This window comes from Eleutherodactylus coqui, chromosome 6, assembly GCF_035609145.1.
Source record: "Eleutherodactylus coqui strain aEleCoq1 chromosome 6, aEleCoq1.hap1, whole genome shotgun sequence".
NCBI lineage: Eukaryota > Metazoa > Chordata > Amphibia > Anura > Eleutherodactylidae > Eleutherodactylus > Eleutherodactylus coqui.
In genome coordinates this window covers 13,792,344-13,935,706 of record NC_089842.1, presented here as the reverse complement: position 1 = coordinate 13,935,706, position 143,363 = coordinate 13,792,344, and the positions used below count along the sequence as shown (strand labels likewise).

The 143,363-nt window shown below is 43.9% G+C and overlaps 1 protein-coding gene across 6 annotated transcripts; it reads right to left on the bottom strand.

Moving 5' to 3' along the window:
• Positions 1–54,822: 54,822 nt before the first annotated feature.
• SPEN (spen family transcriptional repressor) lies at positions 54,823–134,233 on the bottom strand. 6 transcript variants are annotated; one of them, XM_066606306.1, is made up of 15 exons: positions 133,997–134,233; positions 122,059–122,379; positions 119,202–119,675; positions 77,141–77,304; positions 75,766–75,966; positions 75,447–75,598; positions 73,081–73,206; positions 72,503–72,616; positions 71,747–71,860; positions 70,672–70,772; positions 62,031–69,789; positions 60,448–60,816; positions 58,540–58,734; positions 58,012–58,170; positions 54,823–56,251 (listed from the first exon to the last, which is right to left on the bottom strand). In XM_066606306.1, the coding sequence occupies exons 1-15, from the start codon at positions 134,077–134,079 to the stop codon at positions 56,120–56,122; spliced, it is 10,464 nt and encodes a 3,487-aa protein (XP_066462403.1). In that variant the 5' UTR covers positions 134,080–134,233; the 3' UTR covers positions 54,823–56,119. The 6 variants fall into 6 exon arrangements, with proteins under 6 accessions (XP_066462403.1, XP_066462406.1, XP_066462404.1 ...); XM_066606309.1 differs by having other exon boundaries at positions 62,031–69,786; XM_066606307.1 differs by having other exon boundaries at positions 77,141–77,301.
• Positions 134,234–143,363: the final 9,130 nt, after the last annotated feature.

The following is a 143,363-nucleotide window of genomic DNA, read 5'->3' as shown; positions in this document are numbered from 1 at the left end:
GGCGACTGTATGGGTCGTGCAAAGATCCCTGTGACCTCCTACTCTTATTGAAGTCAGTAGGACTGTAGTGCGTCTCCATTGATTTAGATAAGAGTGTGAGGTTGTAGGCCGACACAAGTATCTCGTGTCCCTGCCAAAGTCGTAGCCATAGGGCACTTTCACATGTAGCACCCGCAGCAGAAAACCAGCTATTCATCCACAACATTTAGGTGCGGACTTCGGTTTGGTTTTAATTGCAGATCTGCTGCAGACTTTTAACCCTGGTGTTTCAAAGGTTGAACTCCGCTCCATAAGCGGACATGCGATAGATGTAGAATCTGCAGCGGTTTTAAAAACCGTTGTGGAAACTTTCTGCTGCGTGCGAAGCCCGCCTGACCGTATGCTCACATGTAACCGAAATGCAGTACCAGCAGTGTGCATGAGCGGTCAGTCCGTCCCGTCCGTGTTGTGGATCAGCAGCGTGTATCGACAGGCGCCGCAGAATTAATGCCACAGCTGAGGTTTACAGCATGAATTTCACTTTTTCAAATGAGAGGGTGAAATCTGTGTTTAAGCTGTGTTCGGGCCGCTGCAGGCAGAGGATAGTACCCACTGATCTCAATGGGTTCCCTCGCATTCACTGGTTTTGCACACATGAAAATATACGTGCCATGCTCTATAGTTGTGCCCATTTACGCACCTAAGACACCATAGGAATCTATGGGAAGGGTGCAAATGCACATCTCATTTGCATGAACTCGCGCCATGATCTGCGTGATTTTTGCGGTGTTGATTAACATCGCAGACTAATTAGGTTGCCCAACTGACTCAATCATGGCACTAGTGTGTCCCACACCGATGTGGAGGGCTCGGCGGTGTAGAAAAGTTCAGTAGAATGTGCGGAGATGCACGCGATGGTCGGTAGAGCACTCCTGTCGTAGCGCAATTATGTTACGCTACCACGAGCGTATGTACGTCTGCGCTTGACTGCATGAGTCCTTATATGCAGAGTTTGATGTGGAGCTGCAGCTCTACTCTAGAAAATGCACTAGGGGGAGACGAAGCCTCAGGGCTCCTTCACGCTGGCAATCGCAATATTTCCGAGGCAAAATTGCATATTTGCCCTTGTGAAATGTGAGCGTCGGCGATGGGTTTTTGTTCTGGGCAAAAAAAAAAAAAGCTGGCATCGCTGCAGTTTGCGATTTTCTTGTGCGGTAATCTATAGGCGTTGCTAATTTTAAAAACGCATCGCATGAATATTGCAAGTTCATGCATTGGATTGCAATAAGTCGCAGGCTCCATGGGGAAGCATGGGCGATTTAAAAAAAAGCAAAACGCACAAAGGTAGGGCATGCAGCGACTTTCAAATCTCGCAGCATCGCAGATGTAAATGAAACCATTGAAAAGCAAGGGTTTCATAATTCTTCGTTTTGTCGCACAATCGCATCGCCCAAGAATCGCACGATTTTCTCACAAGTGTGAAGGCAGCCTTAGGCTGCTTTTCCAGGGCCGAGAAAATTGCGCGAGAATTGTCAGGCGCACACGATGCAATACAAGTTTTCCCACACTTGCCAAACCGCCGCCGCAGCAGCTGACCGCTGCATCGGAGGATCGCTGCTTCACGCACAAAAATGCCTCGCATCGGTGGGGAAATCGCATGTTGACGAGCGCGATATCGGGCCGAGGTAATCACACGACTGCTGCTGAAAATCTGCTGTGGAATTTCTGTTGCTGCAGATTTCGTTTATCTGCAGACTGTTTTTGTAGAAGAAAAAATAGTCCGGCCCCAGAAGAGGTTGTCGTTTTGCTACAGCTCGGGCTCCGTGCACACCAGCGCGAATGTTGGGAGACGCACAAAACGCGTGCGAATATGAATTCTATTCTTTTGAACATAATTCACTGGGGCAGAGGGGGACATAATATGTTAACAGTATTTTCTGCGAAGGTCCACTGTTTTGAATGGAGTCATACACCGGAGTGGTGCTGCGAGGGAAAGAAAAAAAATGGCTGCATTTCCTATTAAAATCCATGGGAAACACTTGCGATCCTCTATTGCGTGTGGTTCGGAAATTCACAGAAGCGATGCATGGTCGGTTTTGCAGGTAAAGCGCATGACGACAAGCATGATATTGGGCCGAATTTCTCTTCCCGCTATCACGCTCGCTCGTGTGAATGTAGCCTAAGGCCTCCTTCACACAGGCAACAAAGTCGCGTTGCTACAAATCGCATGTATGTGAAGCCCATGCTTTCCTGTAGGTTCCTTCACACATGCGATACTTTGTAGCATGCAACAACCTGACCCAGAAACCCCGAGGATCCCGCAATATGCCCGCGACTCGTGAGGTTTTGTAGCCCATGTTTCCCTATGGAGCCTTCCTCTCTGTTGCATCGCATCAAAACAAGATTTTCGTGGGGTGCGATGCAACTTTGACAGTAGGAAATCCTCCTGTCACAGCCATAACATAAGCCCTAGCTGCAGGAAAAAATAAAAACAGTATACATCACCTTAGAAGCGCTGTCAGCCCGGCCGCATCTTCTCCCCGGGTCTCCGGCACTATTCTCCTTCATGTCTTCTGGTCAGGGGTTAAAAAAATCCTTTAATTGCCGGCTGTCATAAGCTGACGCTCAGCCAATCACAGCCATTCATCAAGCGCTGGCTGTGATTGGCTAAGCATCAGCCAATCACAGCCAGTGCTTCCAGGAGGCTGGGATTTTTCAATCACCGGCTAGAAGAGATGAAGAAGATAAGGGCCGGGAAGAAGCTGCAGCGGAGCCCCGGACAGAGCTTCTAAGTAATGTATACTTTTTTTCCCTGTAGTTTGGGCTTATTTTCAGGGAAGGGCCTATATAGCAGCAATATCGCTGCCGCCCGTGTGGATGTAGCCTTAGGCAGATATGTAAATGAGAGTTGTGGTGATTTGATGAACGGTCTTGTCACCAGGGACCCTAAAAATGGTTCCCCCTTTGGCCTATAAAAGGCTCTCGGAGGCTCCTTGTGTGTAGTGACCTCTTCCGCTTGTAGAGCTTGTTGACCACTAGATGCCTCTATGACGGAGAGAACAGATTTCACCCTGTTATCAGAGTTTGAGAGGGGGCACGTTATTAGAATGCCCAACAGGGTACTTGAGCCTCCATGCCTGCCGTATCACATCTTGTATCCAAGCTAGAGATGGTGCAAGAGGGTACTAGAGCCTCCATGCCCACCCGTATCACATCTTGTATCCAAGCTAAAGCCAGAACAACAGAGTACTAGAGCCTGCATGCCTATCCATATCACATCTTGTATCCAAGCAAGAGACGGTACAACAGGGTACTAGAGCCTCCTTGCCCGCCGTATCACATCTTGTATCCAAGCTAGAGGAAGAGCAACAGGGTACTAGAGTCTCCATGCCCGTCATATTACATTTTGTATCAAAGCTAGAGACGGTACAAGAGGGTACTAGAGTCCCCATGCCCGTCGTATCACATCTTGTATCCAAGCTAGAGATGGTACAAGAGGGTACTAGAGCATCCATGCCCGCCCTTATCACATCTTGTATCCAAACTAGAAGCGGTACAACAGGGTACTAGAGCCTCCATGCCCCCTGTATCACATCTTGTATCCAAGCTAGAGCCAGAACAACAGGATACTAGAGCTTCCATGCCCACCTATCACATCTTGTATCAAGCTAAAGACGGTACAACAGGGTACTAGAGCCTCCTTGCCCACCGTATCACATCTTGTATCCAAGCTAAAGCCAGAACAACAGGGTACTAGAGCCTCCATGCCCACCGTATCACATCTTGTATCCAAGCTACAGATGGTACAACAGGGTACTAGAGCCTCCCTGCCCACCATATCATGTCTTGTATGTAAGCTAGAGATGGTACAATAGGGTACTAGAGCCTCCTTGCCCGCTGTATCACATCTTGTATCCAAGCTAGAGCCAGAACAACAGGGTACTAGAGCCTCCATGCCCACCGTATCACATTTGTATCTAAGCTAGAGCCAGAACAACAGGGTACTAGAGCCTCCTTGCCCACCGTATCACATCTTGTATCCAAGCTGGAGCCAGAACAACAGGGTACTAGAGCCTCCATGCCTGCCGTATCACATCTTGTATCCAAGCTAGAGATGGTACAACAGGGCACTAGAGCCTCCATGCCCACCGTATCACATCTTGTATCCCAGCTAGAGATGATACATCAAGGTACTAGAGCCTCCTTGCCCACTGTATCACACCTTGTATCCAAGCCAGAGCCAGAACAACAGGGTACTGGATCCTCCATGCCCGCCCGTATCACATCTTGTATCCAAGCTAGAGGCGGTACAACGGGGTACTAGAGCCTCCATGCCCCCTGTATCACATCTTATACCCAAGCTAGAGGCGGTACAACAGGGTACTAGAGCCTCTATGCCCCTTGTATCACATCTTGTATCCAAGCTAGAGGCGGTACAACAGGGTACTAGAGCCTCCATGCTTCCTGTATCACATCTTGTACCCAAGCTAGAGGCGGTACAACAGGGTAATAGAGCCTCCATGCCTGCCCGTATCACATCTTGTATCCAAGCTAGAGGCGGTACAACAAGGTACTAGAGCCTCCATGCCTGCCCGTATCACATCTTGTATCCAAGCTAGAGGCGGTACATCAGGGTACTAGAGCCTCCATGCCCCCCCCCCCCCCGTATCACATCTTATATCCAAGCTAGAGGTGGTACAACAGCGTACTAGAGCCTCCATGCCGCCTGTATCACATCTTGTATCCAAGCTAGAGGCGGTACAACAGGGTACTAGAGCCTCCATGCCTGCCCGTATCACATCTTGTATCCAAGCTAGAGGCGGTACAACAAGGTACTAGAGCCTCCATGCCTGCCCGTATCACATCTTGTATCCAAGCTAGAGGCGGTACATCAGGGTACTAGAGCCTCCATGCCCCCCCGTATCACATCTTATATCCAAGCTAGAGGTGGTACAACAGCGTACTAGAGCCTCCATGCCTGCCCGTATCACATCTTGTATCCAAGCTAGAGGCGGTACAACAGGGTACTAGAGCCTTCCTAGAAGGAGTCAGTTTTCTGCTTTTCCTCTGATATTGTAACCACTAACTGATAGTTTTCTTCCACTCCGACAACTTCTGGGATTGTTAGTTTTTGTTTTTTTGAACCGTGAGTGTAGTTGTATTTTCAGGTGCAGGTTTTCTGCTGCGGAATGTGTTGCCGTTCTGGGATCCGGTATTTCCTGCACGAACGTCACACGCGGACCCCGCAGTGCAAATACACGTGTGTGCAGGAGGCCTAAGTGTTTCCATAACAGAAACACTTCAAAATCTGTAACAAAACTCTTTGGGGATTTTATGTTTCCCATTAATCATGATGGAGAAAATCAATAGCAAATATGTGCAGTTTTATGCAATATATATATACGCTACAGATTTCAATACTGCAGCGGTTAAGGGCTCATGCCCACGGGGAAATTATATGTAGTAAATCCGCATTCCATAGGAAGGCACTGACCATCCGCGGTTAATTAAATAGCAGCAAAGGGTATTTTAAGTGATTTGTGGATTTCACACGCAGGAAAAAAAAGCAGCATGCTGCATTGTAATACAGATCACCCGTGCGGCAGATCATACAGCTCACAGCTCAATTGATCTCCTGCATGAAAAAAAAAGACAATTATAGTGCATCCGCAGCAAAAATCCACGCGGGCCTGATATTTTTCCTGTGGACATGAGGCCTAAGGAGATTTGTCAGATCTCATTTTCTTGTGTTGTACTGTAAACATAGTATGTTAGGCTGAAAGAAGACAACGTCCATCCAGTTCAGCCTGTTTCCACCCCTCCTTGTTGATCCAGAGAAAGCCCCCAAAAAACTATGAAGCAGAAGCCAATTTAGCCCATTTAGGGGGAGAAAATCCTTCCTGACTCCATAATGGCAGTCAGAATAATCCCTGGATCTACGCTTGATAGTTCCTACCTGACTGTAATACCTGTATCAACAACCTAGAGGTTGGTCCAGAGGATGGCAAAAAAACCCTGCAAGAAGCCATTTAGCCGATTTGGAGGAAAAAAAATCCTTCCTGACTCCATAATGGCAGCCAGAGTAGTCCCTGGACCAACATTTCAGATCATCAATCCTACTGGTCACCTAATGTCTATATCCTGTAGTATCACAGCGCTATAGAAAGACATCTAGTCCCTCTTAAACTCCTCTATGGATTTTGCCATCACCACGTCCTCAGGCAGAGAGTTCCACAGTCTCACTGCTCTTACAGTAAAGAACCCCCTTCTATGTTAGTGATGAAACCCGCTTTCCTTTAGACGTAGCGGATGCCCCTTTGTTACCGTTGCAGTCCTGGGTATAAACAGATCATGGCAGAGATCCTTGTATCGTCCCCTCATGTATTTATACATAGTTATTTGGTTGCCCCTTAGCCGTCTTTTTTCCCAGGTGAATAATCCCAGTTTTGGTGCCTCTCTGGGTATTCCAGTCCCGTCATTCTATTAATTTAGTTGCTCTTCTTTGGACCTCCTCAAGGACTGTAACATCTTTCCTGAGCACCGATGACCAGAACTGTACGCAGTATTCCATGTGGGGCCTGACAAGTGCCTTATATAGTGGGAGGATAATGTTCTCGTCCCTCGCCCCTATACCTCTTTTAATGCACCCCAAGACTTTATTTGCTTTCACAGCAGCTGATTGGCATTGGTTACTCCAGTTTAGTCTACAGTGCACTAGTACCCCCAGGTTTTTCCCTAGCAGTACCCCATTTAGTGTATATTGGTGACATCCGTTTCTCCCGCCCATGTGCAGAACCTTACATTTATGAACATTAAACTTCATCTGCCATTTTTCTCCCCAAGCCCCCAGCTTATCTCGGTCCGTTTGTAGCCGCACATTGTCCTCCGTTGTATTAATCATCTTATATAATTTTGTATCATCTGCAAATACTGATATTTTGCTGTGCAGCCCCTCTATCAGGTGGCCCAATACTGAGCCCTGTGGCCCCCTACTAGTGACGGTGGCCCAATCTGAGTGCGAACCATTTATTACCACCCTCTGCTTTCTATCTCTGAGCCAGTTCTTTACCCAAATACACACGTTTTCCCCCAGACCAAGCTGTGTCATGTGACTTAAAGATGTGACAGGAAGGAAGTGAGCTGTGACCATCACTTATAGACTTGTTGTGTGGACATGCTTTGTGATCTGTGCCGGGAGGAGGTGAGCTCTGACATCATTTATAGACTTCTATGGGAGAGCGTTGTACATATGCTCTGTGAGCTGTGATCATCCCCTATAGACGTCTATGGGGGAGATCTCTGGGCATGCTCTGTGACTGTGCAGGGAGGTGGTAGAAGGTGAGCTGTGACATCACCTATTGTAAATGGTGGATATTGTTTATGTATATATGGATGGCTTCACACTGGAACCTAGGGAATCCTGGCTCGGCCTAGATGGTAACAGGCAGGAACACCAGACAAGGGCAGAACACACAACAAACACAATTAAGAATATTCCATTCAATTTTAAGAGATCCATAAAAATTAAACAACGTTTATAGGCTGTGGGCTAGAGATGAGGAGAGACGTACCGGTCAGCGAGGGGTGTGTTTGATGAGGAGTGGATTTTGAGTCACAGAACGTATTTTGCATCATTTTATACCGCAAGTTTATCACTTAACGAAAAAGTACAAAAACCCTTGTGTGGAGAGAAGCCATGTTTAATCAGTTTATGGCCAGTAAAAGCATATATTTGTTAAGGATGTGCCTCTGCCTCCGTCTGTCACCGCCGCACCATCTCGCATCCAGCGACGCCGAACATTACCACCGGCAGCCATCTTGGAAAACAGTGAGGTGGGGAAACATCATAATTGGGGGACAGGATAAGAAAGTAACGGCTGTGTGATTTATACCCATAAAGATGGCGCAAACACCTTTTATATCGGGAAATTATGAAAATTTCATTCACAAGTGGAAAAACCTTTTAAAGCAGGGGTGTCAAACCCAGGCTTATGGTGACCTTCATAGTCTGTGTTCCTATACGCTTTGAGGGCGCACGCCAGAGTAATAGTGTGAGGTCAGGTAGTTTTAAAATCCGCGTATTCACGGGTATGATCGAGCGTGTTATGTTCTCATGTGAAAAAGGATACGCAGGAATTATAGCTGTGGTGTGACGGCTGAAGTCTCCGGATATTGTTGAGGTCTTGGTTACTGAATATAATCGTCAGTCTCTGTGTATAGCTAAATGTCCTGTCCAAACTGTGTGCAGGGAGTGCTGTTGGGGATTACTAGTAGAGGGTGGGCTGTTGCAAAGGTAGGTGAGCCATATACCTTGAGCCGTTGTGGGTATTCTCCAGTAATCCCATCTGTCCCGTCTGTTCGGTGTTATAGTGTTACTGTGCATTGTGATTTGCGAGGGATATAAGAGGAGATAGGTAGAATTTGGTAAAGGAGTTTTACTGTGTCCAGAAATTTCAAATAGGATAGAATAGGAGGCAGAATAGAATACGGGATCAGTGCAGGATGTTTTGGAATATGCAAAACATGTAGAAACGTTTTACAAAGAAAAGGATCAGGAAAGTTACTGAGAGGAATGAATGTCGGGCTTTAGATAGACCAAAGAATGTGTTAGAAAGATAAGCAGGAGGCCCAGCAGACAGGAAAGGTGTTTTAGATTGCTAGGAGTGGGGGATGTGTATTTCCTGTATTATGAACAATGTAATGCCTTTGTGTTGACTATAGCCCATCCCTATAATGGCGTCCGCACTTGCAATGTTTAAAACCCCACATAGTGTGACTCTGCAGCAAGTGTAGTGAGCCCTGCCCCCACCCTGAAATTACTTCCCCCCCATGTGCTCACTTTCAGGGTGTGTGATATTACTTCCGGCCATTTCAATCCGGGATAGGACTAAGCCCCGCCCCTTCCTCCTCCAGCAGCCATCTTGCCTCACCTGGGAGATTTGTAGCCCCACCTCTTTCTGCCTCTGGCGGCCATCTTGCTGCACTCGGGAGGCCTACATTCCCCAATGCCACTGTATGCAGTGCTAAGATCATGATTGTCTGATGTAAGGTCTTGTTTGACCAGACTTTGTTACACTCCAAAATGTGGCCACCTTGGATGTGTGATAAGTTCAAGGAAACAAACCTTTGTGAAGATGCAGCTTGGGACATAGTAGATGACTAAGCTGGTTTATAGTGTATGGAAGATTGGAGTTGATGCATGGGGGACAGAGGCCAGGGACCCATGAAAAGGGGACGCCCTCTCATGGTGTGTTCCCAGGGGCTCTGTTTTCCACTGCCTGCTTCTCCAATGGATGCTCAGACAGATGATGTTAAGGAAGGCTCCTACAGATGGAATAATTTCCCTATAGTCACCCAGCAAACTTTTTCACGCAATTTGATGAAGAAATTTTGGTTTTTATGGGAGAAAGAGGGACTGAATTGCCCAGAGTAGGATGTCAATTCATCCGTATTCTTTAGTTTTTTCCTTAAGTCTTTTGTATATTCTAGTGTCAGTCTACACTGAAGCTATAATTATATTCCGACAGGAGAGTGAAAGTTAACCATTGACGTTCCCTGAAATACTATTACACTGGGTGATTGTAAATTTTGCTTGTGTTGCGCCCCCTTGTGTTAAAAAATGCTAATTGCGACCTGGGAAAAAAAAAAAATCTAAAGGAGATTTTCGCTCAGACTTCGCTGCATACAATGTCACCTTGACCTACAAAGTGCTTGTTTTTGTGCCTCTTGGTTTCCTTTTTCAACGTTGTACTAGTTTGAACGCGATTACTCTTTTTCCATTGAGTATTCCGGTTCAAAAGGGGGGAGGCATAGGTGATCTAGGTCATAGCTGATCTAGGTGTTGTAGATCAGCTATTGGGTTGTTTTTTTTAAAAAAAAAGGAAATAAATTATTTTGTGCTACAAGATTCTGATCCATGTGAAATAGAAGATCAACATGATTATTTAGTACTAATACAGTAAGAAACTGCAGGTATGCAAACAGTTACTGGAACCTCTGTTGACAATGTATATGTTGAGCTTTTTGCAGATGGTACCAGGGTGAGGATTGATGACTCCAGATCGGATATGCAGTGGTCACACAACAAGATGTCCTAGAAGCAGAAGCTCTGCCTCCGCATGTCTCAGCACAAGAAGCGGAACTGAAGGCCCTCACTGAGGCGAGTAGAGTGGCGAAAGGTAAGACGGCAACCCTTTACACTGACTCCTGGTATGCATTTGGCATAGCTCATGATTACGGCCCAATATGGAAGGCCAGACAGTTTTTTACCTTAGCAGGACAACCAATTGAGAATGGTGCAGCGGTGCAGAGTCTCATGGAGGCCCTACTTCTACCTGACAAAGTTGAGAGTTCGCACCGATTCCTACACTGGAGAAGCGAGAGACGACACCCTCGCCGACAGCACAGCAAAGGCAGCAGCCCTCAAGCCGTGGAAGAAAGAAGAAAGATACTGACAGCATGAGTCAGTGGCAAAAACTTTGGACATTGACAAAATTTGGACTTTGATATGCTAAAGACTTTACAGTTACAAGCCAGCAAGGAAGGAAAGAATAAATGGACTAATATGGGAGCAGCAGAAACAGGACAGCGTATGGTGAACAGTCAACAGCACTTGCCTACCACAGTTCCTGTATCCCATGATGGCCTAGCTGACGCACGGAAAGACCCACCTAGTAAAGCAGCAATGACGTCGATGCTTGAAAGAGGATGGGCGACTCCTGGGTTCCCTGCAGCTGCTGCATCATTTGTCCAGTTTAGCATGATCTATGCCATAGGTGAGTCAGGGCAGAAGTAAATTTGCCACATCACACTTGCCGGGACCACTCTACCCATTTCAGGGATTGCAAATTGACCACGTTCAGCTCCCACTTGTTGGGAAGTATGAATACGTGCTTGTTGTTGTTGATGTCTTTGCAGGTTGGAGGCCGACCCTGTTACCAAGGCAAACAAGTAGGTAACCGCAAAGAAGCTCATGAACGAGGTAGACTGTGAATATGGGGTGCTAGAGGTGATTCAGAGTCAGACAGAGGTACAAACTTCGCAGGTGAATGTAACATGTCATGTCTGCTCTGGGTGTATCCCAGGCCTTTTACACACTCTACCACCTTTAGAGTAGTGGAAAGGTGGAGAGACGTAGTGGCACGCTAAAAAAGTAAGATACTTAAAAATGACGCCACTTTGAAAAGACTGTCATCCAATAGCCCTATTCAGTGTTAGATATGAACCCAGGGGGGATCATGCATTATCTCCCTACGAGATTGTTTGGGCTAGCCCCAAGGCTAGGTTGCTACTATCCTCAGTAGTTACAATTACAATCTGATGTGTTGACTAAGTATGTGATTTCCATTGTTAAAGAACTAACCAAAGCCTATGCACAGGTGTTCTCTTCCAGACTCAGAGGCAGACACTGGGACACATATCTTGTAGCCTGGGGATTGGGTGTGCGTCAAGAGGTTCCTCAGGAAGCACCCTCTTGAGCTCCGATTTGATGGTCCCTACCAGGTGCTTCTGACTACTGCCACAGCTGTGAAACTAGCTGAAAGACTTACATGGATCCACGCTTCATACTGTAAGAAAGCCTCAGATCCGGGAGACCAGTCTGAGTTGTGCCTGGTTAGGGCTAGTGAGAGAGGAGGGTGGCAACTGGAATCCTTGGTCGGAAGAATATGTGGGTATGGTTACCTTCTGGTATAACTCGTCCAATACTCAAGTAGCTGCATATTCCTTCGACTATTGTACTGTGGTCCCGTGTCTAGGCGCAAGATCTCACCGCAGGCCAGATTTAGCCCAGCCCAGCTGGTTATATGACTTCTATACACGGGGATAACAATATGTTTGCGCCACTGATAATGTCTGGGGAGAAGACTGCCATTATTGGGGATTAGTGGGATGGAACGCAGGAACGGACTGGTCCTATAAACCGCGAAGTGCCTTAAAGGGGTTGTCCCGCGCCGAAACAGGTTTTTTTTTTTTCAACCCCCCCCCCCGTTCGGCGCGAGACAACCCCGATGCAGGGACTTAAAAAAAAAACAGCACAGCGCTTACCTGAATCCCCGCGCTCCGGTGACTTCTATACTTACCGGTTGAAGATGGCCGCCGGGGTCTTCTCCCTCCGTGGACCGCAGCTCTTCTGTGCGGTCCATTGCCGATTCCAGCCTCCTGATTGGCTGGAATCGGCACGTGACGGGGCGGAGCTACACGGAGCCCCATAGAGAACAGCAGAAGACCCGGACTGCGCAAGCGCGTCTAATTTGGCCATTAGACGGCGAAAATTAGACGGCAACCATGGAGACGGGGACGCCAGCAACGGAACAGGTAAGTGAAAAACTTTTTATAACTTCTGTATGGCTCATAATTAATGCACAATGTACATTACAAAGTGCATTATTATGGCCATACAGAAGTGTATAGACCCACTTGCTGCTGCGGGACAACCCCTTTAAATAAGAAAGATAAGAGCAGGAAATCCCTAATTAGTCATATAACCCTCCTTGAGAATAATAAGGACAGCAGGTATTGGAAGGCTGAACTTAGTATGTTGCTTGGTTTTAATGTGGTTTTTACACTAACCATGGGAAATCCAAGCCCGGGGGACGGGGGGGCTTACAGTTTGGGGACATACCGGTACGGGAGGACAGATCCCTTAGGGAAGTTTAAAATAAGGGATATGGTAGATGCACCCGAATGGAAGCCTTCACTTAGTCCCGTGCCCATAATTAACCCCCTCCGCCGTAAGATAAAGACCTTGACGAACATGATGATCATAGCCGACCCTACCTTTGAGGACACCTTGACAGTAGCGACTGGCTACTCTGACCAGAATCTCTGGTTGGAGTTCATGAGGTACAATGCTAACAGGAGCAACAAGTCTAACTGTTATGTGTGCGGTAGTGCCCGACCACACTCGGGGATGGTCCCCCTAAATCTCCCGGTAGATGCTGAAGAGTGGTTTCTTAGTCTCTTCACGAACATTTCCGCTAATTACACTGTTTGTGAGAAGTGGAAGAAGGAATACTCTATAACTACTTAAGTGTTTTGTACCGGAGAGAGTGTTACTGACTACCCTGAAAGTTACACCTGCCAGGCAAATGGGCAGGGTGGAGGGAGATTTTTGAGGAACCCACTAACGGGTATTGCACCTCCTACAGTACGATAGGAGGGGAATGGAAGTAGAATCAGGTCCAGTCCTTAGGAGACATTTACTGGCTTTGTGGAGACATGAGGTAGAGGACCTGCCTGGAAGGTAATTGGGCAGGGGAGTGTGCCTTAGTAAAGCCCTTATGCTCCTCCACATCCTGTCAGACAGCATTGAGGATAATGAGGTTACCCCCAATAGTTACTTTATCTCGATCCAACTCTGTCTATGTTCTGTGGTTATCCTGTCCTGTTGGTCTATCCTTGTTTTCTGCATAGGTACGGCGGTTCCTTCCAGTCTTGTCACTAGGTAGTGTAGGGTCAGTGTTGGCGGCCTGGACCTGTCCACCTTCAGGGCTATCTCCAGGAGGGACATTGGTGTGGGTGAAGATCAGGGAGTCCCAGGCCGTGCGTACCTGTGCACACTACTAGTATTGTAACATTATAGTAGAGCGAGAAGAGAGACTCCTGGTGGTAGTTTTGATCTACACGTGTACATTGACGTCATAGGACAGCCAAGGGGGGTACCTGATGAGTTTTAAAAATTAGAGACCAAGTTAAAGTTAGATTCGAGTCCAGTTTTCTGATCATTATGGTAAATAAAATGTTGACTGGATTAATTATGTTTATTATAATTAGCAGCGGTTTATAAATTACACTAGAGATGCCTTATAGGGACTAGTCGACCAATAGGACCTACCCCGACTATGACTTTTCAAAATAGAATGGCCTTAGAAATGATTTTAGCCAAAAAGGGGGGTGTCTGTAAGATGATAGGGGAGACTTGTTGTACCTACATCCTAGACGACACGTGACCCGCGGGTAAAGACGCAGTTGCCATTAAGAAGCTGACCGCACTAACTAAAAAGAGCTAACCTTTGGGACCAGTACTCGCCATGGATGAGCGGGTGGTAAAGGATCCTGGCACAAATGGGCATCGCTGTTGTATGTGCACTGATTATCTTTTCCGTTCTAGTCTGCTGTGTTATCCCTGTCACAGAGAGACCTGTGAAACTGATGCTGGAAAAGCCGCTCCCACAATGAGTTTGCTGGATGCATCCCCAGAAGGAGTGGACAAGTCCTACACCCCCTTGAAGACCCTAAATCGAACATTTAACGCGCTCCGATTATAGGCTCACACGCAGAGAACTGTGAAAATTAGATGAAGAGTTAGAGGATAGACATTTTATGGGGGGATTGTAGTAGACATGATGATTAGTTAGCGTAAAATGTCTATTGATTTGTAATGAACTGGAAGTATTACGCAGCTGTAGTGATTTGACTCTATAGAGGCTAATGACTGCATAATTTCATTATGGTAGTTGCTGGACAATGGCATGGTGAAAGATGTGTGTTTTGTGACTTCAGCCAAATGTGAAGTTCTGCTGCATAAGGAAAGAGTTAAATCACAGTGCTATATGTATTGCTTGTGTTGATCTTGGATGTTTCCCCAGCCCTGCCCCCACACAGAAACTTCTTAAACAACACAGAAACTACTTAAACAATGACTTGTCACGTACACAGAAATTCCTTCAGCTAGACCGCATGCTAAGAAGACAAAGTCCACGCTACACTGGACTTGAGAGCAGGAGGAGAAGGAGGCTGGGGATTCTAAATAATCCAGCGAATAACAATATCTATATGTTACTGATGTAATCTGTTGCACGCCCATAAAGGGCAGGTATCATGTGTTACAATAAAAACCTGAGGCTCTTGTAACTGAAGAGAGAGCTGGTTGGGATTCAAGGCTGATGACTTGTGTCTGACCGAATTCTTTCATTATGTGTGCACACTATACAATTTGGAAGCTACAGAATACCCTGAAACCTGCTGGAGGAAAATATTATCCAGATCAGTGTCTGGCTCACCTGCTGCTGTGAGATGGAGAAGTCGTCCGGGGTAAGTGTATATATGTGTATCTATCTATCTATCTATCTATCTATCTCATATCTATCATCTATCTCATATCTATCTCATATCTATCATCTATCTATCTATTACCTATCTATCTCATATCTAACTGTCATATCTAACTCTCATATCTATCTATCGATCTATCACCTATCTATCTATCTATTTATCTATCTCATATCTATCTATCTACAAACAATAAAAAAACGCATCTAAACCACATGCAGTTATTAATAGTGTCTGCAGCTCCTTAATAACGTACGCGATCTTTAAATACTGCATGCAGTTTTTTATGTGTTTTTCTTTATTGTGGTTCTAAAGTACAACAAAAACCTGACCCCCCCTGAGGCCGCTCTCACACGTGTTCAGAAAACGCTGCTTGTGATCGTGGCATTTTTACCGGAATTTTGAGCAGCGTTTTTGAACACAGGTTACAGCGTTTGACAGCACTTTTTAATGCACCCCATCATTGTGATGGGTGAGGAGGTGTGTTAAAAACCATAAAAACGCAAAAATAGAACAGACAGCTCTCGAAAATCACAGCGATAGGGACACCGCGTTCCAGCGCAGGTTTGAGTAAGCTCATTAAAATCTATGGGAGTGTTGTACCGCGGTTAGTACGGCACTCGGGGCGCTGTGCTAATAGCGGTAAAAAGCGGTGTGTGTGAGAGTGGCCTGTGGGGCTACAAACAAATTTTCATGTAGTGCAGGAAATGCGTCATGTGTGAAAAGATTACGCCAAGGGGCATATCATGTTTGCAGCACGATCTAGGTATGGGTACGGGGGAGTGTGGGGTGGAGGCTCAGGGGGGGCCCCCAAGCGGAACTTTTGCACCCGGGCCCCTGAGCCCTTAGGTACGCCTCTGGTAATAATGAAACTCATAGTGGCCCCAGTAAAAATATTGACCCCCACAGTAGGCCAATTAGTAATAGCGACTACCCCACAGTGGCCCCAGTAGTAATAGTGACCCCCACAGTAATATTAACCCCCCTCACTAGTAATAACCCCACAGCAATATTAACCTGCTCCCCAGCAGCAGCAATATTAACCCCCCTCCCCCCCAGCAGCAGCAATATTAACCCCTTCCCTACAGTAGCAATATTAACCCCCCTCCCGCACCAGCAGCAATATTAACCCCCCTCCCCCAGCAGCAGCAATATTAACCCCTTCCCCACAGCAGCAGCAATATTAACCCCCCTCCCGCACCAGCAGCAATATTAACCCCCCTCCCCCAGCAGTAGCAATATTAACCCCCTCCTGCCAGCAGCAGCAATATTAACTCCCTCCCCCCAGCAGCAGCAATATCAACCCCCTCCCCCCAGCAGCAGCAATATTAACCCCCCTCCCCCCAGCAGCAGCAATATTAACCCCCCTCCCCCTAGCTGCAGCAATATTAATCCCCCTCCCCCCAGCAGCAGCCACCATTACCGCCCCCAGCAGCAGCCACCATTACCCCCCCAGCAGCCACCATTAACTCCCACCCTAAGCAACCACCATTAACCCCCTGCAGCAACATTAAACCACCCCCCCCAGTAATAAAAGTCCCCAACCCCCAACCCATATACTTACCTCCTCCCTGCTGTCAGCGCTGCTCCCCTTCTGCTCGCATTGATCCCTGGGTGCACACTGACATCAGTGTGTGCGCCTGGCACAATTCCTTCCTGAGTCCTCTCCTGTGGAACTGAAGAGCAGGGGACTCAGGGGAGGATGATCCCGGCTGCACACTAATGTCAGTGTGCGCCGGGATCAGCGGTAACAGCGTGATTACCATCGGGGAGCTGCAGCTCCCCAGCTGGTAATCGCTAGAGTGGAGAGCGGCCATCGGCACACCGTGGGCCACAGAAAATGAGGCAGCGGGCCTTGTGTTTGACACCTGTGCTTTAAAGGGAACCCGTCATCTCCGAACAGCACCTTAAACTAAGCTACGGGGACAAGCACCCGCTCCCCGATCCCGTGGCGTCTGCCCGTGAGGTCCGTGCACGGTCTGAAAATCTACGTCTTTTCAGACTGCCATCCGATCATTTATGCCATGTTTGTAGAATCATTGTGCCGTGTACTGGGGATGGCGACATGAATTGTATTTAGGGTGGATGGTGACATATCTCAATATCTAGGAGTGGTGAGAAGGAGGTCCGGTGTCAGCGGGACGAAAAAAGCATAAAATACATTTGTATCTGTGGAAAACCTGGAAAAAACGTTGAATTGCCTTCTATAAGGACATGTTCACACGGGAAGATTTGCTGTGGAATGTCCATAGCAGATCCGCAGATGAGAGTTTGCATCAAAACCCGCACTGATGTCAATTTCCGCAGGAGTTTTGTGCCGATTTTTTGGCACGTCTCGTGTGCCGCCGTGTGCGACCTTTTTACACGGACGATTATTGCTCAGAATTCAATTAAACAAATGAAATTGAGCGATCATCGTCCCGAGTAAATGCAAACAAATTGTTCACTATTCTTTTACTTCTCGCTGACTCTCAGCATAAAAAACATTGCCGGATCGCGAGATTCTCACTAACTCAGCACTTCACATAGATACGTGTGCTGTAGATTAGATTGTAAGCTCTCAGGACCAGCACATGTACTGTATATTAGATTGTGAGCTATTAGGGCCAGGGAGTGTAATGTATATTAGGTTGAAAAACTCTCAAGAAAAAAAAACAGCAGTAGAACGTATGATGACATCACAAGTCACATGATGTCACAGGATAAATGACATCATAGATAGTACATGACATGACATGACATCACAATTGGCCAGAATGTGAAAGTTCTAAACCAGAACCATCTTGTGTCACTTCAGCAGGACAGCTTGACGAGGACGGGTCCAGGGTGGAAAGGCAGGTAGACTGAAGCCGGGGCCTGAGGGTGGAAAGGCAGGTAGCCTGAAGCCGGGGCCTGAGGGTGGAAAGGCAGGTAGCCTGAAGCCGGGGCCTGAGGGTGGAAAGGCAGGTAGCCTGAAGCCGGGGCCTGAGGGTGGAAAGGCAGGTAGCCTGAAGCCGGGGCCTGAGGGTGGAAAGGCAGGTAGCCTGAAGCCGGGGCCTGAGGGTGGAAAGGCAGGTAGCCTGAAGCCGGGGCCTGAGGGTGGAAAGGCAGGTAGCCTGAAGCCGGGGCCTGAGGGTGGAAAGGCAGGTAGCCTGAAGTCGGGGCCTGAGGGTGGAAAGGCAGGTAGCCTGAAGCTGGGTCCTGAGGGTGGAAAGGCAGGTAGCCTGAAGCCGGAGCCTGAGGGTGGAAAGGCAGGTAGACTGAAGTCGGGGCCTGAGGGTTGTAGGGCAGGTAGCCTGAAGCCGGGGCCTGAGGGTGGAAAGGCAGGTAGCCTGCGGCCAAGGCCTTAGGGTGGTGAGGCAGGTAGCCTGAAGTCGGGGCCTGAGGGTTGTAGGGCAGGTAGCCTGAAGCCGGGGCCTGAGGGTGGAAAGGCAGGTAGCCTGAAGCCGGGGCCTGAGGGTGGAAAGGCAGGTAGCCTGAAGCCGGGGCCTGAGGGTGGAAAGGCAGGTAGACTGAAGCCGGGGCCTGAGGGTGGAAAGGCAGGTAGCCTGAAGCCGGGGCCTGAGGGTGGAAAGGCAGGTAGACTGAAGCCGGGGCCTGAGGGTGGAAAGGCAGGTAGCCTGAAGCCGGGGCCTGAGGGTGGAAAGGCAGGTAGCCTGAAGCCGGGGCCTGAGGGTGGAAAGGCAGGTAGCCTGAAGCCGGGGCCTGAGGGTGGAAAGGCAGGTAGACTGAAGCCGGGGCCTGAGGGTGGAAAGGCAGGTAGCCTGAGGCCGAGGCCTTACGGTGGTAGGGCAGGTAGCCTGAAGTCGGGGCCTGGGGTTGGTAGGGCCGGTATAGGCAGGGTATACTTTCTACTATATATTAGATTACGGACTCTAAGGAGCAGGCTGTGTTTTTCTATTTCTGCACAGCATTAGCTCTCCCGAGTCTATAATTGCATACATCTATACAGCAATATGCAGCAGGACAAATTAGATCCAGGGTTATAGCCGATCGCCACATCTGGGGTCAGGAAGGAATTTTTTCCCCTCTGAGGTAGAACTCTCTGGGGGGTTTTTCGCCTTCCTCTGGATCTTTGGGTCCGGCGACTCTCATGTCAGGACAGTGATGGACTGGTCAGAAGGACCGCAGCAAGTTCTGTAGTCTCCACCGGTCCTAACCTGAGAGTCACTGTGACCATTGTGTCATTTTATTAAAGGGCCGGTAATATTTCATTACAATGTTGCTTATTGCTCTTCTAATAAAACAAAATTCTATCATCTACATCGTGGTGTTTGTCTTTTGTCTGCTTTACTCCTTACACGGCAACCATGATGGGGAGCGATCACTGCAGCCCGATATTCCAGAAGTAGTCTTATCCTACATTTAATATAGTTTATCATCCCCCAAGGACACAGCGGCAGCTGCTGCAGGGCAGGAACTATAGGGGCTCCATATAGAGATCTGAGAACCTATAACTCCACCTACAGCAATGTCATCATGTCAGCTCCCTATTCCGTCATTCTCATTCACGAATAAACCAAACGAACCGAACGACTGAACAATCCTACTTAAAAACCCCACAACATTTAGTTTGTGTTTAAACTGACCGCCTGAGTGAACAAGAAACTGTAAAAGCCCCCGAAGACGGGTATATTTTATGCTATTCTACAGCAAGAGGATAGTTGGAGCGATTTGCGTATTCTTGATAAATCTGACGCATTTGGTCGGCTGTTTCTGGGTTTTCGCAGGGTTACACCCATAATTGTAAAACCTCATAAGTAATTAGCGTTCATATTATGAGGCGAGGCGCACAATATCGGATTTTGTATATATCTGGCACATAATATGTTTGTCTCATCCAATACAATGTAGTGCAGGGTGCAGTCTGTCTCTCTTCAGCTGTAGTAAGAGGAGGCCGGAGCAGCGCTCATATCACCAGTCACACAGCTCTTTGGATGCTCCTCTCACCAGCTTGTCACGTTCCTGCAGACCGTATGAACAGGGACCTACACAAACGCAACCTATAGCCGGCTGAACGACGAACGGAAAGGGAATATATGAACGGACACCGTACAGACCAAAACATAAACCGAAAGTGCAAACGACAACAGCAGCCATCAAAATACTTACCAAATGTACTAACACACAAACAGATGGTAATAGGAACAAGTACGAGGTATTGGTTTGTGTTTTGGCCGAAACACATTGTCTTACCTGCTCAAGATTTTTAGCAATTTTTCGACCTCATTAACATACAAGCTAAGCATACTGTCTGAGACAGTTTTAAGGCAAGACAAATATAAAACACGAGTTTACTTACTCTTTAGTATATGTAAGTGAAATAGTTAATTAACATATAGGCATTCAGATCACATGGGTAACAAAGATAAGCATCAATACGTCACCGGATATTGTAGCATCACTCCGCAATCGGGGGATCTCCAGGTACGATTGGTAGGAGGAATCCGGGAGAATGCTGACACGTCTGTCAAGCCACACATCGAGTCCCGGACTCCTCCCTGAAAATCACTGTTATTTATACTATTCTTACATTACGTGGCATATCTGCTTCTGCGCAGTTATGAGTATATACATCATTCTAATATGACTAATCAGGCTCTACGCATGCTCGATAGATTCTTGGCAACATAGTATACTAAATATTTTCTCCATGAAGTGATCAACATCTGCATTCTATTACTTACAATATCTGATGACCATGAGTCATTCTAGCTGCTTTTTTCCAGAATATTCCGCTTCTGAGCAGATGTTAGTATCAGCTCAGATAAGTTCATACTAGTTCATTGAGGTTCATACTAGTTCACTGAACCAGTATTAAGCTTATGGGAAACCATACGGCGAGTAGTTATTGATTACTTTAATTTCCCTATGCCTTTGACACAACCATTCAATCAATCGTATCCCATACGTATCACACACATAAGCTCACAAGCCCACATTGTCTTGTGAGTGCTTACTCTAACAAGGCAACCAAACCACAACAAGGGAACCCTGCCTACAAGTGGGGCGATCGCTAGATTAACATAGTATGTTTGGCTGAAAGAAGACACCGTCCATCTACTTCAGCCTGTTTCCACCCTCCCACCCCCCTTCCTTGTTGATCCAGAGAAAGGCAAAAAAAAACCAATGAGGCAGAAGCCAATTTAGCCCATTTGGGGGGAAAAATTCCTTCCCGACTCCATAATGGCAGCCAGAATAATACCTGGATCAACGTTTGAGAGTCTCCACCTGACCCCAAGACCCAGATCAACAACCCGCTGGTCATCTAATGTTTATATCCTGTAATATCGTAGCGCTCTAGAAAGACATCTAGTCCCTCTTAAACTCCTCTATGGATTTTGCCATCACCACGTCTTCAGGCAGAGTTTCACTGCTCTTACAGTAAGGGCTCATGCCCACGAGCATTGCGGGATACGCCCACGGATTTACACTGCAAGAGTACCGCGTTTAAAAACACTAGTGCCCGTGAGTGATCGCGGAATTCCGCAGTCTCCATTAATACTATATTAATGGAGAGCTCCCGCTGCGGAAATCCGCTGTGAAATAGAACATGCCGCAATTTTTTTCCCATAGCGGAAATCTGCAGCAGAATTTCACATGTGAGCGCTGGCAGGCAGAAAGCTATTAGGTTCAATAAAACCTAATAGCTGCGGAATTCCGCCACAAGAAACGTAGCAGAAATCCGTCCGTGGGCATTAGCCCTATAGAACCCCCTTCTGTGTTGGTGATGAAACCTGCTTTCTTCTAGAAGTAGAGCATAGTCGAAGCATCAGGGGTTGCTGGGGTCGCCGTTGCGACCCGGCCCCTGCGCTCTGGGGGCCCCGAGGCCACCCTCTGCCATACCCATATGCACATTCAGTGTATTAATGGCTGGCCTTCTGTCTGCAGCAAGATTCCCATCATGCTGCAGGCAGAACGGCCAGCCTTAGTGGAGGAGGAGGGAGGAAGTCGCATGGGTCAGCAGGGCACTGTGATCATGTGCTGCCCCCCTGCTTCCTGCTAAACAGAAGCTGCAGTGTCTGCCTCTCCTGCTGCTGTGACATGGAGAAGTCGTCCGGGCCCCGTGGTAGGTCTATCGGTCTATCTATCTATCTATCTCCTAAGTCATATCTATCTATCTCCTATCTATTTATCTATCTATGTATGTCATATGTATCTATGTCATATCTATCTATCTATATCATATCTATCTATCTCATATCTACCTATCTCATATCTATCTATCTATCTATCTATCTCATATCTGTCTATCTATCTATCTATGTCATATCTATCCATCTATCTATCTCCTATCTATCTATCTATCTATGTCATATCTATGTCATATTTATCTATCTATCTATCTATCTCCTATCTATCTATGTCATATCTATCTATCTCCTATCTATGTCATATCTATCTATCTATCTATCTATGTCATATCTATCTCATATCTACCTATCTCATATCTATCTATGTCATATCTATCTATCTATCTCATATCTGTCTATCTATCTATCTATGTCATATCTATCCATCTATCTATCTCCTATCTATCTATCTATCTATCTATCTATCTATCTATCTATCTATGTCATATCTATGTCATATTTATCTATCTATCTCCTATCTATCTATCTATCTATCTATCTATCTATCTATCTATCTATCTATGTCATATCTATCTATCTCCTATCTATGTCATATCTATCTATCTATCTATCTATGTCATATCTATCTCATATCTACCTATCTCATATCTATCTATGTCATATCTATCTATCTATCTCATATCTGTCTATCTATCTATCTATGTCATATCTATCCATCTATCTATCTCCTATCTATCTATCTATCTATCTATCTATGTCATATCTATGTCATATTTATCTATCTATCTCCTATCTATCTATCTATCTATCTATGTCATATCTATCTATCTCCTATCTATGTCATATCTATCTATCTATTCATTTATGTCATATCTATCTATCTATGTCATATCTATCTATCTATCTATCTATCTATCTATGTCATATCGATTTATCTATCTCATATCTATCTATATATCTATCTATATCATATCTATCTATCTATGTCATATCTATCTATATATCTCATATCTATCTATCTCCTATCTATCTATGTATCTCCTATCTATCTATCTATCTCCTATCTATCTATCTATGTCATATCTATCTATATATCTCATATCTATCTATCTATCTATCTATCTATCTATCTCATATCTGTCTATCCATCTCATATCTGTCTATCTATCTATCTCCTATCTATCTATCTATGTCATATCTATCTATATATCTCATATCTATCTATCTATCTCATATCTGTCTATCTATCTATCTATCTATCAATGTATCTCCTATCTATCTATCTATCTATCTATCTCCTATCTCATATCTATTCATCTATCTATGTATGTCATATGTATCTATGTCATATCTATCTATCTATCTATCTATCTATGTCATATCTACCTATCTCATATCTATCTATGTCATATCTATCTATCTATCTATCTATCTATCTATCTATCTATCTATCTATCTATCTCCTATCTATCTATGTCATATCTATCTATATATCTCATATCTATCTATCTATCTATCTATCTATCTATCTCCTATGTCATATCTATCTATCTCCTATCTCATATCTATTTATCTATCTATGTGTGTCATATGTATCTATGTTATATCTATCTATCTATCTATGTCATATCTACCTCTCATATCTATCTATCTATGTCATATCTATCTATCTATCTATCTATCTATCTATCTATCTCATATCTGTCTATCTATCTAGCTCCTATCTATCTATCTATCTATCTATCTATCTATCTATCTATCTATCTATCTATCTATCATCTATCTATCTATCTCCTATCTATCTATCTATCTATCTATCTATCTATCTATCTCCTATGTCATATCTATCTATCTCGTATCTCATATCTATTTATCTATCTATGTATGTCATATGTATCTATGTCATATCTATCTATCTATCTATCTATCTATCTATCTATCTATCTATCTATCTATCTCCTATCTATCTATCTATGTCATATCTATCTATATATCTCATATCTATCTATCTATCTCCTATCTATCTATCTATCTATCTATCTATCTATCTATCTCCTATCTCATATCTATTTATCTATCTATGTATGTCATATGTATCTATGTCATATCTATCTATCTATCTATGTCATATCTATCTATCTATCTATCTATCTATGTCATATCTACCTCTCATATCTATCTATCTATGTCATATCTATCTATCTATCTATCAATCTCATATCTGTCTATCTATCCATCTCTCTATCTATGTCATATCTATCTATCTCCTATCTATCTCCTATGTCATATCTATCTATCTCCTATCTCCTATCTATTTATCTATCTATGTATGTCATATCTATCTATCTATGTCATATCTATCTATCTCATATCTGTCTATCTATCCATCTCTCTATCTATGTCATATCTATCTATCTCCTATGTCATATCTAACTATCTCCTATCTCATATCTATTTATCTGTCTATGTATGTCATATGTATCTATGTCATATCTATCTATCTATCTATCTAGGTCATATCTACCTATCTCATATCTATCCATCTATGTCATATCTATCTATCTATCTATCTCATATCTGTCTATCTATCCATCTCTCTATATATGTCATATCTATCTATCTCCTATCTTTCTATCTATCTATCTATCTATCTATCTATCTATCTATCTATCTATCTATCTATGTCATATCCATCTATCTCCTATCTATCTCATAATTATCTATCTATCTGTCATATCTATCTATCTACCTATGTCATATCTATCTATCTATCTCCTATCTATCATCTATCTATTTCATATCTATGTCATATCTATCATCTATCTATCTATTACCTATCTATCTCATATCTAACTGTCACATCTAACTCTCATATCTATCTATCGATCTATCATCTATCACCTATCTATCTATTTATCTATCTACAAACAATAAAAAAACGCATCTAAACCACATGCAGTTATTAATAGTGTCTGCAGCTCCTTAATAACGTACGCGATCTTTAAATACTGCATGCAGTTTTTCATGTGTTTTTCTTTATTGTGGTTCTAAAGTACAACAAAAACCTGACCCCCCCTGAGGCCGCTCTCACACGTGTTCAGAAAACGCTGCTTGTTATCGTGGCATTTTTACCGGAATTTTGAGCAGCGTTTTTGAACACAGGTTACAGTGTTTGACAGCACTTTTTAATGCACCCCATCATTGTGATGGGTGAGGAGGTGTGTTAAAAACCATGAAAACGCAAAAATAGAACAGACAGCTCTCGAAAATCACAGCGATAGGGACACCGCGTTCCAGCGCAGGTTTGAGTAAGCTCATTATAATCTATGGGAGTGTTGTACCGCGGTTAGTACGGCACTCGGGGCGCTGTGCTAATAGTGGTAAAAAGCGGTGTGTGTGAGAGTGGCCTGTAGGGCTACAAACAAATTTTCATGTAGTGCAGGAAATGCGTCATGTGTGAAAAGATTACGCCAAGGGGCAGATCATGTTTGCAGCACGATCTAGGTATGGGTACGGGGGAGTGTGGGGTGGAGGCTCGGGGGGGGCCTCCGAGCTGAACTTTTGCACCCGGGCCCCTGAGCCCTTAGGTACGCCTCTGGTAATAATGAAACTCATAGTGGCCCCAGTAAAAATATTGACCCCCACAGTAGGCCAATTAGTAATAGCGACTACCCCACAGTGGCCCCAGTAGTAATAGTGACCCCCAGAGTAATATTAACCCCCCTCACTAGTAATAACCCCACAGCAATATTAACCTGCTCCCCAGCAGCAGCAATATTAACCCCCCTCCCCCCAGCAGCAGCAATATTAACCCCTTCCCCACAGCAGCAATATTAACCACCCTCCCGCACCAGCAGCAATATTAACCCCCCTCCCCCAGCAGCAGCAATATTAACCCCTTCCCCACAGCAGCAGCAATATTAACCCCCCTCCTGCACCAGCAGCAATATTAACCCCCCTCCCCCAGCAGCAGCAATATTAACCCCCCTCCCCCCAGCAGCAGCAATATTAACCCCCCTCCCCCTAGCTGCAGCAATATTAATCCCCCTCCCCCCAGCAGCAGCCACCATTACCCCCCCCCCCAGCAGCAGCCACCATTAACTCCCTCCCTAAGCAGCCACCATTAACCCCCTGCAGCAACATTAAACCACCCCCCCCCCCCCAGTAATAAAAGTCCCCAACCCCCAACCCATATACTTACCTCCTCCCTGCTGTCAGCGCTGCTCCCCTTCTGCTCGCATTGATCCCTGGGTGCACACTGACATCAGTGTGTGTGCCTGGCACAATTCCTTCCTGAGTCCTCTCCTGTGGAACTGAAAAGCAGGGGACTCAGGGGAGGATGATCCCGGCTGCACACTAATGTCAGTGTGCGCCGGGATCAGCGGTAACAGCGTGATTACCATCGGGGAGCTGCAGCTCCCCAGCTGGTAATCGCTAGACTGGAGAGCGGTCATCGGCACACCGTGGGCCACAGAAAATGAGGCAGCGGGCCTTGTGTTTGACACCTGTGCTTTAAAGGGAACTCGTCATCTCCGAACAGCACCTTAAACTAAGCTACGGGGACAAGCACCCGATCCCCGATCCCGTGGCGTCTGCCCGTGAGGTCCGTGCACGGTCTGAAAATCTACGTCTTTTCAGACTGCCATCCGATCATTTATGCCATGTTTGTAGAATCATTGTGCCGTGTACTGGGGATGGCGACATGAATTGTATTTAGGGTGGATGGTGACATATCTCAATATCTAGGAGTGGTGAGAAGGAGATCTGGTGTCAGTGGGACGAAAAAAGCATAAAATACATTTGTATCTGTGGAAAACCTGGAAAAAACGTTGAATTGCCTTCTATAAGGACATGTTCACACGGGAAGATTTGCTGTGGAATGTCCATAGCAGATCCGCAGATGAGAGTTTGCATCAAAACCCGCACCGATGTCAATTTCCGCAGGAGTTTTGTGCCGATTTTTTGGCACGTCTCGTGTGCCGCCGTGTGCGACCTTTTTACACGGACGATTATTGCTCAGAATTCGATTAAACAAATGAAATTGAGCGATCATCGTCCCGAGTAAATGCAAACAAATTGTTCACTATTCTTTTACTTCTCGCTGACTCTCAGCATAAAAAACATTGCCGGATCGCGAGATTCTCACTAACTCAGCACTTCACATAGATACGTGTGCTGTAGATTAGATTGTAAGCTCTCAGGACCAGCACATGTACTGTATATTAGATTGTGAGCTATTAGGGCCAGGGAGAGTAATGTATATTAGGTTGAAAAACTCTCAAGAAAAAAAACAGCAGTAGAGCGTATGATGACATCACAAGTCACATGATGTCACAGGATAAATGACATCATAGATAGTACATGACATGACATGACATCACAATTGGCCAGAATGTGAAAGTTCTAAACCAGAACCATCTTGTGTCACTTCAGCAGGACAGCTTGACGAGGACGGGTCCAGGGTGGAAAGGCAGGTAGACTGAAGCCGGGGCCTGAGGGTGGAAAGGCAGGTAGCCTGAAGCCGGGGCCTGAGGGTGGAAAGGCAGGTAGCCTGAAGCCGGGGCCTGAGGGTGGAAAGGCAGGTAGCCTGAAGCCGGGGCCTGAGGGTGGAAAGGCAGGTAGCCTGAAGCCGGGGCCTGAGGGTGGAAAGGCAGGTAGCCTGAAGCCGGGGCCTGAGGGTGGAAAGGCAGGTAGCCTGAAGCCGGGGCCTGAGGGTGGAAAGGCAGGTAGCCTGAAGCTGGGGCCTGAGGGTGGAAAGGCAGGTAGCCTGAAGTCGGGGCCTGAGGGTGGAAAGGCAGGTAGCCTGAAGCTGGGTCCTGAGGGTGGAAAGGCAGGTAGCCTGAAGCCGGAGCCTGAGGGTGGAAAGGCAGGTAGACTGAAGTCGGGGCCTGAGGGTTGTAGGGCAGGTAGCCTGAAGCCGGGGCCTGAGGGTGGAAAGGCAGGTAGCCTGCGGCCAAGGCCTTAGGGTGGTGAGGCAGGTAGCCTGAAGTCGGGGCCTGAGGGTTGTAGGGCAGGTAGCCTGAAGCCGGGGCCTGAGGGTGGAAAGGCAGGTAGCCTGAAGCCAGGGCCTGAGGGTGGAAAGGCAGGTAGCCTGAAGCCGGGGCCTGAGGGTGGAAAGGCAGGTAGCCTGAAGCCGGGGCCTGAGGGTAGAAAGGCAGGTAGCCTGAAGCCGGGGCCTGAGGGTGGAAAGGCAGGTAGCCTGAGGCCGAGGCCTTACGGTGGTAGGGCAGGTAGCCTGAAGTCGGGGCCTGGGGTTGGTAGGGCAGGTATAGGCAGGGTATACTTTCTACTGTATATTAGATTACGGACTCTAAGGAGCAGGCTGTGTTTTTCTATTTCTGCACAGCATTAGCTCTCCCGAGTCTATAATTGCATACATCTATACAGCAATATGCAGCAGGACAGATTAGATCCAGGGTTATAGCCGATCGCCACATCTGGGGTCAGGAAGGAATTTTTTCCCCTCTGAGGTAGAACTCTCTGGGGGGTTTTTCGCCTTCCTCTGGATCTTTGGGTCCGGCGACTCTCATGTCAGGACAGTGATGGACTGGTCAGAAGGACCGCAGCAAGTTCTGTAGTCTCCACCGGTCCTAACCTGAGAGTCACTGTGACCATTGTGTCATTTTATTAAAGGGCCAGTAATATTTCATTACAATGTTGCTTATTGCTCTTCTAATAAAACAAAATTCTATAATCTACATCATGGTGTTTGTCTTTTGTCTGCATTACTCCTTACACGGCGACCATGATGGGAGCGATCGCTGCAGCCCGATATTCCAGAAGTAGTCTTATCCTACATATAATATAGTGTATCATCTCCCAAAGACACAGCGGCAGCTGCTGCAGGGCAGGAACTATAGGGGCTCCATATAGAGATCTGAGAACCTATAACTCCACCTACAGCAATGTCATCATGTCAGCTCCCTATTCCGTCATTCTCATTCACGAATAAACCAAACGAACCGAACGACTGAACAATCCTACTTAAAAACCCCACAACATTTAGTTTGTGTTTAAACTGACCGCCTGAGTGAACAAGAAACTCTAAGGGCTCATGTCCACGGGGAAAATAGGATTTAGGATCCGCAGCGGATTTCCTGCATGCGGATCCGCATCCCATAGGGATGCATTGACCACCCGCGGGTACATAAATACCCGCGGATCGTCAATAAAAGTGATTTTAAAAAAAATGGAGCATGAAAAAATCTGGACCATGCTCCATTTTCATGCGGGTCTCCCGCGGGGACGGCTCCCGCGGGCTTCTATTGAAGCCTATGGAAGCCGTCCGGATCCGCGGGAGACCTAAAATAGGAATTTAAAGCATTTACTCACCCGCAGCGGACCGCGAAGCTCTTCTCTTCCTCACGGCCGCATCTCCCTTGGTTCGGCTCGGCGGATGTGCCCGGCGCATGCGCGCGGCACGTCGACGACGTGCCGGCGACGTGCCGCCGGCGTCAGGAATTCATCCGCCGGCCGAAAATGAAGATCCGGCCGTGAGGAACAGCTGATCTTCGTCGCCCGCGCCGGAAAGGTAAATGCTTTAAATTGCTATTTTCGGCGCTCATGTCCGCGGGGCAGGAGGGACCCGCTGCAGATTCTCCATGGAGAATCTGCAGCGGATCTGATTTTCCCCGTGGACATGAGCCCTAAAAGCCCTCGAAAACGGGTATATTTTATGCTATTCTACAGCAAGAGGATAGTTGGAGCGATTTGCGTATTCTTGATAAATCTGACGCATTTGGTCGGCTGTTTCTGGGTTTTCGCAGGGTTACACCCATAATTGTAAAACCTCATAAGTAATTAGCGTTCATATTATGAGGCGAGGCGCACAATACCGGATTCTGTATATATCTGGCATATAATATGTTTGTCTCATCCAATACAATGTAGTGCAGGGTGCAGTCTGTCTCTCTTCAGCTGTAGTAAGAGGAGGCCGGAGCAGCGCTCATATCACCAGTCACACAGCTCTTTGGATGCTCCTCTCACCAGCTTGTCACGTTCCTGCAGACCGTATGAACAGGGACCTACACAAACGCAACCTATAGCCGGCTGAACGACGAACGGAAAGGGAATATATGAACGGACACCGTACAGACCAAAACATAAACCGAAAGTGCAAACGACAACAGCAGCCATCAAAATACTTACCAAATGTACTAACACACAAACAGATGGTAATAGGAACAAGTACGAGGTATTGGTTTGTGTTTTGGCCGAAACACATTGTCTTACCTGCTCAAGTTTTCTAGCAATTTTTCGACCTCATTAACATACAAGCTAAGCATACTGTCTGAGACAGTTTTAAGGCAAGACAAATATAAAACACGAGTTTATTTACTCTTTAGTATATGTAAGTGAAATAGTTAATTAACATATAGGCATTCAGATCTCATGGGTAACAAAGATAAGCATCAATACGTCACCGGATATTGTAGCATCACTCCGCAATCGGGGGATCTCCAGGTACGATTGGTAGGAGGAATCCGGGAGAATGCTGACACGTCTGTCAAGCCACACATCGAGTCCCGGACTCCTCCCTGAAAATCACTGTTATTTATACTATTCTTACATAACGTGGCATATCTGCTTCTGCGCAGTTATGAGTATATACGTCATTCTAATATGACTAATCAGGTTCTACGCATGCTCGATAGATTCTTGGCAACATAGTATACTAAATATTTTCTCCATGAAGTGATCAACATCTGCATTCTATTACTTACAATATCTGATGACCATGAGTCATTCTAGCTGCTTTTTTCCAGAATATTCCGCTTCTGAGCAGATGTTAGTATCAGCTCAGATAAGTTCATACTAGTTCATTGAGGTTCATACTAGTTCACTGAACCAGTATTAAGCTTATGGGAAACCATACGGCGAGTAGTTATTGATTACTTTAATTTCCCTATGCCTTTGACACAACCATTCAATCAATCGTATCCCATACGTATCACACACATAAGCTCACAAGCCCACATTGTCTTGTGAGTCCTTACTCTAACAAGGCAACCAAACCACAAGGGAACCCTGCCTACAAGTGGGGCGATCGCTAGATTAACATAGTATGTTTGGCTGAAAGAAGACACTGTCCATCTACTTCAGCCTGTTTCCATCCCCCCCCCCCCCCCCCTTCCTTGTTGATCCAGAGAAAGGCAAAAAAAACCCAATGAGGCAGAAGCCAATTTAGCCCATTTGGGGGAAAAAATTCCTTCCCGACTCCATAATGGCATCCAGAATAATACCTGGATCAACGTTTGAGAGTCTCCACCTGACCCCAAGACCCAGATCAACAACCCGCTGGTCATCTAATGTTTATATCCTGTAATATCGTAGCGCTCTAGAAAGACATCTAGTCCCTCTTAAACTCCTCTATGAATTTTGCCATCACCACGTCCTCAGGCAGAGTTTCACTGCTCTTACAGTAAGGGCTCATGCCCACGAGCATTGCGGGATACGCCCACGGATTTACACTGCAAGAGTACCGCGTTTAAAAACACTAGTGCCCGTGAGTGATCGCGGAATTCCGCAGTCTCCATTAATACTATATTAATGGAGAGCTCCCGCTGCGGAAATCCGCTGTGAAATAGAACATGCCGCAATTTTTTTTCCGTAGCGGAAATCTGCAGCAGAATTTCACATGTGAGCGCTGGCAGGCAGAAAGCTATTAGGTTCAATAAAACCTAATAGCTGCGGAATTCCGCCGCAGGAAACGTAGCAGAAATCCGTCCGTGGGCATTAGCCCTATAGAACCCCCTTCTGTGTTGGTGATTAAACCTGCTTTCTTCTAGAAGTAGAGCATAGGCGAAGCATCAGGGGTTGCTGGGGTCGCCGTTGCGACCCGGCCCCTGCACTCTGGGGGCCCCTCTGCCACCCTCTGCCATACCCATATGCACATTCAGTGTATTAATGGCTGGCCTTCTGTCTGCAGCAAGATTCCCATCATGCTGCAGGCAGAACGGCCAGCCTTAGTGGAGGAGGAGGGAGGAAGTCGCATGGGTCAGCAGGGCACTGTGATCATGTGCTGCCCCCCTGCTTCCTGCTAAACGGAAGCTGCAGTGTCTGCCTCTCCTGCTGCTGTGACATGGAGAAGTCGTCCGGGCCCCGGGGTAGGTCTATCGGTCTATCTATCTATCTATCTCCTATGTCATATCTATCTATCTCCTATCTATTTATCTATCTATGTATGTCATATGTATCTATGTCATATCTATCTATCTATCTATGTCATATCTATCTATCTATCTATCTCATATCTGTCTATCTATCTATCTATCTATCTATCTATCTATCTATGTCATATCTATCCATCTATCTATCTATCTCCTATCTATCTATCTATCTATGTCATATCTATGTCATATTTATCTATCTATCTATCTCCTATCTATCTATCTATCTATCTATCTATCTATCTATCTATGTCATATCTATCTATCTCCTATCTATGTCATATCTATCTATCTATCTATGTCATATCTATCTATCTCATATCTACCTATCTCATATCTATCTATGTCATATCTATCTATCTATCTCATATCTGTCTATCTATCTATGTCATATGTATCCATCTATCTATCTCCTATCTATCTATCTATCTATCTATCTATCTATGTCATATCTATGTCATATTTATCTATCTATCTCCTATCTATCTATCTATCTATGTCATATCTATCTATCTCCTATCTATGTCATATCTATCTATCTATTCATTTATGTCATATCTATCTATCTATGTCATATCTATCTATCTATCTATCTATCTATGTCATATCGATTTATCTATCTCATATCTATCTATATATCTATCTATATCATATCTATCTATCTATCTATCCATGTCATATCTATCTATATATCTCATATCTATGTATGTATCTCCTATCTATCTATCTATCTCCTATCTATCTATCTATCTATCTATCTATCTATCTATCTATCTATGTCATATCTATCTATAATCTCATATCTATCTATCTATCTATCTATCTATCTATCTATCTATCTATCTAATATCTGTCTATCTATCTCATATCTGTCTATCTATCTATCTATCTATCTCCTATCTATCTATCTATCTATCTATCTATCTATGTCATATCTATCTATATATCTCATATCTATCTATCTATCTCATATCTGTCTATCTATCTAGCTCCTATCTATCTATCTATCTATCTATCTATCTATCTATCTATCTATCTATCTCCTATCTATCTATCTATCTATCTATCTATCTATCTATCTCCTATCTCATATCTATTTATCTATCTATGTATGTCATATGTATCTATGTCATATCTATCTATCTATGTCATATCTATCTATCTATCTATCTATCTATCTATGTCATATCTACCTCTCATATCTATCTATCTATGTTATATCTATCTATCTATCTATCTATCTCATATCTATCTATCCATCTCTCTATCTATGTCATATCTATCTATCTATCTCCTATATCATATCTATCTATCTCCTATCTTATATCTATTTATCTATCTATGTATGTCATATCTATCTATGTCATATCTGTCTATCTATCCATCTCTCTATCTATGTCATATCTATCTATCTCCTATCTATCTATCTATCTATCTATCTATCTCCGATGTCATATCTATCTATCTCCTATCTCATATCTATTTATCTGTCTATGTATGTCATATGTATCTATCTCATATCTATCTATCTATGTCATATCTATCTATCTATCTCATATCTGTCTATCTATCTATGTCATATGTATCCATCTATCTATCTCCTATCCATCTATCTATCTATCTATCTATCTATCTATCTATCTATCTATCTATCTATGTCATATCTATGTCATATTTATCTATCTATCTCCTATCTATCTATCTATGTCATATCTATCTATCTCCTATCTATGTCATATCTATCTATCTATTCATTTATGTCATATCTATCTATCTATGTCATATCTATCTATCTATCTATCTATCTATGTCATATCGATTTATCTATCTCATATCTATCTATATATCTATCTATATCATATCTATCTATCTATCTATCTATCTATCTATCTATGTCATATCTATCTATATATCTCATATCTATCTATGTATCTCCTATCTATCTATCTATCTATCTCCTATCTATCTATCTATCTATCTATCTATCTATCTATGTCATATCTATCTATAATCTCATATCTATCTATCTATCTATCTATCTAATATCTGTCTATCTATCTCATATCTGTCTATCTATCTCCTATCTATCTATCTATCTATCTATGTCATATCTATCTATATATCTCATATCTATCTATCTATCTCATATCTGTCTATCTATCTAGCTCCTATCTATCTATCTATCTATCTATCTATCTATCTATCTATCTATCTATCTATCTATCTATCTATCTCCTATCTATCTATCTATCTATCTATCTATCTATCTCCTATCTCATATCTATTTATCTATCTATGTATGTCATATGTATCTATGTCATATCTATCTATCTATGTCATATCTATCTATCTATCTATCTATGTCATATCTACCTCTCATATCTATCTATCTATGTTATATCTATCTATCTATCTATCTATCTATCTATCTATCTATCTATCTATCTCATATCTATCTATCCATCTCTCTATCTATGTCATATCTATCTATCTCCTATATCATATCTATCTATCTATCTCCTATCTTATATCTATTTATCTATCTATGTATGTCATATCTATCTATGTCATATCTGTCTATCTATCCATCTCTCTATCTATGTCATATCTATCTATCTCCTATCTATCTATCTATCTATCTCCTATGTCATATCTATCTATCTCCTATCTCATATCTATTTATCTGTCTATGTATGTCATATGTATCTATCTCATATCTATCTATCTATGTCATATCTATCTATCTATCTATCTCATATCTGTCTATCTATCCATCTCTCTATATATGTCATATCTATCTATCTCCTATCTTTCTATCTATCTATCTATCTATCTATCTATGTCATATCTATCTATCTATCTCTCTATCTATGTCATATCCATCTATCTCCTATCTATCTCATAATTATCTATCTATCTGTCATATCTATCTATCTATCTATGTCATATTTATCTATCTATCTATGTCATATCTATCTATCTATTACATATCTATCTATCTATCTATCTCCTATCTATCTATGTCATATCTATCTATTCATTTATGTCATATCTATCTATCTATCCATCTATGTCATATCTATTTATCTATCTCATATCTATCTATCTATCTATCTCATATCTATCTATCTATGTCATATCTATCTATCTCCTATCTATCTATCTCCTATCTATCTATCTATCTATCTATCTATGTCACATCTATCTATATATCTCATATCTATCTATCTATCTCATATCTGTCTATCTATCTCCTATCTATCTACCTATCTATTTATCTATATATGTATGTCATATGTATCTATGTCATATCTATCTATCTATCTATCTATGTCATATCTATCTATCTCATATTTACCTATCTCATATCTATGTCATATCTATCTATCTATCTAATATCTGTCTATCTATCTATGTCATATCTATCCATCTATCTATCTATCTCCTATCTATCTATCTATCTATGTAATATCTATCTATCTCATATTTATCTATCTATCTCCTATCTATCTATCTATGTCATATCTATCTATCTCCTATGTCATATCTATCTATGTCATATCTATCTATCTATCTATCTGTCATATCTACCTCTCATATCTATCTATCTATGTCATATCTATCTATCTATCTCATATCTGTCTATCTATCTAGCTCCTATCTATCTAGCTGTCTATCTACCTGCTATGTCATATCTATCTATCTCCTATCTCATATCTATTTATCTATCTATGTATGTCATATGTATCTATGTCATATCTATCTATCTGTCATATCTACCTATCTCATATCTATCTATCTATGTCATATCTATCTATCTATCTATCTCATATCTGTCTATCCATCTCTCTATCTATCTATCTATCTCCCATCTATCTATCTATGTCATATCTATTTATCTATGTATGTCATATCTATCTATCTCTCTATGTCATATCCATCTATCTCCTATCTATCTATCTCATAATTATCTATCTATCTGTCATATCTATCTATCTATCTATCTATCTATCTATCTATCTATCTATCTATCTATCTATCTATCTATCTATCTATGTCATATCTATCTATCTAGCTCCTATCTATCTATGTCATATCTATCTATGTCATATCTATTTATCTATCTCATATCTATCTATATATCTATCTATCTCATATCTATGTCATATCTATCTATCTATCTATCTATCTATCTCCTATGTCATATCTATCTATCTCCTATCTCATATCTATTTATCTAGCTATGTATGTCATATGTATCTATGTCATATCTATCTATCTATCTATCTATGTTATATCTATCTATCTATGTCATATCTACCTCTCATATCTATCTATCTATGTCATATCTATCTATCTATCTCATATCTGTCTATCTATCCATCTCTCTATCTATGTCATATCTATCTATCTCCTATCTATCTATCTCCTATCTCATATCTATTTATCTATCTATATATGTCATATGTATCTATCTATCTATGTCATATCTATCTATCTATGTCATATCTACCTATCTCATATCTATCTATCTATGTCATATCTATCTATCTATCTATCTATCTCATATCTGTCTATCTATCCATCTCTCTATCTATGTCATATCTATCTATCTCCTATCTATCTATCTATCTATCTATCTATCTATCTATCTATCTATCTATCTATCTATGTCATATCTATCTATGTCATATCTATCTATCTATCTATCTATCTCTCTATCTATGTCATATCCATCTATCTCCTATCTATCTATCTCATAATTATCTATCTATCTGTCATATCTATCTATCTATCTCATATTTATCTATCTATCTATGTCATATCTATCTATCTATGTCATATCTATCTCCTATCTATGTCATATCTATCTATTCATTTATGTCATATCTATCTATCTATCTATGTCATATCTATTTATCTATCTCATATCTATCTATCTATGTCATATCTATTTATCTATCTCATATCTATCTATATATCTATCTATCTCATATCTATCTATGTCATATTTATCTATCTATCTCCTATCTATCTATCTATCTATCTATCTATCTATCTATCTATCTATCTATCTATCTATCTATGTCATATCTATCTATATATCTCATATCTATCTATCTATCTATCTCATATCTATCTATCTCCTATCTATCTATCTATCTATCTATCTATCTATCTATCTATCTATCTATCTATCTATCTATATATCTATCAATGTATCTCCTATCTATCTATTTATCTATCTATCTATCTCATATCTATCTATCTCTGGTATAAGTTATACATCTCCCTGGATTTACTGTATTTATTTGCACCCTTTACACACAATTTAAAAAACGCATCTAAACCGCATGCATTTTTTAATAGTGTCTGTAGCTCCTTAATAACGTACGCGATCTTTACATACTGCATGCTGTTTTATATGTGTTTTTCTTAATAAAGTACAACAAAAACATGAACCATAAGGCAGCTCTCACACAAGTGTTCAGAAAACGTAGCTTGTAATCGTGGCATTTTTACCAGAATTTCAAGCAACCTTTTCGAACACAGGTTACAGTGTTTGACAGCACTTTTTAATGCACCCCATCATTGTGATGGGTGAGGAGGTGTGTTAAAAACCACAAAAACGCAAAAATAGAACAGACAGCTCTCGAAAATCACAGGGATACCACGTTCCAGCGCAGGTTTGAGTAAGCTCATTAAAATCTATGGGAGTGTTGTACCGCGGTTAGTACGGCGCTCTGGACACCGCACTAATAGCGGTAAAAAGCGGTGTGTGTGAGAGTGGCCTGCGGGGCTACAAACAAATTTTCATGTGCAGGAAATGTGTCATGTTTGAAAAGATTACGCCAAGGGGCAGATCATGTATGCAGCACAATCTAGCTATGGGTACAGGGGAGTGTAGGGTGGAGGCCCGGGGGGGAGGGCCCGAGCTGAACTTTTGCACCCACGCCCCTGACGTAGAGGATGCCCTCTTGTTGTCAGGGAAATTCTGCGTACAGCACCAATCAGGCCCACCCCAATGCCCCGCTGCCGGCGGTAAAGAAGAGACACCACACACGGAGGTCTGGTATAGTTCCTCACACGGGGACATGACTGCGCACTTTATTACAGATTACATGGGATCTTATACCCTTTGGTCTCATAACTAGGAATGGGTGATGGGCTCATTGGCTCAAATTCACCGCATAACCATATATGTAAAGTCCGGATTTCCGGCTGAGACACTGATGATTATATACGTAGTTGAACAGTCGTTATTTAGATATGGCGCTTCTGGGAAAACAGCCAAGCACACGGCCTTCGTGTCCGATTCTTCTTTGCTGTGTTTAAGATACATTTTGTCTTCGCCTTGCAAGGCCTTTGGAATATCTGATGTAAGGCGACAGATTAAGTTTTTTTTCATTTGGAATTGAATAGAACTTGCATATAGGTATAAAAGTATAAAAAACATATGGTGATATATACATATACCCTCACAAACCCCCCTAAAAACTTAATATGGAGATCAAGTACCAGGCCTTGCACTCTTCCTCGGTCGCCTCTCCCTTGCGTCAGGGTTTCCCCACTGCCCGTAAGTCCCTACTCCTAGGAGGGGGAATCCCTATCTCACCTCAGAAGGAGACCATGGATTCCCTGGGCTCATTTCCGGGTATCCATACCCTCTATCTGTACAAGTTAACACCCCACAGGGTGCGCCCTCACCGGAACCTAAGGTCTTCTGCACTATCCCTAGGCAAATGGGAAGTCCACTGACAATCCATCTTAGGAGATCGGGCAGGCGAAGTACTAGTACATTTCTCCATTCTTCTGGTAACGTACATGGTTGGCATTATCGGAACTGGCTCTTCATCTTTTTCAAACAAGGGAAATGTTGGTGTCACATTGTCCAGTCCCTTACTCATACTCTTTTTGATCAAAGGGATAATACACGTACAGGAAGTTACATACCCCACCTCTTTCTGCTAAAATCATATCCAGGGCCACTCTATTTTGGAATGCCATGGATGCAGTGGGCCCTAACTGGTCAGCTAACCCTTTCAAAGCATCCCTGGTGTAGTTTACAAACCTCTGCTAATTGCAATAGATATTCATCCAATCTACATTATTATTAACAGTGACAATAGCAAATAAGGACTCAAAACCTGCTTTAACCCCTTGAGTGGCACGCCCGGAAAATTTCCGGGGACGAGCTCCACTGCTCATAGCAACATAGCCCGGAAGATTTCCGGGCTATGTATCACTATGGGAGCTGCAGAGCACAATGCCACAAGCTGTGACAGTGTGCTCTGCCTGCACAGACCCACACAGAGCAGTGCAAGGGCTTTGAAAAACCAGCAGAAGATATTGCCGACATGTCGGCAATGTCCTGCTTTGTTTACAGGTTGCCATAGAGACCATCGGCTTGTCAGAAGCAAGCCGATGGTCTCTGTGGCAGGAAGAGCTGGTTGTTAGCTGTCAGAGGACAGCTAGGTACCTGCTCTTACAGCAGAGATCAGAGAAAACCTCCGATCTCTGCTGTGTTAACCCTTTACATGCTGCAGTCTATGTGACTGCAGCATGTAAAGGGCTGTCACTGCAGCATGTAAAGGGCTGTCACCATCGGACCCCCAGAATGTGATCATGGGTCCTGATGGGTCCCTGTGGAAGTCCCCTAAAGGGACAAAAAAAAAAAAAAAAAAAAAATTAAAAAAAAAAAAAAGTAAAAAAATTATTAAAAAAATAAAAAAAACACTTGTCTCCCTTTACTTTGTAAAAAAATCAAAAATACAATCACACATGTGGTATCCGTGTGCGTCGTAATGACCCAGAGAAGGAAGTTAATACATTATTTAACCCCTTAATGACATGGCGCCTTTTTTCTTTTTTCCCCATTTCTTTTTTTCCTCCCCCCTGTTTAAAAAATCACAACTTGTCCCGCAAAAAACAAGCCCTCATATGGCCTGGTCAATGGAAAAATGAAAAAGTTATGGCTCTTGAGACGCAACTACAAAACTAGTTGAAATTCAATGATTAGACCATTTTAAAAAACCTGCCCTGGTGGGCACGACAGGGTGGTAGGAAACCTGCCACTCAAGGGGTTAACCTGATCTCTAGAATTAAATTCATCTGGCACCCCCCTTGGCACTCCTATTGCATCTATGTATACATGTGGATTAAAGTTACCACCTGGAGCGTCAACTTCTCTCTTAGTACGATGCGGTGTTGGATTCTTACCCTCAGTGTAGTCTTCATATTGCACATTTGATTGTATTAATTTGTTCTGATCCCTGAAACAGGGGGCTAGTGTACAGTAGTCAAAGGTGTGTGTTAGAGGAATTGTACCACATTATAGCATGTAAAGGATATGCAGGATCATGAGTTCTGTGCTCCGGGACCCAGGGCCTTTTTGCAGTGGGAGGTGTGGGTCCAAGTGGGCTTTCTTTCGAGCTTGACTGCAGTTGGGGTGGTAAACAGCATCTGGTAGGGACCTTCAAACCGGGTTTCTCTCTCAAACTTTTTTACATAGACCCTGTCACCTGGTTTCAGATTGTGACCTGGGAGAAAAGCAGAGACTGCAGAATGCGTTATTGACAATTCCTTGGAGAGGCCTATGACAAAATTAACAAGAAAATCATTCCCCAAACTCAGCTACTGTGACATGTACCCTCCGGAGAAAAAGAAAAACTAATGAAAGACACTCAATTCAAGATTTGCCCATTTCCTCCATTGCCTTTTGGATCTACTTTCCCACTACTCTGTGGATGGTAGGGTGTGTGAAAAGCCTGGAATATACCCAAAGCAGACATGATGTGTTGCATTATTTCACCTGTGAAGTGTGTACCTTTGTTTGACTCAATCACGCCCGGTACCTTGTATCTGCGGATTACCTCATTCATGAGCTTCTGAGCGGTTACCTGCTTATTTACTTTGGTAACAGGGTAGGTCTTTCCAACCTGAAAAGAAATCAACAACAACAAGCACATATTCATGCTTCCCAACAAGTGGGAGCTGAATGTAGTCAATTTGCAATCCCTGAAATGGGTAGAGTGGCCCCGGCAAGTGTTATGTGGCAAATTTACTTCTGCCCTGTTGCTTACAGCAAAGATCATGTAAAATTGGACAAATGATGCAGCAGCTACAGAAAACACAGGAGCCACCCGTCCTTGTTCAAGCATCGACATCATTGCTGCTTTGAGAGGTGCGTCTTTCCGTGCATCAGCTGGGCCATCACGGGGTACAGGGACCGTGGTAGGCAAGTTCTGTTGACTGTTCACCATATGCCGTCCCTTTTTAGTCCATTTTTCCTTTTCTTCCTTGCTGGCCTGTAACTGTAAAGTCCTTAGTATATCAAAGTCCAAGTTTTTATCAAAGTCCAAAGTTTTTATCAAAGTCCAAAGTTGTTAGTCAATGTCCAAAGTTTAGTCAAATTTCAAAGTTATTGTTAAATACTTCTTTTCTTCTTTTCTTCCATGGCTTGAGGGCCGCTGCCTTTGCTGTGTGGTCTGTGATGGCGTTGCCTCTTGTTTCTCCGGTGTAGGAATTGGTGTGAGCTTTCCACTTTGTTAGGTAGAAGTAGGGTCTCCGTGAGACTCTGCACTGCTGCACCATTCTTAATTGGCTGTCCTGCTGAGGTAAAAAACTGTCTGGCCTTCCATGTTGGGCCGTAATCATGAGCTATGCCAAATGCATACCGGGAGTCAGTGTAAATGTTTGCCGTCTTACCTTCTGCCACTCTACACGCCTCAGTGAGGGCCTGTAATTCCGCTTCCTGTCCTGGGACATGCGGAGGTATTCTGCTTTTAGGACATCTTGTTGTGTGACCACTGCATATCCAGTGTGGAGTCGTCAATCACCACTGGTACAATCTATAAAAAACAACTCAAAATATGCATTGTTAACAGGGGCTTTCAGTAACTTTTTAAAACTTAAATTTTCTTGTTGCATCAATGCTGGACAATCATGCTGATATTCTGTTTCAAAAAGATCAGAATCTTGTTGGGAAAATTTTTTAAAATGGCTGATTTGCAATACCTAGATCACCTATGCCTTCTCCTCCCCCCCCCCCCCCTTTGAACCAGGGTACTCAATTGTAAGAAGAGTAGCCGGGTTTAAGGTAGTACAACATTGAAAAAAGATTTGATGGATGCAGATAAGGCCTGTAAAATGTTAGCACCAATAACAGAGACATGAGTTACATCGGGGCAGAATATTCTACAAACACCTATTAATATTTGAAATGTGATATCCTTTAAGCAAATTCATTATTAATCTGATCCTGCCTGCAATGTCTTATCAAATTTGTGGAAAAACTTTTACTAGCTGCTCAAGATTCTCACCCCCTCCCTTGTACTTTTACATCATCTAGCTCCACCCCCTCGATACTGGTCGCTTGCGTCTTTTTTCACACCTTCATTTAAGCTCCACAGTCTAAGCCTCCACATCTCAAACAAGTAAAGTCTTATGCATGGGGGGGGGGGGGGGGGATAATGTTATCCCCAGTCAATATCTGCATCACACTTTTTACATTCATCACAGCCTGAACACTGGTCATTAACTCTCATCCATCCATGCGCTCAAGTCTGCCCCGTCACCCCCCCATTGAAGGTGTACCAGTACATACAGATGCACAGATAAAAAGTTTGACAAACATACATACATCAGTTTAAAAAAAATTGAGGTGAGTGCTATAATGTTATAAAGTACATGATTCTGTTGAGATGAGATTGTGAATGAGCGCTATTTTTGACAAATTATGTGAAAAAAATTTGCTGAGTGACTGAGACATTCTATCTTTCTTATTTACTGAAGCTATTATATGCTATATTAAACGCTGAAGTATTTTAGAATCTGTGGGTATCTTTCAGCCCCCCTGCCTTTTTCTTCTCGGTCTGTGACCCTGAACAAAAAGTGAAGTCTGAAAGCCCCCACCTTTGCAAAATAACTGTTATCTCTCTACGAATATGCATTCACCGGCTGAACAGAGTTGTTTTAGTTTAACTATTTCCTGCATTTGAACTCATAAATAACACATATGCTGGGACCTTCTGACAACGCAACACGTTCTTCATTTTCAACCCCTGTATTCTTAAAAGCCCCCAGAGGATGTGAGTGGGGTATAACTTACACCTGTATGAAAGAGACCAAGACGTGTCCATTTGTGACCTCAGAACCCAGTAAGAATATACCTTAGAAATTGCTATATTTCCTGCCTACTAAGACAGTATAATTAATTAAATTCATTTCAAGCCTCCATTCCATTTAAGCAAGCAAAGATAGTTTTCAGGGTTAGTATTTCATTCTCTCTCGCTGTTATCTTCTTGACCTTGGAAAGCTACACAGACTGCAGCTTCAAGTAAACAATCCTTCTCCTCTAAAAGCAAGCTCAGTTAACCATTTGCACATACAGTATATACATATATACACACACACATACATGCTTTGTAAGTTTCCTCTCGACTTTGCTTGTTTCCCATATTTCTCTCTTCCTCACTTCAGCTTTTTCTAGCAACATTTGGTCTTTCAAGGCACCCTTCTTGGTCCTAAAGACCTCCTCCCAGTCACCATATTGTAATCTACCATGCGGGTCCTTGTTACACATTTTCATAAGAGTTTTCTTACATTTTACAAATTGTGACCCTTGTCTCTCCTCCACCAATTCATCCGCACGGCGGCGGCCCATAAGGGGATCCGTCTTCTTTAATAAGGTCTTATGCATATAAGAACAACAACAATAATAATAATAACAAGCTCCATAGAATGCATCCCTCTTAAACCAAATTGTCAGCCCCTTATATACTGGCAAAACAACCGAGGGTCCCTTCTCCTATGGAACCAGCCTCACAGAATGCATCTCTCTGAAATCAAATCGTTAGCCCCATATATAAGGCAAAACAACCGAGAGTCCCTTCTCCTATGAAGCCTGTCTCACAAAATGCATCCCTCTTAAATCAAATTGTTAGCCCCTTATATACTGGCAAAACAACTGAGGGTCCCTTCTCTTATGAGACTAAATTAAAAGAAAGAGAAAAAATTCTGCAGATACAACAAACAACCTTCACTATACTATCGTTAAAAACACTATGGACTTCAGCAACAAATAGACTAGTGACTAGTCCCTGGGTGAGCGATTGGTGCGCTTATCACGGTCAGTGGTCCGTGACGGCAAACCCGAAGCCCACGAGTTACCGTGTAGAACTCTTAACCCAACCCGTCCGGTCACAAAACACAGATAGTCCCTCCTGCTGCAAGACTCTCAGCGTAAAACACAACATAAATATATGCCGGTCTTACCTGGAGTTCTGTGAGTTGATCAGGCTCAGTTTGCAGCAGGACGGCTTCCCCGTGGCGTGGATCCGGGTGGACTGCGCTGCACGGCTCCGGTTTTACCGCCCCACTTTGTTGGGCACCATTTGTCAGGGAAATTCTGCGTACAGCACCAATCAGGCCCACCCCAATGCCCCGCTGCCGGCGGTAAAGAAGAGACACCACACACGGAGGTCTGGTATAGTTCCTCACACGGGGACATGACTGCGCACTTTATTACAGATTACATGGGATCTTATACCCTTCGGTCTCATAACTAGGAATGGGTGATGGGCTTATTGGCTCAAATTCACCGCATAACCATATATGTAAAGTCCGGATTTCCGGCTGAGACACTGATGATTATATACGTAGTTGAACAGTCGTTATCTAGATACGGCGCTTCTGGGAAAACAGCCAAGCACACGGCCTTCGTGTCCGATTCTTCTTTGCTGTGTTTAAGATACATTTTGTCTTCGCCTTGCAAGGCCTTTGGAATATCTGATGTAAGGCGACAGATTAAGTTTTTTCTCATTTGGAATTGAATAGAACTTGCATATAAGTATAAAAAACATATGGTCATATATACATATACCCTCACATTGTTACCATCGCAGTCCTGGGTATAAACCGATAATGGGAGAGATCCTTGTATTGTCCCCTCATGGACTTATACATAGTTATTTGGTCGCCCCTCAGGCCGTGGTGCAGTATTGCAGTAAAAAAGAGTTAATTTAATCCAGATTTAAAAAGTGAAAAATATGGAATTATCTGCAGCACCCTCTTCCGGAAGAATATATCTGCCATCACCTCTAGTTGGTACCCGCTGGCTGGAGCTCAAGGTCACTTCACACAGACAGGAATAAACACCGACTGCACTCAAGTCGAGCCGTCAAGTGGCTTTGGATAACATGCAAAGCCACATAAAATCTGAAGAAGTGGCAGCATAGATGACGCAGTATGCCGGCCAGTGACCCCGTGTATCTGTCTCGGATGCACCAGGAATGTGTCGGCTGTCGCGCTGCCGCACTTGCGGAGTGCAGAGGATAATGCGGAGATTTCGAAATTTACATTACGAAATCGCAGCGGGATGAACGGCTTCCATTGACTGCAATGGAAGCTGTCAGTGTGAGTCTCGCACAAAAATAGAGAATGTTACCATTCTTTCTCCACAAGCTGAAATCGAAAGGGATTTCCGCTTGCGTGCGTTGAAGAATCATTTTACATTGCATGCTATGGACAGACATTGCTGCAGAATTCGCGTCCAGCTGCGAAAATCCGTCCGTGTGCGTTGGGCCCTAAGCGTCCCTCCGGTGTGTGCCCACTGGGGGGGAAGGTTGTGGATTTTCTACAGTGGAAAATCTGTACCAACTGGTTTGAATTTCGACACTTGTTTCATTGAAGATGAAGGTGAAATCTGCATCAAAAATCTGCAGTGTAAGTTGACATATTAAGGATTTAAAATCCGCATCGGCGTGACCATTCTGCGGTGCAAAACCTTTCTGCTCAAAGTCGATGAGAGTTCTTGTTTTTAAATCTCGTCCACATAGCCTACACTGAACATGCTGGGCATGGAAAAGTCACAGCATTTCTGCCCTGTGGGAACCTACCGCTTTTGCCTTCATGTATTGTGTACATGCTGCCGCAAAAACCCGCAGTGGCCAAATGCGCACCTACAGTAAACAGTGCGGATTTTGTTGCAGATTTGCTGTTCGCAGCATAAATAGTCATGCAGATTCTGTGTGGACATTTTCCGCTCCATATTTGACATTTCTGAAATCTCATCCACATGGTTTGTATTGTAAATGCTGCAGAATTTCCACAGAAAAATCGACTACAGAAATTCTGCGGCGTTTACACGGTGCGCTCACACAGACACTTTGTGCAGAGTTTACACAACTAAAAAAAATCCAAAGCAAATCCACACGTTGTGCATTCTGTCTGTCATGACTTTGGGTGCAGGTCTGCAGATTTCAACCCTTCAATGCAAATTCAAAGGATGGAGTGAAATCTGCAGCAAAGTCGCAACAAATGGTGCCGTGTGTTTTCAGTTGCAGAAAGTCTCCTCTCAGCCTTCTTTTTTGCAAGCTAAACATTCCCAGATCCTTTAACCGTTCCTCATAGGACATGATTTGCAGACCGCTCACCATCTTGGTAACTCTTCTCTGAACTTGCTCCAGTTTGTCTATGTCTTTTTTAAAGCGGGGGCACAGTGTTCCAGATGAGGTCTGACTAAGGCTGCATTCACACGAACGTATATCGGCTCGGTTTTCACGCCGAGCCGATATACGTTGTCCTCATGTGCAGGGGGGGAGGCTGGAAGAGCCCAGGAGCAGGAACTGAGCTCCCGCCCCCTCTCTGCCTCCTCTCCGCCCCTCTGCACTATTTGCAATGGGGAGAGGCGGGCCAGGGGCGGGCCTACGTTCTGAAAATTAGCCCCGCCCCCAGCCCGCCTCTCCCCATTGCAAATAGTGCAGAGGGGTGGAGAGGAGGCAGAGAGGGGGCGGGAGCTGAGTTTCTGCTCCTGGGCTCTTCCAGCCTCCCCCCCTGCACACGAGGACAACGTATATCGGCTCGGCGTGAAAACCGAGCCGATATACGTTCGTCTGAATGCAGCCTAAGGAAGAGTAGAGGGGATAATGACCTCACGTGATCTAGACTCTATGCTTCTCTTAGTACATCCCAGAATTGTGTTTGCCTTTTTTGCTGCTGCATCACATTGTTGGCTCATGTTCAGTCTATGCTCTATTAGTATACCCAAGTCTTTTTCACATGTGCTGCTGCTTAGCTCAATTCCTCCCATTCTGTATGTGCTTTCTTCATTTTTCTTGGCCAGATGTAGGACTTTGCATTTCTCCTTGTTAAATACCATTCTGTTAGTTGCTGCCCGCTTTTCAAGCTTTTCTAGATCTTTTTGAATCCTCTCTCTTTCTTCCCTAGTGTTAGCTATCCCTCCTAGCTTTGTGTCATCTGCAAACGTAATCAGTTTCCCATCAATTCCCTCCTTCAGATCATTTATATAAATGTTGAGCAACACTGGGCCTAGGACAGAGCCTTGTGGTACCCCACTTCATACATTCTTCCACTTGGATGTGCAGCCACTTATGACCACTCTTTAACTACGATCAATCAACCAATTGTGAATCCACCTAACAGTCGCCTTGTCAATCCCATATTTGGTCATTTTTTCAACAAAGTCAAGATATTCTATATCTACCGCATTTTGCTGATAAACCTAGTCAGTGATTCTGTCACAGAAGAGAAATTAGGTTAGTCTGGCAAGACTTGTTTGTTACAAACCCATGCTGGATCTGGTTAATTACTCCATTCTCATTCAAGTACTTGCATACATGCTGTTTAATAATTTGTTCAAAGATCTTTCTCGGTAGAAGTCAGGCTCACAGGCCTGTAGTTTCCTGGATCCCCCTTCTACCCTATTTTAAAGCTAGGTACAACATTTGCCCTTCTCCAATCTTCTGGGACTTCTCCTGTTCTCCAGAAACTTTCAAAGATTATGGCAAATGGTTCAGCAATTACCTCCGCTGATTCCTTCAGTATCCTAGGACGTAATTCATCTAGACCTGGAGGCTTGAATTCATGTAAAGCCTCCCTCACACAGACAGTTTTTCCAGTATTTAGCGCTACGTTTACAACGCCCCCATTCATTTCAATAGGGCAGCTCACACAAGCGTTGAAACGCAGCGTTTTTAACAGCGATGTATGTTCTATTTTTGGACGTTTCAGCATTTTTAAATGCTGTGCATCGCCCATTGAAATTAATGGTCAGCATTTTCAACGCAGCTGAAAACGTGCCACGCACCACATTTTTGACAGCGTAAAACAGTCTCTCGCTCTCTGATGCGTTTTCAGCTGGGAAGAAAATGTAGCTCAAAACACTGATACAAACGCTTGTCAACGCTGCTGAAAACGCTCTAAGCACAGTGTACAAAAATGCAGCATTTCTGTGTGAGGGCGACCTTAGTTAGCAAAGTATTCCCTCATCTCTGGTTATAGATAGCCTGCATTTTTTTTATTCCTTTAATAGCACAGGGAAGATCAGTTAATGTTCCATCTACTTTGAGAGAAAACAAATAAAAAAAATAGGAATTTAAAAGTTCAATCTTCTCAACATCATTTTTAACCAATTCACCATTTTCATCCTGTAAACATCCTATAGCATCTTTGATTTTTTTTTGCTTTTAAAACCTAAAATTCTTTATAGTTTTGGCCTCTATTACAAGCCTCAATTCATTAGCTTCAGGTTCTGCAGACGGCGTTATTCTTTGGATATTCCCCTCCCTTTCCATTTCATAAATACGTGCTAGAAATAAAAAAAATATGTGTAAGTTCTACGTCCATCCATCCTGGTCTCTTTAAATGCTTCCCATTCTTCCTACTTTTAGGGATTGTTAACCATTTTGCTTTGAGAATCTCATTTCACAATATTTCCCAACTTTCTTGGACATTTCTGTCCTTAAGAACATCCAGCCATTGGATTCTTCCTATCCTCTTTTGGAGTTCATTGAAATCTGCCTTTTTGAAATCCAACCTTGAGGTCTGAGTCTTCTCAGGTCTTCCTTCTCTTGCTATCCAAGATTCAAGGATGGCATGATCACTGCCCCCTAAGGTCCCAGCCACTCTTACTTCCCCAACCATCTCCTCCCTGTTGGTAAGAATTAGGTCCAAGATTGCAGATCCCCTTGTTTTATTTTTTACCTTTTGGAAGATAAAGTCAGCAGGAGCGGATAAGAATTTGTTGGATCCATTACTTTTGCCTGACAGAAATTCCCAACAAATGTCTGGATTGGTAAAATCTCCCATAATCACTATGTTGGGCTTTTTTGAGAGCTTGGCCATCTGATGTAGAAAGAGTTCATCCAGATCTTCTGCTGGTCCAGGCAGGCCATAGTAAATGCCTACAATGGTGTCCTTTCTGTTGTTCTCTCCTTGTATTCTTACCCAAACAGTTTCCACAAAACTACCATGCTCTAAAGCTTAGGTACCACAATAAGTTACCAGCACCCAGAGTCAGATGTACACTGAGGAGTGCAGATGTCCCAGATAACAGTTGAAGCCTCTACTCACAAGTGCACTTTAAGGCTGGGTTCACACAGGGCAGATTTGCCAAGGAATTTTGCTGCGGCCGCTAATCCTGCGATTAGCAAGCCATGTGGACAAGATTCCCGGGTCGCAGCATGTCCATTCTTTTTTTTTTTTTGTTACAGCCTCGCTCCTCTCTATGGGAGAGCTGGCCGCAACGGGAAAGCATGCGGCGAAGCCGCTCCCAAACCCGCAGCTAAGCGCCGCGGGTTTTGAATCTGCGCTTATCCCGCGGAAATCTCGTAGTTTTTCATTGTGGCAAAACTGCAAGATTTCTATGGTGAAACCGTCCCATGGGAACCCAGCATAAGGGTGCCAAGTCCTGCTAATGCTTGTGTAATAGTGCAAAGTTACTCCTGAATTTGCAGCTTCCGCCTGGCACTTGCAGGGAAACCGTGACCATTAGCAGCAGCTGCTAGTACTTGTTATAGCATGAGTTTCAGGTCTCATAACCAAGGAGAATAGCCTATGCTTTAGGAAACCTTGCCCCTACGGGGGCCGCACCATCACCAGGTTACATATCGAATTAGTCTCCATAACACTGTATTCACATGTAGCGTATTTCAGTGCGAACTTGCATCAATATCCACATGTAGCATGCAGATTTCATTTGCAGAGGAGAAATCTGCAGCATACAGAGACAAGCAGACAGCAGCTTTAAAATTCCCACCCTGAAATCTCCACGCTGCAGGTACTGTACATTGCTGCGGGAAATCTGCAATATTTGTTATGTGTTGACACACCCTAAGGTCATATTCACCTGTGATGTAAATGCTGCAGATTTATGTGAAATTTTTACATAGGAATGCTGCAACATTTACAAAACAAAGCAGATTGATGGGTTTAACAAATCTCATCCATGTGCGGGGCAGAAAAAATCCATGTGCAATTATAAATCCGCGACATGTCGCTTGCTGCTGATTTCTCCTTTTGCAATGGAAAGGGTGAAATCTACAGTGGAAATTAGGACCTCTGTGATTGTAGCCCGAGGTTATGTGCAGATGGTGCAGAAAGTCTCTGCACGTAAATCTACAAGTGACTTCATAGTGGATTTTTTATGCAGATTTTCTCCATGGATTTCACTTGTTTTGAAATTCTACGGTGTTTCCATGATAGATTTGAAAATCTGCAACATGACTAGAATTCACTGTGGATTTCTTTTGCTGTGAGTTAGGATTTGTTAAAACCTCGCTCACATTGTTCTGTACTTTGTTGCTAAATTTTGTTGCGCATCCCACACCTGTGATTCCACAATTCCGTGAATTGTGAGCTCATGCACAATTAAAGGGGTTGTCTCGCGGCAAGCATCAAAATTTTACATTACCCCATTCCCCCTGTCACCCCCCTGGCATAAAATAGCAAATTAAAGCGGTTTTTAAACCGCTTGCTACTCACCGATCCGACGAAATAAGGAGTTTAAAAAATCTCCTCCCTAAGATGGCCGCCGGTCCTTTCCCAGGGATGCACTGCGGTTTTCTCCCATGGTGCACCGCGGGTCTTCTCCCATGGTGCACCATGGGCTCTGTGCGTTCCATTGCCGATTCCAGCCTCCTGATTGGCTGGAATCGGCACACATGACGGGGCGGAGCTACAATGACGACGCGGTGACCAGCTCTCCGGCACGAGCGGCCCCATTCACCAGGCAGAAGACCGCACAGCGCAAGTGCGTCTAAAAAAGCAAGAAGCCAGTGAAATTAGATGGAGCCATGGAGACGTGGACGCTAGCAACGGAGCAGGTTAGTGAATAACTTCTGTATGGCTCATATTTAATGCACGATGTACATTACAAAGTGCATTAATATGGCCATACAGAAGTGTATAACCCCACTTGCTTTCGCGAGACAACCCCTTTAAGTATGTTGCTTCGCTCTTATTGACTCTGAATTATGCTCTGTATCCCACTGGTTATAGTGCGGGGTGTTCATAAACTACTGAGTGCTTTGTCGCTGTTCATATTACATGTGACAACACATATGTTGAAAGGCTTCGGCATATAACACAGTGTAGCCCATCCAGCAGTATACATCACCCAGAGCTCTCAAGAAGAAAAAAAAGCAATATTTTTTGCCATGGCTCTTTTATAAGAAAGTGAAGCAGCCCGCGCTTCTCTATACAGAGAAAGAATAGATATACCGTTAAGCTCAATGCTGGACAATATTTCGCCCTCCATCAGGTGATTGGTGTCCTGTGAATACATCTGACAAATTCAATGACCATAAATAAAAAAGGAATTGTGAGAAAACCTCAGCTGAGTTCCTGTAATACAAGGCAGAGCTGCATTCTGGGGGAGGTTATTGCAGATTCCGTATTATGTAAACATGGCACATCCCAAAATAGAGATCAGAGAAAGCTCTATGCAGATACTGAACAAGCAAGGAATGCTGGGAGTTACCCCCCTGAAATCTTCAGCTCTCTCCTTCAGGTTGCATTTACACTGGTGGTTTTCTTGTGTGCGATATTGACAGAACTACCACGGGAAAAGTTCTCACGGATTTCTATGTGTTTTTACAGTTGCAATTTGTCCCCCAGACTGATAAATCGCTGCATGTCCTATTGTTGGGTGATTCTTGTTCAAGAAATGCCCATTATTTCCTATGGGAGCATGAAAAACACATTGATTGTATTCACTTGCTAGGAGATTTCCATGCGTATGCAATGCACTTTTACCATTTTAACTATAGTGACTATATGCGATTTCTTCACGCACGTGAAAAATGCATATACATTTAACACTAAATCACATTGTACATACATGAAAATTGCATAAAAACCGCTGGTATAGGAATGTGATGTAGGTCAGATGTTACCAGACCTACATCGCACTTGTCCATGTAAATACAGTAAGATGAATTTACATAGATGATTTTCACATGCAATCTCTGTGCGTTGTGAGATGGATTGAGAGTCTGAGAGAAAATCACACCATGTCCAATTTTTGGGTGATTCTGTTTAGGAATCACCCATTCTTTTCTAGCGGGGATAAGAGGGGGTGGGGGTGGGGGGGAAATTGCACTCATGTGTAACTGCAAGTTTCACATGCAGCATTTTTGTTTTCTTTTAAGTATTGAAACATGCAACGATGTGTTTTTCTCACAAGACACATTGCACTTGCAGGAAAAAGCGCGGGTTTAGGCCTCATGTCCACAGGCACGCACGGATTTTGATTGTGGAATCCCATTGTGCCTTATGAGTGCAATATCAGTCCAAGTTTCAATATTACACATGCCTCCACGGTACAGATGAAGTAGTCCAATTAACCCATCCACTAAGGAACTTACTGGGGGGGGGGGGGGGGGGGAAAGGGGTTCATTGTCATTCAGCACTGGACCTATGTGAAAAAGTAATGATCATGGAGGCAGGAAGGTTTCTACACTTCCTGTCAAGAACCAAGCCTATTTTGGCATTAAAGTTTGGTATTTGTATAGCGCCAACTTATTACGCAGCGCTTTCAGGTAATTATTACTTAATTACCCCCCACCGAGCTGGGTTCTCATTTTACCGACCTCGGAAAGGATGGAAGGCTGAGTCAACCTTGAGCCGGCTACCTGACGCATGTGGGGATCGAACTTGTAACCTTCAGGTCGTAGGTGAGAGCTTACACTCTGCGCCACACGAGGCTCATGAATATTTTTGTTCTTGTGTTACTGTGATCAGAGCGCAATAACTTTGGGTGTTTTTCTTCTCTGATAAGATGTTGGAGAGCTCGTTTTTTTCTGGGATGAGTTGAATTTTTGAATTTGCACTATTTTGGGGTACATGAACTTTTTCTGAGTAGAACACAGGAAAAAAAATCCACTATTGATTTGCATTTAAAATCTTTCACCACGCAACATTACCAAACATGTCATGATAAAGTCGATACCAAATACAGAGGTGACGTTCACCACGTGGTTTGTAAAACAGCGATAATACGGGTCACAATAATTATAATGATACGGGATTATATCTTTTTCTGATCAAACAGATCAAGCTTATGTGCATGAGTGCATTGAATAAAGATGAAGCACTTTTAAACCTGTGAGTATCGTGCTATTGGAACCTTGTATGCGGCTCTACATGTGTTTATATGAGTCATGCATCCAGACCCTTGTCTCTAAGCCTGCATTTCTTCACCAGCCTCCCTCTACAAAAGCGAGGTACGTTCATGTGCTGCTGTCCTTAATATATGGGTTTCTTTTTCTGATTGCTGATACTCAGTATATCAAAGCTTCGTTGCCAGTCAGTAGCAAACTGAAATAGCAATCTTAGGCTGTTTGAATGTTGCGTGCGAGACGTTCGGGTGCAATTCACATCAGCCAGCATTCAGGACACCCATCTGTGTGCTGTCCAAATGCCACTGACTCTACACATTGCATGTTCTGTTCTCATCTATGAAAACAGACAAGCATAGGGCATGCAGCAATTTTTTTCCCCACACAGACCATTGGTTCGTGTGTGGGAGGGAGAAGGGGAGAAATGGCCATCTGAATAGCCTCAGTTTATTATAGATGGGGCCATATGCTGTCTGAGGAATACATAGGGCGCACATGGGCTAAATATATGACCATGGGAATGGACCCTAATAGGCATACAGCCCTTGAAGACCTGAGGGACTTTGCTAGACCCCCCTTACAGCCATTACAACTTAGCAGGACACTGCAATTGAGGTCAGCTGATGGGAAAACTCTCTCCCTCTGTCAAACCACTTAGATGGTATGGTCACTATTGACATCAGCCTCCTCTAAGACAGTGTTTCCCAACTACAGTCCTCAAGGCATCCCAACAGGTCATGTTTTCTGGATTTCCTCAGCATAACCCAGGTGATGTAATTATAGTCAGTGCCTCAGACACTGCCACAGGGTATCCTGAAATCATGACCTGTAGAGGTGCCTTGAGGAATGGAGTTGAGAAACAATGCTCTAACAGGCAAGATTAGCATAATCTCCAATCCTGGTTGTTATAGAGGTAGCCCAGCTGAATAGTTATTTCTGACATTTATGGTCAGTCCATTCATGACGTATTTACTAATTTATGACTACAACAAAGAAAGTTTGTTGTGGTCATTGATTAGCTAATAAGAAGGTTGAAGAGAAGAGTGCAGAGGAAAATCAAGCATAAATCCAGCCCCACTGGGGGATCTGCAGTGTCTATATCCATTGATATGTAGAAGCTGCAGAAAAAAATCTGTGCAAAATATTTAATAAAATCTTTTTGCAAAAATGACTAAGTGCATGAGCGAACAGGGAACAGCTGATAGGTGGGGATCATTAACATTGAACCTCTGCCAATCTACTAGTGATAAACTCTTCTGATCACAGGCAAGTAATAGATTACAACTATACAACCCCATCAACCTATATCATACAGGAGAATGCACCCACATTATAATCCGACAGCAGAGAAACTGCATCTGAATTTTTTTTTTTTTAATAAAGTTTGTAATCCAATGGACACACAAAAAAAATCCAGGATGGGAAAGGGAAGAAAATCCATAAATTAAGAGGTGTCTGAAAAAAAATGAAGAAATAGAAGGATAATGGGGGGAGGGGTGGTTAAAAAGTCTTTTTGTCCAAGTGTATAACACTTCCTCACAGATTGCGACGAGCGGAGAAATGTCTTAATGAAAAGCACTTACAAATGAGGGACAATACGTCTGAGTATGAAAATAAGATTCTTTCTGAAAACACATTTTTGGCACAGATTAAAAAAAAAGTTATGTCGTGGGGTCTGATTTCTCTAAAGTCCGTATTATATATATTTATATATATAATATATATTATATATACTTATATACACACACCCATGGAGAGTCCTAGAATATCCGAGGAAAGGAAAATAGATCTCCCTTTTGTATGTTTTCCCCATGTAAACTGTACATCCCAAATGAAAAGGAGTGAGAAGTCCTCCGAGCAGATCAGACCGGCTGCAAAAGACGGCGGCGACCGGCCGCCGCTGTTTATGTCTCCTTATTAGCAAACGTCCTTTGCGTCTTTTCCTCGGTCAGGAGTCCAATATTCACAGGTTTCTGCTCATCAGTCCATTGTATTCAGGCTTCTCTATATCACAGCATGTCGCTTAAAATATGACACACGCAAAAGGGGTGGGATGGGCAGGGAATGCTGTACAAAGGTCCATGTCACTAATTTAGTGCAAAGGCAGGTTCAGCTTTTTTCTTTTTTTTCCATTAAAAAAAAAAAAAGTAAAAGGAAAAAAAAAAAAAAGCACACAAATCGTAACCACCATCTTGGAATACTCCACATTTTCAGGCGTGGAAGCCGACACCACTTTCTGTAATGCTGCATCAAACCACCTGTGTGCGTCAGCTCATCCATAAGCAATATGTAAACATCCTGGGAAGCAGCAACGCCAGCTCTGTCCGGCGGGACGTGAATCCTCCACAGCACAGCGGGACAGAGAACTCACTCAGCAACTTTATTTCCTAACGGTTTAGTGCGTTGTTATTGATGGCAGCGCGTGGTCTCATGCCGATGCAATGACGATCATTAGATGAGGAGAGATGTTGGAGATGCTGGCTAGTAAGTCCGGTGCAAGGCGGGACAAGTGACTTTCGGAAAATTCACACGGTGGGAAGATCTGCAGGACATAGGCCGGCTGAAACACAAGAAATTATTATGTGAGACAAAATAAATGATGGTGAACCCACGACATGAACCTCATCATCATTACTTAGAGCTATCTAGAGACTGTAATCTCAGACAGACTGGTATGCTAAAGCTGCCTGTAAAGTGGTGTTCAAAAAAAGTGAGTTTTGAAAAGAACATAAAGCGACAAATCATAACTTATTTCCATTACGCCGGCGGCACACGGCAGAGCCGGATTCTTCATGCGGTTGCCAGCTCTGACCCCAACCCCGCATACCTGCCTTTGCTGTCATGCGTGGTACAGATATTTTAAAAATGTTTCTCTTTCCTGCACCGTCACTAGGTGATGACGCGGGTACTGGCAGCCTATCAGCAATGTCAACTGTGAATGGGCTGTGGGTCAGACAACTTCCAATGACCTCGATGGAAGTAGTCCATGTGGAGTCCGCGCAAAAATAGAACATGCCGCGATTTTAAATCTGCTTGCGGTAATCACAATTGCTATCCGCTCATTTGAGCGAAGATGTGAATTTTTTATTTTTTCAATAGGCGCGGAATACCGCAGGTGACGTTCGCAAGTTCCGGTTTTGAAATCTCATCGTGTGAAGCCCGCCTAAATGCACTGGAAATGCTATATATTCAATTCTAAATGAAAACAATAACAAAATGTAACCAGTTTGAGTTAATCCAGATATATATATTACAGATAGTAAGGAAAGTGAAAGTTTTAGCTGTTCGAAAAAAAATAGCAGTGCAGCATGTTTCTATAAAAACTCAAAAATGTATTAACTGAAAACCATGTTTAAAGGGGTTTTCCTGGAGGAATACTATTGATGACCTATCCTGAGGACAGATCATCAATAGTTGACCGGCTGGGATCCGTTGCTCGGGACCCCAACCGATCAGCTGAGCAGGCACATGCTGTCAGCGCCGCAAATACACAGAGGTCGGAGCTGAAGCAGTGGACATCTCCGACCTCAATGTAGTGGCCAGAGCTTGTAAATGCAGGCAGAGCTCACGTTGATTTCAATGAGAGCCGTGCCTGCAATTACAAGCGCCAGCCACTACACAGAGTTTGGCGCGGAGACTTCCACTGCTTCAGCTCCAACACCTGTGTATTTGCGGCGTTGACAGCATGTGCCCGCTCAGCTGACTGGTCTAGGTCCCGAGCGACTGACCCCAGCCGATCAACTATTGAGGAGTTATTCTGAGGATAGGTCATCAATAGTATTCTCCCTGGAAAACCCCAAATTTCACTTTACTTTGAATTACTCAACTAATATTTAGTGGCATAACCACTGCTTCTAAGAACTGCTTGACATCTGTACTGCAGGAGAGTCTACCAACTTCCGTCAGGAGATTGGGCTGGCTGCTCCATTACCTCAATCCTATTTGCCTCTAACCAAAAAGTTTTCCGCTTACTGGTGTGTTTTGGGTCACTGTCATGTTGAAACACCCATTCCAAGGGCATTTCTTCTTCAGCATAGGGCAACATGATCTCTTTAAGTATTTTGATATATTAAAACTGATCCATGATCCCTCGTATGGCCCAACACTATGGTATGAGAAACATCCCCATATGATGAATTTTGTTCCAACATGCTTAATACATATTACAAAGTTCCCCGGCCTCACCATTATTCACGGGCTTAAATGACTGAAGTCTAATGTGTATGGGGGCCTTATGTGGATGCTGTGTTGAACCTATAGAAAAATGCATCACTGCTCTAATGTCATCAGTATAATCACATACAGCTGATGTTACTGTACCTGGTTGGACCCTGGATTGGGCACGTTGATGATGCCAGCAGCCTGCTTTGCCTGTAAGTAAGTGATGAATGCGGCTTTCAGCGATTCTGTCTGGTTGACCACATCCTCCTGGTCACGACCACATGGAAGAGCAAGTAACAAGCAGTAGTCGCTCTCCACCTGCATACACAGAAAGAAAAATTGTATGTACAATAATCATCTGAACTGACTGCAGCGCCTGGTGGTTAGCATTCTGCCACCAAACATCTAGAATGAACAGCAAACGACTTTGTGAAAGGCTGGCTTTGTCTTCTCACACCTGTCTAAACCCTCCTCATCTTCCAATTACATGGATTGGCATTTCCCATTTCCTCTTTACTTTGGATCCGTATTGCTTTTTGGAGGCTTTTAGCTTTTGTGCCAAGTCTCCTGCATTAGTAATGCAGGTCTATGGTACACGAAGACAACTTTATGTATACGACATGTAATAAAGGATGACTTGGATCTAGCCTCTGGGTTTGGATGTAATTTTTTAAAATGAACCCTCACCATCATGCGGCGAGCAACCCCTTCTAGCTGAGTGGCTTCAAGTCGCATGCGCTGAGCAATCCTCAGTGGGGGTCCTCCCTCTGGGGCTGGTAGAGACCTGTGCGCCAACACGTTATTCCCGGAAACAAAGTGCAACTGTACCGCAGCTGTGTCGTTCTTCAGCGCTAGGAGACCCTGCCAGACAATTGGGTATTTCTGAAAAAAATCAGACACCAAATAAGTAAGCAGCGACAATATGGAGGTAAAAGTCGGGTGAAGTAACGAATGGCCACATTATTAGACAGTACTTCACGAAAAAATACACAGAGCAGTAATAAAGTAAAATACTGCATGTTACAGACTTCAAGGGCATGTCCCACTTCTAGCTGTTTTTCTGCAAAAAGCAGACAGCTCTGTACATTGCACGCTGGTCCAGATTGTACTGCAGGCTGACTCCCATTCACTTCAATAGAACTCAGTCTGCAGTACTAACCCGGGCCACTATACAATGTATGGAGCTGTTTGCTTCCTGCAGCAAACAGCTAGAAGTGGGACAACCCCTTAAGGGCCTTTTAAACAGCCTAACAAGCAGGCACAAACATCAGCTCATAGTCTCATTTATGAAAGCATAACAATGCTTGCTGGTTAGCTGAACATCTTCCTGTGTAAACGGGCAGATCTGCAACCAACTAATGGTAGCTGTATGAGGATATAAGATCATATTAACAATCATTTATCACCCTATGATCTTCTGCCTGTATACACAAAAAGCAAGCAGGGCACAATTTAAAAATCAAGATGGTGTCTGATTAGCACCAGACCGTAGACTGCACTGGATGGAAGTGACTGCAATATACATAGAAGCCCTTGAGAATGTTATATTGGTGAGGCGTGCAGGGATGGAAATATGTGTTTTTGCTGTAATTTAAGTGACACAATCATAGCATTGGATCAGCTCTAAGAGTCCTTATACACAGACAGATCATCTGTAAAGAGTGCTGATCGACAATGAGCAGGTCAGTGCTCATTCCATATGCTGTGCTATCAATTCAATGATGCAACTGCAGAGCATCACATGACCAGCTAGAGCTAGTAACATCTCTGCTAACTGAGGACAGTGTGATTATAGTTCCCCTCTATATTCTCCTAAATAAGCTAAAGACCATAATTACATAGTCAAGAGGAGGAGCCGTCGTCTTCATTATAACTGTGACACGAGCCTCTAATCATAAGCAGCAACTGCAATAAGAGTGTCTGTCCCCCTCTGTGAAGATCCTGTGTGGTACAGTTCATGCAGTCTAATCAAACAGGAAGCTTTGCTGAATGAAATAGTGACTCCAGGGAACAGAGACAGTTATCATATGGTCACAATGAGATCACATGACCACCTGAGGAGGACTCAGGAAATTTTCAGGAAAGGGATGAATAACTAAAACAAGGGAATACTAGCCAATTTATGCATACTACTTATAAAATGAGAGAAAAATTTCAGTGTACAGGGACCAGAGGGGATTACCACCTGCAGTTGTACTTTTCCTCAGTTGTTACCCCTCCTTTCTGCCAGTTTTCAGTCCGATTATTGGCCATCCAAGATGGCCAGAGCAATTTTGTAACTCATGCAAACTGTGCACTGCTCCCTGATTGACTGGAGCTGATTAAGTGGGCAGTGCTAGCCAATCAGAATACAAGTATCCTGATTTGGTAGTTTAACACTACCAATGCACTGTAGGGGGAAAAATTTATGTAGTCTTACAATTGTGTCAACCCTCTCGGACTGCAGATCAGCAACTTCAGACATAATCTTGTTACAAAAATGCTTTACGGTTCAACATGGCTATCAAATCAAACATGAAAAAGTCCCTCAGGCGCAAATACTTTTTCTAAGTATGTATTCCCCATTCTGGCCTGCATTAAGACAAAACAACTCACCGTCAATAGCTGCACCATGTCCACTGATCTTTGTGGAGGTTCTTGTTTGGGAAGAGATTGGACATCTGACCGTTGGAGAGCACTGGCTGTCGAGGACATGAAGGTGGCCTGCTTCTGAGACTGGTGAGGGGAGGGCAGATCTTGTTTTAGACTGATGGTAACCGGAGACGGATAGGAGGTCTGAGATGTATCCACTGACGCTCTCTGTAGGTGCTGAATGTGAGACTCAATCTGACCAGTATGCCTGCTAAGGGCTGCATGATGAGCCTCATTAACCGATGACTGCGCTACCTTAGGATCTTGACCGATTTGTGGTGTTTTGCTTCGACCGGGTGGATTTGAGTGTGAATGTTCACTGTCAGGACCTCCCTGAAAGAAATACATGTGAGCGTTACAAGTAGAAAGCTGCAGGCAATATGTACAAAATCACATGTTCTGTGAGGTCTGGAATTAAAAAAAGAACTCTCTGGCATCATCTAATTAAAAAGTAATCTTTTCTGAGGGAATTTGATATAGACGTGGGTGGGAATTATCATGTTTGTATTCACAATTTTTTAACATTTTTTTTCTGGTGCTGGACTTTATCCATGCCATTACTTCTTATTAGAGAGGATCTGTCATGTCCTCGAATCAGCTGGGCCAGCTGTAGCCCCCGCTGACTATCGCAGCTTTTCTTTTGTCTACTCCCCTCATCTCATTTTCCCGAATAGACTCCTGTTATGGGTTTGTTCGCATCACGTTTCAGCCATTGGTCAAGTGTATATGTTTTGATTGAAATTTTTAAAACTGGTCAAACGTAGTTTAAAAGTTCACACTTTTGACCACATTCGCCCTCCCTTTCATTTGTGTACTTCTTTTTGTGGGACAGAAAAGCACAGTGTACCACTTATTTCTGTTTCACAACTAACATTTGCTCTTTGTTTTTGTTGCCACATTATTCCAAATAGAAAATGTATGAAAATGTTAAAGCTGTAAGTTTCCATATACTTAACGTATACGGTTTTGTTCTCAAATGCCTTAGAAACAAATTGTTCAACTACAAGACTTTATTAGAGAAATAATGTTTTTTCACTGTAAAGTCTATGTCTTTAACGTAAAAATTTACACAAAACGCATAAATACGTATGGGCTATAAGTGTAACAACATACGTTTGCTTAAAATTACATATATTTGTATACTTTATTCATGTACGTTTAATGTATGCACTAAACATACATTAAAAATGTGAAGTGAACAGTCCCTTCGATTCAGCTCACAACTCTTTGAATCTGCCATGTAGGTGGTCTCCACCCTTGTCAATGAATATCAGATTTAATTGACGGTGATTGGAGGTCACCCACTTGACAGACTCAAAAGCTCCAAAAGCCAATTTTAATGGGATTCACTATGCAAGAAATAGGCACAAAAGAAAAGCTATGAGTCAGGAGTTGCAAAGCTATTCAGCTAGCCCAAGGCATCCTTAAATGACGACCACTTGTTGCAGGTCTATAAACACAAATGTAATGAGAAATTCAGAACAGCAAACATGAATATTAAGCTTCTGTAAAAGCTGTGACTGAATATTTTCCATAAAACCCCTTACCTGGGATGGGGTCATACTCCGTGACTGTAAACCCATGGCTGAAGCACTAGAGAACTGAGGATGGGAAAGCTGAGCAGCTGGATAATAGTTCGGGATGTCTGTGTACACTGGTCGATAGTCGTGAAATGAGCTCCCAGAAGGATGGATGAGAGGCACACCATGTGATACTACGACTGGCTGAGATAAGCTCAAGCCGCTCAGCATTCTGGCATCATTGTGTTGGGAATGAGTTAGTTTGATATCAGGTTGTTTGGCCAATTCCTTCACAGGTTGTGGCGTTTTACTGGCAGGAGGAGTCTTTACCGGACCTTCAGGGGTTCGGGATCGCCTAGACTCTTGATGGTGTTCACCAACGGCAGAAATGTGAGAGTGCACTACTATGCGTCCATCACGAGACAAAATGACATCTTGTGGAACACTATAAGGATCTAAGCGCCTCCCTGGTGTTGGCATACGGTAGTCATGCTGCATCATCAGGACTTCAGATTGAACATGAGCTGAACCTCGGCCCACAGGATGGTGGTAATGCATGTCCTCATCTGCAGCGTGCTGGGAAGACAATGTAGGCAGTACCACTTCTCGAATAGTCGCTGGCTGTGGAGTGCTGGATCTCTGAGGCCTGACATCCATCTGAGGTTGCATAGCTGCTCTTGGAGAATGAAGTGCTTCTGGTCGTATACCATACTGCATCGCTGGCAGAGGCGGGGTATTGATTCTGACATCACCTTGAGACAAGTGCCCTAGAGACACAGGCTGCGTTACACTGTGAGGTGGCATAATAACGGTTTGTTCCGGGTGCATGCTTGGGATGTATGGAGGCACTGGTAACCCTGAACCCAGCATAACTGAGGCATTGTTAGTTAAGGCAGAGGAAGCTGTAACACTGGGGTGACAAGACCTGGCAAATGGAGATGGTGAATGACTAGCAGTGCAAGGTGAATGAGGCTCTTGCTTAATATTTAGATGTGGAAGAGCCCTGTCTGTAGGCGTGTTGGATCCAGAAGCCACATGGTTTGCCTCTGGTTGAATCTTGCTCGATAACGAAGGATGGTGGGGGCTCATATTAGTATTCTGAAGCACTTTAGACTCTGTCATCACCTCAGTTATCTTTTTACCAGAAGGAACCATCTGACCAGGTAGCATCTGGCTGTGCATTAAAACCGGAGCGGCGTTCTGGGCAAGCACTTTCACTGCTCCAGTTTGCGTGGATGCATTAGGAACACTAATGTGGCTCGATTCAGATTTCTCCAGTGATGACCGTTCTTGTTTTATGCTCGAGATGACTGGTGAGGTGTTGTACTGTGGGTAACCCGAAGGAGTCGGAGGTCCTTTTGGCAACATCTGAGATGGACCCAGTGGTTCCTGCTTGATTTGGGACTTTGACACAGACTGCTGAATCTCTATATCAACAGCACTCGCTGGGGGAATCTGGCTGATTTTTGCACTGATTCGTTGCGGCCCCTCTGTTTTCTGACCAGAGTAACTTAATAGCATTACTCCTTGTGATGTGTTCACTCGGAGTCCAGGGCTTGGCCCAGTTTCAGTGGGTCGTTCCTCTATTACGGTCATTGTTGGCTTCATGCTGGCCCGACTGTCATTAGCATTTTGTCTCACCTTAATCTTCTGAGATGGGATGCAATGTGGAGCAGGCTGATGTTGTGGATGCTTTGCCAATGTTATCCTTGGCAAATCATCAGGATCAAAACTAGGAGGCATTCTGCTAATAACGGAAGTAGCCTTGTGGGCCACTATAGCCCCCTTCTCTTGAAAAGCTGGGGCCTCAGCCGCTGGTGGGACTACCGTGTTAGTAAGAGGAACAGTCGATTTTTCTTCAGATACTGGCTTTATAGCTTCTACTTGAGGATGAGTGGGCTCTTCAACATGTGACGCAGGGACAGGGTCAGAGATAGCTGCTGTGACGATACTTGGGGTGTTGCTGGCTGAGGACACGTATTTTGGTTCCATTAATATCTTTCTTAAGGTGCTCGAACTTGTATCCACATCAGAAGCCTTTGTATCAGGGGGCATTGCAGGAGGTGGAGTAGAAATGGAAGAATTCTCTTCATGCCTAACAATCCAGTCAGACATAATTGTTGGAGCTGAATGTGCAAGAGGGGACGAGGACACTGGAGCTCCAGTTTTCCCTGGGGTAGTAGACAGAACCGTAGGAACAGTTACACTTGGAGGAGTAACTGGGGCGCTCTCAGTACTTGAACGTAGCTTGAAACTGCTCTGACTAACATCATCGATGTAAAGAGGTTGGGGCGAATCACTCAAATTGGTAGCACCTGACAATTCTTCATCTTTAAACTCCTCATCTCCTTCCTTCGAAATTGTGTCAGAAGATGAATTCAGGTTTATATCCACAGCTGGATTATCAGGGTTGGAGGATGCAGTTTCCTCACCAGGTTGCTCTTTTGGACCTTCATCTGAGGAGACCTTTTCATCTTTTGCAGGAGATTTGCCTTGAACATTCTCATGTACGATCACACTGCTCTGCATGGTGTCACGGGTCTTAACACCAATTTTTCGCTTTTTCCTGCATCCTTTACCACGACCCTTTTGTTTTGGAGGGACACCCCGTAAAGATTCACATTCTTTGGCAGAATTCGATGATTCATTGAAGCCAACACATGGCTCTTTACTTTCAAGCGATTCTGTCTGCTCAGGTACCACAGGTGCAGGAGTTGCAGAGTCAGAGCTAGGAGTAGTATCAGCCTGTAAGATGAGATTTACTGCCTGGTCTGTCTCAGGCTGCAAGTCATCTGGCTGGGAAGCAGCAGCAGCTGTAGTTGTTTCAGAAGGAATTTCAGCTTCCCTTTCAGCTGGATATGTTGGAGCAGGAGGAAAGGTTTCTGTGTCAGTAGAAATGTCACATATAATGGATCCAATAGCTGCCGCCAATTCTGTTTCACTGGCCTGGTGAGCGGGTTTATCCCCATCCTCTTCTGAACGAGTCTCAGATACTTCCCCACTTTGGGATTCTTTATAAGCTGGAATGGCAGCAGTTTCGGTGATCTTCTCGATGTTTTCGACGGCTTGCTCCAGTTCTATCTGTCGTGCCAGCTGCACAGCTTCAGATGAAATCTTGGATTCTTTGACCGTATCTTTGTCAGCAGTTTCAGAGGATGTAGTTTCAGGGGGATTTGTAAATGGGGGAGAAACATTATCTTCTTTCTGAGGGCTTTTGATCTTAACAGGAGAAACAACCACGGGTTCTGTATCCTCATGTTGCCTGAAAGCATCCTTCACATCAACAGCATTAAGACGAATTTCTACCTTCTTCAAATGAGGAATATTTTTGGGATTTTTTGGCCTTCCAACTTTGGGTTTTGTACCTTTCTCCAGAGATATTTTCTTGTCAGGCATTTCAATAGGTTTCTCTGCATGACATTTCTCTGGCTCTACATCTTTTACATCTGGATCAACAGCACTAATTTCTTCCTTGTCTAATCTTGTTTTGCAGGACTCTTCAGCCTGTGGCTCAGTTGTGCCATTGCCATCTTCACTGGTTTCTGCTAAACTCTCCTGGGCCTGTGGTACTGGGTCATTTTTACTCTTTTTACCCTGTTGGCTACTGGACAATGGAGAATTGCTCTGAGCCAGTTTTTGAGAACGTGGAGAACGCCACCCCTCTACTGGTTTTGCATTTTCAATTGTTTCTTTACTTTCTGAAGCTTCATTCTCTTGTCTTATCGTCTCTGCTTTGATAGGAGATACATCACCGACCACTTTCTTGCGAACCTTTGGTGGCCGTCCTCTTCTTGGAGTGGAAGGAGCAATAACCGGAGCTTCTGTAACTTCTTTTTCTGGTCTCTTTCTTGTAGATCGGGGCGTCTCTGTAGACTCTTTAGTTGAAGACACCCCATCATTATCTCCTGTGACACTATAAACAGGCCTACCTTTTCTAAGTCTTCGAGAAAAACCTGGTTCTGGGACATCAGGTTCTGGAACAGCACTTGGAGATTTTGCAGTGCTCCTCGAACCTCTTTCATGTTCGCTTTTTATTTCAATAAGTTTCTGCGGCTCTCCGCGTGGGGATGCCGACCTATTACGCTTCTCACGGTCAATCCGGACACTTTTTCTAGTGGCTGGCTTATCTGAAGCATTTGACCTTTTGCCTTTAGCAGCCTTTTTATTTTTTACAGCATTAAGAGGTTCTACTTCTATGTCATTTTCAGCAATAAGAGGTTCAGCTTCATCTGGGAGAGTCTCTGATTTCTGGCATACATCTGTCTCACTACTTGTAAAAACAGGCGTTTCTTCTAAGGCCTCAATGGGTTCTTCTATCTTTTTATCAAGCTTGGAAGGAGAAACAGCGGGCAAATCCTTCTTCGGTTCAGTGACTGGGTCAGCACTCATATCGGAAAAGGAAGCTCCTGGTGTTGGTGGCTTTGTGTCCAAGTAGGAGGGCTGTTCTGTACTTGTAATTTCAAGTACATGTGGGGTAGTAGGCTGTGTCTCAGTTTCTCCAACAACTTGAGTAGCTTCGCCTGGAAGAGGTGGATGGGTCGATGCAGGAATAGGGGTGACCATAGTGGGCAGTTTGGGTTCCTCAACAGGTGGTTCACAAGGTTCAGCTAGCTTCTCTTCTACTGTCTCAGGAGAATGCGGTGGTGTTTTGTCAGCAGAGACTTTTTCTTGGATTGGTGCTACAAGCTCTTGTTGGGGAAGTGTTACTGGTGTTGGCACAACAGACACTGGTGACTTAATCTCTCGTTCTTTGCACTCTGGCGTAGACTCAGGAGTTTTTGGTCGAATCTCTTTTTCTTCAACTTTTTCTATCTCTTTTGGCTTTTGTTCTTTTTCTTTCTCTTTTTGCTGCATCTTTGTGAGCTCAACAAATCGACTATGAAATAGGACCACTGGTTCTTGAACAAGGTCTGAAGCATAACTGATCCCATCGGAAGAAAGCTGTCGGCCATAAGGACGAAACATGCCTATATCTGTATCTTCTTCTTTCTTTTCCAAGTGCTGGAGTCTTTTTGAGTCTTGTTCAAAGATTGAACTGTGAAGGAAACGAGAGGCAAAAAGTTCTTGCTTTTCTTGCTCTTCTTCCTTGTGGTCTTCTTTTTTGTCATCCAATTTACCATCAGAATCTGTTTTGATTTTCTTTTTTTTCATGTACCACGATGGTATAGGCCTTGGGGCAGAGTCAACTTTCTCTTTGTCTTTATTACTGCGAAAATTTGCAAACCTGGAATCCCAGTCTAAAAAAGACCAATTTTCTTCACGAGACGAAGATAGTGATTTTGCCCTCTCTAATAAGGCTTTTGTATCTGGGGTGATAGTTTTATCTAGTGCAAATGAATAAAACTTATTTCTTTCCAATGAACCAGTCAGTCGATCTTCCTTGTCTCTTAACTTATCTTCTCCATCCCGTAATAAAAAAGAGAACCTTGAACAGTCTAATAGAGAAGAAACTTTGGGGGAAAGCGGTTTGGGATCACTATCTTCATCAGAGTCTGATTGAACTTCCCCAGGTTCTAGGTCTCTGGGACGCTTTCTAATGGCCTCTCTTTTAATAATGTTGCTAGGAAAGCTAATATCCACTCTGTTGCTATCTTGTTTAAGTTGGTTATCCCATTTGCTATATTCTTCTTCGGGGCTCATAGCAATTAATTTACCTTTGGAAGGCTCAGTAATATTTTCCCTCTTGATAGACTCACCAGATAGCAATTTAAAATGTTCATCTTTAAAAGCCACATTAGAAAATGTGTTCTTTTCATCTACATGGGGTGACTCTTTGAATTCTTTGAGCGGTATTAATCTTGGGGAGCCAACTGTATAATCATCCTCATTAAATGCAAAAGGTCGCATTCCCGGAGAACAAGCCATTCTTTCAGATTCATCGCTTATCTGGCGAGAACTTCTATAGTGTCTTTCTGGTTTGGTAATTTCATAATCCAAATGATCATTCTTTTTTTTTTTAGTTGGAGGGGAGTCATCGGTGACATCTTGTGGAGGCTTCCCAACTTCATGCACGAGGCTGCGTCTTTCATATTCCTCTGCTTCTTTATTTGGACTTCTGAATTTTTCAGACTTCAAAATCTCTAGTTCCATCTGTTGCTTCAGCTTGCGGTTTTGCTCCATCTGTTTTCTGTAACTCTGAGTGTGATCAATGTCAATTGCAAGTTTTTCTTCCGTTTCTGATCTTTCCATGCCCACTGGTTCTCTTGAAAGATGACTGTAAAGTTTTCTGTCATCTTTAGGGGAGTCTTTATCAATATCTTCTGACAAGAGTGCATGCCGCTGAATATTTTTCATGAAGGTCATCTTTTTAGAAGCTTGTTCTGGAGATTCAAACTGTTCGTCTACTGATTCTCCTAAACGAAACGGCAGATCCAAATTTGAACGCCCAGACACCGCAACAGACAACAGATCTTGGCCATCTTTGGGGCTGTTAATAGTGAAAAGTCTTTCAGATTTGTTTTTCCGACCGTCTCTCTTCAAAAGATCCTTCCTAGAAGCTTTTCTTTCAAAATCAGCCTCCCGCCCTATGGTGAAGTCTCTTGAAGATACAGGCTCAGGGGGTTTCCTTAAACCTAAACGGCTGTCATCCTCATCTTGGTTACTCCTTCGAACGTCAATTTTTTGCCGTTCACATTTCAAGTTAGCGTCGGCGAAGCGTCTTTTACGAGCTTCTAACTTGTCCAAATCAGCAGCCATGGCACCCTCTGTAGGTTGCTCCAACTTTAAGTGCTTTTTTAGTTTCGGTTTGCCTTCCTTGTCCACAACTTCAATGTGGCTGGATAGTAACTTCTCTTTTGGCACCTTAGTTCTTGCAGATTCAGCTTTAAGTTGCTCAAACTTGGGCTGCTCAAGTCTGATCATCTGAATTTTCTGATCTGATGAAGGGGACTTTATAGACTCGCCATCTATCTTGTTCTTTGAAGCTTTATCTATGCCAGGAGTATCAAAAACTTTCCCTTCCTTTTCATTTACTCTTGTAAGAACAACACAAGGCATGAGGTCCAAACGGTTTTTAGATGTACAGTCCTTATCATTTTTCTCTTTTACCAGCTGCTTGGCACTGCCTTTCTGTTTCTCTAAGCTGGGCTCCTTTTCATTATCTTGATCTGTTTCAGAAGACTGGGAACTTGTTGAATGATTTTTGGACTTTCGCTTTGACCTATCGGATTTGTCTTTTTCACCTTTCTCTGTCTTTTCCTTACGCAGTAGCCGCTTCTCTTTATCAGATCGATCTGAATCAAAAGTGCGCTCCTTTTCTATTTTGTCACTTTTTATATAGCGATCAGTCCTAGTTTTGTCAATTTTGTCAAACCTTGAAGGGGAGACTGAACTACAACTTCCACTTCGGTCAGGGGAGTGACTGTAAATTCTATGTTCTGGGTCACTGGTAATTCTTTCAGACTGTGATGGGGATGCTGCAGGACTCTGAGGTCTTCTTGAATGGGTTGGACTTTGGCTACGTTCTATCTGTCTCCGCTCACTATCCCGCGCTCGATCTGTCTCAAAACGTTCTCGCTCCCGTTCTCTTTCCCGTCTGTAACTATATTCCTGGATGTCCTGTTCAAATGGATCCCTGTAGTCTCTATATTCTCTTGACTCCTCATAGTATCGCTGCTCATAATAATCGCCTTGGTATGACTCCCAGTCTGGGTAGAATTCTCTGCTCCTAGCAGGGTACTCTCTTCTAGTTTCCTCCTGGTATGTCCCCGCAGTCCGGACAGTATCATAATAAGGTCGTTCCGTGGAAGGAAATTCATGGTATGATCCTCTTCGGGTCTCATCGCTTCTAGAAAAGGTAGGGGGGGGGGGGAAAGCAAGTTAGCTCTGATGCAAGTGATAAAATATACAAATTTTACAACATTTCTTACAACAGCTTTGTATGTAACATAAAGGCTATTTACACCAGATGAGGATTTAATTATGTCTTTTAGGAAGGTAAACCTTTAGCAAAAACAGGACTGGTTCAAAAATAAAGAGCAATGTAAGTTTTCCCCCATTTGATATTCACTCTTATGTTTAGGCATAAACAAACCTATGCAAAAATCATACCAAACCTGCACTCATTGCAAAGATTCTTAGTGTCTGCTCATTGAAAGCTTTCTTCATTACTACTGTCAAAATAGCTTGTTTCATGCTTATACCTATATTTGGACAGTTTTGCTCATGTTGAAAAAGTATTAAGACTCTGTTCACATTTGCGTTAAAGCTCCGTTAAGAGCCTCCAGAGGAGATCAACCTGAAAATATTGGTTGAAACAGCGCAACATGCTGCGCTATTTTGTGTGGGAAAATGCCGGAGGGCTTGACAGAAGCCATATATAGTCAATGGCAATTATCCAGCCTTGTTTTCTTTCCATCACAGGACAGATTCAGCTTTCCTGTTCCTAAGACAGAACAGAAGAAGAAAAAAGCAAAACGCTGATGTGAACCTAGCCTTAGGGGAGTCTCGTTCATGCAATCGCTGTCCACCCCTTTTACCTTCTGTATCACCCCATTATTTGTAGCATGTAAGCTCGTTGGATCAGGACCCTCCACCCTACTGTTTCCATCAATTGATTACTACATGTAACCGTGGTTTTGTTTCTGTTCCCTCTGTCTTGTAAGCGCTGCGGAATAGGTTGGCGCTATAAAAAGATTATTAATAATTACAAACAATGCAGAAAACTCACCGTCTTTCCGATATTATTTCATAGATATCCCGAATGTCCTGTCCTGAAGACTCCATGGAACCATAAAAAGCCAACTGGCTTTCTTGGTTTGCAAAATCCACCTAAAAGAAAACCATACTTTCATCAACTTACGTGAACAGAAAATGTGGACTCCATTTATTTTAAGGGGGATGTCTATAAAAATCTTACTAGTTTCAGACTTTTCTTTTTCCAAAAGAAGGTAAAGGAGAGGGGGAAAAAAAAAAAAAAAAAAAAAGACCGAGGCGCCTACACGGTGTTAAAGCTTGCTGTACACCCCATGCAGCAGCAAAATGATTATTAGGTCAATATGTAGTATTATCTGTTCCTAATCTTATCTGGAAACCGTTTAGTTTAAAAAAAAATTAGGCCATGAGGCATCCTTCAATTAAACTTAAACCTAAATTTACAAATCTCTCTCATAATCTAGAAGACTTGAGATCACATGAAAAATGCAAAAAGTTTGCTTTCTGCACTGTTATAGCTCTCCACAGCACTGGAGATGGAAGCAGCTACTACGTTACCATGAGAACGCCACAAGAAGACATAACAGGAGGAAGGATAGAACTACAGGGAAAGTGGAAATGGGATGGTATAGGCAGGGGTTCTAGACACTGGGAGAATGTATAACGGCAGTGTGTGCAAGCCTATACATTGTGTGGGGGAATGCTATACATCGATAAAAAGATTTGGAATGTTTCACTGACCAAACACAGAAATGTAAAATAAAAGCAACATGGAGACCCAATTTAGAAAAGGTATAACCTCCCACCAAAATGATCAGGGTTACCTTAGTGTAGAGATTTAACTGCTTACCAGTAACAAGAGAAGTTTAAAGAAATGACAACAACAAGATGCTCAGAGACAAAAGGCAGGCGCTCCGCTGCTAAATGCTTCACGTCAGCCTACAGGCTCTGGGAAAGCTGTGCTTAGTTAGTAGCTTTCCAGTGTATTATGAATCCCCTGCCATGGGTTTAACAAAAAAATAGAACTTGCTAGAGAATCCTACTAATTTCAGGATTTAAAATTTTGATGAATTAAGGTGGTCTCTGCACACCTTAACGATATTCCCACCAATCTTCCTCCCCTTGGTCTCTTTTACAGCTGCTTGGGCAAATTCAATCTCATTGTAGAGAATCAGGGCCATGCCTTTAAAGCGATCATACACCACCTGTCAGGAAAAAACAAAACAAAAACAAGGAAACATAAGAGCCGCGTCCACTGGGGACTTGGTAATAGATCAGCGTTCATCTTGTCTCGTTTCAATGAGGATTCTGACTTAATGGCCATCTTGTATCCCACGTAGCAAAATGGAATCCATTATTGACTTGATGATGAGAGGTCTAATTGACTATAGGTTTGTCTCCAGTTTTAAAGGTCATCGGGCTCTTTAACAAATGTAATGTATTCCATATGAAATCCTTAGCGTTTATTGTTACTGGTAAGACAGCTGTGAGCTTGTAGAGAGGTATATGAATGAGCGCGGCCTCACTTAGCAATGAATATATGGATGTACAATGTATACTGCGCCTCTCCACAAACTGCTGTCAGGGAAAAGCCGAAGCTCACACATTATGGGCAATACAGATGGGGGCAGGCTTTGATCCTATACGTGTACAGTACTATAACATGACTATTACAAATACAGTCAGACCAGCTGATTGCAACTCAAAATTTAGTTTTTGCTCTGATTAGAAGGCCATTGTGTCTGACGATATATGTAATTGTAATTAAAAGGATGAAAGGACAGGAAAGAATTTAAGAAGATGCAGGATTAACAAGTATATATTGTCTAATGTATCGGTAAACATACCTTAAGCACAGGTCCGTAACGGCTAAAATGGCGAGTTAAATACTGCTCGGTGACACTTGAAGACAGCCCATCTATCCACACACAGTTGGTAGGCATACTTTTCCCAAAACCAAGCTGTGAATAAAATGTGCCAACGTGTAAGATCACTAGTACACACTCAAATGGTTAAATGCATATACCCGTTGCTTCTGTATAGGGTGTCATCAGCCGCATATAATACCATTTCATTATCAGTACTCTGAAGAACTACATAACATACATATATGAATAATTCAGACTGCTTACAAGGCCATTTAAAACATGCCCAAAACAATTTTTGTAATTGCATTCATAAGGTTTTATTAAAAATACTTCTATCATTTATCAATGTGTCATCAAGAAGAGGGATAGAGCAAAACCCAACCACTATATAATCAGAATGAAGCAACTAAATTATCGAGTAGTGGATTTTAACCACTGTCTTGAACAGCAGCAAGAAACCACGAGCCGTACTGCGGTTAACTGTATTTCACCGAGTTGGGGCCCGTACTAGTGTTTAAAGTGGGGGGGAAATGCTGATTCACGCTAAAAATGTATACCTTCAGCCGGTTGTTTCCCAGATATTCTCCGTCCATCTTCTTAATGGCTTTACAGACACTTGTAATATCGCAGTACTGCAAAAACGCATACTGAGGTACACCATTCACCTTCTTAACGTCAATATCCTGGACAGCAAAGGAGATTAATTCAGTTACGATCAATAGGGCAGAAGCAACATGAATGCACAACCTGTCATGTGTGCCACACATGAAATGGATTATAAAGGGTCTGGCACATAAACAGAACTAGAGACAGATCAATCACAAGTAAAGGCTGAGTCTGAGGATCACAAAAGTAAGAGCCCTACATGCCCTACAGAGAACTCCTGTACTTAGTGCACATTGCTAAACGCATGGCACAAGTCAAGATAGAAATTAAAATGATCAATATTTTAATCCTTTAAAGAACACTTTTTGATAATACTGCAGATGTGGTGGGTTTAATGACACTTTGTTGGGCTACCCAAATTCTTGTGCCTTTTTCCCCTCACGACACCGTAGGGCTGGTTATTACTATATTTTTAGAGAAATATTTTCTTTTATTTTTTTATTTGGGGTAGCTTGTGTAAAAAGAAAAGAGATATCTCTTTATACTATACATTTGTGAACTGACACTAAAATAATGTGTTAGAATAGGTGCCATATTTGGTTATTTTGAAACATAATATGTATAGCTTTACAAGAAGTCACAGTGGTATGAGAATCTATATGTAATTTTTGAAACCCTTCACAGATATAGATAAAAATTAATAACGTTTATTAAATTATTTTAAAAGACATTGGTTTACACTGACAAAAACAACACACAGATCAAGACGGAACAGGGAAAAAAACCAAAGAAAGAACCCTGGTTTCCTGGTTTGGAATTAGATGGGGGATTCAGCACCACGATAGTGCATAGAGGTAAGTATATTTATCCCTTGTAATATATAAAGGAATATATATAGGTATTAATACAGACACGATTTGTTTTAAGAGTAGATGGTGTAGAGCACGTCAGGTCTAGATGCACAAGTCGTGTTAGAATCTACTCAGACAGGGTGTATATATACCCTTAGACGATTGGTGACAAAACACCTATATAAATATGTAGTCATATAGTGAATCCCCAATGATACCACAAAAATTGTTCGTATATAGAGTTATTGTTTCTGGGTCTGATTATGGTGCATATCGATATTACTGTTAACCAGGACCCGCGGAAACAAGCTCTTTGTACCTTGGTAGTATTAAATCTACCAGTGTGAGGCCAAGATTGGCCCGGCGTACGGCAAGTAGGAGTATGCAGGCTCACAGCTTGCCGTCATGCCAAAATGGTAGTGTTTAAAGAATAAATTCATGCTCAAAGATAGGCTCGACGCGTTTCCCTATCCGATTTTTGGATAGTTCCTCAGGAGCAAAAGGTACGTATACCATCAGTTCATATATAGTCCTTTTCCTGTGGACCAGTCAGCACCAGGGTAGGTGAAGAAAAAAATATATCTAGATGATAGAATGGTTTTTTGGTGGATTTGCAATTTGACCACCAGTTCCTTAGTTGAAAAATACCGTGAAATACGGTTGTAGATTGCTACTCATACTCTCGCTCGGTGCAAAATAGCATATCCACATTGACTGTCAGACCAACTGATGTTAGAATACAGCTGTCGATGCTATTATAGAATCAGTCATTAAGTGAGATCGGTTGGAGCCAAATAACCCTTAATGTATAGCAGTTACTTCACAAGAATAATGTATAGCTTTGGGTGAATGGGGCAGCTATGACGACGGTGTTGGTTGCTGTGGGCAGTACTAGTATCCCTTTTATTTATATTTTATGAATTTTTTTTTTTTACTTATATTTTTCTTTTCTTCCAAGAAGTCAAAAAGACCTCTGGGGGACAATTTCACTTAATCATTAAAGCAGCGCCCTGTTATGACATTAGTCACTGGTAGAGCTGATTTAAGTATGCTAAGTCCCAGCAGCTACGCCATGCCGGGAGGTACCCAGCGATGACATGATCTTTGCTTCCTCTATTCACTATGTAGCGCTCACTGAGCAATATGTGGTCTTCAAAAGACAAGACAGACGCGGGCATAAACTGCTATTTAATTCTCACTGTCCACACTCAAGCAGCTCCTGCTAGCTTGCAGGAGGCTTGGAGCTGCAACGCCAAAAGACAAAACTGAAGACTAGAGGCCTGTGCAGTTCACCATCAAATGACAGTGGGTAATTATTCAGGGATTAAAGCATTTTAACTGATCAAATCGTATTTCATCAAGAATCATTACTGATTAAAGAGCAAACCCTTAAATCTACAACTCACAAAAGATGAAAATAGTAAAAAGAAAATAAAGGAATTCTATGACGCTGCAAGCCAACATACCACAATCTCCCCAAATCTCTGAAAAACGTTCTGTAGATCTAGGTGGGTTGTGGTTTTCTCCAAGTTGCCAATGAAGAGAGTTCTAGTGGCCTTGGGGTGAAATTCATCTATTCGCTCATCCAAAGGCCGGAATTCATTTTCACTTTCTGTTTCTGAAGGAAAAACATTAAGATTTCTGTAACATTGTGATGATGGTGTGGGACAGCAAATATTCCACAGAGTGCAGAACTTAATGTTCATTCATAGTCCTATATGACTGATGTTCACAGAATCACAACAATGCTATGTTGCTTCCATGGAGACAGATGTGGTAACTTACCTGGTCCTACCCATGCTGTCACTTCTATCTGCATTCCAAAGAACAGTTTGCCTTTTGAGGCATTAAGTGCTTTCTCCTGATCTTCTTGCTGCCTGAAAAAGACCAGACCATATCGCTCCTCAGATACGCCATGTATCTGCACTGACGTGACTTTTCCGTACTTCTTGAACTCATGAAAAAGTCCATCTTTAAGGCTTGTATCTGGAAACATAAGAAAAATATTCATAGTGCTTCATAATTTAACACTATACAAAAGGACTTGTGTAGGAAGCCATTGCATTACAATTTATCTAAAGCTCTGTCCACATATGTGTTTGGGTTTCCACTTTCCTGCTCCATTACAGGAGAAGGAAAAAGGAAACTCTGCAGTGAATGGATCATTCTATGACTGAATCAAGAAGGGCTGTATGGACTTCACTGCCTTCCAGAATTTTCCCGGACAAAGGGCCCATTCGCACGGGTGTATTGTCACCACGTATTTCCCATGTGCAAAACGCAGTGAATGGAGGCAATGGAAGTCTATGGACTTTCATTCTTCCATTCACACCTGCATTGAAACTGCGAGAGGACATTGTGAAAAAAAAAAAACTGGAGAAATAAATCTCAGGATGCTTAATTGCTTTGCATTTATACGCAGCCCTCGAAGGGCTGCGTATTGAAGTGCTGCCTCTTTGCAATGCCTGCGAATGGACAGCGTATAATACACAGCCCCGCTCTGCACAGATTGGAAAATTTAAAAAAAAGTCACACTGCGCATGTCCATGTCGTCAGAATCCCGGGCATGTGCAGTGCCTATCACAGCTCATACGCGATCCCTGCCAGCAAAGCGTAGGGGCTGCGATAAGTAAAATGCTGCGAGACTCGCAGCGTAGTACTCATACGCTTATGTGAATGAGCCCAAAATGGTGCAGGATGCTACACTATTTTGTTGTGGATTTTTAGACGGATCTGTGCTGGAGGCCATGAACAGAGCCTGCAATGCAAATGGGAACACAGCCTTAGGCCCGGCTCTGAGGGATGTGATTTGCTGCGTGCCACCTGCAGAGAGACACGCAGGTGCCACACAGCAAGTACGCAACAACATTTCATACATGCTTGTGTGCCGCTAATTGCCATGCACTATCTCGGCATGTATGTGTGCATAATACACACCAAGATAGAACATGCTGCAATTTTTCTTGCACGCATATCTTACTCAATTCATGTGAGCGGCAACATGGCTGCCTATGGCAGATTGATACAGTGTATTCTCTGCATGGAATATGCTGTAACAAGACATTTGTGTGAGCCCGGCTTGAGAGCCATCAGTGGTGGACATAGAGCTTTTCGTCAGCATTATAATCCATTTCCACCTAACTAATAAAACATACGCTACCTGTCGAGCGCACAGGGAGATTCTGAACTTTGATCCCAAAACTTTTGCGAGGTTCATCTTTATCCAGAGATAAGGAGAGTGGCTGTGAAGGAGGTGCGGGGACTGCTGCAGATTGCACGGACCTCGCTGGAGACTCGTCACTGGAGGTGCTGCTGGAATCACTGCTGTAACACCACAACTGCTGTTAGACTTGCCATAGCACACAGATCTCTATAGGCAGTTTATACTATACGCCTACTAGGCATACACCTCTATAGCATTCAGTATCAGCAATACATGTCAAACATTAAAAGTGCATCAACCACCAATTCTTTGAGATGTAATCATGGAGAAATGATCTACCAAACATCTGAGCAAAGTTGCTCACACACACATTTTTTTTTCCCCCCCTCAGGAATTTTCCATGGACTATTCTATAGGGGAAAAAAAGTTGAACAGAAGAAAAATAAGACCAGCTCACCACCACCGGATCCAATCAATCCTGATAGCAAGGAAGGTGCAGGGAAGGAAGCGACTGCTCTAGCCATGGACACACAGAGAAATAGCCACAAAATAACCACAGTCAAATAATTTTGACTGTAGTCCCCATGCCTGGCAACTGCAGTGAGAACGGAGCTGTCTTGTCTCCTGCACAAATGGGCTCACAAATGTTTACAAGCCCACTTGCCCAGCGAACAGGTGGCAGACACTTGCTGATCTACTATTAATGACCTATCCTGTAGATAGGTCATCAATAGCTTACAAGAGGGCAACCCCTTTAAGGCTTCATACAGACCGTTTGGGACCATATCTATGGTCTCCATTTCAGATTGCAGCCTGAGATGGAGACCACAAAATGGGCTCCCAAACGCAATCTGAATGAAGTCTAAAAGCCCCCATACACATTAGATGGAAGTAGGTTGAGGGTTGAACTGCTGATCAGTCAGTCATCTGGTGAGCAGTAGTTTCACAGATGCAGCCACACATTTTAGTCGATATTGGCCAAACTGCTTGAACCATTGGTTCAAACTAGCCATACATGTTCAATGACACCAGGCAATGGCCGAAAGATCATTCTAGGAAGTTCTTTCAAAGAATGATTTTTCATAACTAAAGATCTTCTGACCAACTGAGCTGCAACATGGTCAACTTCTTTCTAGAAGATGAGAGCCTGTCATTGGTTAGCTAAAACGATTGTCCACGGTTATAATTCAGAATGATCGATCGGGTTGAAGTTGTACATTTTCATCAACTTTAGTCTAGTGTGTACAAGCACCTTAAGAAACAGATGAAATGCAAGAATAAGCAGTGTAAGCTATTGAAAAAAAGTCACAGAATATATTTATCACATTGGATTCTATGACAAGTGTTGCAAAGACTCAAATGGAGCATTTTGGTTAAAGATCTTCATTAAAAGCAGGACGGCTAACCCACACGACATGTAAGACCAGTTTCTGAGTGGAAGAGGCTGCGACATACAAACCTACTTAATTACAGATCGGGCTATTAGTAACCAAAGAAACCGCAAAAATCCTAAAACAGAATATATTTTAACAAAGCAAATCACTAAAAGCAGAGCACTTCATCCACCAGGGGGCGCCCTACATCCACAAGATGGAGGGAGAGCACTGACAATGACTCATTCCGCATTAGTGAATTCCACATTCCACAATGTGACAGAGCTGCAAATATTACAAACAAACCACAAGAGGCGCAGGAAAGCGCTTGACATTTTATAAGCCACATATATAATTCAGTTACAGCCGAGTGCTAGTACAAGCACATCTCAAAAAAATTAAAAGTGGTATTCCCAGCTCAGCGTTTGATGACCGATAACGGGAAATCATGGGTGCTTTCCGACCACGTATTACGGAAAAAGCTGAGGCAGAAGCCTTACGCCATTTTCTTAACTCTCATTTAAGTGAATGGGAGTTACAGAAACAGTGTAATACTGAGATGAGAAAACCCCTCTAGGCCAGTCTCACACAGGCGTTTGTAAAATGCAGCATTTTTAGATGTGGTGTTTTACAGTGTTTTAGAACGGCGTTTTCAAATACTTCAACGGCAGTTTTAACTCCTTCCATCATTGCAATTAAAGATTGCTTAAACACACTAAAATAGAACAGACAGTGTTCGAAAAGCTCATCTGAGAAACCTTGCTGAAATCAATGAAGGCGGTTTACAGAGTTTTTAGTGGGCGTTTAAAACGCTGTAAAAAACGCCTGTGTGAGAGTGGCCTAAAGGTAATACTTAAATCACATAACTGATCTCAATGAACATAAGACGTGCTCAGTGTGAGCCTGCTCTCCTCGGTTAAGAGAATGGGAGCACCAATGGCGGCCCTACTAATTCTAGTGTTCTCTGGTGAATGCCAGTTAAGCTGCCCGGTGCTGGGCAGTGAGCACCGGTACTTTACAGGGTATCGGGCCCTCATTCTATTCTTATGGAGTGTTTGACAGTTTGGCCAGTAGCTCACTGGAGGTTATTTGGTAGGGCTTTGGAAGTGCTCCTCCGATCCTGATGCTGTTGATACCCTTTCAAGGCCTTGACTAGCTCTCCGAGTGTAACAGTCCATGTCCTGGCATCTGCTCCATGCTTTGAGACTGTGATGGGAAACACAGAAAGCCTTCTTGTGACGACAAGTAAGGAAATGCCATCCTGGAGAAGCAGGACTAACTTTACAACCAGATTGGGCTGAGCCTCATGTACCAATATTGACAAGGACACCAGAAAAATGCAGAACTGGAGAAGAATCAGGAGGGAAGGAGGAGACAGGAATTGTCTCCAGTCCCTTTTGCAGGTTGTCCGGCCAACACCTAGACTCATCATGCTTTTCATATGGAGGAGTCTAGGTGCCGGCAGCAATTGACGTTTCCCCACCTGTGTTTTGCACGGGAAAAACACTTATGTAATAGCACCCTTATGCTGCGATGCTTACGTGTTCCCTTCATGTTTTTGAGCAGTGCATTTATGGACACAGAACAAGATGCTGGAGGAAGGGAAAAAGGAAACCATTGCCCATACTGAAAACAGAGATGGAATGTTTTTAGCTGCTATGGACAAGTGCTCCATGTCTCACCCTTGCACTAGATTTGAAGATTCTCACACAAATGCATGCCAAGACCAAAACACAACATCCTGCTCAGTCATAGACAGCGGTTCTCATACTATATAATGCACCTTAGGGCTCATAGCCACAGGAGTGTTTTCATTGCATATGGGTCAGAAGCAGTGTTGCGTCTCCTTAAGGAGAGCAACCAAAAAGTGTGTGGAGACACCTAGGGGGCCAGTGGGTCAGGGGATGGTATAGTCTCTCCCCAAGAAAAACACTCAGAAGGGATGTGGGGACACCTAAGAGATGAATAAGGAGACTTTTAAGGTGATGCTAGCTCCTCTGGGAAATCTATGCAAATAAGAAAGATGGAAAAATACCTCTACAGCGCCATCTATTGGATGGCAGCATTCCTTCAAATCAAAGTGACTTATAACAAGTCTTAATGATTGGGAATATGAAACCAAGCCAGAAAGCCACGCACAAACTGTCTCAGGGTGATTGCCCCTACTTGACGGTGGCGTCAAGATATAATAATACCGGGAGAGACTATACCATCCCCTGCCTGACCCACTCACTCCCTAGGTGTCTTCACACACTTTTTGGGTGCTCTCCTTAAGGAGACACGACACTGCTTCTGATCCACATCATAGGCCTTTCACAGACTAAGCCAGAAACCTGCTGCACACTGAGGAGGGGCAATGACCCCAAAACAGTCTGTCTGTGCACGGTTTTCTGGCTTGGTTTTTATAGAAGTCCCTTTGATTTGAAGGAATGCTGCCATCCAATAGGTGGCGCTGTAGAGGTATTTTTTCCATCTTTCTTATTTGCATTCATTGCATATTATGCACGTGATGTACTGATGTGTGACACGTAGTGAATGAAGTCAATAAAGGTTAATGAACTTTCATTGATCCATTAACATGAGCGTGTGAAAACTGCGTGTAGATACGCAGAAGAAACAGATCGCAGGATGCTCTATTTCTTGGCGTACCGCACGGTGTGAGCCCTATACATTTGTATAGGCAGCGTATGCAGCGCTGTCCATATGCAATACATTGCAACCCCGCTATGAAACAGAGCGAGGAATTTTTTAAAAAAAAGTCACATTGCGCATAACCATGTGTGTGAGATACGCTGTCATACGCAGTACACCCGCTGTCCACAGGCGGTTTTTTGGAGGCAGAGCTGGCATCACACAAGAAGGGTAAAATGCTGCAGGTCACCTGCAGAGTTTTACCTTTACGCCCATGGACATGAGCTTGGGGCAATTCAAGTAAACTGATTTTCACTATTTCACACACACTTGCAGGCGTGCTAAAAACCCTGCAGCATGTTCTATTTTACCATGTATTATGCATGATAGAGCCCTATCATTCTCTATGGGTATTTGAAACCGCTGTACGTATGCAATTACATTGCATATGTGCAGCGTTGCTAAGAGACAATAGAAGAAAATAAACAAAACAAAAAAAACAGGAAACCAGTGCGTGACAGCGAGAGTAAGATATGCTGTCACACGCAGGCATATGCAATTAAAAAAGCAGTGATGTGCAGCTTCAGATGCCAGCAAACCACTGTGATTTTTACACAGCATTTTACCATACAGTCGTGGGAGCTGGGCCTTACTGAAATGCAATTAGCTGCGGAGGTGCCTGGTATTAAAGTGATCTGTACAAAGATTTGGGCCCCTGCACAGTGCAGAGCCAGATTCCACATGCGGAATTCGGCTCAGCCAGCAGCGGCGTCCGCGTGTACCTGGTCTGTCGACGGGTAGTCTGTATTGCTCAGTACAGATATTCTTTTTCACATTTTTTTCCCCCTGCACCGTCGCCCCGTCCGCAAAGGTTGGACGGTTTACATTGACTTCAATGGAAGCCGTTCGTGTGTATTCCGCGGAAAAATGGAGCATGCTGCTAGTTTTCCTCCGCTTACGGAAACAGCAATTGGTTTCTGCAAGTGTGGAGGAAGAATCCATTTCCCATAGCATGCCATGGACACAATTTGCTGCGGATCCGCAGTGTGGACACCAGCCGCGGATTCCACAGCAAACCTCCGGCTGTGGGCAGCAGCCCTTACTGAATAGTTTTCTTAAAGCAATGCTATAACATAACACCTAGTAGCAAAAACAAGGGGATGTGTGAATGTGCTCTTAACCTCTGAAGAGTAGAGCCGTAGATAGTATTGTGCTTTGTCCTGCTTTTTCCAGCTAGATATAATAATCACTCCCTATGTCAGAAGGGGTACATAATCAGAAGCTTCCACAGGACTCCTAGTTTCCTGAACCCACTATAAAAACAAAATAAAATACCATACAAATGTCCTGCATCTCTGGATTAATGCCAACAAAGGAAAGAACACTCACCCCAGTTTCATCTTTCCTTCAAATATCTCCCTTTTTCCAACCAAGATGTATACCATCGGAGCTCTGCAGTACCACCCACAAGCAAATCCTTGCTTTTGGGATGTACTCTACTCGGAGTTCTACGGATACACAGGCATCAGGAAAATGGACAGCAATAAGACATGCCGTGAGTTTTGTTTTCACGCGGACTATCAATCCAGGTGAAAGAACTTTCATGTACATAGGCTATAACGGTGCCATAATTAATACAGACACCCGACGGCCCCAAATACAGAAATGTGCTTGAGCCTTAGGACCAATTCAGACAAAGTTTTTCCCATAAGTGTGCCGTCTGCGTATTTATTTCATGGACAGCACACGCGCCTATTATAGGAAATTATGCTATTCACAGTACTTAACCAAGTGGGGTAAGGTTTGCTTAAGGCCGCCTGCACATGGCAGAGCCAGATTCTGCATACAGATGCTCCATTGGTTTGAAATGAGCGCTTTTTACATGAATTGGTGATCCACATGGGGTCAAAACACAAATAATCGTTGAATATCCTGTTCTGGTCCATTTTATAGATCATAGCAGAACATGCTTCATAACTTTCTTTTCCTTCAATTATGGACCCAATGGTTCCATCATAAAAGTGCCATCTGTCTTTTAAAACGTACTCAGTCTTAAATACTCAATTTTTGAACAAAAATGGCACCAAAATAGGATGTACTGCGATTTTTCAACCAAGTGTAAAAAAAAAATAAATAAATAAATAAATAAAGTTAAGGAAAAAGCCCACGTGAATATTCATATTGAAGTGAATGTGTTCTATTTCCGTCTGATTTCGGACCAAATTTTTCAGGAGAATTTAGTGGCATTTTTAAATTTTTTGCACTAATGTTTTCAGGAGACTTCTTTGAAGTTCCATGAAAGACTATAGAGAAAAAACCTGAAAAGAATGTTATACTTTTGGCATACTATACCTTATTTATGAATATTGGCATATATTGCGTCAATTCTTTTTATTACTAGACAGTCTTAAGAAGGCCAGAAATGCACTTTTTCAGTCACCCTGACTCGCAGAAAAAAATGCAATAAAGTTGTATGTATTCCAAAATGGTACCGACGTAAACTACAGGATGTCTCGCAAAAAATGAGCCATCGCACAACTATGTTGGCAGAAAAATAAAAAAGTTATTTCGTGCAGAAGATGGCAGCAGGAAAAAAAAAATTACATGTCTGAAAAAAAATTAAAGTAGTACAGCAAAAAAAAAAAACACTATACAAGTTTTGGTATCTTAGCAATCATACTGACCAATAGAATAGTTATGTGATTTTTGGTGCAGTTTGTGCATCGTAGAAAAAAAGCTGCACTGAAAATTGGCAGAATGTCTTTTTTTCTTTTTTTTTCAGTCTGCTCCACTTAGACTTTTTAAAAAGTTTTTCAGTACATTATATGGTACATCAAATATGACCATTGAAAACTACAACTTGTCACGCAAAAAACAAGACCTCATACAGCGACGTCAATGAATAAATAAAAGAGCTACGATTTTTTATAAGTGGGGAGGAAAAAACTAAAATGGGGGGGGTTAAAATATATTAAATCTGCTACAAAAATTATAAATACAATGGTTTCATAGGTTTACAACAAAAAATAACAAACAGTTATTAATAGAATACACTATTTGCGCAATAAATACCATTCTTTAGTGCTGCATTCACTCTAAGTCCAGGCTCACACGGGCAGATTGAACTGACTGAACATGGACGGAACAATGATAGTTAATGGGGCTAAGCAGACATTGTTTTATTTTATTGCTAAAAACACACACAAACCAATGGCCTGTGTAAACAAAACAAAAAAAGCTGACGTCACGAGAGCAGGTGACCACTGCAACCAATCAGAGTGCCATGATGCCAGGAGTTCAAAAACATAATGCTGTAGCTTCTGATTGGTTGCAGTGGTCACCTGACTTCCTGGGACATAGTCTGTCACAACAAACGCTATATTGCTCGGTGTATTATTTTACTACCGGGGCTCTATTAAAATGATGCTGTCCAGTAACCAGAGAACCCCTTTAATTCACAGGGATTGAAGTTTTATTTTCTAATATAGAGCTACAAAACCTCTATACTAAGTAATTCTGTCTGCTTGCAGCCACTACAAGAGGTCTCAAGGACATCATTATACCTGTATAAAGATAATACATGTGCCTCAAAGGGGATGGGAGCCTGGCTACTGCTGACACAACTGTGGAGATGTGAGGCAGGGGTACCAACAGGCGGATTTCCTTTTAGTGCTCCATTTATCTCTATGGGAACTTACGATCCACAATGCATCAACAAATACATTTGCGGATTCACTGCTGATTTGAAGGTCAAAATCAATGAGGGAGGTGGGGAAAAGGCTAGGAGGTGGGTTTGCAGATTTTTTTCGAACTGCAGTATATCCACACGGGAAAAAAATCTGCAATCTCCCGCAAGCAATAAAAAAAAAAATCAATTTAATGATGACTCGCAGTGCATTTGCTGCAGAAATCCACATAAAAAATCTGCGCGTGCCATGGTGAGACCTAAGGCCTCATGTCCACGGTCAAAAGTGAATTGTGGAACCCACGCGGATGGTCCAAGTTTAATATGCCCATAGACATTCATTGGGTATCTGTAGGTAATTAAATAGAAAGAAGAAGAAGCAGAAGAAAGAAGATCCGGCCGCGATGGAGAACCCCCGGCACGGCAGCCTGACAGGTGAGTAAATATATTTTTTTAGGCCTCATGGCTGCAGGCACGGGTGGAAACTGTGCGTGCGTGCCCGTGGACATAAGGGCCTAAGGGCTCATGTACACGGCACAAGTGGATATTTCATGTGGATTTCCGCAGCAGCTGCACAGCAGGTCATTTTAAAATGGATTCTTCTCTGCTTGGAGGGAGATTGTGGATCATCCACGTGGAAAAAATCCGCAAAACCACCTCCCAGCCTTTTCCCCACCTCCCTAATTGCTTTTAACCTGCAAATCTGCGGCGGATCAGCAAATGTATTTACATGTATTTGCAGATGCACTGTAGATCCTAAGCTCCCATAGAGATGAATGGAGCCAGATTCGCGCGTTATCCGCGGTAAAATGGAGCATACTGCGATTTATTATCTGCACGTGTCATCCGTAAATCATTTAAAATTAAATCCGCAGCACTTAAATGAAGTGCGGATGCCCAATGCTTCTCTATAGGCAGCTAGCGCTGCGGAAGACCGAGCGGATTCCATAAATAAAATCTGCCTATGAACATTGGGCCTAAGGCCTCATGTCCACAGCATTAATGGATTTACAAAGTCCTTACATGCGATCCGCGCCCATAGGGAATCATTGGCCACCCGCGGGAAATTCAATACTTGCAGATGTCATTTCCCCCCGCTGTGTGGATCGCACGCGCGGGAAAACAACCGCAGGATGCTCCATTTTTATGCGATTTTCCCGCACGGACGGCTCCTGCGACTTCTTTTAAGCCAATGGAAGCCGTCCGGAACCGTGGCACAGACGCAGCTGTAACCACATCCGTGTCGCAGATCGCGGGAAAGCAGAAGTTTAAAAGGGGAAAAAAAGGCACGTTGCCGGCGTCCTGAGCGCATCCGCAGTGCAGAAGAAAGAAGATTCGCGCGCGACGGAAGAGAGCGTCCAGACAGGTGAGTATACTGTATTATTTGGCCTCATGTCTGCGGGCCAGGTGGAATCCGTTGCAGGATTGTGTACTGAGAAACCATGCGGGCCTATGGACATAAAGCCTTAGGCTAGGATCCACAGGGCGGACTTTCTGCACGGAAATTTCGCTGGTAATTTTTATCCTAAGATCAAGCAGCAAAGTGGACGAGATTTGCAAAAATTTCAACCACACGCTGCGAAGGCGGCGCAATGAAACTCATGTTGCGTGGAATTCAAAGCCGTGGCATGTCGAATTTATCGCCGTTTCTGCTGCTGGCTCTCTCCTATCTATGGGGAGAGATAGCAGCAGCGGAAATACAGGCGGCGAAGCCACTTCAAACCCCGCGGCACGAAAATCTCACGGAATGATTGCTGCGGGATCGCATGGAAATTCAGCGGCATTTACACCCCATGTGACAGCAGCCTTACTGTAAAGATGGTGAAGGAAGGGCACTAGGGTGCTCTTGTTACTGTATGGATGGGCCCGTTTGCTGTTGGTACTACTGTGGGGATATGGAGGAAGGGTGCTTGGCTGCTGCTACCAAAATAGTTACTAAAATGGAGCTGGTCACCCAGCTGCAAGCGGGCACAGCTGGTATTAGTGTGGGATTTTTAAATGTAATTATTATACTGCAAGGGGAAACGCTCTGGGTGCGCTTCTTCCGTGAGCTTTGTATTTGTACATGAGGGATTACACCGTGGTACCTCAAGCTGGCTGTGCAGAAATAAATAAGTGTAGCCACGCATTAAAGAGGGATAGTATTAAGAAAGCAAAAAAATAAAATAAAAAATTCAGGGATGAATGTATGGGACATTTACACGGGACGATTATTATTATTCAAATGAACAAATTTAAGCAATAATCGTGCAGTATAAATGCAAAAGTCCTCATCATTGACTCATAGAAGGTGACGTGCAGCGTGAGAAGCCAGTGATGAAGTCACTCAGTGTAAACGCTCTGTACGAGCACTTATGACCTGTCTGTCGGCCTATGTAAAAGGGCCATTACCAGGTGTGGTGGCCCATCTGGGCAACAGGCTCCCACATCAATTATGCGTCGAATTGACTGTTGCTACTTGCACAAAATCTGTGTATTGTTCCAGGTACGTAGGAAAACACGTTTTCGGAAGGTCCCAGGGCATAGTACACCTACCTGGGTCATAGAGATCAATATTCCGCACTGCAAGGGGTACAAGTAGCTAGTTAGATCCTCAATAGGAGATAAAAATATAATAAACTTACTTCAGAGAAGACCTTGTGTTCCAATAAGTTTCCTCAATTCCAGATTCACCTTACACTAAATCACCAAGATCTTGTATGTACTCGAGAAGAGAGGCATAGACCTCCAAAATACCTTGTACTACCACTTTCTCGCTCCACTGTGCATATGGATTGTGTTTTTTATGGAATAAAGTTTGTGAGCACTTGTTGAAATATCCCTTTGCAATTCAGTATTAGGTGAACCTGGAATTGAGAAGACCTCTTGGACCCCATGGTCTCCTGAGTTATTTTTCATTTTACTTTATCTTACTTCAATCTGGCTGTGGAGATGACAGAGAGGCGCTTTGGATGATTGTTGTAGATTATACTCAGGGGGCACTTCAGACGTGTGTATGTGAATGTGTAGTATAGCAAGTCTTTATTAGAAAACTAATACACATTTGCCAACCAAAGCCCGGTTTAGCATGCTGAAAGATCAGCGATGGCTTAACGAAAACTGCACGATGTCAGTGCAGTTAGACATAACGATTATTGCTCAAAAGATGGCTTTGAGCGATTTTTGAGTGAAAATAGTGTCTAAAATGGCCCTGAAGACTTGTTTGGCTCCTAAATTTTTCACCTTCGTTGCCAAGGGCTCCTAGGAGACTTTTTTTTTCCAGTCTGAAGCCTTGTAATGGTCAGAAAAAGGAAAAATATTGCACATTTTCTTCCAAGTGCCTTGGAATGTACACCAACAATTTTAATCCAATACTTCTCCAGAAGAGAACAGTACAATACATTTCTTAACATTCCAGCATGTGGTCAGAAAAACAAAGGTCCCGTTCGTCCATTCACAGTAAATAAACAGGCAGTTGTTCATAGATGAACGGCTGCTCATTTACACAGGCCACTCGACGTTTGATTTTAATGCCTGCACAAACTGAACGACGAAAGATAAGCCAAAAAATTGTTGTTCAGGCGCTGGCAGTTTTTACACTGAGCAGTTATCGTTTAGATTCCCACGAGCCAGTTAGACTCTTAACAATATCGTCCTGTATAAAAGGGCCTTTAAAGGGGTTGTCCCGAGGCAGCAAGTGGGTCTATACACTTCTGCATGGCCATAATAATGCACTTTGTAATGTACATTGTGCATTAATTATGAGCCATACAGAAGTTATAAAAAGTTATTCACTTACCTGCTCCGTTGCTGGCGTCCTCGTCTCCATGGTGCCGACTAATTTTCGCCCTCCGATGGCCAAATTAGCCGCGCTTGCGCAGTCCGGGTCTTCTCCTCTTCTCTATGGGGCTCCGTGTAGCTCCGCCCCGTCACGTGCCGATTCCAGCCAATCAGGAGGCTGGAATCGGCAATGGACCGCACAGAAGCCCTGCGGTCCATGAAGACAGAGGATCCCGGCGGCTATCTTCAGCAGGTGAGTATGAAGACGCCGGACCGCCGGGATTCAGGTAAGCGCTGTGCGGGTGGGTTTTTTAACCCCTGCATCGGGGTTGTCTCGCGCCGAACGGGGGGGGGGGTTTAAAAAAAAAAACCCCGTTTCGGCGCGGGACATCTCCTTTAAAGAGAACCCATCACCTGCCTAAGGCCCCCTGCACACAGGCGGAAATTCTGCAGCGGGTTTTCACGCAGAATTTCCGCCCGTGGAAGCTGCCATAGGATTGCATTAAGAAACGCAATCCTAGGCAGACGGCCACGATTTGTCCGCGTGAAATCACGCGCAGAAAACAAGTCACGGCATGCTCTATTTCTGTGCGGATCTCGCAGAGGCCCGCACCGAAATATCACTCCCGGGCTGCTGGCTCCGCTCTGCGCATGCGCCGGCTGGCCGGCACATCACAGAGCCGGAGCCGCAGGGGAAGGTGAGACCCGCAGTGGTTCGTGTAGGGGCGCGGGTTTGGTCCCGCTGCAAGAATTCTCGCAGGGGATCCGACCCGGCCGTGTGCAGGCGGCCTAAGGCACCATAAACTAACTTATGGTGGTGTTAGGAGAGGTGACAGAGATCCAGGTGCTGTATTTTTCATACTCATTCACTTCCTGGTTTTCTCCGCTGAAGTCCACACGCCGGCTGAAAATCTAACTCTATTTACAATCTAGCGTGCATGCTCTCCATAGACTTAGTTTCTGCCGGCACATTGACTTAAGCAGTGGGCACTAAGAAAGCGGGAGAGTATGAAAATACAGTACATGGCTCACTCACCTCGCCCAACAGCACTATAAGTTAGTTTATAGTGCTTTAGGAAGACCACGAGTTCCCTTTAATACACAGGGCGGTATTTTCGGTATTGTCAGAGTCTACAACAGAATATATTGGACAGTGTTGCCCAAACAGCTGTGCTCAAGCGCTCTTTTCTCCCCAGTCAGGTTTTCAGGATTCTTATTGTATTGCACAGGTGGTGTAATTTATTGTCAGTGCCTCAGACATTGCAACAGGTATCTCAACACAGGACATCCTTCAATCATCACATGTTGACTAGTCGTGAGAACGGGAGGTTGGGAAATACTGGTCTAAACTGACAGCACAGAACCATAGTGGTCAATCTGCAAATTCACACACCTTATTCCCCAAACGGTACACATTGGGTGAGTGAATGCAACATGAATGATTTGTGGATGAGAATAACTATTCAAGTCAATGGGAATACAAAAAATAAAATGCAGTAATGAAAAATAGATTACTTGGCATACAGACCGCAGAGACGCAATATGAAACTGCACTCAGATGAAAGTCGTCCATTTGTTTGCAGATGCAACAAAGGTGAGTTTTTAAATGGTCATGCGAATCCAGCTCATGTTCGGTTCTCTAACACTATATTATTGTGTGTACAGACAAATCTGCCAGTGTTATTTTCTTATATACAGTTTTTTCCCACTGACCTTAGAAAACCTAAGCAGGTCCCATTAATAGCAAGAAAAACAACATGTAATACTATACGAATGTCCTGAAGCTCCAGTTTAGAGCGAACAGTGGAGAGAGAATGCCCACTACAGTTTCACCTTTCTTCCAAATATTTCATTTTTCTATCTGTGGTATACTCAACCATTAGAGCTTTGCAGCGGCTCCTGCTAGCATCTTTTTGCTTTTAGGGAGTCCTCCCCTTCATCCTCTACAGATGAAGATAAGTAATCAAACTCACGTCCCTTTTACACGGGACAACATTTGGCTAAATGACTGCATGAGTGCTAACGTCACTGCTAAGGTCGTTAGCGCTTGTGCAGAGTGTTTAGACTGTATTGCTCAATTTCGTTTGAACGAATTGTGAGTGATAATCAACCCTGCATCCTTTATCCTAGCAATTATCTAAAAGAGAATTTTCCTAGTATTGTTGCAACTTTTCTATAGTAATAGTCAGTGGTGACACTGAATAAAAGTGATCAAACTTTGGTTGCAGGACTGTTAGGCTAACTTCATGCAGGTGATTCACGGCCTGATCTTGTGTTCGCCATCATGTGAATTCCCTGCGGATGCGAGGAGTTCTTATGTTTCACATCACTTTGGGAAAGTCGCGCTCCTTCACCACGGCTCACAGCCGCGGCAGATGTTTGTGGAGTTTCACCCATTGTTTTCAATGGAAGACCTTGCAGCGCGTGCACCTACCACACGGAGCGATGCTGGCGCCAGCCCCATTGAAAACAATGGGGGATGCAATGTGAGAGCACACAGAAAGATAGAACATGCCGCAACGTGTGCACTGCAATGCAGGAAAAACTTTTTTTTTTTTTTTGTAAATCACTCATGTGTATAACCCTATTCAAAAGAATAGCATTCAATATTTGTGCGTCTCAACACACAAATCCTGCGTCATTTTCTAACTCATGTAAAGGCAGCTTTACTTGTATGTCATTTTTTTGGTGCAGAACAAGTTAGAAAAAAAATCATGAATTAAACGGAGACTTAAGATGATTTTATAAAAATATCTAAGGGTATAGGAATATCAAATACAGGTAGTTCTTTAAAAGAGTTTTCCGGGATTTAGCTATCGATGACTTATCCTCACGGCAGGTCATCAATAGTTGATCTGCAGGGGTCTGCCACTTTGGACCCATGCTATTCAGTTATCAGACCCACTGTCCATGCCAAAAGAGCCAGAAGCTGACTGCTATGTGTATGTATCAGTTCTGTTCAAGTTTGTAAATGAGCAAACTTAGACCCATTAAAATGAACAGGGCTATTCAGATGAGCAATTTTTTTCACCGCGATTGTCCGTATATTAAAAAAACCCAAAAAAACAAGAACAGCATGTCCTATCTTGGTCAGATTCAAGGACAAAAGTAGGACATGCAATATTCACTCTCCTGCACATCAGATAGATGGGCTGTTTGTGTGTAGTCCAATGCGAGTTGCGCAAAGGAATCTTCGGTGTAACTCACACTCTTCTATCTGAATGTGACTTTAGGCTGACTGTTAGGGCTCCTGTCCACGGGTGATTGTGCATTGCGATACCCGTGGCGATAATCCGGCCGCGCGTAACGCAGTGCATGCTTTCCATAGCGTTGCTATGGAAAGTGCAGCCTCCTGTCCACGAATGGAGAATCATAATGATACTACTCTCGCGGAACTCAAATCGCGGCATGCCGCGATTCTCTGCGGTGAGCCTTTCTGCCAGATAGGCTCACCGAAGAGAAATGACAGCTCGCCGAAGAGAAATGACAGTTCTCTCCCCTGCTCCCGGGCAGCGGAATATCGCTAGCAATATTCAGCCTCGCCCGTGTACAGGGGGCCTAAGGGGTATGCAACGACACTATTTTTGATCATTGAAGCTGTCCTGGTGAGTGTGAAATTAAGACCAACGTCCCCACCAACCAAATAAGACCTGCCTATAAAATTTTCTTAGGTCTCCGTTACACAGGGATTTTCCTCGCTTTCTGAAATGCAGGAATGTTTAGAGTGGAAGCGTTTAGTTGCTTTTTTACCAAAAAATTTTTGCACAAAGGTTGCTTTTAGACATCTTTTTGAAGTTTCATTAAAAAGACTGAAGAGAAGAAAAAAACAAAAAATGTTAAAAACAAAACAAAAAAACTTGCAGCATACTGGGTTTTCCTATCACAGTGTTAAAAAAAACTGCAATCTAAAATACTATGCATGAAGGCATTTTTATAATTTACTGCAGACTTTAAAAGGACATCTGGACACTTTATTTTAGCAAGTCCTCCCTCACATGCTGTGTGAGAAAAAGCGAGTTACCAGAAAGCCACGGTCCACTTGAAACTACCAGCGTTGGCCAATCTCAGGAGCCAGAAAAACGTGCCTAGACATTTGCAGTTGGTTCTAAACTTTTTTTGGTTGTTTTCAACTATTGTTTCCATCACTACTGTGCACAGAGTCTGCTTTAGTGATACAAGAATACTAATTTTGCTCAGGCCCTTAAAAGGGACCCTGTCATGTACTTCATGTTTTACTCACTGCGGAGAGCATAATGTAGTGACAGGCACCTGGTCTGTCACTTATAGGGCAATGTTGTGCAGTTTCCCAGCACTTACATAGTCAAGCCGCAGCTCATGGTGTTGATAGATACAACGTATTTATGAGATGTCGCTTGCTCAGTTAACCCACTGCGACTGACATTTCTCAGTATACAGTATAATAGCCAGGAAAGCATCAATCACAGAAAGTAGCACCTCATGAATGCGCCAAACCTATCACATGCCGGGCACTGCAGAAGCCAGACCTCACTCAGGCAGTTGCGGCTTGACTGTGTAAGTGCTGGAAAACTACACAACACTATGCCACATGTGACAAGCCAGTGGAACCAGTGTGTTTGTTACTACTTTATGCTACCCTCAGTGAACAAAGTACCTGCCAGGTTTCCTTCAAAGGAAATAAATCACCTTTTTTTTTTTATTAATTAAAACGAGACAGTGAAGTATTTTTCTACTGTCTTTATTTTCCAAGTGTGGATTTCTTATTTGTCTGTACATAACTATGTGTGCACCATCTTTTTGTGCATTCCTGCTAATACAATTAAGATATATGCGTTACAGTAGTCTTATGGGACATAACCTATAATTCTACAGATGACTTATTTCTATGGAAGAGTGTTGTGGGCATGCTCTGTGATCCGTGCAGAGAGGTGAGCGATGTCCATCACCTATTGTAAATGATAGATCCTTTGTTATCTGTATAAGACAGTTTTCACACAGGTGAGAAATATGCGCAATATTTGTGCGTTGCAAGAGGCACAAATATGAACCCCATTCTTTTGAATGGGGTCATACACATGAGCGATGTTTTCCTGGCACCACGATACGATGCTATGCAGGAAGCAAATCATGGCATGTTCAATCATGTGCATGCTCTTACATCGCACCACCCATTGTATTCAATAGGGCCGGCGGCAGCATCGCACCATGTGCTAGGTGAACACAATGCGAGGTTTCCTATTAAAAACAATGGGAGAAACTCCGCTATCCTCCGCAGCGGCAGAGGATTCCTTTCATCCCCGAAGTGATGCAAGGCTGTTTTGGCATGAAAACGCCTTGCATCCTCGGGGTATTCACATGGTGGGGAGCACAATATGGGGGCATGACTCACAGAGCCAAATATTACATTCACCCGTGTGAAGTTAGCCTGTTACCCATCAGTTTAATCTTGTCAGTGGTGAGGATATAGCAGCTGAGAAGCTCTCTGGCTGCCAAAGGCAAAGCCTAAAACTTCCTCTCAGATTTACAGGTGCAGATAACACACTGCAATCCATTAGTATTGTTGTACATTTACACATAGCAGAAATGCTGCGGATTTGTTTGATTTAATTTCCATTTCTGTGGTCCAAAAATGGAACAGAGATGGAAACCCTGAATGGAGAACCAACAGGTGTGAATTCACCCTTACCTGAGTGATGGGGGACCACAAATTCAAGTCCCCTATCAAACGTTAAGAAAATGAACCAAGTCTCTGCTCGTTTATTAGCTTACAAAGTACTTTATTTTCAAGTAAAAAACCCTACTTGGTATTGTTACATTTGTAATGACATATACAATAAAACAAACATTTATCCCGCACAATTAAACAGGTGGGAAAAAAAGTCTAAATTGCTGATTTTTTTTTATTCATTCCACCTCACAAAAAAACAAAACAAAGAAAACTTAATTTAAATAATGTCATTTTCTGACGACACATTCCCGTTAAATTAAGGTCTTCAACTGGCTTTAAATATGAAACTGCCTCTAAGATACCAAGGGTAATAATAGTATGAAAATGTAGAAAAGTCATAAAACCTACGCTGAAAATAGGAACCAGTCTGACTGGTTCGGCTGACAATTTGCTAGTGATTTTCCCTCAATGGATAATACCAGAAAGATGTAGAAAAATAGAGAAACCGACAGTCATGTGCAGAATGCTGCTCTCCCCGGGGAGAACTGACTGATATTAGATTCTAGGCAGAGAACTTGCAGAGAATGCTGGGAAACTGCAATCCTGCCAGGCTGAGCTCCTCTCAATTAAAACAGCACACGTTCACATATTCAGTGCAAGGACAAACTGTGGAGATTCTCAGTCAACTATTACATGATCCTAAAAGTATAGTAATAATCTACGCAGAGACCAGCGACATTTACTGATGGCATCTCAGCCCTATGCAGCAAACCGTGCACTCCGATATGTCTGGTTAGGAAAGGTGGTAGTTCTGACAACCATTTCTCGCTTTGTCAGTAGCCCCTAACATGTAGAAAGGAGACGAGCTGCAGTCTGATGCTGAGGAGCACATGACTAACTTAGATGCAGCAAATCTCAAACACACAGAACTTGAAACGTTCATTGCTGAGCGATGCAATTGGCTGCAGCAACTTGTTTGTAGACGGGCTCGAGCTGACTGCAGCCTGTAAAGTGACTTCGACAGTGAAGTTGTGAGTTGGCCAGCTGATTGGCCTTTAACGAGTGCCCCTTGCTGTAAAACAACACTCAATATAAACTCACACAACCCCTTTAAGGGCTATTGCAGACGACCGTATATCGGTCGCGTATTCACGCGGTCGATATACGGCGTCTCTCTCTGCAGGGGGAGGAGGCTGGAAGAGCCGGGAGCAGTGCTCTGAGCTCCCGCCCCCTCTCTACCCCCCTGCACTATTTGCAATGAGGGGAGGCGGGACAGGGCGGAGCGAATTCACGAAACTTAGCCCTGCCCCCATCCCACCTCCTTTCATTGCAAATAGTGCAGAGGGGCGGAGAGGAGGCAGAGAGGGGGCAGGAGCTCAGAGCACTGCTCCTGGCTCTTCCAGCCTCCTCGCCCTGCAGAGAGAGACGCTGTATATCGGCCAGCGTGAGTACCCGGCCGATATACGGTCGTCTGAAATAGCCCTAAGGCACACTCTCATTGGCCGATTGGACATGAAGTTCCTCCGAAAGTTCATTTACCCAAACATCAGGCTGTGTTAAAAAGGCAACAATCCGTTGATAGAGTAAACGCTCATTCACCGGATGATCATTGATTTTCAGTGAGCATTAAAAAAAAAGCTTGCTGTGTGAACAAGAAGATATAGAGCTGACCTATGGGGACAAATAATTGGTGTTCATTTACATTGCGCTGAGAATCAAGCCATGTAAAAGAACCTCAAGGCCACCTTCACACGTGGCGTAATTGCTGTAGGCATTCAAAAGTGGAAAATGTGCAGCAATTACATTAGAAAACCACAGTGGCCAAGTCCACACCTAAATGTTGTGGCTGCATATTTAATTGCAGATCAGCTGCGAGATTTAACCCTTGTATTGCAAGAGTTAAATCCCACAGCATCTATTCGCAGACATTTTTCCACACCATGTGAAGATTTTTTTTTCTAAAATCCCCTCCACATGGCTAATGTAAATGCTGTGGAGACTCCGCCAGCAGAAATTTTGCAGCATTTTCGCCATGTTTGAAGGCAGCCTTAGGATACCTTCAGATTTTCTTTCTTTGGACTCTTTTTTTCCTATAGAGAATTCTGAGAAAACAGCAAAAAGTCATATCAAAGTCATTCTGCCATTAGCAAAAAAAAAACCACCACGGACCCAGTGAGAAACTTGGTGTTTTTACCACACACACAAAAAAAAACACAAGACGTGACACACTATAGAAACCCCAAGTGTCAAACCAGGTGAGAAAAAGAAAAAGGCCATCAATACATCAGAAGGGGCCCATCACACAGGACCCTAGCCAATCAGGTGTTCACTGGGCCAATTCACTCATGCATTGTGCTGATTTCCACTGGCAGCAGATAGCTTTGTTCCCACTACAGTGGCCATGTTTGAAATTGCAAGCCATTCACTTTAACTGAGCTTTACATGCAAGGCTATATGGCCGTGTAACACAGGCAAAAGCAAGTTGCATCCAAAATTTTTAGGCACAACTCGTATTGCACAGCATGCAGACACCATCTGTGTGTTGTGCAGGAGTCTGCACATTGCAAATCCTATTCTTGCACGAAAATGGGACATATTGCGATATTTTGATCTTGCACTCAGCGCAAGAAAAAAAAGTTGCTCATGTACATTAACCCACTGAAAATAATGGGTTATTAGAAAACAAGTTATATGCTTCTCACAATCGCACAGAACTTGATCATCATTTTCAGCCATGTAAATACAAGACAATATCAAACTGGGCCACAGCAGCAAAAATCAACTCAGTACAAAAACACAAGGGCTTAGCAAACATCAAAAATTTGTAGGAGACGTACAAACGTAACATTAACATTTTGAGGAACATTTTGGTTTTCCTACACCAAGGCTCAAAGTTGTCAAAATGTAGTACCCTCACAAATGACCCCATTTTAAAAAATACACCCCTTAATGTATTTACTGAAGGGTGTCGGGTGTCATGAGTATTTTGACCTCACAGTTTTTATCCAGGCGTTAATGCAATTAAGCAAATTATTTTAGCAAATGTGTCATTTTAAAGACAGGTATTTTTTCTCCTATAGTGCACATAAAAATGAGGATTTGCACCCCAAAATGAATACCTCTGTTTGTCTGGTGTTCAAAAACATACCCATTGTGGACCTAATTTTATGTCTGTATGCACAATGGGGCCTAATACGAAAGGAGCAGCTGGTGGCTTTCAGAACAGAAGTTGTGCTTGAAGGTGTTTAATGCCCCATTGCACACTTCTAGAGCCCTTGAACTGCCAAAACGATTGAGAATTCCCACAAATTACCCCATTTGGAAAACTAGACCCCTTAACGAGTTCATTGAGAGGTGTTACTGAGTATTTTTAACCCGTTTTTGAATCTAAGTAGAGCAGAAGGAAAAATTTAATACATTTCAGAACCTCGCTATTAGAAGTGGAAAGAAAGAACAAAAAAGACAAAAAATTCTGAAGGAGAGTAGAGGAGCAAGAGACCCCGATCACAAACTAAAGTGTTTTTACACAAATGCACAGAGCTTGGGAAATAAACAAGGAGAATGGAGCTCCTAATACAGAAAGAGAAATATGAGGTCATAGGAATCACGGAAACTTGGTGGGATGATACACATGATTGGAATACAAGGCTTGAAGTATACAACTTATTTATAAGAAACAGACCTTTTAAAAAAAGGAGGAGGAGGTGTTGCGTTGTAGGTTAGGAAAACATTCATCTCCACAGAGATTCAAGCTTCAGAGCTGGGAGTTCTGTAGAAACTGTTTGGGTAAGAATACAAGAAGAGAACAAAAGAAAGGACACCATTGTAGGCATGGACAAGCAGAAGGTATGGATGAACTCTTTCTACATCAGATGGCCAAGCTCTCAAAAAAGCACAACACAGTGATCATCGGAGATTTTAACTATTCGGACATTTGTTGGGAATCTCTCTCAGGTAAAAGTAATGGATCCAACATATTCTTATCCGCTCTTGCTGACAACTTTATCTTTCAAAAGGTCGAAGAGAAAACAAGGGGATCTGCTGCAATCTTGGACCTAATTCTTACCAACAGGGAGAAAATGGTTGGGGAAGTAAGAGTGGCTGGGACCTTAGGAGGCAGTGATCATGCTATCCTTGAATTTTGGATAAAAGGGGGAGGAAGACCTGAGAAAACTCAGACCTCAAGGTCGGATTTCAAAAAGGCAGATTTTAATGAACTCAGAAAGGGTAGGAAGAATCCAATGGCTGGATGTTCGTAAAGGGGTTGTCTCGCGAAAGCAAGTGGGATTCAGCACTTCTGTATGGCCATATTAATGCACTTTGTAATATATATCGTGCATTAAATATGAGCCATACAGAAGTTATTCACTTACTTTCCCTGCGCTGGCGTCCCTGGCTCCATGGCTCCGTCTAACTTCAGCGTCTAATCGCCCGATTAGACGCGCTTGCGCAGAAGGGTCTTCTGCCTTCGGCTCGGCCTGGCACGAGCGGCGTTCTGGCTCCGCCCCTTCTACGTGTCATCGCGTAGCTCCGCCCCGTCACGTGTGCCGATTCCAGCCAATCAGGAGGCTGGAATCAGCACACGTGATGGGACGGAGCTACGCGATGACGCATAGAAGGGGGCGGGGGCCAGAACGCCGCTGCTGCCGGACAGACCCGAAGGCAGAAGACCCTTCTGCGCAAGCGCGTCTAAGCGGACGCCAGCGCAGGGAAGGTAAGTGAATAACTTCTGTATGGCTCATATTTAATGCACGATGTATATTACAAAGTGCATTAATATGGCCATACAGAAGAGCTTAACCCCACTTGCTTTCGCGAGACAACCCCTTTAAGGACAGAAATGTACAAGAAGGTTGGAAAATATTGTGCAAAGAGATTCTCAAAGCACGATCGTTAACAATCCCTAAAAGAAGAAAGAATGGGAAACATTTAAAGAGACCAGGATGGATGAACCAAGAACTTGCACACGTTAAAAAGGAAGAAAAATATGTTTATCAAATGGAAAGAGGGGGTCGGGGGGGGGCGATATCTAAAGAATATAGTGCAGTCTGCAGAAACTGTAGGGCAAGTGTCAGAAAAGCCTAAAGCTGATAATGAATTGAGGCTAAAAGCAATAAAAATTTGGGGTGTATTTCAAAAGCAAAAGAAAAGTCAAAGATGCTATTGGATGCTTACAAGATGAAAATAGTGAATTGGTTAAAAATGATGTTAAGAAGGACGAACTTTTAAATTCCTATATTGTATCTGTTTTCTCTCAAAAAGTAGATGGAACATCAACTGATCTTCCCTGTGCTATTGGAGGATAAAAGAATGCGGGCTATTTATAAGTAGAGAGATGGTGATGGTACACTTAGGTAACTTAAATTAATTCAAGTCTTAAGGTCAAGATGAATTACATCCTAGGATACTAAAGGAAGCAGCGAAGGTAATTGCTGAACCACTCACCATAATCTTTGAAACTTCCTGGAGAACAGAAGTCCCAGAAGATTGGAAAAGAGCAAATGTTGTCCCTATCTTCAAAACATGGGAAGAAGGTGGATCCAGGAAACTACAGGCCTGTGAGCCTGACTTCTATACCGGGAAAGATCTTTGAACAAATTATTAAACAGCATGTATGCAAGTACTTGGATGAAAATGGAGTAATTAACCAGAGCCAGCATGGGTTTGTAACAAACAGGTCACACCAGACGAATCTAAATTTCCTTCTATAACACTTGATCAGGGAAATGCGGTGGATAAAGTATATCTTGAATTTAGTAAAGCATCTGACAAAGTATCTCACACAATACTTATTCAAAAAATGACCAAATATGGGATTGACAAGGCGACTGTTAGGTGGATTCACAACTCGCTGAGTGATCGTACTCAAAGAGTGGTCATAAATGGCTACACATCCAAGTAAAAGAATGTATCAAGTGGGACCACAAGGCTCTGTCCTAGGCCCAGTGTTGCTCAACATTTTTATAAATTATCTGGAGGAGGGAATAGATGGGAAACTAATCAAATTCGCAGACGACATAAAGCTAGGAGGGATAGCTAACACTAGGGAAGAGAGAGAGAGTATTCAAAAAGCTCTAGAAAAGCTTGAACAGTGGGCAGCGACTAACAGAATGGTATTTAACAAGGAGAAATGCAAAGTCCTACATCTGGGCAAAAAAAGGGGGGAAAAAAAGCACATACAGAATGGGAGGAATTGGGCTAAGCAGCAGCACACGTGAAAAAGACTTGGGTATACTAATAGAGCATAGACTGAATATGAGTCAACAATGTGATTCAGCAGCCAAAAAGACAAACAATTCTGGGATGTGTTAAGAGAAGCAGAGAGTCTAGATCACGTGAGGTAATTATTCCCCTCTCCTCTTCCTTAGTCAGACGTTATCTGGAACACGGTGTCCAGTTCTGGGCACCCCACTTAAAAAATTTAAAAAAAGACAGACAAACTGGAGCAAGTTCAGACAAGAGTTACCAAGATGGTGAGTGATCTGCAAATCACGTCCTATGAGGAACGGTTAAAGGATCTGGGAATGTTTCGTTTGCAAAAAAGAAGTCTGAGAAGAAACAATGGCTGTGTACAAATATCTGAAAGGCTGTCACAATGCAGAGGGATCAGCCCTATTCTCATTTGCACAAGGAAAGACTAGAAGCAATGGGATGAAACTAAAAGGGAGGAGACAAAAATTAGATATAAAAATAAAAACTTTCTGACAGTGAGGGTAATCAATGAGTGGAACAGGTTACCATGGGAGGTGGGGAGTTCTCCTTCAATGGAAATGTTCAAACAAAGCCTGGACATGTATCTGCCTGGGATGATTTAGTGAATCCTGCACTGAGCAGGGGGTTGGACCGGAAGTCCCTTCCAACTCTACCATTTGATGATAAAATTATGATTCCTTCTTTTGGCAATTGTGTCATTTTAAAAACTTTTTTTTGTACAGCACACATATGAATGAAGACTTGCACTCCAAAATGGATACCCCTGTGTCATGTGTGTAGAAACATACCCATTGTACCCCCAATCTGCTTATTGGACACATGGCAAGGCCTGTAATGGAGAGAACACCCTTTGGCTTTCAGGACACAACTGAATACATTTTAAGTCCAATTGCATACTTGTGCAGAAAAAAATTATTTGACTCCCTAAATAGAGTCCCGTCCCCACCCCGTCCCCTGCCACCCTTCCTTTTTGGCATTTCCTAAATCTTAGATAAAAGTAATAATGTTAAACTGTGTGGTATGTCTGAAAACAGGTGATTACCAAGGCCTGGTTGGGATGGTGCACGTGGAAGAATTACCCCCCACCGGCCCCTTTGGCCTGGTCTCTGTGGGACCATAAAAAATGCATGGTAAAAATATAACCAAAAGGGGAAGACGTCAAAAATGCTTGAAAGTCAAGTCTTTTTTTTTTTTCTTCTTTTTAACACAAGCAACAAAAGGAGTGTTTAGACCTTAAGGGCTAATGCCCACGGACAGATTTATGCCATTGAACCGAATAGCTCAGTCCTCACATGCAGGATTCTGAAGCAGATTTACGCCGAAGGGGGGGGGGGGACCACGGTAAAAAGCGCGTTTTTCCGTGATCGCCAGCAGTTTTTTTGTTTCTTCCCATGGCGTAAAACTGCGGGCTCTGTCCGTGGGCATGAGCCCTAAAAGAGATTATTCAGGTAAAAACTATTTGTAAAACTGTTCAGCCTGCTGCACAAACAAAAGAAATCATACTCACCTCACCCTTTGCCACTCCTATTCCTACAGTGCCCAGTACCTGCTACGCTCTACTTTCTGCAGCAGAAAGCACAACAGCGACACATTACCACTGTATCCAATACAGGCTCACTGTGGGCAGTGATTAAAGGGGTTGTCCCGCGCCGAAACGGGTTTTTTTTTTTTTCAACCCCCCCCCCGTTCGGCGCGAGACAACCCCGATGCAGGGAGGTAAAGAAAGCTCACCGGAGCGCTTACCTTAATCCCCGCGCTCCGGTGACTTCTCTACTCACCGCTGAAGATGGCCTCTTCCTCCGTGGACCGCAGCTCTTCTGTGCGGTCCACTGCCGATTCCAGCCTCCTGATTGGCTGGAATCGGCACGTGACGGGGCGGAGCTACACGGAGCTACACGGAGCCCCATAGAAGACTGCAGAAGACCCGGACTGCGCAAGCGCGGCTAATTTGGCCATCGGAGGCCAAAAATTAGTCGGCTCCATGGAGACGAGGACGCTAGCAACGGAGCAGGTAAGTATAAAACTTTTTATAACTTCTGTATGGCTCATAATTAATGCACAATGTACATTACAAAGTGCATTATTATGGCCATACAGAAGTGTATACCCCCACTTGCTGCCTCGGGACATCTCCTTTAACTGCAGTGGTCACATGTCTCTGCGCTGGAAGGTCATTGCTACTGCAGCAAGAAGTTGAAAGCCACCACCATTTTCTGATGCACAGCAGCAATGCTAAGGACGCTTTGTGGAATCATACCCTATGAGTGTATCTTACAGATGTTGATAGCCCCTCGTGCACATTCCCATATTAAGATTACACTTTGAAAAACGTTTTCCTTTTTAGGATGGACAGGGTGAAGTGGAGGCAATTATGCAAGCAAATTAAGGGTTCAGTATAACCTACTGCTGTGCCAGATTACCTTTTGGAAGATTTACCTGCTCTTGCTCATTTCCAACATGGTCTAGAAGACAGATAACGCCATAGTCTGCTATTGAAATATCCACACTATCAACACCACATTAGTTTCATTTAATATGTATTTTGTGTGTGGCATAGGATTTGGAAACTGCTCTCTGGCCTACATTATATACATTTAAAAGTGTTTTGAATGAGCAGGGAAGGGTATAACAAAATAAGTCATACTTACCTCCTTAAATTGTCTCCCAGCCTAGTGCAGGAGTCCTGAAAGAAGCTGCAGTGATCACAAGCCATTTATTTTACTGGTGACCGGCCAGCTAATCGCTGGCTTTAGCGTTTATTTTGTCAAGAATTGCACATGACTAAGTTAGTGATTGGCTGATCATTCTTATGTACGTTAAACTGCACATGACTGCTGCGGGAGGAGGAGAGGCATTTAACGATGTATGACTTCTTAATTTTTTACACCATTTCCTGCCCATTACATTTTAATTTTTAGTCCCAGAAAATCTACTTTAACTGCACAATATATTGATAATGTGCAAAAGACCATCCGTTCGTTACATTGACTGCATTACGAATCCTTTTTTTTTTTTTTTCAAACGTAAAAAAAAAAAATGAAGTCATGAACCAGTCAATATTTTGCAATTCTTATTTGAATGCTGAAACGCAGAAACTAAGTGCTCATTCACTTGGGTACATTTGCGTATTTTTATTTGTGTGTAAGCACGTAGTGCATTTACAGGCACAAAAACCCACAGGGAAATGTGATTTTCAGTTATGAAAATATGTAGAGTATTTACGCGAACAAAACCTGCATACACCCGTGTGAACCAGCCTTAGGCCTCCTTCCCACGAGCGTGACGGGCTCCGCAGCGTAATATTCCGCTGTGAAGCCCGTCACGGCGCCCCCCAGAGCCCCTATACTTACCTGCGGGAGATAGCGTGAAATCGCTTCCCCGCCCACCGCCGCGCGTCACCGCCCGTCACCGCCCACCGCCCTCGCGTCACCGGCCGTGTCACGTGACGCGGCCGGACCGCGTCATTTGGCGTCATATGACGCTCGGCGGTGGGCGGGAAAGCGTTTTTTCACGCTATCTCCCGCTGGTTACAGCGGGAGATAGCGTGAATGGACGGCTTCCATTGACTGCAATGGAAGCCGTCAGTGCGTACAGCCCGTCCTCACCCGCAGAAAATAGAGCATGCTGCGGGTGAGGACGGGAGAAATCGCGGTGCGTAATTCCGCGGTGGAATTACGCATCGTGAGCATTGTGCTATTAGGTTCAATAGAACCTAATAGCTGCGGGCAACGCAGCGGATTTTCGCCGCGAATTACGCGGCGGAAATCCGTTCGTGGGAAGGAGGCCTTAGGGCTCTTCCACACGAGCGCATATACGGCGCGTTTTCATGCCCAGGCGTATATACGCGCCCACGAGAGGCATTGATTTTCAATGCATCCGTTCACACGAGCGAATATACGGAGCGTGAATACGCCGGCAGCGTGAAAATTAGAGCATATACACGGCCGTATATACGCTCAGCCAAAAGATAGTTCTGGAACTATGTTTTGGCTGATATATGCCGGCGAGTACTATAGACTCCTATGGGAGCAGAGAAAGAAGTGAGGGGGAGGCTTTTTTGCAGCGTCAAACACTGCGAAAAGCTTACAGGTGCCTCTATATAGGGATTGGAAGACATCTCGAGGATTTTGGCAGAGCGAGGGATTTCCGGGGTGCTGCATATTTTTTCGCTAATGGTCGTGTGAATGGACGAGAAAATGCTGTCCGTAATCGCTTATACGGAGCGGGTGTGAAAACGTAAAAACACCGTCGCTGTATATACGCTCGTGTGAAAGAGCCCTTAAGGTAACAAACTGTCTCCCGGGTTAATGCAAAAAAACAGATTTGTGCAATGATTTAACAAGTCTAATCTCAACTGCAAAAATAATGCATTAAAAAGTGGGTGTGATGAGAAATCTGATGACAAAGCCCTGTAACCTGAATGGTGGTTTAAATTACTTATGTGATTGGCGATTCTGAAATGATAACCCTATCTCACAGGTCACAGAAAAGTGGAGATTTCCGTCCTGGGGGGAAACTTCTATTCTTCTCACTATAGGATACACAATAACACAGATGCATAGGCTTTAGCTTATAGATCTGTGCTAATATCTATAATTTATTGAGAATTGCAGGAGCCATTATAAGATGATATATGATCGTTATTACTACGATAAGTCATAGGTAATAAGCATTTTTATGTCTGGACAATCGGGCCATGTAAAAGGACCAATGATCTGCCAATGAACAAAGCAAATGCTTGTTCGTCAGCAACAAAAATGCTCAATAATCAGCTGTACATCTCCCTGTGTGAACAGAGTGATGCACAACTTGACTATGGAGAAGGATCGTACTAATGATCATTTTGTCCTGTCCCTATAGTCACAATTCTCGGCCTGTGTAAACAAAAGCAAATGAGCACTGATGAACATGCTCGTTCATCAGGGATTAGAATAGGCCTATGTAAAAGGCCCTTAAGTAATAAGAATACTGATCGCTGTCTTCAGGACTTTCCACATGGAGCAATTATCATGCAAAAATTACTACATCAAGTAAAAGTCACCACACATTGTCCAGCAAAAAAACATGTTCAGAGACTGCACAATCAGTGAGAATTCATTTGTTCATTGACTTTTACAATAACCTAAAAGTTACCATTCGTTGGCAATTGATATATTCCCTCATTTAAGCAGGTATCTACTAGTCTGAGGAGAGAGGAGAAAAGATAAGCGAGATCGAAGTTTTGAGCAGATCAGGCCATGGCTGACCCTAGTGCTCCCACTTAATCACATTATAGTCTTCATTATCTAGGCTAAGGATGAACACAGTCAATGGGATATAGGTTACTGTTTGTAATCCTGAAGCCTGACTAGACCCATGCAGAATTGTCACATTAGATATACCAGATAATTAGATGTCATAAAAGTGTGATGGTAGGAGACAGGCGTGTTACACACCAGTCAAACGTAGATGAAGAAGGGTATCACTTCTCTTAGGCCTCATGTCCACGGGGAAAATAAGAATTAAAATCCGCAGCGTTTTTCCCACACGCGGATCCGCGCGCCCATAGGAATGCATTGACCACCCGCGGGTAGATAAATACTCGCGGATGGTATTTAAAAGTGAATTAAAAAATTTCTGGACCATGAAAAAAAATGGACATGCTCCATTTTAGTGCGGATCACACGTGCGGGAGCACATAGAGCACATAGCTCAATTGATCTCCCGCATGAAAAATAAAAGACAATTACAATGCATCCGCAGGCCAAATCCGCAGCGGATCTGATTTTCCCCGTGGACATGAGGCCTTAGGCCGGTTGCATACAGACAGATTTCAATTGCTGAATCCGCGATTATTACCCACATGGACAATCGGTGGCATTCCGCACACATTGAAAGAATAGAACATTCGCATATCCACTCACATGAGCGAATAGTGATTTCCCTGAGTGGATTTAAAAAAAAAAAAAAAAAAATCACAGCATGTTCTATTTTCAGCAGGATCCGCACAGACAGCTTCCATTGAAGTCAATAGGAGTTGTCTGACGCGCGGCCCATCCGCAATTGACATTGCAAATAGGCCGTGGGTACCCACATCATCGCCTAGTGACGGCATGGGAAAAAGATTTTTTTTTCCTCAACCCCTTAAGGACCAGGCTGTATTGTACCTTAAGGACCAGACACTTTAGGGATGTTACCCATGTGCGATAGTTTTTGTTGGCGTCGGCTTCGTGTTATTTTCTCTTTCTTATGTATGTAATGTTGTTTTATTCTGTTATTTTGTTTTACTGATGTATGGAATTATGTTTTTTACTATTTATGTCCCCATGATGTCATATAAGACCTCTGGGGGACATTCTTTTTTTTTTTTTATTTGACACTTTCCCACTGTAGCTGGGGCATCTATAGGAGCCCCAGTTACAAGGGAATACAGCCCCTGCAGTGACAGTAGTCATTGGCAGAGCTGTCCAGGGTCTAGTCTGACCCTCGAGCTCTGCTGTAAGCAGGGAATCCAGGCGGTCACATGACACCCCGGGCTTCCGATGTGAAAGTTACAGTTTACTTTCACTTTCAGTACACAGTGCTCATCGAGCACTGTGTACTCGGGGAAGCAGAAGGCAGGAAGGGTTAAAAACTAGAGATGAGCGAGCATACTCGTCCGAGCTTGATGCTCATTAGGGTGCTCGAGATGCTCGTTACTCAAGACGAGCACCACGCGGTACTCGTCTCGATTAAATGAGCACTGACCATTGAATTCAATGGAGCCGGCAATATAGCCGGCTCCATTGAAAGCAATGGGCTGCCGGCGAGCACGGGATGAATTGTCGGGAAGGGCTTAAATACATAAGCCCTTCCCTGCAATTCATCCAGAAATGTGTAAAAATAAAAAAAATATATATACTCACCTGGTCCCGGCAGACGGAGTTCAGCGCGGCCGGCGGCAGTCCTCCTGAACTGCTCTGAGCAGCTGTGCGTAGTATTCAGCAGCCGGGGATTTAAAATCCCCGTCTGCTGAATGAGCTGCCTCTAATTGGTCACAGCCTGACCAATCAGAGGCAGATCTCACTCACACACCTATTCATGAATGGGTGAGTGACTGCTGCCTCTCATTGGCTCAGCGCAGGGACCAATCTGATTGGTCCCGCTGAGCCAATGAGAGGCAGCAGTCACTCACCTATTCATAAATTCATGAATGGGTGTGTGAGTGAGATCTGCCTCTGATTGGTCAGGCTGTGACCAATCAGAGGCAGCTCATTCAGCAGGCGGAGATTTTAAATCCCCAGCTGCTGAATACTACTCACAGCCGTTCAGAGCAGTTCAGGAGGACTGCCGCCAGCCGCGCTGAACTCCGTCTGCCGGGACCAGGTGAGTGTATATATATATATATTTATTTTTTTTTACGCATTTCTGGATGAATTGCAGGGAAGGGCTTATATATTTAAGCCCTTCCCGACAATTCATCCCGCGATCGCCGGCTGTATTGCCGGCTCCATTGAATTCAACGGGCTAACATCGTTCTTCTCTGCCACAGCTGTGGCAGAGGAGAACGATCTTTATGCTGACAGTGCAGGGGGGGGGGGTCTCACTCTTGCCACTATTATGGCTTAATAGTGGGACCTGGGAACTTGAGATGCAGCCCAACATGTAGCCCCTCGCCTGCCCTATCTGTTTCTGTGTCGTTCCCATCACTTTCTTGAATTTCCCAGGTTTTCACAAATGAAAACCTTAGTGCGCATCGGCGATATACAAAAATGCTCGAGTCGCCCATTGACTTTAATGGGGTTCGTTACTCGAAACGAACTCTCGAGCATCACTGACAGTTCGACTCGAGTAACGAGCACCCGAGCATTTTGGTGCTCACTCATCTCTATTAAAAACCCTTCTGCCCTCTTCTCCAGGTTATCAGCGGTTCCTGCCTCTGATTAATTGCAGAGGCGCAGGAGACTTAAAGCACCGCCGTAATTTTACATATGGCGGGCTTTAAGCCCAGGACCAGGCGCCGTAAATTTACAGTGCCTGGTCCTAAACAGGTTATTCTGTACTGCGAGATAGGCTGACCGGCGGAGATTCGTTTGCGGCTCCTGCAACACCCGAGGACAGGGGGCCTTAGGCTGCTTGTCCATGTGCGATGCGTTTTTCGCTAGCGTTTTACTGCTGAAAAATGGCTGCGTTTTTAACAGAAATGTAATTGCAATTTAGTGTGGAATCGCGTTTTTCCCCAACGAAAAAAACCCTGCAATTACGGTGCATTTTCCGTCACGGAAAAACGCGATCACACCTGTCTCCTAGCAACGCCTGAGCAAGGAGAACAGAAAAACGCAATGAATTCGCAATGATAATTGCGTATTCATTGCGATAAACCGGTTCCATTGAAATCAATGGAAGCGACACCACATAGACCAAATTCGCAGCATGTCCCTTTTTTATACAACACGAGCGGAAAATCGTAATCATTTTCCGCACGTGAACAGGGAGACTGCGCTTTCCATAGCAAGGCTATGGAAAGCGTTCATTGCGTTCCCCGCAGTCGGATTATCGCCGCGGGAAACAATTACAATTCGCCCGTGGATAGGAAGTCTAAGGAGACTTATAATGTCCCATTTATACAGGGCAAAAGTTGCGCACAGACGTCACCGCTAAGGTCGTTAGCGATCATGCAGAGCATTTAGACAGGCAGAGTTCATCACTGGGTCGCGGGCTTCTCGCTCATAACTTCCCCTTCTATGTAAAGCACTAAGCATTGAACGTTTACACGGAACGAAGCCCGTGATCCAGTGATGGTTTTTAAGCTGACTGAAAGTCAGCCATAACAAATAGTAAATGATTTTTTTGCATTTACACTGGACGATTATCACTCATTTTCTTTCGTTTGAACGAATTTTGAGCGATAATTCATCCTGTGTAAATGGTCCTTAAGGCCACCATCCATGCTTCTCTGCGAAATATGCAAATGAAAAAAAGAATACCACCCCAACAGCGCCACCTATTGGAAGGCAGGATTTCCTTGAGGTCAATGTCAAGATTTTTAACAAGCTTTGTAACAAAGACTGGGAATTGTTAGCCAAGATAACCATGCATAGACAGCTCTTTCAGGTCGATTGTCCCTTATCAGTGTGCACTAAGGAAAAACTATACCTTTGCTGACCCACGTCTATTTGCCTCTCACTAGCCAAACCAGAAACCTGCTGTACACTGATGAGGGGCAATCACCCTATCTGTGCATGGTCATCATCTCCTTATAGAGAAGATTCTGGCTTTGGTTCACAATTACCAGTCATTGTGACAAGGCTTGTTAAAATGTCTGACATCAATTTGAAGGAATGCGGTCATCCAATAGGTGGCACTGTAGAGGCATAGTTTTGTCTTCCTAGTCAAAGTGAAGAAATAGCTGCTCATGAATTGGTTACCTTTACGGTTGCAGTGCTCGCATGCTGTGCCAGCATCTATGAGTCTGAACCAGTAAATGTAGACCATGCAGGCTCACAGGTAGGCCGCCTGCACACGGACGGAAATCCCGCGGGATTTCCGCCACTGAAAGTTTGCATAGGAGTGCATTACAATACGCACTCCTATGCAGACGGCCGCGGTTTGGCCACGCGAAATCTCGCGCGACAGACAAACCGCGGCATGTCCTATTTTTGTGCGGGGCACGCACTCACCCGGCCGCCGGCTCCGGTCTGCGCATGCGCCGACTGCGCCGCAGCCGGCACATGAAAGAGCCGGGGGCCGCCAGGCGCGGGTGAGTACGCGCTCATCTCTGCAGGCGCTCGGGTCGGGTCCCGCGGCGAGAATTCTCGCTGCCGGATCCGACCCGCTCGTCTGCAGGCGGCCGTAGACTGCACACGGACGGAAATCCCGCGGCGGTATTTCCCGCGGGATTTCCGCCACTGAAAGTTTGCATAGGAGTGCATTACAATACGCACTCCTATGCAGACGGCCGCGGGGCAAACAAACCGCGGCATGTCCTATTTTTGTGCAGGGCTCGCACTCACGCGGCCGCCGGCTCCGGGCTGCGCGGCAGCCGGCACATGAAAGAGCCGGGGCCGCCAGGCGCGGGTGAGTACGCGCTCGTCTCTGCAGGCTCTCGGGTCGGGTCCCGCGGCGAGGGGGGGGGGGGGGGGGGGGACTACTTTTTTTTGATGCACTGCCTTTCCCTTTGTCCAGCCTTGCTTTTAGACATAGCCTACCTGTTGCCAATTTTGGTGTACATTACAAGGCACATGAATAGGGTTTTGCAGTAACTTTTGCTTAATCATGAAACCCACTCACATAGCTAAATTCACAACTTGTCTGACTTAAAAGGACTGTCATGAAGACAAACCCTGTTCAAATGCCCTATTAGGGCATAGGGACACCATAGAGGGGAAATCCCCCTCTGGCATCTTTACGAGTAGGTCCTGTACTGGCAGACTCAAGCCATTCATCTGATGTAATACTACATTTCAATTGCAGCAGTTATACCTGGCTGGCCAAGGCTTCCCAGCTGTTTGAGGAGTATGCCGGAATCACGTGATCCCGGAAATTTCTTGAAATCTCAACCACAAGTCAAAAATGCAGCAGATTTTCCACGGTAAAAAATCTGTGGCATTTTCAACTGTATGTGAACATACCCTAAAAAGGTATTTTTACACTAGTCAGAAATGCAGTTAATTTTATGCAGTGGAATTAGCTGCATAAAACCTACTGCATTAACAGTACAAGCATTGTGGATGGGATTCCTAAATTGTCAACCACACATTGCAGAAAAAATTAATAGCGGAAATTGACCTGAGAATTTTAAATCTGCAGTGTATTTCATCGCCCGTTCCAGTCTGCCTTCACATCTGCATCGGGGGTTCAGTTTTCCTGCTAAGTTATGAGGGGGAGAAAATCCCCTGGCTGAACAGATCCATCTTATGCTGGAACTAAACAGTGCTGAACGTATCCCATTGACTATAGTCGTTAACGTTCAGCTAAAAACGCATTTTATTGGATGAAAATGTCCTGCATGCAAGCCTATTTCTTCCAGTATTTTATGCTGGATCTGCAACGAAGCCTCCGAATGGAGGATCCAGCAAAACTGTAAAAGTAGCCTCACTCTTTCAAACAAGGGATGAAATCCATGGCAAAATCTGCAGCAAATCCACAACTTGCAAACATACCCTAAAAGGCCACTCTCGCACATGCGCTTGAAAAACTCTGCGTTTAACACAGCGTTTACTGCATTTTCAGCTGTGTTGACATGCGTTTTTGACAGCGATTGCATTTTCAGCACAGTTCTAAACGCAGCCAAGCAAGCTGATAATGCCAGAACTGATAAAACGCAGGTAGACGCGGTAACCACATTCTACCGCGTTTTGAGCAGGGCTGAAACTGCACCCCATTCATTTCCTTTTTTTTTCTGTAAGTTTATTACTTTTTAAAGTTTTTAACAAGAAGTATAAGCCAGGTACAACATATTCTGATTGCAATATAATCAAACAATATACCAAATTAGATTTAAAAAATTACATATACAGTATATTGTTTTAAATTAGATTATGTATGAACGTCTTCATCAAAGTAACCACTAATTCAAAAATGGCCTGGCCAGGGCCAACCTACTTAGGGATGAAGAGGAAGGGAGAGAAGTCGGGATTGAGGATTGAGGGGAGGGAAAGCGCACCCCATTCATTTCAATGGGCAAAGCATCGCATTTTAAAAAAAAAAAGAACCGCATGAGAATAGAACAGACAACACTTGAAAAATGCAGCGTTAAAACACTGTATTTTAGCGCATGTCTGAGAAGGCCCATTGAAATTAATGGTAGAGTTTGACAGAGTTTAGTGCTGCGCTGAAAACGCAGCCTTAAACCCTGGAAAAAAACGCATGTGTGCAAGTGGCCTCAAGGTTTGACACGGAGCAGCATTAGAACACAAGTGTGATGAGGAGGCAGTAATGAAAACAAAATGTTGCTGTATGCTAGAGGTGGCCACGACAGGCCTATTTACACAGCTTTCTATGAAAGTAGGCTTACAATAAGACCTATCTTAGCTGCTGAGCATTTAATAGCTGTGTCTTGCCGACAAAGATACTTGAAGAGGTTGGAAATATTTTCCACTTGGAAAATTAATAGAACTTGTTTGCAGCCATAAGGCTGCTTTCACATTTGCGTTAAAGCCTCCTGTCGGAGTTTCTAAAAGAAATAGCGCTGCATGCAGTGCTTTTTCTTCCAGTGAAAAGCCGGGCAGCTGAGCGGAAACCAAACAAACCCCATTATAGTCAATGGGGTCCGTTCTGCGCTGTTTGGTTCAGTCATAAGACGATCAGTTCAGCCAGGGGATTCCCCTTTCCCGCTCCCCAAACAAAGCAGGAAAATAAAATCCCCAGCCGCAGATGTGAAGGCAGCCTATGCCAATTAGACAACTAAAGACAGTACCTCTGAGGGGGGAAAATAAGGGGACGTTTGAAAATTGCAGCTGAAAGATACATTGCTAGAAAGAGCTTCATTAGCTAACAAAAAGCATTTTCTGGAACAACAACTTAAGGAATTGCTCTCAGCAATTTTCACATGCTCTACAGGGAACAAAGGTGGCGACCCGGCGGGAACAATGGGTAGGTGGCGACCCGGCGGGAACAATGGGTAGGTGGCGACCCGGCGGGAACAATGGGTAGGTGGCGACCCGGCGGGAACAATGGTAGGTGGCGACCCGGCGGGAACAATGGTAGGTGGCGACCCACTTCTACACAAACAAGGCCATCTTTCCGGTTTACACATTTGCATTTAATAAGCCTGTGCGCTTATCACTGGTGATCTTTAATTGCTGAACAATGAAAAACAAGCTGCACAGAGGTTAGCCGTTTACTAGAACATTGTGTATGTAACAAGATCCAGTCTGGAAGTTACCAAAAATGACAATTGTAGTTATACACCAACTAGGAGCACAAAAGGATTACCAAAGTTAGGGGGAATTTATTTTCAAACAACAGTCTTAATATGATCCACAACGGTGCATGATGTGCCTAGTGTATAAGTGGTGCGTGCCTTTTCATACATTAGTCTCATCTTGGCATCTCCATGTGCCTACACAAAAATCTATGCTAACTAGAAGCTGGAGTAGATGTCTGGTATAAATTTACACCAGTTTCTGGTGTAAGGCTGGGTTCACACCTGCGCTGGAACTTCTGTTTGAAGGGTCTGTCACAGATCTGGCAAAAAATATTGGAAGAATTAGCGCTGCATGCAGCACTTTTTCTTCCAGCAAAAAGCCAGTCAGCTGAGCGAAATTATAGTCAATGGGGTCTGTTTGGTTCTGTCATAAGATGGATCAGTTCGGCATATGGATTCCTTTCCTGTTCCCTGGCCAGAGCAGGAAGCAGAGCCCATGCTGCAGATGTGAAAGCAGCCTAATTTATACATAAATCTGTCAAGATTGGTCAGCCATGCCCCCTCCCGTTTAGACATGCTTCTTTTTGAGAAGTGGCATAGGCTTTTGCCAAATTTTGCAGCCTTTATATGCCACTTTCAGCTTCATAAATATCTCCACTATGTTTAACGTAATGTACAATTCCCTATTCACTAACATCTGTACACGCAGCATTTTTTGCTAACAAAAAAAACGCTAAAACAAACAGCTGCGTTTTCCCTAAAAACGTTGTGTGTGAAACAGTCCTTCATGATCATTCTCTATGGTAACAGAAAAATTGTTTCTGGCTGATGGAAATAAGAGTGGTTTCAATTTGCTTATGTGACATTCTTTAATACTGTTCCGGATTTTAATGATAAATGCTGCAGCTGCAACATTTACTTAGCGCACATGACCAATACTTGTAAGACTGGGAATGAACATTTGCAACTTCATCAACAAAACCACTAGACACATAGCTGTGTTCAGGGGAAGCCAGCTCTGCACATTTTGTCCTACTATAATGTATTAATGCCGTGCAGAAAATAGACCCTGCATAATTGCTTTTCAAAAGATAATTTAGGAGGCAATAAGAATTCCAGAAAACTAATCCCTACAACAGATTTAAAACTGGAGATATATCAGCTACAGAAGTGCAGAATTTGTCTACAAAGCAAAAGCATCAACAGAGATGTGCTATGCAAATCCAGGAGGGGGTGCACATTGTAAATGACTAAGCATAATCCCTTTTTTTGTAACATATCCGGGTTAATTGGAAAGCAGTTCACACTTTGCATTAATGAGAGCATCACCCTCCCCCACGCGCCATGCTGCCAGGATGAGGAAGTGCAATGTGCTCGGCCTGGGAGGTGGCATTCAGCCAAATGAAACTGGATTATTCCAGTCCAGACTGGCTGCAGACATACAAACAAGGAGCCCCATCCTCCACTCAGCGACCACCTCTCCCTCACATTCCCAGTGGCTGCATACAGCACACTACATACACAGCACATACACGCTGGACCACAGTTGTGGTTCATTCCCACGCATAGAGGACACACTTCACAGAGCTGATAGCAGCAGCACACGCCTCCAGCTTCCTGCATTTTTATGGCTCAGGACAAATAAGAGTAACTAAAAATACGACGGCACGTTCTATAATTTCATCATACTTTATACATTGCTGCGCTGAAGTCCAAGAAATAAAGTTCAGCAAGCAAAGGACTTTTTAGGAAAGTAACACAATTTACACAAATCTTTCAAAAGAAGAAATTCACATTGCAATTTACTATAAAATAAACTGTTAGGCCTCCTTCCCACGAACGGATTTCCGCCGCGTAATTCGCGGCGAAAATCCGCTGCGTTGCACGCAGCTATTAGGTTCTATTGAACCTAATAGCTCCATGCTCACGATGCGTAATTCCACCGCGGAATTACGCACCGCGATTTCTCCCGTCCTCACCCGCAGCATGCTCTATTTTCTGCGGGTGAGGACGGGCTGTACGCACTGACGGCTTCCATTGCAGTCAATGGAAGCCGTCCATTCACGCTATCTCCCGCTGTAACCAGCGGGAGATAGCGTGAAAAAACGCTTTCCCGCCCACCGCCGAGCGTCATATGACGCCAAATGACGCGGTCCGGCCGCGTCACGTGACACGGCTGGTGACGCGAGAGCGGTGGGCGGTGACGAGCGGTGACGAGCGGTGACGCGGCGGTGGTGGGCGGGGAAGCGATTTCACGCTATCTCCCGCAGGTAAGTATAGGGGCTCTGGGGGGCGCCGTGACGGGCTTCACAGCGGAATATTACGCTGCGGAGCCCGTCACGCTCGTGGGAAGGAGGCCTAAAAGTGTTAAGTGACTGCAACACAAATGCACCTCATTGCAAAGATCAAATGGTAAGTTTGAGCCACTCTTAATGCCTTGAAGCAAACCTACTATGTGCTCAAAGCTCTCCTGACTAACCACTTCACACAATCTGATCGTAGACTTGCAAATATCAACATTAAAAGGTCAAGTTAAAACAGAAGAAACAAAATCAGTGGACAATGTCTAAAGGCCCATTTACACGGAGCGATGATCGCTTTAAAAAAAAGCTAAAAAGCGGTAATGTTGCGTCTAAACGTGCGGCCGTCGTGCACTGCTAGCTGATCGTTAAATTCAGTCCAGCCTAAAATCGCCATTCAGCCTTATCAGCAGTTCTCCGCGGGGAGTGCCGATAGCATTGTTTCCCGATGAAGAACAAAAGAACTGAAAGCTGATAAGAGCCCTCGGGCTATTGACTGCTTTCAGCTAAGGTTTCACTTGCACACTTAATTGCTCTTAAGTAGCTGAGTAGCTACTTAAAAGTTTATGCAAAACGATCGCTCAAAGCTGTCACTCAAACTGATGCTTGAGCGATCGCTCCGTTTAAATGGGCCTTAACTCTGTGGTCGCACAGAGATATTAGGTTCCGAATGAACCTATTTTGGATTGATTTAAAGGGTTTTTTTTTTGCTCTTTTCAACAGATGACCTATCCTCTGGATACTAAAACCCCTGTCCATCAACTCGATGTCCAGTCTATTGTTAAGTGCAGTGGGCTGGGCGTTATCAGCAGTCAGCATAAGTAGTGGGAGCGCTAGCCGCACTCGCATTGAAATCAATAGGAGCACCACGCTTCTCTTCCACTTTCTGCTTCTCTCCTGGTCAGGAATGAATGCAACATCCTGACCTGGAGAGCAGCAGGAAACTGAATAGCAGCGCTGCGCTCCCACTGATTTCAATAGGAGTGAAGCCAGCGCTCTATGCCGACCGCTGATGGCAGCATTCAGCCTGCTGCACTGGACAGCAGGCTGGGCAATCAGCTAATGAATGGTGGTCCCAAGCAGTTGGACTGATGACCCACCCAGAGAATAGGCCGGCAGTTGAAGAGAGGGCAGAAAAAAAACCTTAAAGCTAGCTGAACCAGCCAATGAGGTCATGTGCCTCCAAACTCTCCCCTGACAAGAAAGAGGGAATAACGGAATTTGGCATGTTAGATTTCAGTTTGCTCAATTCTTTGTTCCCACGACAGATAGGTCACTACCAGAGGTGTTTTATTCTCTTCTCCCCACTAGAGAATGATATGGCCAACATCTATCTTATTTATAGGAGAAACAGTACACCACAAGACAACAGACCAGTCAATGACACGATATTTACATGATTCTTAGTGACTGAAAATGCAATTCAGAAGTTAGAAAATACATCCAGGATGGCACATCTATACATGACATAGTAAGAAGGCTTGCGGTGTCTCCCAGTACAGTCTCAAGAGCATGCAGCAGACAACAGGACACGAGGAGAGATGAAAAAGGATCAACCCAGCATAAGGACCGGAGGAACAGGAATAGCACTGCCAGAGCCCTACAAAATTACCTCCAGTGCGTCACAGGTCTACATATCTACTGACCAAACTGTCAAATAGACTCCATGGGGGTGGCATGAGGGCCCGACCTCCTGTAGTGGGACACCTGTGCTCACAGCCCAGCACTGTGCAGCTTCATTGGCATACGGCAGAGAACACCAGAATTAGCAGGCCCTCCACTGATGAGAAGCTTCACTTCGAGTATGTTTTTCATTCATGAAGATCTGATGTGTGATTTAAGTGTTCACTTAAATTTTTTTTTAGAGACGTATACAGGGTGTACGAGACAAGCATTCATAGCAAAAGCAAACAGATAGCAGATCAGGACATATTATAAACTGTAGCAAAACAATCAGTATACAACCAAGGATGCCAAACATGCAAAAAAAAACAAAAAACAAACATTTAGCCGTGTACGTATGTAAGGAACACCATAGGAAGACAGCAAGGAATAATGAGACGGTTGCTCTAACCTCTGCGGATAAAGCACAAATTCTCATTGGGATACCATAAAAGCAATAAAGTATTATGTTCCAACTATTACAATTTGTGTTGTAGAATGTGAAATAAAAATATGCTAGCGAAAGCCTCCAGTGAAAAGAAGACTTTGCAACTTTAAGAGGATTTACAACCCAAATTTCATTAATAGCAATAGCTTTAACTTTTGCCATCATCTTAAATTTGTTATACAAACAAAAACCATGTAGTCAAACATTTTGATATTGATATTTTTACCTTCACCAATAAGTGATTTACACACGTTATACGGACATGTCGGAAAATGACATTGGTGGATTCTGAGCTTGGACTTGTGATAATTTTGAGAACTATAAGGCCAGGTTCACACAACCGTATGCAAAAACACTGCGCAAGACACGCAGCGCTTTACTGCTGTTGAGCGGGCCTATCGCCGCGTATGGCAGCAATTTTGTACTGCGAATGACATATCTCACGCACGTTGTCATGCGCAGTCTGACTTATTTCTTTTTTTTTTGTTTCAATTTCTTGCTCTGTAGCTTCGCAACAGCACGTATACATGCCACCCATACACAATGTAATTCCGTATGGCCCATTTTGATTACATGCCCATAGAGAACAATGGTCTCTCTCGCGTGTAATAAGCGGCAAAATAGAACATGCTGCTTTTTTTAACCACTCGCGTAGTATACAATGCATACATGCAAGTGTGAGCACAACAGAATAATCAATGTATTTGATTGCTCACAAATTAACACATCATAACACGTACATCTAATGCGTAATACACAATTTAAATACATTTGTGTGAGCCCAGCCTAAGGCCCAATGCCCATGTACTGATTTTTGCTGCAGAATTCACGGCTAGACGCCTGCTGCGGATTCAACAGCAACGTTTGTCTATAACATGCCATGTTTAAAGATTCTTCCATGCCCACGAGGAGAAATTAACTGCGATTTTCCGCTCGCGGAATCCAACCCAGCTGTGGGCATGAGGCCTTAAGCAGTAAAACCCTTCAGTACGACTTTCTATGATATCTCAAATCACTGAAAATCTGACGCAACATATTAACAAAGGCCTTTTATAACAGCATTTTGTTTAAAACATTGCATTAAAGACTTTCAGTCAAGTTAAAATCCCAAAGTGGTGGAAAGGAAGTTCAAGCTTACAATAGAGCTCTGCAGATATTTTTGTCATGTGACAACTAATAAGTGGCATCTCGTTAAGAACATTACATGCAAAGAAAAGTAAAATCTGACAAATACAGTGGATAATCCTACTGTCACTTTTTGCAAAAACTGACAGAAGATACAGCCAAGAATAAAATTTCAATATCTCTAAGAAAAACGAAAACTCAACAAACTCTGGCTAACATTTAACTTACTAATACATGGACATTAGTTAGCTTTGGGTGGAAATCCTCTTAAAAACTTCACCAATACAAATTCCAAAGTGGCAAGACGAAAAAACACCAAATCAGATAATGATAAACCAGCATTTAGGTAAATCCACCTTCCATTCAAGCAGAGCTGCAGTGAGACCTACCTGTCACTACTGGTACTACTGCTGCTGCTGAGAGAATCACTACTAGACGACCTACTCCGTGAGCCACTGCCGCTGGGTGATCTGGCGGGCCTAGAAGCTTGGCTGGCCAGCCTCTGAGGGGACTGGTTCCTTGACTGGGATGAATGAGGTGAGCGACTCCTACTGTGCTGGTAGTTCCGTTCAGGCCGTCTGCCTCGTACCTCCCTTGAAATGTCATTTCTGTAAATATCCCTGTGTACTACACTGGGCAATGTAAACTGCTCCCGGGTCCTAGACTCATAACGAGGATCATGAGCATCAAAACGGCTTGGACTCCGACGAGAATTATAGTATATTCCATGTTGTAAGGTCCGGTCACGTGGGTCTCTATAGTAATCCTGATCATAGTGTCGTGTCCGTTCGAACCCTCCAGTCCCACGTTCATGGTGTCCATAGGCACTATGTTCATAAGAACGCTCCCGTGTTTCAGAAGCCCTGTGGTTAAAGAAAAAAAAAAAAAAGGGAAAAAGAGGGGGGGGAGGAACGGATCAATCTCCCATCACAAAAAATAGTGCAGAGAAGAAAAAAAAAAAAAAAAAAGCATTTCATGCATTCACATATGTAATGCCATATACTACTAATAAATAGTTTGACTACAAAGTTAATCATACGTCTGTGTGGAAAGTTCTAAAGGCTAGTGAATATTACCATTCAATGACACCTAGGAAGGCTATAAAACAAAAATTATAATTTACACTAACTACAAATAAAATTGTGACGCCTACTAGGGACTAGTCTGAAGGCATCACAGTGTGTCAGCTAACTGGTCACAAATCACCCTTTTTGCATGTCTGTTGGTGCTTGACTAAGAATTATACTAGTATATAGTCTTTTTCTCCAAGCAGAAAATGATTCTTATGGCTACAATAAAGCACGTCATCAGTAAAATGTACTTTATTATTCATCTAAGGGCTTGGCTCTTTGAAACAATGTCCAGAAATCCACAAAAAGGTTCTGCACTTTTAAAAGGAGTTTTCAGTGTTTCTTCAGGATAAAATACAGGACATTCACCATATAGGATAGACCACTGGGCAGAAAACTTTTCAACAGCACACATCTGTACTATGGGACATTTCTTCCTGCTGCCTTACTTGCACTCACTAATCTGCCTATACAGTGTGGCTTTCTATCCCGCAGCTCCTAGATCTCCCTTTAGTCTCTTCTGTTCAAACAGCTGGTAGTTCTTCTATTTGCTGGCAGAGAAAAATCAGTCAGATATGTAGAAAGAGAGATGGCTCTTCAATAGTTATCCTGGTTTGAACAGCCTATCTTACATCTCCCGGCCTGGGAGGTTATGATCAGGTTTGCAATGTTGATTCTAGAATTCTTCATTGGCGAAATGAAAGGTCTAGCACATCCAATCATACTATAACAAACAATTTGTCTATTAAGAATGTTTTCAGCAACATTGAACTGATGAGAAGGCTGCGGTAGATTGAACGGGACAATAGATTTTCATTGACAAGTATTAGAAAAGCGGAACTACAGATAAAAGTGCCATTGCTTAATGTTATAGTTATGACAGACACATCAATACAATTGCTAAAAGAAAGTAAGAGAGAAGAGGAGGAAGAGAAGGAAGCAAAGTTTTAAAGGCTCAGAAGTCTAAACACTAACAAGCTGTTGCTGATTCTATTAGTGCTAATTTCTATAGGGGTTAGTGGAAATAAAGGATGACTTTGGGTTAGGAGGAGGGGCGGAATATATACAGGGCAGCACATACCAACCTTTTCTGAGTGAGGAAACACGACCTACAATCCCAATTAAATCTAGGGAGTGATTTGAGAACATAACTTCCCCAATTTGGTCCCTTTTTAGGGTACATCCACCTTCTTAATGAGGCAAAGGGCAAGGGTTTCAAAATGACACTTTTGATGAACCAAGAAAAAAATAAAAATAGGTAACCAAACCAAAAAAAAAAGGAATCAATCCGCAGAGGAATGGTGTCCAATGGGGGAAAGGAGAGGACTTGCCCTTTTTCAACCCCCTGACTTGGATCAAAAATATCCACTGTGGGTTTTGCAAAAACAAAAAAACAAAAAAAAACAACATGTCCCATGGCAGCTGCTGTTTTCTGGGAAACCATATCCAAGTAAACATGTAATTCACATGGGTACTGTATAGATATCCATACTTGATATATCCTCAGGCCACCGGTTTATGTGCCAAAATTGTTTTGTTTCCTTTTTTTTCTTCCTTCCCATACCTTATCAAAATGCATTTTGTATTAGTACCATCATCACTTCGACCATCCCTTTAAAAGTCCAAAGTCTAGGAAGAACTTCATATCCCATATTACATTCCACTCTGTGTAGTTTTACAGAAGATAGAGTAATTCCCAGCGTTATCTGTGTAAATCCCACGTGTGCAGTCTTCACTCTTCTCAAACTATTCCCATTCTGATGAATACACAATCCAGAGCGATTAGAAGATATGTCCCAGCGATTAACAATCCATGTCCAAGGTCAACTCCACCAACTGAAGGATTTCACTGTACACCACCACACCCCAATTGGTCCTATGTAACTCCAAGGATATATCCACAGACAGCAGTGTTATTCCCATAGGGAGGGTAATCCATGGGAACACCATATTTCCGACTAAAGTCAGGACATACATCCAGCAGCTGCAGGAAGACTCCCTTACAAATCCACAAGGTCCCAGCCATTAGGATAAGAATCATATTTCCAAACCCAAGAGGTAGCATACAGATTTCCCAAAATTTTAAATCCATCGGGGGAACCTAAAAGTTTTGTGTTTTTTTTTCTCTCACCATATTAAATACAAAATACCTGCCTACAGAAACCTTACAACTTACCCATCAAGTCTCCGCTCATAACGTCCTTCCCGTGCATGAAGTGATTGTGGGGGTACGTAAGTGGGCCCTCCACTACCTCCTCTGAAACCAGAAACCTCTCTACTACGAGATGTTATGGAAACTGTCTCATCCAAAACACGGGCAGCTCCCGGAATGGTGCACGGTTCGTTGTAATCCGTCCGTAGGTCTCGGTCCCCCATTTTATTGACAGCATTGTGTGCTTTCTGTGCACTTTTAATATCCACAAAATCCACAAAGGCTGCCACACCACCATCAGATCCACGTTTAGGTAAAATTTTGACACTTTCGACGCGTCCATATCTGAAGAAAAGAAAAATAGAAGTAAAAAAAAAAAAAAGAAAAAGAAAAAGAAAATTAGATCATAACCAAAGAAACACAAATCACTTGCATATTTTTTATATTATTTTACCCTATTAAACCTCCCCGCACACAAAATACATTTGGTTTTATTATGCAACAGGAAATATCTTGGTATTGGAATAAATATCAGACCAGTGAAAGCTTTCCAATGTTAACCAAACCAGAAAATTTATCCTTGCAGATATAAAATGCTCTCTTAAGGCAAGTCTTAACTTGCTTAGATGATAACATTTCAGCTCAAGATTGACTAATAGTTGATAACGTTTAGCATTCTGTCCTTACACCTGGCAAGTTAAACACCTTATGTAAGCAGGGCAGAAAGAAACAACCACACCCGGGAGTTTCATGCCCAAACCTGCTTTAACTATTGAGCAAGGGGTGTTAAGTCTCATCAAATCGACATCACCTACATTTAAATAAATGGACCTTGCATTTACAGAATGATCAAATAGTCACTTACCAATATACTAGAGATCTTGCATAGCTTATATACAAACCTGCAGCAATGGCAAACAAGGCAAACCGCCTGTTATGTACATCTGGCCCCTATTGTGCAAGGAACAAAAGACAAAAGAATCCAAGCTAAAGTCCTGGCTGTCACATCAGGATACAACTGATGCAGAATAGCTACATACTTTCAACAGCCAATTTAGGCCTTATGCACACGGCACATGTGGATTTCCGCCTGCGAGTCATTGCAGAAAGCAATTTAAAATGCACTACGGATCGTCTGCGCGGGGATTAAAAAAAGCTTGTCCAATGGCGCCTTCCCCGACCTTCCTTCGTAGTCTCCAAGCAACTTGAGAATTATCCACCTAAAAATCCGCAATGCATCCGCTATGTAATTGCAGATCAAACGCTTCCAAAGAGCTCAATGAAGCCTGTCCACATGCTGCGATTTGTTTTCCACTCGTGGAATCTGCAACTCAAATCAACGTGTGCATGTTGAGCTGAGGACGCTCCATGCTTTCCTATGGGCGACGTGAAGAGCAGATTTCCCGCGCGTTTGCCGATCGCGGATTCCGCAATTCAAATCCGCCCTTGTGCATGAGGCATTTAAAGGGTTAATAGCCGCAATCAGGCCCATGGCCGATTGCAGCTATTGCCCACGGGTGTCAGCTGTAATAAACAGCTGACGCCCACACTGCATGAAGAGGTCACTGACGTAAATGTATGTCCTGGAGCCGGAAAGGGGTTAAGGCTACTCTCACACATGCATTTCCAAAGCCAGAGTTTCAAAAGCCATGCTAATCGCAGTAAAAAGCAGGCTGTGTGAGAGCGGCCTAATGGCAGAATAGAAAATCCCATTTAGCTGCATAACCACCTGCATGTTCTCGAGCGGGATATCGGGACGAGTTTCATAGCCAGATATTGCACTCGGCTGTGCGTGGGTAGCCTTAGACAGTTAAATGGCAGGTTTGTCATAAATTAACAAATTTCTTTTAGCTGCAGTCAATTATAGAACTAATGATATGCATGTTGCTGCAGTTTTGGAAGCACAATGGCTGCGCTCTGGCCACAGCGCAACTGCAACGTGTGAACCAAGGTTAATAATTCATGCCTTGGTCACACCAGGAATTAATTGTTGAAGTAGGAAAGAAGAAAGCAACACAAGTGAAACATGATTTGCACAAGCATATACGTATTTGCGTGGGCTTGAGCATATAGTTTTTGCACGATGAACAATGCTTTTCTGCATGTGCATTGGCGTATTTTATTGCACTTCTTCGCGCGCAAGGCATGTGCACTTGCACATGGTGAAAAAATATGCACCGACTGAAACGGCTAACTAGGGCTCCTGCTCACGGCCGGACATTTGCTGCAGAATCCACAGTAGTTGTCTGCACAGCGAATCCGCAGCAAATGCCGCTCATAGCATGCTATGGGAAATCGATTCTTCCTGCACACTTGCGGAAACCCATTGTGGTTTCCGTAAGCAGAGGAAAAATCCCAGCATGCTCCATTTTCTGAGGATTCCGTGCGGATGGCTTCCACTGAAGCCAATGAAAGCTGTTCGATCTGCGGCCCTTCTGCAATGACATTGCGCAAAGGTCACGGATTCCGCATCATCACTAAGCGATGACGCAGGAAAAGCAGGAGTTTAAAAAGAAAGAAATCTGTACTGCACGTCTGACGGCTTGCCATGCGGACCATCCACAGTACAGATGAAAACAAAAGTGACAAGGTACACGCCGACGCTCCCAGGGCCGGATTCCGCATGCGGAATCTGGCTCTGCTGTGTGCAGGAGCCCTTAGTCTAATGACTTCCAGATATTTCCATTTCCTGTGTAATTACTCAATGTTTCACAAATCTACTAGCGTACTTTGCGTGCACTTGACCATCCCCATTGACTTCAATGGGGGCTTTTGATGCGCAAATGCGCAGGAAAATAAGAGCATGCTGCAGGTTTTTTGTGTGACCAAAATTTGCAGGGTAAATATGCGCATGTGAACGAACCAATTAAAGTCAATGGGTTCTATTCACTGCATATTGCGCTCGCAAATACACTCGTGTTAATCCAGCCTTAATGAGGAAAAGGACTAGCCACCATTGTATTGGTACCTCTGTGTAGATTTACTTTTGAATCATGTTCAGAAAGCGGTAAGATATATATATTGATTAGGGTCAGCACAGGATAGATAACTACAAGGAACCTAGTACCCTTCCATTACAAATAGCAATTTGCAGCAATAGGATAAAATACATTGTGTAGCTGAATCATGAAAAGGACAGACTACTTTTATTTAAAATAGAAATGCTTTCTCCCATGCATTGAGAAATCTATTTCTTAGCAAGGACAACGGACCAAGATAGAAGACGTTTTGCATTATCTACTCAAAATCTGAGATTAACCAAGTTTTAAACTTTAGGGTTGTTCGGGACTTCCACGATTTTTTTTTCTATTGATGACCTGCACTCAGAACAGGTTCTCGAATAGATGATCGGCAGGGATCCACCACTCAGAATCCCTGCAGATGTCACTACGGACAGCGAGGGAAGCAGATTTTAATGATCATAGCGTGGTGGCCCAGGTCGGTATTGCAGGCTTAATTCAATGCCATGCCGTGCCATGGTTATTGCTTAAGCCGTGCCATGGTCATTGCTATCTAGTTCCTGCGATGTCCATAGTGACAGCATCAGCTGATTGGCATCAACAGAAAAAAATCACACACCCCCAAAAAATCAATAACCCCTTTAAATATGAAGCAGATCACAGCACATTAAGATTATACTGGAACTTCACCCTTCTTGCAACATGTTTTATTCCCCGAGTACTTAGTGATACACAAGGGGAGCCAGGTGCAGTGACAGCATGAATTCTAAAAAATAACGTATCCGACATTCACATTTCAGCAGCATTCCTTGGGTACTGTACTCAAAAGGTGGTGGTGCAGAGATTATTAATGGATAGCAGGAAAATAATGTTTTATCCTGCCCCATCTAGCAAATTGCTCCCCTCTGCATTGACAGAGCAAATAAGAGAACTTATGACCACCAGGAGCAAGACCTGCAGTGGTAGAAAATAAGAGAGCATGGTACCATGCTCTCTACATGTATCATCAATAGCGCTTAACAAGTCCAATTGCTGCCCAGAAATTAGCGGTGATACATGTGATGTTACAGCAGTTCATCCACAAGCTGAAGCATTACAGGCTTTTTGTGGTGAGATTTTCTGCTGTAACCATCAAGCTAAGCTACAGCTGTTCTCCAAAAGGAATACATTGAGTTGCAGGTCAATTAGGCCAAATTCATATGGATGTATTTGCTTGCACAAAATTTACGTGCACAATATGCAGAAAATAGAACTCATTGATTTCAATGAGCTCGTACATTTCCATATTTTGCAAGCGCATTTCAGTCGCGCAAAAACACCCAGCATGCCCTACTTTTCTGCGCATTTGCACACCCAAAGGTTCCCCTAGAACTCAATGGGGGTGAGCAAATACATGTGCAATATGCAAGAAGATGTGTAATACACTGCATGATTTTGCTGGAAAACAAACACATCTGGAACTCACTAGACATTTCAATCGCTGCATCTTTGCTGCACACAAATGGACATTTTGCATGTGCAAAAAAAGCATTGTTCATTGCACAGAAACGCTATACTCATTTGTGCGCAATAACGCGTGCGCTCATGTGAATCTGGCATTGGGGTGCATTCAGACTTGCATTAGGGGTTTCGGCTGCAATTACGTCTGTGTATTCTACTTTTGCAACAAATAAGAAATTAAAATGGAATTGAAGGTTTCTATTTTTCTCCCTACTGATCTCAATGGGTTTTCAAAAAGAATAGAAATCTTTCAGCTAGTTTCTGTTCGGTTACATTTTTTACTTGAAAAAAACAAAACAAAAACAGAGCAAACAGCGCTGCAGACTGCAAGGGGATATTATGACCTCTTACTGCCAATATGGACAAACAGAAAGGTCAATCGCAATAGCTTAAGGTTACCATAGATAATCATTTTGTCCATGACACCAAAATAAAAAAAAGTTCTAGCCTGTGGAACAAACGTCTATGTTGGAAGTTAGATAAAACTTCAACCGTTCAAGTGTTCCAATTGCATTGTAATCAGAAGAAATCTACTACTCACGGAAAGAACACTTAATAGATTAAAGACAACGCCCTATTAATACCTCCATATACTACTACCTAAGCAGGGCAACCCCACTCTACTTCTCCCAAGAAAACCCTCAGGTCTCATGTCCACGGCCCTGTGCATGGAATCATGCACTGCCGCGGCCAGTCAGCAATGCTTACCTGTATTTCCCCGGCAGCGGCATTCGCGTGGATCCCTCCACATCCAGGTTCGCTGTACTACGCATGGTACTACACAAGTTCTGCTTTCTGCGGATCCACAACACATCTGCAGTGTCAGCTGAGGGTGTGCTGCTGATTGGATGGCTTCCATTGACTTCAATGGAAGCTATCCGTGCGGGTTTTGCACAAAAAAAAATGGAGCATGCTGCAATTTGTTTTCCGGAACAAAAGGTCCACAAATCAAATCTATATGTTCTGATCCATTTGCAGACACCCATGCATCTCTATGGGCGGCTTGATTCGCGGGGTCCCCGCATATCAAATTTGTGCGTAGACATGGGGCCTAAGGCTACCTACACACAGGCTAGCACGATATCAGGCCGAGAAACTTGGCCCAATATCGTGCTCGTCAACGTGCATTATCACGCCGATGCATTTTCTGGATAAAACGCCTCCCATCATTTTTGTGAAGTAGCGTTACTCCAGTGCAGCTTTCAGGCATGTTAGAGGATCGGCAAGTGTTCCCTATTGCTTTCAATAGAAAACCACACATCACACGCCGTGCAATGTGTTTTACTGTGCCATTGAAAACAGGTGATGCATTCCAAGGAATGAGAAAAGATAAGACATGCCATGATGTTTGTCCAGACAGAAATTCGGGAAAACATCGCGCATGTATATGGCTCCATTCAAAATAATGGTGTTCATATTTGCGTGAAATTTGTTGAGTCTCGCCACGCATAAATTTTGCGCGAATTTCTCAGCATTGTAAAACCAGCTAAGGCTAGGTACAGACTTGCGTTAAAAACCTCTATGTTATGTCCACAAAAATCTGTGCGGGACTCCCGCGCATAAGTTCTGCACCCATAGGGAATTATTCCCTGGGCATGCGGATTGCACACGTGGGAAGACACCTGCAGCATGCTCCATTTTCTGTGGTTTTCCCGCACGGACGGCTTCCATTGAATCCAATGGAAGCCGTCTGATCCGCAGGAAAGCAGTTTAAAAAAAAAAAGGAAAGAACGCATGGTGCATGCGCGCGTCACACCCAGCGCATTTGCCGTGCAGAAGAAAGAAGATCCAGCCGCGATGGAGGAGAGGCCCGCAGCATCTGGACACGTGGGTAAAATGTCATTTTTGGCCTTATAGCTGCGGGCACGACTGGAAACTGCTGCATGATTCTTCCACTGTAATCCATGCGTGCCTGTGAAAATGGGGCCTCAGACAGATGGTCCACGATAGAAAAGGAAAGGTTGCAACATGTCTTATTTTTGAGAGATTCTGTTCAGAAGTCACTCATTAGTTCCTATGGGACTAAAATTAAAAAAAAAATTGCATCGCATTCCCTTGTAAATGCAAGTTTCATGCAAGTGCAATTTTTCTATTTTTACTATTGAAACATGTAGCGATGCGTTGCATTGTTTGAAACGCTTCGCAATCGCAGGAAAAATCACTAGTTTACAACTGTAATATCAGTCTGACCAAAGATAAAGGCAATACTTATGGTGGGAAAAAAAATACAGCTGGTAATCCCCATGTTTCCTTTTAAGATGAGGGAAACGTTGGAAAGCATGGTCACACATGTCAGCATGGTCATCCAAATGTACAACTACCTTAGCAGGCTGTCTTTTTTCCTTTTAACTGTTAAATTAATTTGCATTTTAGATAATAAAAAGGGTGCTTCTGCGAGTAGAGTTTTGGAAATATTCTATGCACCCTCAGAACATCTGATGGATACAAATCCCACTTTATTAGGGCTTCTGTCCACGGACAATCTTGCATCGCGTTACTCGCGGCAATCATCCAGCCGTGAGTAACGCAGTGCATGCTTTCCATAGCGTTGCAATGGAAAGCGCAGCCCCCTGTCCACAAGCAGAGAATCATAACGATTTTCCGCTTGTGGGACTCAAATGGCAGCATGCTGCAATTTGCCGCGATGAGCCTATCTGTCAGATAGGCTCAACGGAGAGAACTGTCAGTTCTCTTCCCCCGCTCCTCGGCGGCGGAATATAGCTAGTGATATTCTGCCTCGCCCATGGACAGGGGGCCTTAGTTTGTTAACTCTGTTTTCAGAAGAAATACAGCCATGAACAATATTTGCAACACTGGGCAATATTTTCAGACAGGGGACTTTCTGAAATATACTGGGTGAATTTGGAGCGTGCATTCTTATCTATGCCAAACTCAAGCTGTCAAAAAAGCACCAATTATGTCAAACAATTAAACATATTGTACAACAGAAGAAAAAAAAAATCAAACCGCATAAATAAAACCCATATTAGTCACATGTGCAACTTCAAAAGTCAACACAGCAAACACTAACATGAATAAAAGCAATGAAATTCTTGAGTTATATAAAGAATTACACTTCTAGCAGCGTACACATTGACTGCCAAAGCAACTATGTTACTCTTTGTAGCCCTATGGGTCTAGGATCAACAGAAATCTTCATATCAGTGTTGCAATCTGGTAAAGAAAATTGCACTATTCATTACAAAACTCTAACACAAAATTATGTGACCTACCAAGCAGGACTGCCCATGTTCTAGAATTTGTCCTTGAGTGACAATATGGACTATAAAGCAGTGAGTCACTAAACAGCCATGTGCACTTAAAACACATACCTGCATAATCATTAACCCAGATTCACCTAGAACAGCAGCAATGGGAAGTAAAGATCTGGAGAGTGGAAATTTATGAAACATAACCGCACTGCGATCCCTACAGACCGACAATCCTCCTAGCGCTCTGATGTGCGACATATATCCAGTAATAATTAAACCTTCACTTTACACAAAATATTCAAAAAAAAGATGGTGACAAAAAGTGTCAGAGCCACCTGATCAAAGAGTTCCATAAAAAGAGATTTCACCAAGCTCCAGGTAAGAGCACATGGGGCCAGCATTACACAGAGCGGCCCACAATGATCCAGCTGCAGTGGGACTCGGCATTGTTCAGTGTACAGGAATAGCTCCAGGATACTGTACTATAATCAGCATGGAATCTTAATATAATGAACGGAAATCAGGAATATAAGAGCAAACCATAGTAGCAATATCCTACATAATATACAGGGGGACAAGCGATCCATGTCACTGGAGTGGACAGCATTTCTCCTTGACTTCTACACTTTGGATTTATGGCTTGAGCTGTAATAATGGCTTACAAAGAGCCATCCAACGCAACTGCTTTTTTATTCCCAAAGGGTACTTAGCATGTGGGAAACAACAGTAAACATAGCATTGAAGCAATCAGGGAGCAATTCAGATGTAAAATATACAAGAGAAGGGCATTTACGCAACAAAAGGCTCAGTAACTGCAGATATTGGACAATAAAAGCCATTCCCACCCTATACAATGGCAAACTGCTGTTTACACATTGCCAAGGACAATGCGGCTTTAAGACAAAAATACCCAACAATTGCTAAATAATAAAAATTGCTGCATTTCCCAGCACAACTGAGCACATGGTCTATGGAGACCCGGATCTCTCCAAAAGGGGCTTAAAGCTTCAGATAGCTTCATGGATTGGGGGATGGGTGGGAACAAGGAGTACATCTAACAATCAAAAATGCAGAGAGGTAATAAGCTAAAAAAGCGACTGTCTGGATATGTGTCTGCAGCGAGTCTGTCACTCCACTCATACGATTTTTATTTTGCAATGCAGGGCACGGACGCTCGGATTCCCAGCACACAGACATTACCATGTAAAAAACCATTATGAAAAACCACGGCGGCTCCACGGCGTACACACACACACGGCAGATGCCCTGCTTATTGTGAATATACCATCTAAATCCCTCCCTCGCTGCATCTCCTAGCAACATCTCCATGGTAACTTTGGGCACAATATTTAAAGCCCTTTTCAGTTGCTGTGAAAATCCTAGCAACACAAGAGGCTTTATTTGCTCAATCCTGCAGAGTACAAAATGTCAGATTAATCTGAGGCTCCAAAAATAACCCATGTTGAAGGTGAGAGGAGCCCTCCTGGCATACAAAAATGCCCAAATGTTAACAGCGTCACTGCAGAGAGAGGGAGAGGCTGGCAGGAATATGGCGTAGTGAGGGAAGGTTCTGTGTATACAACTTGTGCCCGGATCGCAGACACTGGGGGCTTTGCTGTTTTCAGTAAGCCAGGAAGGTGCTGGGCGCCATTTTAATAAGATTCTCCACTCCGGATCTGCAGAACCCACGGCTCTGGATGTTATGGGTGGGAGCAGGGAGGTCACTGCTGGGAATTATCCATACAAGGATGAAGAGCGAGAGATGCGGAGAACACAGCCTCCCCCACACACACTGTACAATAGACTCAAGACATGTTGCAATTGTTTTTGTCCATGTGTTCCCAAGCTCATTGCCCCTCGCTGGTTCTCACCCCCCATTGCAGTGAGCATTTGTGGGTCTAATATAGTGCGCTTATTACTGGATTAACCAGATCCTAGCTCGACATTCCCACGAAATCCAGGACTATTAGCCATTATGAATGGAGTGCAATGAAATCCCACAGCTCCCCTCCCCCCCGGCACAAACAGCATTAAATGGGAGGAAGGGTAAAATGTTTAATAATTCACCAGCCCGAGAGCAAAATCACAGACAATACAAGCGTCTGCATCTTCAGTTGGGCACAGAGTGGTACACGTCTGTATACAGCTACTAGTACGGCCAATCTGCCCTGAATCTACCCAGAGGTATAAACACACAATAAATGTAGCATCAGGTCTGCACCAATGCAAAGCTCAGAGGTGAGCTAGTGGGTCTACGGCGGCAGGACTCCATGTCTAGGCTCACAGCCAGAGTACTCTGCACGTGCCATAAACCCTGCCGACCAACGGCACACACACACAACCAGCCTCCTGTGAATGGAGGTGTGCGGCAGAACGTCAACATCGTATCTATATATACACAGACAGGTGCGGCGGGCACCGGAAGGGGCATCACTACACTCCTCAATGGGATTAATGGGTACAGCCAAGGGAATGTCATGGCAGACGAGTCCAGTCAATGAACCAATGGGAAAGATGGCCAACAAGAGGTCACAGCTGGCAACCATGGGAAGCACTGCCAAGTGTGGGGAAAGGTGCAAATGTGTCAAGGTGGGCAAAGGGCACAGTGGGTACAAACAGGCGGTAAGTGAAAACCGCAGGTCCAAGTTAAGGATCATGGCCAACAGCCAGGGAAATTTGGTCCAGTAACGCAACTGCCCAAAGACTGGGGGCATCGGGTCCAGCGAGCAGAGAAGTGAGGGGCACCAGGTCCAGTCATGCAACCTCCATAGAAGGTTACAGGGGAGCAGCGTGCAGCCCCAGAGAAAGGGGGACGCGGGGTCCAGTCACGCCGCAAAAGGATGATGGGTCAAGTAAGGCGGATGTTGTTTCGATTACACCGCCGCCATCTAGGGGGCCGTCGGAAGCTTGAGGTACATCCATCAGTGCCGTCTAACGGAGGCGCAAGCAGAAAACGGTCCACCGAGAGCCATCCAATCTGGGGAAGACGTCAACCGCACAACCATTATAACTGGGGTACAGCAACGGAGGTCAATGTCAGGATACTGGGGCGCAGGCTGTACAACTGGGGGGCAGGCAGTATGGGAGGTAAATCCTGTCAGGATATTGGGGGGCAGGCTTCTACGTGAGGTAAATCCTGTCAGGATATTGGGGGGCAGGCTGTATGTGAGGTAAATCCTGTCAGGATATTGGGGGCAGGCAGTACGTGAGGTAAATCCTGTCAGGATATTGGGGGGCAGGCTTCTACGTGAGGTAAATCCTGTCAGGATATTGGGGTACAGGCTGTATGTGAGGTAAATCCTGTCAGGATATTGGGGGCAGGCAGTACGTGAGGTAAATCCTGTCAGGATATTGGGGGGCAGGCAGTACGTGAGGTAAATCCTGTCAGGATATTGGGGGGCAGGCAGTACGTGAGGTAAATCCTGTCAGGATATTGGGGGCAGGCAGTACGTAAGGTAAATCCTGTCAGGATATTGGGGGGCAGGCAGTACGTGAGGTAAATCCTGTCAGGATATTGGGGGGCAGGCAGTACGTGAGGTAAATCCTGTCAGGATATTGGGGGGCAGGCAGTACGTGAGGTAAATCCTGTCAGGATATTGGGGGGCAGGCAGTATGTGAGGTAAATCCTGTCAGGATATTGGGGGGCAGGCTGTATAACTGGGGTGCAGGTATGTGAGGTAAATCCTGTCAGAATATTAGGGTGCAGGCATGTGAGGTAAATTGTCAAAATATCAGGGTGCAGGCAGTATAACCGGGGGGCAGGCAGTATGCGAGGTAAATCCTGTCAGAATATCGGGGTGCAGGCTGTATGCGAGGTAAATCCTGTCAGAATATCGGGGTGCAGGCAGTATGTGAGGTAAATCCTGTCAGAACATCGGGGTGCAGGCTGTATGTGAGGTAAATCCTGTCAGAATATCGGGGTGCAGGCAGTATGTGAGGTAAATCCTGTCAGAATATCGGGGTGCAGGCAGTATGTGAGGTAAATCCTGTCAGAATATCGGGGTGCAGGCAGTATGTGAGGTAAATCCTGTCAGAATATCGGGGTGCAGGCAGCATGTGAGGTAAATCCACATGAAGGGCGCCGGCGGGATAAGAGGGGTGCAGCCAGTAATTCCTGTCGGACACCGTGGATAGTGATCGGGGTTCAGCCGGTCCCGGCGGTAAATCCTCTCGGTCACCGGCGGTGTGATGGAGTATCTGAGGTAAGTCCTGTAAGGATATGGCGGGATGCGGCCGGCACGGCCCAGGTTGTGATCTCGGCGGCTCCTCCGCCACGTCGCGGCCACTCACCGTTTGAAATGCTCGATAATCTTGTCATCTCGCACGTTCTCGGGTAAGTTCCCCACCCACAGGTGCCTGGTTTCCCGGACCATGCTGGCTCGGTGTCCCGGCTCATGCAGACGGAGGTAGGGGGAGGCGGGCCGCGGAGCCCAGCATTGGCGGGCAGGTTGCTTGAGATCTTCTCCTCCGGATTTGCTCGGTTTCTCTGCGCCGCCGTGTCCCGGTCACACACGCACAACCAGCCCTTCGGCGCCGACACTAGTTCTGCGCATGCGCGGCGGCCACTGAGGTGAATGGGGAGCTGAGGGGGTGGAGGAGGGCGGAGCCGTTCTGCGCATGCGCAAGTCCTTAGGTTCCCAGTCTGCGCAGCTGCCAGCGGCGGCTCTTTTATCACTGCGCCTGCGCACTGACATTTGGCTGTGAAATCTTGGGAGGGGGGAGCGCGCTGGGAAAATACAGAAGGGGGGGCGGTGAGAAAGGTGGGGGGAGGGGCCACGGAACAACCAGACACCATTATACAGGGCAGTACGAGGCTTTATAAATAGCCAGCACTACAGCCCTCAGTGTGGCGGAGGCTTCCCATCAGCTCTGTTCACACGGCGGGGCTGGGGGTGATGGCGGCCGCTGACGTGCTCCCTGGGGGCTCAGCCTGACAGGGGCTGGTTTGTTCTTGTAACATGACTGGAGGGGGATGGTGGCTGCTGACCCTTCATGGGAAGAGAGAGCCTGACCCGAGGGGCCCCCAGGGGGCCACAGAGAAGGGGCGCAGCTGTCGTACAGCAGCCATTATTATGCTGCTCCGCTTTGTTGTCCTGGTGTAACCTGAGACTGCTGAGTTCTGCGTACAGCTATATCGCCCGTAGTGTGTGTGTGTGTGTGTATATATATATATATATATATATATGTGTGCCGTGTGTAATGGCGGAGGCTGTAGGTGTCCCTGCGCCCCAGTGTGCCCCCTATATCCGCTGCTGCTGTATAGCGGGGAGCGTTATCGCACCCATCTAGTAGCGTTGGGCTCCTTTGGTCTTCAGAACCGCAGCAGTTCGTTGCGGGATAAATACCGCTAGATGATTGGATTGTGCGTGAATATCGGCCCCTGCGGACAGGAAGCTTCTTGTAGTTGCTGTGGAATAGATGGAGGTAATGACCAGCTGACAGGAAGGGGTCAGCGATTCATGCTGCTTGTGCCAAATTCTGACCTATCTGGATCCATCTGACAGGTGATGTTTTTCCGCTGCTCAGTGATACAAGTTTTGTGCTCTTTTGCCCGCTGAAGTCGCATCTTTCTGTGTTAGACAGAATGACCCTGGAACTGGTTGTCCGCTGTTATATCATCCGTGCGGAGGAGCGGCGGGTTGTGCGTTCGGACACATTAATTGGAGCCCCAACATTGTATTCGGCTGCTCCTGACTGTGCAGCTCATATTGGTCAGAACGATTCCTGACATCCTCCTCCGACCCCTTTCAGCGATGAGTTGTTTCCATTCACAGGATCCCCTTCCGCTGGATGTTTTCCTCGTTCGCGCCATTCTCTGTATACTCTCCACCCTGTTACATGAGAACTTTTCCTGCCACCAGGTTTGGCATTGAGCCCCCGGCTAGTCTAGCAGCGACAAGCAGACCTCGGTGGAAGTCGCTGGACTTTCCCATCTAAGGTTCTATTCATATCGGTGATATGTAAAAAAAAATAGTCCAAATTCTCAGGCAATCTTCTTGCATTTTTTTTTTTTTTTTTCATGTGTTTTTGCAGTTTTTCTCATGTGATTTCTATCCATTTTGCATCTATTTTTCATGTGCAGAAAAAATGCCAGATGGCCTAAATTTCACAGGCAGTCCACTTCCTGCTTCTCTTACATTTCTTTTATGGTCTCCATGGTTACATATGTTAAAAATGGATCGCGCTCACATCATGCGAATGCAATCTGTTGTTTTTTTTTAAACACAGCCGCAGACTTGACTGTGCGATTCTCATCCAAAAATCGGATCAAAATAGGACCTGCGATTCCGCTTTATTTTTATTTTTTATTTTTTTTTAAGCTCTGAACATTCTTCCGTTCTTCTGAGTAAGACAAGCACCCATGTGACTATCCCCAACTCGTATCCATGTGAGTTCAGTCCATTTTTCTTTTTTTTTTTCCGGTACCAAAAGCACACAGAAAAAAATCGCCCGTGTTAACGCAACCGAATGCGGATTCAAATTGGAACTGATCCGCGGAAAACTTGTCACGTGACTTTATGCCGCACTCCGGGGTCACGGTTCTAATTTCCATACAGGGAAGTGCCACTTTTGAAAGGGCCGAGGCTCTAATAAAGGGGCATTTTGGTCCAGATGGACTACTTGATAAGGCGTTCACATGCTGCTGATCTACTGCAGATTTTGGTGCAGATTTCACCCTTTCAACTCAAATGGAAGGGGAGAAATCTGCGGTAAATCGTCAACACGTGAACGCACCCTGGTGGTTCTATCACTCAGGACGGATTCGGACGCACCGCAAGCCGCTGTAAATTCCGTACCAAAACCTTGCCCGGGATTCCGCATCACAATCTGCACGAAGACCTGCGGATTTTGGTGTGAAATTCCACCGCTGGCGATTTGGTTGCGTCCTGTGTAAAAGGGGACTTTCACACGGCGTAGAATTGCTCTGCACCGCACCGCGGAATTCGTCGCTGTGAAAATCCACACCAAAATCTGTCACAATTCAGCCATTTTCAATTCTGCATCATAATCCGCGTATTACATGTGGATTGTGGTGAAGAACTTCCTGCACAACAGCAAATTCCACTGCGTATTGCGGAACAATGCTGCCCGTGTGAAAGGTCACTCATCCAGCATGGCTTCAGAGCTGGAAGTCCCAGCATGCTCTTCTGCAGTCTTTCCACAGAGCTCCAGTGTTCCCGGGACGCGGCTCCTCCTGCGCTATTCTAGCATCCTTCTCCCATACAGATGGCTATAAATAGCAGGACAGTAATTGACCCTCGCAGAGTAACGATCCGAGTCATTGTCCCGGCACGGAACACGATGCCGCACTACGTCTGTCCTTACATAAGAGCTCGGCGCTTCCATTTACTGCTACAAATGGGTTATTAGAACTACAGTAACCAGCATAGCTGTGTCCTCAAACCTTATTAACCTGCAGGGAGCTGCTGCATGTAAGGGCTCGCTCACATGGGCGGACGGGGACTGCGTATTACATGTGCATAGGGCTTAGTTCACATGGATGAGCGAGATATCCGGCTGTGATTCACGGCCCCTTTTAGCGCTCGCCAACACATATATTCCCTGCAGATGTCAGGTGTTCTCTCAAAACCGCCTCGCATCACTCTGTGAAAATTGCGATCCTCCGTTGCAGATCGCAGAGTTTCTCCCAGTGTTTTCAATGGAAGACATCACATCGCATGCACTTAGGGCGGTTTCACACAGACGAGAAAATCACGCAATTTTCTCCTGATGCAATGTTGAGATATAAGAAAAAAATCGCAGCATGCTCTGTCTTTGCTATGTTTGGTTTTTTTTTAAGTCTCCCATGTATTCCTATGGAATCTGGGTTTTATCGCGTCACAACGCAACAGACATGCGTTGCGATTCTAACAATAGAAGGTCCCATTGACTTCTACGATTTTTTTTTTTTTTTTTTTAAACTTCAGCCTATAATGGGCGTACTATGCACGTAACACTTATCCAAATAGAACATGCATTTCTTTTCACGCGGGCGTTCTAGAACGCATTTCTTAATGGCCCGATGTAAAGCAATGGGCTTCTAGGACTGCGTATAAAGCGTGAGAAAAATATGCATGTAATCCGCAGCCGCCCCTGTGAATGAGCCTTAAAGGGGTTGTCCCGCGAAACAAAGTGGGGGTATACACTTCTGTATGGCCATATTAATGCACTTTGTAATGTACATTAATTATGAGCCATACAGAAGTTATTCACTTACCTGCTCCGTTGCTGGCGTCCCCGTCGCCATGGTGCCGTCTAATCTTCAGCGTCTAATCGCCCGATTAGACGCGCTTGCGCAGTCCGGTCTTCTGAATGGGGCCGCTCGTGCCAGAGAGCGGCTCCTCGTAGCTCCGACCCGTCACGTGTGCCTATTCCAGCCAATCAGGAGGCTGGAATCGGCAATGGACCGCACAGAAGACCTGCGGTCCACCGAGGGTGAAGATCCCGGCGGCCATCTTCACAAGGTAAGTAAGAAGTCACCGGAGCGCGGGGATTCGGGTAAGTACTACCCGTTTTTTGTTTTTTTTTATCCCTGCATCGGGTTTGTCTCGCGCCGAACGGGGGGGGGGGGGGGCTATTGAAAAAAAAAAAAAAAACGTTTCGGCACGGGACAACCCCTTTAAGTCTGTTATACTGTCTGCTGAGCCGCTGTATCTAATGTATGGATACATAGAAAGGGGTTTTCTGATATATAGTAACATTATGCACAGTGTGGGGCATGAAATGAATATTTAAAAAAAAACAACTCCGCTGCTCCCTGCCGCCATTCTCATCCTCCAGTAGTTTGTTTACCCACATGACTGCTGCAGCCAATCAGAGGCCTGATATGGGTTGTCATCCGTGGCGTCCAGTGAACAGGTCAGAGCTTCCACATTAGAAGCCCACGTGACATTTACAGGATGTCCCTGCGCCAGATGTCACGGTAAGTATATCAAGTATAGCTTAGGGCAGGGGGACACAAATATAAAGTAAAACAACAACTCGGACAACCCCTTTAACTCATGGGCCAGGCGTTTGCCAAGCTTATGTTCTACATTAAACACGTGGGAAAGATTTGCTATTGAAAATTCACAAATTGTGCCAGAAAACTGTTTTGCATGTCTTGTGCCCTTAGACAGTTTGGGATACTTTTTTTTTCACTGCAACCAAAAAAAGGAAGGTGGCCTAAATGCGACCAACATCCTGCGCAAAATGTACAGCAAAACTTTGGCACAAAAGCTGCAGGTGGTAAGCATTAAAGTAGACAGTCGAAATCTAATCGCCTGATTTACCATCCAGAGGAGTGTCTAGGATAAATGTGGGGCATTTGAAGATTATCAGGTCTAAGGGGGTTTTCCCGCTTTGAACTTTTGATGACCTGTTCTCGCCAATAGCTGATCAGTGGGGGTCCGGGATCCGAGGCGGTCAGCTGTTGCTGCTATCGGTATGAACAGATCCAGAAGCTGAGCGCTCCGTACACATTGCAGCGGCCCGGGTTGGTAACGCAGGCGCAGCAACCACTGAATTCAATACCAACCTGGGCTGCTGCTCCCGTCTCCATACACACTAACAGAGGGACAGATAATAGCTGATTGGTGGCGGTCCCAAGTGCCCACTCCCAGCCAATCGTCTGATCACCAATCCTAAGGATGAGACATCAGTAGTTTGCAACTGCAACCCCTTTTACTGCAGCCACCTTTGGCCGGCTGCACACGGGCATATTTGCATTGCGGAATCTGGAGCATGCTATGGAAAAGCGCTTTTTCCTGCATATAAGCAGAAATCAATTGCGATTTTCCGCTCAGGGAGGACAAATTGCAGCATTCTCTATTTTAGTGCAGTGTCTGCACAGGCGGCTCCCATTGTTGTCAATGTAAGCCGTCCAAACTGAAGCCCATCCGCAATTAGCATTGTAGACAAGCCGTGGATTCTGCGCCATCGCCTAGTGACGGCCTGGGAGAATCGGTACCACACATGTCCGATGGCAAGCCGTCTGGACCAAACGCAGCACAGACAAGAAGAAAAGAAGACAGGCACGCGGGGGCATTATGGAATTCATCACGACATTCCTATTCTTACATATGGAAGTATTGTCTTAACCATATTGTGCCATTGGGAGAGTGTAGGAGGTCGTTCACCCATCCAGCTCGTTGCAATAGTACCTCATTAAGGGAAAAAAAACAGGAGTCATGCCTATACGCTGGTCCCAAGGATAAATGGGGAGGGCTAGGGGAAGACCAGGCGACTTACCCTGTAAACACCTTGCCTTGGAAACCCTATAAAAGAGCTCTCAAGTGATCCAGATATGGTATCGCATGGTAGATCCCCAGACCAAAGGATTCTCTAAAAGCAACCTGGGAAGAGCAAGGTCTGAGTACAAGTAGTCGGGGTTTCCCTCATGACGCAACTGGGGGAAAGCCCTCGGGAAGGCCAGCTGCTGATGCGTCATGATGAAAGGACAGTGGTGCACCAAAGCTCACATACTGGCAACATGGAGTGTGCGAGGCACGAGTCTAGGGAAATGGACATTGTGAAGATCTAATGCTTTGAACCCTGTTGTACATAATCTTTCAGAACCTGATCTTTTTTTACAGCATCCCCCTCACACCCCATACACCCAAACACACTACATGCCTATGCAGGCAGCAGCTGGCGACGGCTTTATATATACCACCCTATGAATATAAAAGATGGCTGACCATATGACAAGCACTGCTAGCTTGTGTCTCCCCTATCTTCTCATAGACTGTAAGCTCTTGTGAACAGGGCCCTCATTCCTATCTCCTCATAGACTGTAAGCTCTTGTGTCTCCCCTACCCCCTCATAGATTGTAAGCTCTTGTGAGCAGGGCCCTCATCCCTATCCCCTCATAGACTGTAAGCTCTTACTTCATCCTGGTTGTAATGTGATGTGTGAATTCTGCATTCAAGGTGGTTTCACATGTAGCATTTTTTTGAAAAATGATACATTTTAGTGTAGGTTTTCCTGCCTTTTTTTTGCTACTTACAGATGTTGGCTGAAAGTCGAAAGGGAAACCTAAAATACACTACAAACAGTGCCTTTTTCTGGGATTTTTCAGTGAAAATGAATAGTGTGCTTTTTGGGTTAGTTGCAGTATTTTTTTTACACAGGCTTCTCTAGAGGAAAAAAAAAACACATGTAAAAAAAAAAAAATCTGTGAATTTAAAAAAACAAAACAACCAAATCGTGGCTCTAAAAATTCTCGCAGCCCTTGAAAACAAAAATCTTATTTATTTATTTTTACATAGATTTTTTAAAAGCAAAAAAATATTGACAGCCGGCCGTGTGGGGTGTTTCCTGCCAGTAAACATTCATGTGTGTCCAAAGTTCATTCAGTAAAGAATTGCTCCCTTTGGTTCTGGGATTCTGTCTGACAGCGACCTTCGTACTCTTGTATTGTGCGCACGCTCAGACTGTGAGCTCATCCTGGCCATGGGAAGTGCCGGAGCAGAAAGTGGAGCTAGTTCTAAAACTGGACACAGATGAGACGAAGCGTGTGGTTCTCAGTAAAGGGGTCTTCTGAGCCGTTTGTATTGATGACTTATCCTCAGGATAGGTGATCAATAGTTAATCAGCGAGGGTCCACCGCTCAGGACGCCAACTGATCAGGTGTTTGGGTGCTCGCTGTCACCAGCAAAACACAGGGTACAGAGCGGAAGCAGATAGTTATAGAGCGGAAGCAGGCAGTTTCGACCCCTGTGTAGTGGCCAGCGTTGTTAAAGGGGTTGTCCCGAGGCAGCAAGTGGGTCTATACACTTCTGCATGGCCATAATAATGCACTTTGTAATGTACATTGTGCATTAATTATGAGCCATGCAGAAGTTATAAAAAGTTTTATACTTACCTGCTCCGTTGCTGGCGTCCTCGTCTCCATGGTGCCGACTAATTTTCGCCCTCCGATGGCCAAATTAGCCGCGCTTGCGCAGTCCGGGTCTTCTGCAGTCTTCTATGGGGCTCCGTGTAGCTCCGTGTAGCTCCGCCCCGTCACGTGCCGATTCCAGCCAATCAGGAGGCTGGAATCGGCAATGGACCGCACAGAAGAGCTGCGGTCCACGGAGGAAGAGGCCATCTTCAGCGGTGAGTAGAGAAGTCACCGGAGCGCGGGGATTAAGGTAAGCGCTCCGGTGAGCTTTCTTTACCTCCCTGCATCGGGGTTGTCTCGCGCCGAACGGGGGGGGGGTTGAAAAAAAAAAAACCCGTTTCGGCGCGGGACAACCCCTTTAATTGCAGGCTGGGGTCCTATGAAAATCAATGAAAGCTGCACCTGCAATTACCAGCACTGGCCACTACAGAGGGGTCGAAACGATCTGCTTCTGCTCTATAACTATCTGCTCCTGCTCTGTACCCTGTGCTTTGCCAGTGAAAGCGGGCGCCTGAACAGCCAGGGTCCCAAGTGGCAGAGCCCAGCTGATCAACTATTAACCCCTTAACGCTGCAGGGTGTAGAGCTACATCCTGCAGCTTCAGGGCATGTAGGAAGGGAGATCGCGGGGCGATCCTGCTCCATTCAACATGGGTGTCGGCTGTTTCTTACAGCTGACACCCGCCCGCAACAGCTCTGATAAGCCATGCCGCTCATTGAAGCTGTTAATCCTTTAAATGCTGCCTTATCCTTATCAATTCTGATAGTGGCATTTAAATGCCCCGACAGATGTTTGGGGGTCCAGCACTGCTCCCCCCAACAATAAGATCGCAGGTTGCTGTGCAGATGTCATGGCAGACAGGGGACTATCATTGCCCAGGACTATCATTGCAAATTGCCTATCAAGCCATGCCGATGGCGTGGTTTGATAGAATGCCTGACAGATCACGGTAGGATGTAATGCTATGGCATTACATCATACTGCAGGAGCGATCAAAGGAGCGAAAGTTCATGATCCCTCTGGAGACTAAAAAAAAGTAAAAATAAGTTTTAAAAAGTTTTACTAATTATTAAAAAAAAACAAAACATTTTCCAGATTTATAATAAACTAATCTAAATAATAAAACAAAAATATATATTTGGTATCACTGCGTCCGTAAAAGTCCGATCTATCAAGATAACATACTATTTATCCAGCACGGTGACCGTCAGAAAAAAAATAACACCAGGATTGCGCTTTTTTGGTCCCGCCGTCTCCCAAGAAAAAATGTAATTAAAAACTGATCAGAAAGTCGTGTATTTTAAAATAGTGCCAACACAAACTACAGGACATCCCGCAAAAATGAGACCTCACACAACTATGTCGACGGAAAAATAAAAAGTTATTGCTGTCAGAAGATGGCGGCAGAAAATAAATTAAAATAATTAAATAAAGAATAAAAGTAGTACAGCAAAAAAAAACCGATACATATTTGGTATCCTAGTAATCTTACTGACACGTAGAATAAAGTTATCAGGTCTTTTTTTATTTTTTTTTTTGCAGTTTGTGCGCCGTAGAAACAAGACGCACCGAAAGATGGCGGAATTTAGTTTTTTTTCCATTTCACTCCACTAAGAATTTTTGGAAAGTTTGTCAGTACATTATAAGGTACATTAAATAGTACTGTTGGAAAATACAACTCGTCCCGCAAAAAAAGAGCCCTCAGACAGCGACGTCGATGGATAAATGAAAGAGTTATGATTTTTTTAAAAGGGGGGGAGGGAAAAATGAAAATAGGGGGAAAAAGGGCCGTGC

What these genes read in the sequence shown, in the direction of transcription:
- SPEN (XM_066606306.1), bottom strand. Translation starts at nt 134,079, where the DNA reads ATGGTCCGGGAAACCAGGCACCTGTGGGTGGGGAACTTACCCGAGAAC. An exon ending in ACATGGTGCAGCTATTGACG is followed by an intron (nt 58,735 to 60,447) that starts GTGAGTTGTTTT and finishes GATTTTTTTCAG; the next exon opens with AAATACCCAATTGTCTGGCA. An exon ending in CCAATCCAGGGTCCAACCAG is followed by an intron (nt 56,252 to 58,011) that starts GTACAGTAACAT and finishes CTTGTGTTTCAG; the next exon opens with CCGGCCTATGTCCTGCAGAT.